General features: G+C 41.5%; 3 protein-coding genes and 1 non-coding gene across 5 annotated transcripts; 3 read left to right on the forward strand and 1 right to left on the reverse strand.

The window, feature by feature from the left end:
- The first annotated feature begins 23294 nt into the window (after positions 1 to 23294).
- eprs1 (glutamyl-prolyl-tRNA synthetase 1) lies at positions 23295 to 101023 on the forward strand. The gene is made up of 34 exons (XM_060934205.1): positions 23295 to 23437; positions 50040 to 50124; positions 52432 to 52531; positions 53153 to 53309; positions 53474 to 53616; positions 54447 to 54547; positions 54662 to 54788; positions 54947 to 55139; positions 55228 to 55399; positions 57582 to 57815; positions 58349 to 58433; positions 59720 to 59779; positions 61727 to 61837; positions 67315 to 67451; positions 67560 to 67767; positions 69229 to 69341; positions 69566 to 69683; positions 69779 to 69901; positions 69995 to 70207; positions 73096 to 73329; positions 73588 to 73818; positions 80153 to 80415; positions 95665 to 95716; positions 95826 to 96035; positions 96120 to 96192; positions 96283 to 96362; positions 98692 to 98793; positions 98887 to 99042; positions 99198 to 99395; positions 99479 to 99652; positions 99738 to 99898; positions 100069 to 100147; positions 100286 to 100350; positions 100469 to 101023. The coding sequence occupies exons 1-34, from the start codon at positions 23395 to 23397 to the stop codon at positions 100617 to 100619; spliced, it is 4752 nt and encodes a 1583-aa protein (XP_060790188.1). The 5' UTR covers positions 23295 to 23394; the 3' UTR covers positions 100620 to 101023.
- LOC132894710 (small nucleolar RNA SNORA47) lies at positions 82837 to 82969 on the forward strand. Its single transcript, XR_009655673.1, has one exon. It is a non-coding gene; the product is annotated as a small nucleolar RNA SNORA47 (small nucleolar RNA).
- Positions 101024 to 106458: 5435 nt separating the features above from the next.
- On the forward strand, positions 106459 to 113965 carry si:dkey-229e3.2 (uncharacterized). 2 transcript variants are annotated; one of them, XM_060934201.1, is made up of 6 exons: positions 106459 to 106537; positions 109785 to 110047; positions 111478 to 111629; positions 111739 to 111871; positions 113047 to 113115; positions 113517 to 113965. In XM_060934201.1, exons 2-6 carry the CDS (start codon positions 109805 to 109807, stop codon positions 113604 to 113606), a joined length of 687 nt encoding a protein of 228 aa, XP_060790184.1. In that variant the 5' UTR covers positions 106459 to 106537; positions 109785 to 109804; the 3' UTR covers positions 113607 to 113965. The 2 variants fall into 2 exon arrangements, with proteins under 2 accessions (XP_060790184.1, XP_060790185.1); XM_060934202.1 differs by lacking the exons at positions 106459 to 106537; positions 113047 to 113115 and having other exon boundaries at positions 109552 to 110047.
- Positions 113966 to 123817: 9852 nt separating this feature from the next.
- Positions 123818 to 128598, reverse strand: gpr132a (G protein-coupled receptor 132a). Its single transcript, XM_060933052.1, has 2 exons — positions 128462 to 128598; positions 123818 to 127735 (listed from the first exon to the last, which is right to left on the reverse strand). Exon 2 carries the CDS (start codon positions 127728 to 127730, stop codon positions 126675 to 126677), a length of 1056 nt encoding a protein of 351 aa, XP_060789035.1. The 5' UTR covers positions 127731 to 127735; positions 128462 to 128598; the 3' UTR covers positions 123818 to 126674.
- Positions 128599 to 144179: the final 15581 nt, after the last annotated feature.

A 144179-nucleotide genomic window follows, 5' to 3' on the forward strand; every position in this document is an offset into this window, starting at 1 on the left:
TACACCACCGTGCCGCCATATATATATATTCCCATGCTTTATTTCTGTTTATTACATTGTATCCATGTTTATTTATTTTTATACTATGTATTCCAAAATGTATTTGTTTGTTTGTTTATTTGCATGATTGTTAGTTATTCTTGCGTTCTTTTTTCTTTGTACATTTAAATTAGTTTCTTTCTTTGTTTATATAAGGATGAAGGGCTTTTCACATTCTGTGTGAACCATCAAGACCACAAATTAGAAATAATATTGGATGTGCTACACCTTTATGTGACAAATACAAACAAGCGAAAGTTAGAGATATAAGCTGTTTTCCAGAAGAAGAAAAAAGATCTAAATGCTTGCAAATAGGGTTTGGCAGTAGGTGAAAACAGAAAAGGAAATGTATGGATAGAGGAAGTGCACAACCAGCAGTTCCAGTGCTATTTTATCTTCTACACAAAACAGCCAACAGAGACAGACAATTCAAACATCCTGACCTCCAGTTTTTCAAGAACCTAATACTGCCTGGGAGACAGGAAATTAAAGGGGATGGTACAGCATTTAAACATGACCAATATCGATAGTACAAGCCCTAATTATAATAATGTACACAAGTGCTGCCACCTGATTAGCTATCATAAGTAACTTTAAGTGCTTAAAAATCCAAAAGCACATCAAGCTTTATTGCACATGGGCAACCAATATGGCACCCAGGATATGACGTCAAGTTTTTGATAGCATGGTACCGGAAGTTAAGTGTAGCACTTGTGTAAGTGTAGCCGATGTAAACATACTTGTTAATCTGGATTTAGTCAGATAAAAAAAAAATAGTTATTTTTCAACTCAGGATAAATCCGCCTCTGGTAAATAATTGAAGCAGCAACTCATCAAATGATTCTAATGATGAAATCAGTGGTGCTTTGCAAGTTCAAAGTGGGGAAGGCAGGAAAAAGGGTTCAGCAGTTATCTGGTGCTGATGCGGAAAGAGCATGAACTTTTATGCAATATACAACCCCAATTCCATAAATTTGGGAAACTGTGTAAAACATAAATTAAAAAAAGAATATGATGATTTGCAAATCATGGAAACTCTATATTTCATATAAAATAGTGCAAAGCCAACATATCAAATGTTGAAACTGAGAAGTTTTATTGTTTTTTGAAAAATATATGCTCATTTTGAATTTGATGTCGCAACACATTTCAAAAAAGTTGGGACAGGACATGTTTACCACTGTGTTGCATCACCTCTACTTTTAAAGACATTTAAATTGTTTAAACGGTATAGCGACAGATGGAACACAGACACACACATACAAACACACACACACACAGAGAGAGAGAGAGAGACAAAGTGATGTGACCAGTGATGTGACCAGTGATTTTTTTTTAGAATAGCCTTTATTTGATAGCACTGTCTAACAAAGGTAAATGGCGTTCTAGTGTGCCATTAACGTCACAGCCAGATATCTGGTTTCACTGCAAACGGTTGTGGCCAGGTTGATTTTTAGCAATATCATAACTTTTAAAATGGATAAATTGTTGTTATAAAGTCATACATGTCAACCTTTGGTCAATCAAACCTGTATAACCAACCTCCAAAATCCGTATTTCCCTTATAAAATCGGTAAAAGATGCAAATTAAAATAATTTACCTAAAATTTGAATGATAATTAACAATGATATATCCCAGTTACTTTTTATTCAATATTAATAACAATAAACCTTCAGAATGAATACAAAGCTCCAATGTTTGACAAAAACACAGTGTTATCAGCATAGTTCTGAAGGAAATACTTCGTTGTTTGGAGACAGGTTTCACCGAGCGGCTATTATGCACGAGACTTCATATTAGCCACAAAGTCAGAAAAATCTGTTCATAAAATTATGTTATAATGACCAAATACAATGAAAAGTATTTTTCCAGTCTCACCTGTGAAAGGTAATCCCATGTGATCTCGTTTGGACGGTAAACCTGTTGGTACAGTTAAACGCAGCACATGAATGAGGCATCTTTATTCTCGGCTACTGTCTAGACGCTATACCAGAGACGGGTGAAGAATCTCCACTTTGCCACATCCAATATGGCGGCGAGGATGACGTATGATTCTACGCAGAAGTGGAACGAAGTCTTGCTACCACAAGATGACGCGCGATTTCATAAGACTCTTTACTGGCTGTCAGTGCTTTCTGTGGTGTACGGTACGTTTGTAAATGTTATGCGCTCTTTTATCATCATGGGAATTGATTATAGCTCTAAATAAATATTGAAGTTTTTTTAAAGAATCCGTATAACTTTATTTATACGCCCATATACTACGTTTATTGAATCAAATCCGTATAAAATACGGACATTCCGTATAGGTTGACATGTATGTAAAGTTTTATTTTTAATTTAAACGTATGGAGGGCACATCAGGGCACTTGCCGTGATCAGCAAACAGAGTTTATTTTTGGGTTTTGTTTGACTTTAAATGGAACTTAAGTGAGCGAGAATACAAAAGAATTTTAAAGCATTGCTTAATGTGACACAGTGTAACAATACAGGGTAGTCAAAATGCATTTGTGCAAAATGTGTAATATTTCTAGCCTATGCTTATTTTTCGCTGTGGGTACCCTTAAGAGTCTGCTTTGTCAGTATCCAAACTGGGAAATCTTCCTCTGGGATTTCTTTTGTCACCACTATATGAAGTGATTTTACATCAGACATATGTATCCTTTTAAGGCTCCCAATTGGTGGAATTGAATAAGAGTTCACTGTGTATTCGGAAGATTGCAAATTTGAATCCTGACGATGCCACAGCCATCTGTACCATGACGGCTAAGAGAGCAAAATTGGCCCATCTCATAAAATGGATGCCATTTTTCTGTTGTCTGTCGATCAGAACAACAATAGTCAATCTGGGCCACCTATTAGTGTATGAGTGTAGTTAGAGCTTTTTTTCTAGCTGGCCAGTTACACTGCATGAACAATAGTACAAAAAGATGTGATGGCTGACTGACACATGCTAGCTGTCATGCCATATGGGAGAGTGTAAACAGGCAGCTACTCAACTAGGAGAATTCTGTGGATTTAAATTTTATTTTGGCCATAGTGTCACTTTAAACTAGAATTCACTCTCTCGCTTTCAGTAACTGCTTTATTCAGATCTGGGAATAAACGCTGGATGATACGCAAGGCACCATACTTTAACTATAACCCAATTTTCCTCACATCAGTATTTCATAAGTATATAAATTGGTTGGAAGGAAATGTGATGCTATCATATGAGCACAGTGGGATGTACTGTGGTAATGTTTATAACATAAGGACAAGAAAATTCAGAATTACATAAATAAGGAAAAAATACTTATAGACATTAATAATTATGAAAATAAATATCAAAATAAGCAAATTGAGAAGGCACTGGTTAAAAAACATTTAATACAAAAAATGAGCAATAATCACACTAATATCAATCTGATTTTGTGTGTTGGAATTAAGTTTCTACACTAAAAATCTAGCGGAGACTGCAAACCCAGATGCAGGTTGGCACTGATATTTTTTCAGGTTAACTTGGCCAAATGTAAATAAACAAAAGCACATTAACGCATTACATGGTACATATGTGAAACAATAAGAGGCGTAGAAAAGTCTGGCAACACAGCCGCTAACTTTTCTTGGTGATATAGGACTCAGGTAATAAGGCTGGCAATGAGATCGGGTTTTCAAACCTCTGCCAAGTAGGCTACTATGTCCTTCAAAAGCTTTTTGTTTGCTTCCTTCAGAGAAACTAAAGCTGCTCTCTCTCTCTCTCTCTCTCTCTCTCTCTCAGTAAGTCAAAGAAAATTCCTGGCAGGCTAACAGCACACCTTAAGGTATAACACTGTTTATTACACTGTAGTAATGGACTGTACACTGATGAAACTGATATTCAACATTTATATTATTATGTATATATCATAATGCATAACACATACTGTATACAGTCCCCTCTGAAAGTAATCAAAAACGGGGAAAAATATATTGTTTTTGTTATACACTGAAGATTTTGGGTTTGAGAACAAGATGAATATGAGACAATAGAACAGAATTTCAGCTTTCAGTTCCTGACATTTACACCTAAATGTGTTAAATAACTTAGAACACGGCACCACATCCCGTGATCAAAAGTATTGGAACATGTGACTGACAGGTATTTCTTGTTGTCCAGTTAGCCTTTGTTAGATTGACTGGTTCTTTAAAAGTCTACTCAGAGAACTCACTACTTGTTCTGAGCCATGGGTTTTGCCTGTAAAGAATGCATTTGTCATTAAAAAGGATAAACCAACATGAAGACCAGAGAGCTGTCTATGAGAAAAAATCAAGCCATTTTGAAGCTGAGAAAAGAGGGAAAATTGATCAGAGCCATTGTACTAGCATTGGGCATAGTCAATATAACAATTTGGAATGTCCTGAAAAAGAAAGAAACCACTGATGTACTGTACTAACAACCAGACATCAAACAGCTTGCCAGGGAAAACAACAGCAATTGATGACAGAATCATTGTGAGAGCGCTGAAGAAAAACCCAAAACCAACAGTCAGTGACATCACCAACAACCTCCACAGAGCAGGGGTGAAAGTATCTTCTTCTTCTTCTTTAGTGATCTGCCTGATGGCAGGTCCAAGTTTCTAGGGAAGAATTACAGTAGTGGTTTTCCCGTTGCCTTCTACTGTTATTTATAGAGGTTTACTCCTCTCAACCATTCACACACATTCACACCTATGGGCAATTTAGAGAAGCCAGTTAATCTAACCACGTCTTTGGATTGTGGGGTAAACCGGAGCACCCAGAGGAAACCCACACAGACACAGGGAGAACATGCAAACTCCACACAGAAAGGCCCCTGTCGCCCCCTGGGCTTGAACCCAGAACCTTCTTGCTGTGAGGTGACAGTGCTAACCACTGTGCCACTGTGAAAGTATCACAATCTCCCATTCAAAAAAGACTCAAGAGCAGAAATATAGAGGTAATACTACAAGATGCAAACCACTCATCAGCAGCAAGAATCAGAAGGCCAGATTGGAACTCTCAAAGAAATACAGAGATGAGCCACAAAAGTCTTGGAACAAAGATTAACCTCTACCAAAGTGATGGAAAGTCCAAAGTGTGGAGAAAGAAAGGATATGCTCATGATCCAAAACATACCGTACCAGCTCATTGGTCAAGCACAGTGGAGGTGGTGTCATGGCTTGGGTTGCATGGCTGCTTCTGGAATGGGCTCGCTAATCTTTATTGATGGTGTAACTCATGATGGTAGCTAGAGAATGAATTCAAAAGTCTACAGAAACATTCAGTCTGCCAATTTACTGAGAAATATATCCAGTATAATTGGGAGGAACTTCATCATGTAGCAAGACAACGACCCAAAACACACTGTCCACACAAGTTTATCAGGGGAAAACAGTAGAAGGCCTTAACCCAGTTGAGCAGCATTTCACACTGCAAAAAACTGAAAACTGCATTTGAGGATACAATTACTTAATACTAATGAAATTATCTTGCTGCATGGACAGATAATTTTACTTCATAAGACATCTTAGAACAAGTTGGTTGCAATCTAGAACTAGGTTTAATAATCTCAGAATTGGCATCTTGTATTCTTCTAATAAGAAATGCTCGATTGTTTCAACTATTTTCACTTGCTAAAATATCATTTTTTGCAGTGCACCTGTTGAAGAGGAGACTGAAGGAAGAAACCCCTAAAATAAACAACAACTGAAAGAAGCTGTAGTACAAGTCTGGAAAAGCATCACAAAAGAAGGATACAACAGCTTAGTGATTTCAGTGGGTCACCAACTTGATGCAGTTATCGTAACCAAGGGATATTGAGGGATGATAGATTAGTGACCTGCTCAGGGTGAACCCTGCCTCTTGTCCAGTGTCAGCTGGGATTGGCTCCAGCTTCCCCCATGACCCTGATGGATAAGTAGTATAGATAATGGATGGATGGTTGGATAAGCAACCAAATATTAAGTGTTATTTACTTTAATATTAGGTGTTCCAATATCTTTGCTTACCTAAAAATTGGGTGGTCTGCCACCAAAAGTGCCATCTACATCTAATACAGTATCAATAAATAAAAGCTGAAATATTCTTCTTTTGATCTGAAACCCATCTCATTATCTCTAGCCGCTTTATCCTGTTCTACAGGGTCGCAGGCAAGCTGGAGCCTATCCCAGCTGACTACGGGCAAAAGGCGGGGTACACCCTGGACAAGTCGCCAGGTCGTCACAGAGCTGACACATAGACACAGACAACCATTCACACCTACAGTCAATTTAGAGTCACCAGTTAACCTAACCTGCAGGTCTTTGGACTGTGGGGGAAACCGGAGGAAACCCACGCGGACACGGGGAGAACATGCAAACTCCGCACAGAAAGGCCCTCGCCGGCCACGGGGCTCAAACCCGGACCTTCTTGCTGTGAGGTGACAGCACTAACCACTACACCACTGTGCCGCCCTCTGAAACCTATATATATATAAGCATTGTAAAAGAGATTGGGAATGAACACATACATGAAAAGGATTTCCTGTTAAAATTTTGTAGTACGGGAGGCGTCATGGCTCAGGTGGATAAGGCGCCATACCATAAATCCGGGCGACCCGGGTTCGATTCCGGCCCGAGGTCATTTCCCGATCCCTCCCCGTCTCTCTCTCCCGCTCATTTCCTGTCTCTACGCTGTCCTATCCAATAAAGGTGCAAAAAGCCCAAAAAATATCTTTAAAATAAAAAATTTTGTAGTACATAGTATCCTATTTTTGCAATGCTATATAAGAGCATAACCACAAGCTGGCCTAGTGGGCCAGAGGCGATCGAGAGGTGTGTCTGCCTCTTGACCGGGAGATTGTGAGTTCTACTCACAGTTGGGTCATATCAAAGACCATCATTAAAAATTTTTACAAAAAATGGTACCTTCTGGCAAGGCATGCTACAATACAAATGTGAGTATGGAGTCAAACTCTCGTGGTTACCAGAGGACTAGCCCCCCACTGTAACCCTAGCTATGTAACAGGCAAGAGGCCAAGGGTTATAGAAACAGAGATCAGCGCTGCACCCATGCGCCTAAAACAGCTGGGTAGTACTAGGACAGGAGACTGCCTGGGAAGACCAGATCCTGGCGTGGGAGGGACTTTGACTTGACTTGATGTAAGATCATGTACATGGACATAAAGTTTTTTATTCTGCATTGCTTTATCCACTGTTGTGCTTTTGTTGAGTCACTCCAAGCAGGCCAAACCTACATTTTGTAGACTCACATCTCCATCTTCTGGTCACAGTGTTCAGTTTATTCATGCATAACTTATTCCATGTATTCATAGGATGATTCAACCCTGTAAATGAGACTTTTCTCTGTATTTGTAGAAGTGCTGCTGAGAACAAGTGTGATGTAGTAATTTTCTTCAATTGAATCCATTATTCCCAGATGAGAATATGGCAAAGTGTAAATGTCCAAATCAATTTCTTTTGCCTCTCACCCAGACCTCTCATCTCAGTGAGGTGACAAGACAATTACAGCACTGAGATTTATCGAGTGCAAGGCCTTTCATTTTTTAGGTAATTGCATACCTGACATGGTGTGTAATTAAGATATGGACAGATCCTATTGTGTTAAACTGGGAGAGAAAGACAAACCATAGAAATGTCAAACAATCCATAAGGTTATTATATTGTGATGAATAATTATAGATGTTACAAATGACATACATGCAAACTGTTGAAACATCATTAGTTAATTTATTTTCATAGCTTTCCTTTTATGAGTCCTAGCAATGACTCGAGTTCTGATTCTTTTCAAGAAAGGCTCTGTCAGATGTTCAGTAGCAAAATAAAATAGTCAAAAACAACAAAGGAAATGGCAAAACACCACAGATGGGTTCCATAATTTATTAACGCACTGAATAATTATAATGAAAGGGAATGAAAGAAAATGTACTTTTCAGCAAGGATAGCAAGACAAGCTGAGCACATTAATCACAGACCTTACTACAGAGATAATTTCCTCTCCTGCCTCGGTGTTTTCACATATAAAAATCTTTTCCACATTAATTGGCTTACACTTGCCTAATTTATGAAAATGACAGTTCCAACTGCAGGCGTCAATGGAACAACAAGCTGCATTTCCATATTTCATCAGATGGAGGTTTACCTGCTGAAGCGTCAGGCATTATTAGGTTTTATGTATCTGTCTTTTGAAGAGATAAATATAATGTGGCATCTGAGTGCCACTCTTATTTCGAGTTGAATGCTAATGCTCTACCAAATCTGGAAGGCTGCCATGACTGGCATAGCAAGAAGCTTTTCAAGAGACAATTTCATTAAAATGCTGGTTTACAACATAAAGAGATAATTGTAGCTTTTTATGTCTTTATCTCATAACAGACCATAAAAAGGACGAATGCAACCATCTGGAATGCAAAAATAAGTGCAACAATTAGAGCTTTGACAGATTATTTTAAAATGAGTAGGACAGGCAGTCATACCTGCAGGTTACTATAAATTAACATAACAGCTTTACATAAGCTTAAAATTAAGCAGTCTTTCTCACATGCTCACACTAAAATATGCTGTGTGTGTTTAAATTCAGAATTAAACTTTTTGCAAGATGAGTGATTTTATCTTTAGGAGCAATATTAATCTTAAGAAATGTGTAATTTTCAGCAACCTGTTCATCCCATTTAGTATGTTGAATCAAACTGCCTCTGGTTGAAGCTAAAATGCCAGTGCTATAACGATATGTAAATGCAGAATATGTGTATTTGTGTATCTAGAACAGACATCAAAACAGTTTGCATAACTGTCAGATGAAGGATTACATAAAGTAGGGGTGCAATCGAATAATCACAGTATAATTAATCATTTATCCATGTGCATTATATGCTGTGTATTATTTTATTGCATGTTGCATTTCACAGGTCTCTTCACAGGTAACCCAGGCTGACGATTTGTATAAGAAGATGTATGTACTGTAGACAAATTAATATAAAAAAATAAATAACAATTGCCCAAATTTCACAAATAACAGAGATAAAGATATCTTTTTAGATAACAGAAGAGTATGGGGTACCCAAAAATGGCTAAAATACACTTAAAATGACCAAATACGTGCACGAAACGGTAAGTACACTTGTTTTCTTGCAATCTAAGCTTTATTTGTGAAATTTGGACAATCATTTATTTTTTTTATATTAATTTGTACCAGTGGCGTACCAGTGGCGGCTGGTAGTCTTTCAAACAGGGGAGGCTGGTCGGTTACGATATTTCCAGCTTTTAAAAGAAAAAAGAAAAAACACATCAATTTTGCCCATACTCTTGCCTCTGATCTGGCTGATTGTTGGCAGGGTCACAAACTGTGAAATAACAGGTTCTTTTGGCCCATTAGCCTACAGTCCAATATACATGATGGTGGTGTTGGGGGGGTATATTTTAACATTTTATATTTTAAAATTGTGGCATGTTGTTTAAAAATTGATCATTATTGAAAGCAGCTCTTTGTCGGGAACCTCAGCAGTAACAGCAGAGTGTTCTGGAATAGGCACAAGCACTGACCTTGGGGAGCCAAACATAGAGCTGGGTGCCACACATTTCATTCAATGACACTTTCCCTATATTTTACTTATTTTGACTGAGAAATGTTTTATTGACAATTTTGATAACCCTTCACTTTTAATCCAGGTCTGTAGTGTGAAATGTTCTCGGCTGTGTTTTTGTTTAAAAATGTTTTCCAAATTGTAGCTGTGTTTAATTCATATCCAGAAGAATATATATTCCAATATAATATACTCAGCATAAACATTTTAAATAGATTCTATATTTTTGGTCCATCCATGACATATTACTAAAGTAGCCTATTTACTGTTGTTGATGTGGGTCACTTGCTGTTAGCCAATTCACTTTCTCGTACCAGGAGAGCTGAAAGGAACGAGTATTATTCCCTACCTTTTTCACCAAGTCAATTTGAGGCATTGGTCTACCCTGCTCTTTAATTTTAATTTTTTCCTCGAAAGGAAGACTGGCAAATGGCTTCGCCAAAATTAAATCAGCAATGCTTGGCATCCGTGCGCAGCTTTCTTGCTAGCTGACTAGCCCCCTCAAGTTCAAGTTCAGTCACTCAAATAAACAAAATTTCTGGAACTAAGATAGCAAACTTGACAACACTATAGTTACACTTTATTTACAATGAAAATATATACAAACTAAAAAAGCTGGTAGAAACCGTATGTAATGAATGAAATCGAAATGTAAGCTGATCTCTTACAATACACCACAGCACTTGCGAATCCACATGGGACTGAACTGAGATTCACCGCTGCCTGTCTATATTTGAAACGAGCTGTCAATCAAAGAAAATATCCGGCTGCTTTCACCAATCATCAGTCTCCTCGTGGAAACTGCCATGTCCCTCCCACTGTGAGGCTGGGAGTCCGTGGGCGGGCATTTTCGCAGTATTTGTCCAATAACCGTCTTGCATTTTGAGACTGAAAAGCGCATAGCTCCCAAATGCCATTGAAGTCCACTGTGGCTGGGAGTCTGGTGGGCAGGCGTTTTCACAGTATTTGTCCAATAATCGTCCTGCATTTTGAGTTGAAAAGCGCAGAGCTCCCAAATGCCATTGAAGTCCACTGAGGCTGGGCTGCATCGCGCTGTCACGAGGGGGAAAAACTCACGCACACATTAGGCGAACTGGGGAAAGTTATAACGGAATGATTTCGCACTGTAGTTGGGTTGAGCACATATATTTCTATGATTCTGGATCTGAAATAGCAATGTTATAAGGTCGGCTATAACATAAGCCTAGCGCAATTCATCCTACACGATGTTCGTCATTTTTAGAGGAGGCTGAGCCTCCCTCATTGTCTTAGAGCAATCGCCCGTGGTGCATACATCTTATACAAATCATCAGCCTGGGTTGCCTGTGGTCTCTTGTTGACCCTTTAACTTTCTCAGCTACACTAATTATAAACTAATAAAAAATGTACTGAAAGCTTTATTGCTGATTATGGGGTACAATTTTCATTTAAAATTCCTCCAATTTTCTTTAATATCATTTAACATATTGCCTCTGCACTTTAAACCCATGTTTCTCAACCACTGGGCCACGGCCCATTAGTGGGCCACGAAGCACCATCTAGTGGGTCGTGAAAGTTTTTCAAGTTTGAAGCCAAATACTAAATAGTTCAGGATGTCGTAGTGTCCTAAATCCGGTAGCTGGTTTGCCGTACACTTTTCAAGTGGAATAAATACATTTGTGGGTAAATTAAGAAGAGCAAGAGAGAGAGAGCAAGCAAGCTGCAGGCTGAATAAATAAAAACATTTATGGGTAAATTATATGGATCTGTGATGCCTGCTGGAAGAGAAGAGCAGGGAGGATTGAGAATCAAGTGGCTGTGGTTTGTTTACACCCGATACTAAAACTTGTAGCATCTTAGCTATAAGATGTGTACAAAAAGCCCAGAAACTCCTACTTATCCAGGCAAAAATGATAGAGATTTATCTTGTAGTGTCCTGATCCTGGGCAGCAAGGTGGTGTAGTGGTTAGCACTGTCATCTCACAGCAAGAAGGTCCTGGGTTCGAGCTCAGTGGCCGACAAGGGCCTTTCTGTGTGGAGTTTCCAGGTTCTCCCTGTGTCTGCGTGGGTTTCCTCCGGGTGCTCCGTTTTCCCCCACAGTCCAAAGACATGCAGGTTAGGCTAATCGGTGGCTCTAAATTGACCGTGAGCGTGAATGGTTGTTTGTATCTATGTGTTAGCCCTGCGATCAGTGGCGGCTCCTGAATTTTTTTTCAGGGGGGGCAATTTTCCCCCGTTATGTCTACACGGACCGTAAATGTCCACAGGACTGAAGTAAATTGACCTAGGTAGCAAATCAATTGGCCGAACTTGTTTTTGCCTGGTAAATTCAGATATCAATACAGACAATATCTCTTCTCTCCACTAGGTGGCAACACTGAACAAGTTAAAGGTGGCAAACTAAGGTAGCCTAGTAAACTAGACCCACCCACCTAGCGGCCAAAAATATTTTTGCCTACGAGTGGCAAATATTCACATTTAGTCTGGCTTGCCAGGCTAAAACTAAGGAAGATTCATTGTGAAGCCTTCAAAGCAAAACATCTGGCATCACAATCAATTAATATTACATTACTCATTTATTTTCTCATATTTTTCCAGTATTCTATAATAAGTAGACACAAATTCTTAATTATAAACATATTCTAATTTCTTCAATTCTAAAGAATGCAATTAAAGTGGCAGGATATAAATCCAAAACAAGTGTTTATTTAAGTTTTGAAAAAGATGAAGAAAAGCAGAACCATCAAACAAACATGTGCAGCTTAATTATGTGTTTTTTTTTTATATGGAATTGCACCATTTTAACAACAAATAATAATTCTAAATAAATTCTGCAGTTTTTTTCCCAAGAATTCCTCCAGAAAGCCATGCCTTAAAAGGAAATTTAAAGTATTACAAGCATGCCAATGAACACAAAAGGCTTTAGTTATTTAGCTATATACACACACAAGGTTACACAAGGTTTTGTAGTCAGTGCAACTTGGCTTAACAAGTTGGAAAAAAGGTAAGGTGCTGCTGGCTCCAATGAACACAGATATACTGTACAATATATAAAAACTGAAAATATGCTTAATTTACACCAAGTCAGAGAGAACTTGAGGTTACTGAAATATTCCAAGCATGGCAATGTTAAACTGCCATTGGTAAAACAAAAACATGGCAATGTTAAACTGCCATTGGTAACACACACACACACACACAAAAACAACTTTTGCCTAGTAAATTCAAATATCAGATATCACTGTACCGTCTGCTGTGCTACTTCCAGGGTGGAAGAGAACGCAAGGGTAGCAAAAAAGAGCATTGACTACATCACAGCCAGCTAGCCAAGTTTTCCGGTGGTACCAGTTCTTGTTAAAACCTCTTGAGTAGGTCTTCTCCCCCTTCATAGACACTTGCTTGATGTTTAAATTCGGTCTAGGAGGTCCTAGCTGTTTGATTGCCGTTTTCTCCTCATTGGTACGACGACTAAAGGGAACTTCTTTCAGAGACGCTATCGTATTGTTGCACTCAACACTCGCCGCCATCTTCATAGAATGTTCACACATTTCCCGCACAAGTTGCGTTTTCCAGCCCAAAATTATGTTCAAAACCCGCCAAAATGCACTTAAAAGCGCCCAATCTGGCAACACTTGCGCAGCGCAACAGGCGTATGACGTAAGCACGCTGCTTGTGCGAGCACATAAAACCTAATAGAAAATGCATTGGGAGCATGATTTTTTAAAAAAACGTACGTACCATTACTGTCAATGGGAGATTTTGGGGCAAATCTGAACCTGACAGAAATCGCCCCAAAAGGGCGTGGCTACACCAGGCGCGACCTTAGCCTGATTGGACAATGACATTACTGTTGCCGTGGTAGTAGGAGTAGATAAAAAAAAAATCTCCCTCCCTGTTTGGGAGTGCGTCACCCAAATCACCCCTATTAACGAGCCGCGAGTGCCTGCGATAACCTGGCGACTTGTCCAGGGTGTACCCCGCTTCTCACCCATAGTCAGCTGGGATAGGCTCCAGCTTGCCTGCGACCCTGTAGAACAGGATAAGTGGCTACAAATAATGGATGGATGTCCTGATCCCCAGATCTTTAACCCAGCCACATATAAAAAGTTGTTCACTTCCATCCTCTTCCAGGTTTTCATCTGTGTGTCCGTGTAGAGCAATGTCTGCAGCACCAGGTAGTTTGAGATGTCAGGGAACTCAACAGATGGATCATTTTTCAACTCATAATGAATGAATAACTTTATTTAAACATGATAAGTTGATCAGCAGAGCTGGTGGGGTTGTATACAGATACAAATAATTACAAATACAAAAGACTTAAAATATACTCAATCTTTTAAAAAAAAGACCTTAAATCTGTTGATTATCTGTTAATTATCTTCACATTAAGTTCATTAATAGTATGCGTAACTATTGTCTTTGTATTTAGTTATGGCTACAGTAGGATCAAAATTTATTCTACTAATGTCAAATTTAGCTAGTAAGCTTTTCTGTCACAGGAAAAATCTTTCTTTGTTAGCATGTAAGGATCTAATCCCATTGAGTGGTTTCTATATCCACTTCTTTTGAGTGTACTTTTTGGTTTTAATAACTTGCTTATTTGCTGCACACAAACATGGCAATAAGTTCTCGTGTTAATCGACCAGACTCCACTTTTGGATCATTAATCCCTTTTGATTGAGAATGCCCTGCATGCATGGTTTTATGTTGGCTTCTAATACAGTTTTAAATATAATACCTACAGTTAAAAACAGTTTGTTTTTATTGCATTTATTTAATTCCTGGACACCTATCTGTAATAGGGAGTGATGTTGGATCCCATTAATACACATTACAATAGGTTATTAGATTCTAATAGAATAGATGAGCCAAAATAACTGGGGATGTTTTTTAATGGGCCCTGACTCATTACAAGTATGAACAGGTGGGCCTCAAAGCAGAAAAGGTTGAGAAACCCTGCTTTAAACCATCTTTGAAACTGAACAGATCATAGCTAATCCAATAAAAGTTACTGAGGTCATGCTCTGAGGCAGTGGCGGCTCCTGAATTTTTTTTCAGGGGGGGCAATTTTCCCCCGTTATGTCTACACAAACCGTAAATGTCCACAGGACTGAAGTAAATTGACCTAGGTAGCAAATCAATTGGCCAAACTTGTTTTTGCCTGGTAAATTCAGATATCAATATAGACAATATCTCTTCTCTCCACTGGGTGGCAACACTGAACAAGTTAAAGGTGGCAAACTAAGGTAGCCTAGTAAACTAGACCCACCCACCTAGCGGCCAAAAATATTTTTGCCTACGAGTGGCAAATATTCACATTTAGTCTGGCTTGCCAGGCTAAAACTAAGGAAGATTCATTGTGAAGCCTTCAAAACAAAACATCTGGCATCACAATCAATTAATATTACATTACTCATTTATTTTCTCATATTATTCCAGTATTCTATAATAAGTAGACACAAATTCTTAATTATAAACATATTCTAATTTCTTCAATTCTAAAGAATGCAATTAAAGTGGCAGGATATAAATCCAAAACAAGTGTTTATTTAAGTTTTGAAAAAGATGAAGAAAAGCAGAACCATCAAACAAACATGTGCAGCTTAATTATGTGTGTTTTTTAAATATGGAATTGCACCATTTTAACAACAAATAATAATTCTTAATAAATTCTGCAGTTTTTTTCCCAAGAATTCCTCCAGAAAGCCATGCCTTAAAAGGAAATTTAAAGTATTGCAAGCATGTCAATGAACACAAAAGGCTTTAGTTATTTAGCTATATACACACAAGGTTACACAAGGTTTTGTAGTCAGTGCAACTTGCTTAACAAGTTGGAAAAAAGGTAAGGTGCTGCTGGCTCCAATGAACACAGATATACTGTACAATATATAAAAACTGAAAATATGCTTAATTTACACCAAGTCAGAGAGAACTTGAGGCTACTGAAATATTCCAAGCATGGCAATGTTAAACTGCCATTGGTAAAACAAAAACATGGCAATGTTAAACTGCCATTGGTAAAACAAAAACATGGCAATGTTAAACTGCCATTGGTAACACACACACACACAAAAACAACTTTTGCCTAGTAAATTCAAATATCAGATATCACTGTACCGTCTGCTGTGCTACTTCCAGGGTGGAAGAGAACGCAAGGGTAGCAAAAAAGAGCATTGACTACATCACAGCCAGCTAGCCAAGTTTTCCGGTGGTACCAGTTCTTGTTAAAACCTCTTGAGTAGGTCTTCTCCCCCTTCATAGACACTTGCTTGATGTTTAAATTCGGTCTAGGAGGTCCTAGCTGTTTGATTGCCGTTTTCTCCTCATTGGTACGACGACTAAAGGGAACTTCTTTCAGAGACGCTATCGTATTGTTGCACTCAACACTCGCCGCCATCTTCATAGAATGTTCACACATTTCCCGCGCAAGTTGCGTTTTCCAGCCCAAAATTATGTTCAAAACCCGCCAAAATGCACTTAAAAGCGCCCAATCTGGCAACACTTGCGCGGCGCAACAGGCGTATGACGTAAGCACGCTGCTTGTGCGAGCACATAAAACCTAATAGAAAATGCATTGGGAGCATGATTTTCGAAAAAAACGTACGTACCATTACTGTCAATGGGAGATTTTGGGGCAAATCTGAACCTGACAGAAATTGCCCCAAAAGGGCGTGGCTACACCAGGCGCGACCTTAGCCTGATTGGACAATGACATTACTGTTGCCGTGGTAGTAGGAGTAGATAAAAAAAAAATCTCCCTCCCTGTTTGGGAGTGCGTCGCCCAAATCGCCCCTATTAACGAGCCACCAGCACCGGCGCGGGAACCGGGGGTGCGGGGGGTGCGGCAGCACCCCCTGGTGGTGGACCCTCAAAACTGACATGAACATAAAACAAAACTTAAGTGAAAATATATTTGTTTATTTATTTGTTTTCATTTGGCTCTGCTGATTTTATATGTCATGTTTTAGATGTAGGATGATGAGGGCTACATTTTAGTTATTTAAAAAAGGATTTAATTAAAACGTATAACTTAATATGTAGCCTAGTGGACCATCAGAATTTTTTTTGTCGTGACGTTGACGTTCAGCTTTTCAGCGCGCGAAATTACAACAGGAAGCGAGTACGAGTCGACCGTCTGTAGAGAAATACAATGTTAGCACATTTCCAGTTTGGTATCTGCGTTGGGTGTGTTAAACCGTGTGGATTTAAGTGGAATAATTGCGAGAAGTCATATGATCAAGACAGCGTTTTAAGGTAAGGCCATTTGGTTATTAATTTTGCCCGCTGTGTCGTGTTCACTTGAGCCTATTTGGTATGCCTTGAACAAGTGCAGGTGTTGCTAGCATCGTGCTTTGAAGTTGACTCAGATGTAACTACAGTCTTAAAAAATGTTCGTTTAAAAAGGTGTGTCCATGCTCATCATGTTTTACTTTTACTTTTCTTAATGGAGAGTGTGAAATACTGCTGCATCACTTTTATGAGTGATTTTTGCAATAGAACACTAAGTTAGTGTCACTAACCCATAGTAGTAGGATGAGTGGGTTCATGGATTTCGGTCTGTTGATTGAGAGAATCATGGTGTTTGTGTTGTTCCAGCGAGAGTGTTGTTCTGTTTCATGTGTGTGTGTGTGTGTGCGCGTGCGTGCGACTAACTACTGTATTTGAAATGCAAACTCACTTGACTGGATCTGGGTATGTAAGGCTGTAATCGGGTGGAATCCGCGTCTCCTTCAGTTTATCTAGAGCAGATGTAAAACCTGCGACTGTTAAACCACAGCTATGCGCTTCTGCTTCTAAAATAACCTGTCCTTCGTAATCGTGTTAACTGAGAATTGTCATTGACAGACAGGCTTCAGATTCTTCCGTCATCACTCAAAAAAAAAAAAAAGTCATTTTTACGGATTAGGCCTATAAGTAGTAGGCAGTTTAACGAAATATTGCAATTGCAAGCTTAAAAGGATTTCGGACGCCTGATTGGTTAAAATGCAGGAAATTGCATCTAAGAAATACAAAATTTTCTGGGGGAGGACCCCCAGACCCCCCTTCAAAAAAATGTCCCAGGTCACGTCACAGCACCCCCTGCCGACAATGTCTTCCCGCGCCGCTGGCCACCAGTGCTCTGAGGGTCCCTCCAGAAATGTAATTACTGAAAGGCCCCTAGGTTTAAAAAAATTAATAATAATAATAATAATAATACAGTGCCATTACTATGTCAGTGCCACTGATCTACTGAGAATGCTCCACCACTCAAAGAATATCTGGTAAGTAGTTGTCCTATGGAAGATTCTTTCCTCTGATGCATTGTGTATAGAAACTGGGAAACCACAGTCACTAATAGTATTACTAAAGTGTACCGACATGGTAAAATAACCAAACAGCATAACCACATTGTACCCAATGGCTAACCTGCATGTCTTTGGACTGTGGGGAAAACCGGAGCACCCAGAGGAAACCCACGCGGACACGGGGAAAACATGCAAACTCCGCACAGAAAGGCCCTCGCCGGCCATGGGGCTCGAACCCGGACCTCCTTGCTGTGAGGCAACAGCGCTAACCACTACACCACCGTGCCACCCTGGCTAAATAGTTTAATGAGTATAAAAATTATATAAAACATCTCAAAACAACTGAACAACTATGAGAGATATTTGGCCAATATGTTAGACAGTGCTCTTTTTGTGTGTTTTTTTCTATTTATATCATAGCCAATGATTTAATTTTCCTATTTATTTAAGAAAAAGCATGTTGTAGGCTGGGGCGGCATGGTGGTGTAGTGGTTAGCGCTGTTGCCTCACAGCAAGAAGATCCGGGTTTGAGCCCCGTGGCCGGCAAGGGCCTTTCTGTGCGGAGTTTGCATGTTCTCCCCGTGTCCGTGTAGGTTTCCTCCGGGTGCTCTAGTTTCCCCCACAGTCCAAAGACATGCAGGTTAGGTTAACTGGTGACTCTAAATTGACTGTGAGTCTGAGTGGTTGTCTGTGTCTATGTGTCAGCCCTGTGATGACCTGGCGACTTGTCCAGGGTGTACCCCGCCTTTCGCCCGTAGTCAGCTGGGATAGGCTCCAGCTTGCCTGCGACCCTGTAGAACAGGATAAAGCGGCTACAGATAATGAGATGAGATGTTGCAGACTATTTTCTTAGCAGTTTACAGCCACATTCATTGGAATATTTTCAAAACAAGTTCGAGTTATCACTTATAACAAGTATAGAAGAAAGAAGAAGAAAGAAGAAACTGTCTCTTATTTTTGAAGCTAATAATTTTTCTAAATGCAGCTTGTCAGAAGAAAGCACAAAGTGTTATGTCTTAAAGCCAGCTATAACAAACAGATTTATCTTTAAGCTAGGTTAGAGAATTTTTAGAAGCATTTTGCATTATATTTCTTGAAATTCTCTTTACATCCCTACAGCACTGTATACACTACCGTTCAAAAGTTTGGGGTCACTTTGAAATTTGCTTATTTTTGAAAGAAAAGCACTGTTCTTTTCAATGAAGATCACTTTAAACTAATCAGAAATACACTCTATACATTGCTAATGTGATAAATGACTATTCTAGCTAAATTCTACTAAATGTCTGGTTTTTGGTGCAATATCTCCATAGGTGTATAGAGGCCCATTTCCAGCAACTCTCACTCCAGTGTTCTAATGGTACAATGTGTTTGCTCATTGCCTCAGAAGGCTAATGGATGATTAGAAAACCCTTGTACAATCATGTTAGCACAGCTGAAAACAGTTGAGCTCTTTAGAGAAGCTATAAAACTGACCTTCCTTTGAGCAGATTGAGTTTCTGGAGCATCACGTTTGTGGGGTCGATTAAATGCTCAAAATGGCCAGAAAAATGTCTCGACTATATTTTCTATTCATTTTACAACTTATGGTGGTAAATAAAAGTGTGACTTTTCATGGAAAACACAAAATTGTCTGGGTGACCCCAAACTTTTGAACGGTAGTGTAAATCAAATGGTCTGACAATAAAAAGAAAAAAAAATCTGTCATCTGTGGCAGTCGTGTACAAAGCCTGTAAATTGTTTCATTTGGTCTGAATGAAATGAATGGATGGCCTACCTGCCAATGGCCTGAAAAGTGATGCCATGGTTGGTGAATTTCTGTTAGACAGGTATCTGGTTTGTTTTTGGGAGGAATTCATGTATTTTTGCCTAAACAGAAAGGTGTCAGCATTAACTTTTTCAGCAGTTTGTGCTACAGTAGCTTTTCTGTGGGATTGGACCATATGGGCAAGCCTTCGTGCCCCATGCGAATCAGTGAGCCTTCGACACCCATGATCCTGTCACCAGTTCACTGGTTGTCCTTCCTTGGACCACTTTTGGTAGGTACTAACCACTGCATACCAGGAACACCCCACAAGATGTGCCATTTTGGAGATGCTCAGACCCAGTCATCTAGCCATCACAATCTGGCCCTTGCCAAAGTCACTCAGATCCTTACACTTGCCCATTTTTTCTGCTTCCAACACATCAACTTTGAGAACTGACTGTTCACTTGCTGCCTAATATATCCCACCCCTTGACAGGTGCCATTGTAATGAGATAATCAACATTAATGTTATTCACGTCACCTGTCAGTGGTTTTAATGTTATGGCTGATTGGTGTATATTGTAAAATGTGCAAAATAACACTATCTATTATTCAACAAAGTGTTAAAATATGCACTAGATCAGGGGTTCTCAAGCTTTTCTGCTTTAAGGCCCACCTATTCATACTTGTAATGAGTCAGGGCCCATTAAAAAACATCCCCAATTATTTTTGGCTCAAGTATACTATTAGAATCTAATAATCTACTGTAAAGTATATTAATGTGTGCAACATCACTCCCTTTTGCAGATAGGCATCTAGGAATTAAATAAATGCAATAAAAATAAAATGTTTTAATTGTAGGTATTGTATTTAAAACTGTATGGATGTGCCAAAAGCCAACATAAAACCATGCATGCAGGGCATTCTCAGTCAAAAGGGGTTAATGATCCAAAGGTGGAGTCTGGTCGATTAACACAAGAACTTATTGCCATGTTTCTGTTCAGCAAACAAGCAAGTTATTAAAACCAAGAAGTACACTCAAAAGAATGGACATAGAAATGACTCAGTGGAATTCGATCCTTACACGTTAACAAAGAAGGATTTTTCCTATGAGTTGGAAAATTATCCATCCATTGAGTTCCCTGACATCTCAAAATACCTGGTGCTGCAGACATTGTTCTACACGGACAAACAGATGAAAACCTGGAAGAGCATGGAGGTGTACAACTTTTTATATGTGGCTGGGTTAAAGATCTGGGGATCAGGACACTACAAGATAGATGGCGGTAGACGGATCTAAGTGCAGGAAGAGTGTTTATTAGCAGGCGTGATATTTACAAACACAAAACAGAAAGTAGAATCATAAAGCAGAGTATTTAAACAGCGTTATAAACATGGCTAGAAACAAACGCAACAGTGATAATGATGATACTTTGCAAAGCCTTCGTGAAAACGGCGTCTATATCTGCGCATGCTGATTGCACTCAAATGAATATCAGGTGTTTCCCATAACAACGAGGTCCCAAGAGCGCACACACCGATCTCCATGAGCGTGCATGGCCGCTTGAGCTGTGCCAGACTCAAGTGCGCAAAGGCATGACAGTCAAGTGTTCACCTGCTGTGTGACCACAACTTTTAGCTCACGTATATAGTATATTGCCACGCATTGCTACCAAAACGTCTCATTTTCATCAATAACCCATTGCAAAGCATCGCAAGCTGTAGTGTGACACGGTGGTGTAGTGGTTAGCACGGTCTGTGTGGAGTTTGCATGTTCTCCCCGTGTCTGCGTGGGTTTCCTCCGGGTGCTCTGTTTTCCCCCACAGTCCAGAGACATGTGGTTAGGTTAATATGGGACGGCCTTGGACTGAGGTGCCCTTGAGCAAGGCACCTAACTCCCAACTGCTCCCCGGGCGCTGTTAGCATGGCTGCCCACTGCTCTGGGTATGTGTGTGTGCTCATTGCTCACGTGCATGTGTGTGTTCACTGCTTCAGATGGGTTAAATGCAGAGAGGAAATTTCACAAGTGTGTGATGAATAAAGTTGTGCTTTCTTTCTTTAACTCAGTGAGGTGGATGTGACATCGGATGCAACCCAGCAATTTTACCCTACTACAAGTAAAAAATTAGCTTCAACTTGAAAAAAAAAATTTGCACCCCAGTGGTTGAGAAACACTGCACTAGATCTTTAACCAGGGTGCTACCATTATTATTATTATTATCTCATCTCATCTCATTATCTCTAGCCGCTTTATCCTGTTCTACAGGGTCGCAGGCAAGCTGGAGCCTATCCCAGCTGACTACGGGCGAAAGGCAGGGTACACCCTGGACAAGTCGCCAGGTCATCACAGGGCCGACACATAGACACACAACCATTCACACTCACATTCACACCTACGGTCAATTTAGAGTCTCCAGTTAACCTAACCTGCATGCCTTTGGACTGTGGGGGAAACCGGAGCACCCGGAGGAAACCCACGCGGACACGGGGAGAACATGCAAACTCCGCACAGAAAGGCCCTCACCGGCCACAGGGATCGAACCCAGACCTTCTTGCTGTGAGGCGACAGCGTTAACCACTACACCACCATGCCGCCCTATTATTATTATTATTATTAAGGGCAGCATGGTGGTGTAGTGGTTAGCGCTGTCGCCTCAGAGCAAGAAGGTCCTGGGTTCGAGCCCATCGGCTGGCAAGGGCCTTTCTGTGTGGAGTTTGCATGTTCTCCCCGTGTCTGCGTGGGTTTCCTCCGGGTGCTCTGGTTTCCCCCAAAGACATGCAGGTTAGGTTAATTGGTGGCTATAAATTGACCGTAGGTGTGAATGGTTGTCTGTGTCTATGTGTCAGCCCTGCGATAACCTGGCGACTTGTCCAGGGTGTACCCCGCCTCTCACCCAGAGTCAGCCAGGATAGACTCCAGCTTGCCTGCAACCCTGTAGGACAGGATAAGCGGCTACAGATAATGGATGGACGGATTATTATTATTATTATTATTATTATTATTGGGACGGCACGGTGGTGTAGTGGTTAGCACTGTCACCTCACAGCAAGAAGGTCCGGGTTTGAGCCCCATGGCCGGCGAGGGCCTTTCTGTGTGGAGTTTGCATGTTCTCCCCGTGTCCGCGTGGGTTTCCTCCGGGTGCTCCGGTTTCCCCCACAGTCCAAAGACATGCAGGTTAGGTTAACTGGTGACTCTAAATTGACCGTAGGTGTGAATGTGAGTGTGAATGGTTGTCTGTGTCTATGTGTCAGCCCTGTGATGACCTGGCGACTTGTCCAGGGTGTACCCCGCCTGATTTTATACAGCAAAATGAGATTTTATTTCATAAATGATTACCCTTTTTTTTAATTCATACACACTTTCACTCATTTTAATCACCCAATGTGTAACACATTTATTTTGTCCTGAAGAAGATTCATTTATGAAATGTATGAAAACCGCTAACTCAGGGGACTTTTATTTAGACAAGATTTACCCATAATTCCAAGCAGAACCCGGCGCTTTATTTGTTTCTCCGCCTGTAAGCGGGTCGAAATCCTGCCGTCTGATCTGTGATTGGGTTGAGGTTCATTCTGACAACCAATCAGTCGCTGAATTTGTTCGCAACGTGACCTACTAACTAATCATGGCGCAGGGGGCGGGGTTTGTCTAAATACGGGTAGGAAAAACAAGGACAGTAATCCTTACAAATAGTGTACTTCGTGGCGCTTAGTGAAAAGCTGCTGTTCGTGTTAGCAGCGTGATCATATAAAAGGTACCAGGAGCAGTCAGGGAGGAAACAGCATGGCTTTAAACCTCACCGTCAATCCCAGCAACCCACCACTAGGTAAAACAGATAATCCCGGAGTTGAACTTGTGTATCTGTGGGAAAACACGAGTGTCGGTTTTATTGTAATTTGTTGTGATTGATGCGCGCGCGAGTGCCATCGTGGCAGTCAGGAGGTGAGCCAGACACATGCTGTTGTTGTTGTTGTTTATTACAGTTATAAATCTACTCAGATCACAGCTTCTGTAAACAGACTGAGCTGGAAACTGATGTCTAGTTAAATAAAATACGTTTATGCATTGGTTGGTTTATGTCTTTGTGCAGTGGAGATGCTTCAATACATGATCAGTGAGCTCATTAGCTAATGTTCAGTATTTACTTTCTGTTTCTGTTCAGTAAATCTGTCATGACTTAGTCAGTTTTAAAATGTTATAAACGCTAGATTTGGTAAATTTATTTGAACATGCAGACATGACGTGAAGCCTGTTTTTGTTAAAAGTGTATTTTTACTTGCTCTGAGTTGTGTCTCTTGTGAACACCCTGTTATCAGTCTGACACAGTGCTCTGGTTCCCTTCAGCTCCAGTGGCGCCACCGTTTGTTGAGAACTGGTATTACTGGCTGATGCAATCCAAACCAAAGAGTCATTTCTGATCTCATTTAATGATGATTGTCATCGTGCAGAAGAAGTCAGCTGGCAGGGAAAAAAAAAATGTTGCTTGTAGATGTTTATCAAATGGTATGTTGTTTTAGGCTTCCATGATCCAGGTGATGGATGGATGGATGGATGACTTTTATTGTCGTTGTAAAGCACAAGTACAGGACAACAAAATTGGCTGTCCTTTGCCAGTGCAAATAACACAAGACACACATTTATTAAAAAAAAAAAACGCACATTCCCAATCAATATTGCACATCATTATATCGCACGTATATTTAAGACATAACACACACACACGTCTTGGTGCAGTGTTGGATGCAGTCCAAACGAAAACTGCACTCAGGGCCGGGATATACTTGACGCTTGGAACGCTTCCGCGCACTCATCATGGCTGCCACGCATTGTTCCCAGCGCTGTTTTGACGCGTCCTCTGGGCACGTTGTCAGAAATCAGTGCTGTGTGTGCACACGTTGCAGTACCACCAAAAATTGGCATGGCAGTGTGTTCATATTTTGCTACCTGACGTTAGTAGGACTGCAACAATTCACCACAGTGCACCGAAAATCGAGTTCATACCTGCTGTATCGATTATCGATCCATGTAGCTGTATTTTCGGTTCGATTCATCTCATCTCATTATCTCTAGCCGCTTTATCCTGTACAGGGTCGCAGGCAAGCTGGAGCCTATCCCAGCTGACTACGGGCGAGAGGCGGGGTACACCCTGGACAAGTCACCAGGTCATCACAGGGCTGACACATAGACACAGACAACCATTCACACTCACATTCACACCTACGGTCAATTTAGAGTCACCAGTTAACCTAACCTGCATGTCTTTGGACTGTGGGGGAAACCGGAGCACCCGGAGGAAACCCACGCGGACACGGGGAGAACATGCAAACTCCACACAGAAAGGCCCTCGCCGGCCATGGGGCTCAAACCCGGACCTTCTTGCTGTGAGGCGACAGCGCTAACCACTACACCACCGTGCCGCCTGGTTCGATTCAGCGACATTTTTATTTTTTTCAATTTTTACTGATTTTATAAATGCACTTTTACTGCGTAACCATTACACTTATGTTGTTAAATCGATGCGAGAAAGCAATCAGCCAGAGCTTTGCTTCTAAATAAAGCGTGCAATTTGTTTGGTTTGGGTTCTTGCGCTTGTCCAGTTGGAGTAGTCGCTACTTTACATTACATGGCACCGCCGTTGCTGGGCTCCAAAATGGCAGAAGTCAAGCTTAAAGATCCTTCATCTCATCTTAAATCGAAAGTTTGGCTCCATTTTGGGTTTCGAGAAGACATGAAGGACGTTGCAACGTGCTGCACATGTTATGTTGATGTGAAGTATAAGGGAGGGTCAACTACAAACCTCGCAGATCATTTAGGCCAAGTTTACATTAGACCGTATCTGTCTCGTTTTCTTCGCGGATGCACTGTCCGTTTACATTAAACCGCCTGGAAACGCCGAGAAACAGGAATCCGCCAGGGTCCACGTATTCAATCCAGATCGTGTCTGGTCCGGTGCTGTGTAAACATTGAGAATACGCGGATACGCTGTGCTGAGCTCTAGCTGGCATCGTCATTGGACAACGTCACTGTGACATCCACTTTCCTGATTTGCTGGCGTTGGTCATGTGACGCGACTGCTGAAAAACGGCGCGGACTTCCGCCTTGTATCACCTTTCATTAAAGAGTATAAAAGTATGAAAATACTGCAAATACTGATGCAAATACTGCCCATTGTGTAGTTATGATTGTCTTTAGGCTTGCCATCCTTCCACTTGCAAGTGGTAAGTGACGCGCATGCCCGACATGCACTGAGAGCACACACACAGCGGCTCAGTCCCGAATCACTGCTCGTGCGCTTCACTCGTGCGCTCTGTGAGCTGCGCAGGGCCGGAGTGCGCACCCTCCAGAGGGCACTCGCTGTTCAGGGCGGAGTGGTTTGGAGCGCAGGATGCCTGCGGAGCCGAGCGTATCCGTGTATTGGTGTTGCTGTGTGCACACGAATCGTGTACTGGCATTGCTGTGTGTACACTAATCGTTTTAAAAACGTTAATCTGATGATCCGCTGATAAGGTCTAATGTAAACCCCACCTTAAAGCGAAAACACAACATGGATGTAAACGAAGTAAGTCCCACCGAATTGAAAACTGAAAGTGTTACAAAAGTAGTAAAACCAGATATGCGGTGACAGTTAAAACTGACTGAAACTAAAAATAAAGCTATTTCGAAGGCTGTTGGTGGCTACCTCACTTATATGATATGCAGCCATACGCTACCGTACAGAATGATGGGTTTAAAAACATGATAAATTTCCTTGAGCCAAGATATTCCATTCCTGTTTGAACTTTTATAAATATGCATAAATATTCCTAATGATTTACTTTACCTGTTATCAGTTAAAGTTTAGAGCCAAAGTTACAGAACAGTTTTACATGTTGCTGAGTTACTACTGTTACTTGTTCTAGTGTACTGACGGTACTGATTGAACCGTTCTGAATTTGCTTAAATATTAAATAACTCTCTTTGAAGAGGAAGGTGTTTGTGAGTGAGAGTGACTGATACTCACTGCTTTGTGCTCAGGAATTCAAGTCAAGTTGCCAAAATATCCCTATTTTATATATTTTAAGCATTTTACACTTACATATCCTGTTCCCTAGCCAGCATTTGGAAAGTTTTCATCTTTCCAGACAAATTTCAGTGGGATTTTGTTAAAGTTTAAAATCTGAGGTTTATTTGTCCTTTATATTTAGTTACAGAATCGAATCGAAATGAATCGAAGGGTCTGAATCGTGAATCGAATCGGTGTCTTAGTGAATCGTTGCAGCCCTAGACATTAGCATCGTTGTTTACTAGTCTGAAGTTATCAACATGGCTGAATGCTTCAAGGAAAAGAAATTTTTATCTTTCATTTTTAATGATTCTTTTACAATGTTTAATTTTAAAATAATTTTGATCTTCAGCATCTTTCTTCCCTCAACTCACAACACAGCGGAACCGGATGTTGTTTTCTCACGGTCTTGACTTCTTGCACTGCCACCTGTTGGAATCCTCCAGATTTACATCAAGTATGCACGCAAGATAGAGCTGGGCGATAAATCGATTTTATCGATTAATTCGAATTTACAGTTAAGGACGATGTGTTTTTATGAAAATCGGTTTTCTCTCAGTTTTAACTTCCGCCACCGACGCTCCACTCTGCGCATGTGCAGAACGGATCGGGCAGCAGGGACAGATCGGGTACTGACGCTATAGCCCTCCTCCCGCGCGCTTGCATTAGACACACACAAACAACATGGCAGCGACTGGGGGAAAGCTGCAACTTGTGCCCGAGAAAGGAGTAACTTTCTCCATGATCTGGAATTGGTTCGGTTTTGCGGCATCGGACGCAGACCAAACAAGTCCTCGTTGTAAGGTGTGTTTGAAAACGGTTGCTTCCAAAGGAAGCAGCACGACGAATTTATTCCAACACCTTAAAGGAACAGTCCACCGTATTTCCATAATGAAATATGCTCTTATCTGAATTGAGACGAGCTGCTCCGTACCTCTCCGAGCTTTGCGCGACCTCCCAGTCAGTCAGACGCGCTGTCACTCCTGTTAGCAATGTAGCTAGGCTCAGTATGGCCAATGGTATTTTTGGGGGCTGTAGTTAGATGTGACCAAACTCTTCCGCGTTTTTCCTGTTTACATAGGTTTATATGACCAGTGATATGAAACAAGTTCAGTTACACAAATTGAAACGTAGCGATTTTCTATGCTATGGAAAGTCCGCACTATAATGACAGGCGTACTAACACCTTCTGCGCGCTTCGGCAGCGCATTGATACGGAGCTCAGATATCAATGCGCTGCTGAAGCGCGCAGAAGGTGTTAGTACGCCTGTCATTATAGTGCGGACTTTCCATAGCATAGAAAATCGCTACGTTTCAATTTGTGTAACTGAACTTGTTTCATATCACTGGTCATATAAACCTATGTAAACAGGAAAAACGCGGAAGAGTTTGGTCACATCTAACTACAGCCCCAAAAAATACCATTGGCCATACTGAGCCTAGCTACATTGCTAACAGGAGTGACAGCGCGTCTGACTGCGTCTGACTGACTGGGAGGTCGCGCAAAGCTCGGATAGGTACGGAGCAGCTCGTCTCAATTCAGATAAGAGCATATTTCATTATGGAAATACGGTGGACTGTTCCTTTAAACAGAAGCATGCGGCGGAGTGGGAGAAGTGCTGCTCCCAGCGGAATGAACATAGATGCAGCACGAGCGCACCATCCAAAGTAAAGCAAGCAACCATCCCTGACACGTTTTCGAACTGTGTGCCTTATGATAAGAATGGGGCACGGTGGAAGGCAATCACAGATGCTATTGCGATGTTATCTCATCTACAAGCTTGTTTTTTGGCTTCTTTTTGGTTTCTGGTTGCACTTTAACCCCAAAGGGGAAATTTAAGTTAAGTGAAAACAAAATAAAGGTAAAACTTGTTTTGAATCATTTCTTTGTCATCTGTAGTTTGATTTTTAGTAGGGGGGAAAAATAGATTAAAATCAGATTTTTTGTGAAAAAATCGAAGTTTTTTTTTTTTTTAGGCCATATTGCCCGGCTCTAGCGCAAGTATAATCACCGTCCACAAGCATACGAGTCGCGTGGCATCAGGAATGTCTCGGCCCTAAGACGCATGCATGCCAATACTGTATTAAAGCCTCGGTCTCACATAGCCGGAATCACTTCGCAGTAGATGCCAGTAGACGATTTTGTGCCTTCCGGGGATCAACTGGTATGTGTTCCGGGCCCTTCTGTCAGAATACGCGAGAGCTGAGGAGGTACCTTGACAACTGGGAGAGCGTGACTTCCATCCCTGGAAAGTTTGGTCGTGTTGAAAATTGCCATGAGTCACGCGCCGGATTAATTCATCTGTTGCAACCGTGAAGGCATCCATGAGCATCCTTGAGGCTTATGTGGGCTACCGGGGGTTACCGTAGCATTCTGTCGCAACCAGTGTTCATGGAATAACATTTCTACAGAAAGTGAAAAGTTTGTCTTGGGATGTGGCTTATTTTGTCTTGCTATGGCTATGCCATACTGAAACTGTGAAAACCATGCACGCTGCTGTGATTACTGTAAGGCTGTACGTCGCTGCCGCCATTGGTTTACCAGCAACTTCCGTAGCTACTCTCACGGTTACCATGGCTTCGTTTGCATATTTACTTCGCCTAAATTTATGCCATGGATCACCTCCAAAATCTGCCAGAATGGCCACAGTAGCCCCAGCCACGGTTCTCACGGATCAACCGGCTATGTGAGACCTTAGCTTAAAGGTCCACTAAGGTGACAACGTCGGCTCCCCCCATACATCAGAAATAGCGTATTAATGAGATGCAACCCTGACTTATGGACAAACCTGAACTCTTTACCCGTAAAACAAGGCTCTGCGTTATATCACTTGTACAGAAAAAGGTGGAAATATTGCCGGAAACACCCGACCTGTTTTCCAGATGATTTCCATAAAGTGTGAAATCACTTACAGTACACGGTTATATTCGAGAGAACAGTGAGGATCGTTTGCGTCGGTATCTTTTAAGATTATTTGAGGTAATGGTTGGATACAGGTGTTGTGTGGGAGTGTAGTGTAGAATATCCCAGCCAGGTTAAAGTTAAGTTATTTAAGGTGGGTTTTTTTTGTTGTTGTTTTTTTCTTCCCCCTTTTACGTTCGTTAATCCAGGGGTGCCACTACTTCCTGCCACTACGCTCTCGATACATTCATAAACTTCATCAAAACGTCACCAGGCTAGCCTACCGTAATTACCGTGGCAGACAGTCTAACCCCCGCGGCAATGCAGAAAGAGGGTAAACGAACACTGAGAATAGGATAGTGCTTGTTTACCCTCTTTCTGCATTGCCACAGGGGTTGGACTGTCTGCCACAGTAATTACGGTAGGCTAGCCTGGTGACGTTTTGATGAAGTTTTTCATGAATGAGTCAAGAGCGTAGTGGTAGGAAGTGGTGGCACCCCTGGATTAACAAACGTAAAAGAAAAAACTTTAACCTGGCTGGGATATTTTACGCTACACTCCCACACAACACCTAGAACCAGCCCCATCTCATCTCATCATCTCTAGCCGCTTTATCCTGTTCTACAGGGTCGCAGGCAAGCTGGAGCCTATCCCAGCTGACTACGGGCGAAAGGCGGGGTACACCCTGGACAAGTCGCCAGGTCATCACAGGGCTGACACATAGACACAGACAACCATTCACATTCACACCTACGGTCAATTTAGAGTCACCAGTTAACCTAACCTGCATGTCTTTGGACTGTGGGGGAAACCAGAGCACCCGGAGGAAACCCACGCGGACACGGGGAGAACATGCAAACTCCAAACAGAAAGGCCCTCGCCGGCCACAGGGCTCGAGCCCGGACCTTCTTGCTGTGAGGCGACAGCGCTAACCACTACACCACCGTGCCGCCCCTAGAACCAACCATTACCTCAAATCTTAAATACGGATGCAAATGATCCTCACTGTTCTCTCTGCTCTCAAATATGGCCGTGTGTACTGTGAGAAGCGATAGCGTGTAAAATGTGCGAAAGTAATTGGCTAACTAAAGTTGTTTGCTATCGAAAATGGGCTCTTATGTGGTTGAAAGCAACTATTTTGTTTGTTTGAAATAAGAAAAACGGGTAGGGTAGTTGTCACCTTAGTTGGCCTTTAAGATGTGCGTGTGTCATCACTGCATTATCACATGCTAATATTGTATCAGGTCTTGCATCAGGATTAGCCTGATTTCAGAACAGTCAACTCATGAGTCAACCAAATGATCATAGCTTAGAAACTGAACTACATTAAAGGAAAACTCCGGAGTGAAATGCTTTCTAGGTCTATTTTCGCATTATTGGGAGTGCATACGTTGAGTTGCTACCACAATCACGTCAATCGGATGTGTTTTGAGAAAATTAGTTTTTTGCGATTTCAACCGGAAAGCGCCAACACGGCAGTGCGCGGGGCATGTCTTTTTGCCGATACAAAACGCTAGTTTTAAAACCATTGCAAAGCTCAAAACAACGTGACAGTTCTGTGGAAGTGAGTAGAGGGTTCCTACAAACAAAACGAAGCATCCCTGGCTCTGCAAGTGCACGGATAGTGTGTAGAAGAGTAAATACAAAGCCAGTGACCTTACCTGAATTTGGTCTTCTCCAGATGCCATGTTCATGGGACAGTCCGTAAAAGTCAAGTGCCGAGTGCAGAGCCCATCCCACTGGAAATGCACAATTGTGGTATGTTGTGCATTTCCAGCGGGATGGGCTCGGCACTCTACTTTTACGGACTGTCCCATGAACATGGCGTCTGGAGAAGACCAAATTCAGGTAAGGTCACTGGCTTTGTATTTACTCTTCTACACACTATCCGTGCACTTGCAGAGCCAGGGACGCTTCGTTTTGTTTGTAGGAACCCTCTACTCACGTCCACAGAACTGTCACGTTGTTTTGAGCTTTGCAATGGTTTTAAAACTAGTGTTTTGTATTGGCAAAAACACATGCCCCGCGCACTGCCGTGTTGGCGCTTTCTGGTTGAAATCGCAAAAAACTAATTTTCTCAAAACACATCCGATTGACATGATTGTGGTAGCAACTCAACGTATGCACTCCCAATAATGCGAAAATAGACCTAGAAAGCATTTCACTCTGGAGTTTTCCTTTAAGCTCTGATGGAGCCAAATATGAGCACAGAATGCAATGCAGTACTCACTGGTCCTAAAGCAGAACTACGTTTTGGCACATTGCCTGCGCACAGTGACGAACCAAAAACGCAGAAGTGCAGGCTCCGAGCACACAGGCAGGCTGTCGTGACAGACCAATATAAGAATTTCGTAGAGAACAGAAAGCATGAATACAGTTTAGAAGTGCAGATCTGTCTCCACAAGTGTTAAAACTGCAGCCATTTATGGGAAATGTACTTCAGAATAATTCCGCATGTTCATCCTCAATTTTACACTCTCATTAACTCTGAGAAACCACACATCCTGTTGGGAGAATATGGAGAGCTGCGCTCTGGCAGTAAATCACATCTTAGCACCAAAGTACATCTGTAACGGTCTGAGGAACCATTAGTGATGCGCGCGCGCGCACACGAGTCCTGATTGACCTTTGCTCTGTTTTTATTTATGTATTTTGATATGCCGTTTTTTGCTATTTGTAAAACATCCATCCATTATCTGTAGCTGCTTATCCTGTCCTACAGGGTCGCAGGCAAGCTGGAGCCTATCCCAGCTGAGAGGCGGGGTACACCCTGGACAAGTCACCAGGTTATCGCAGGACTGACACAGAGACAACCATTCACACTCACGTTCACACCTACGCAGGGCTCAACATTAACGGTTGTCCGGGACAAGTGATCCTTTATGTCGGACAAGTTCATCGTCTCAGTTACTTGTCCGATCGGACAAGTGCCAAAATATGCCAATATTCGGGTTACATATCAAATTTTATCAGTTTATTCACACGACTTCCGAAGCATCTCACTCGACATGTTGTTTTTAATGAATTGCCGGATGTTTCTCTTCGGAAAGAGCGATGTACGCATGCACAATATTCCGCTTGCGAAACCGGCCAATACCGCTTCGTGTATTTGAGCTGAAAAGTAAACGGTCATTTGGCAGACCCTCCAGGATTTCGCGATGTTGCGATTTGCAACTTCAACGCAAATTCAGCCAATCCCCGCGCATTCAGGGCGGTGTTGCAATTATATCCAATCACCGCAACTTTCCAGCAAATTTGACCAATCGTTGGCGTCGGCTTGAGGTGACGTCGACAAACTCCCTTCCACCTTATTTCCGTGTATACGTTCAAGAGAAGCAGCATGTGCGAGTCAGTGTTTATGTAGGCTTAAATTCTGTTACTGAAAGTGTGTTATGTTTACAGTGAAGGACTGTGTGCACTTTATTTTTTACTTAATACAAGAAATTAATGGATACCAACATTTTTACCAAAATGGTATTTTATTTTCCATTGTTTAGGCAGCTTCAGCATCATACTGTGAGATTTTCTTCAAATTTTTTTTCTTCTTCTATGAAACCTGAGCCATTTATTTTATTAGTTTATAATTATTCAGTGTTTCCCACAGACCAGGTAGTAATTTGTGGTGCGCCACTGTGCCGATGAGGGAATCGTGCGCGGTGGTGTCGTGGCGGTCAGTGGAGTTGGTCATTGGGGTGTATGCAAAGTGTTTACAGCAGGCGGTGTTCAAACACACAGTATTTTTCTTCAGAGTCACCTGCTGGGACTATTTTAAAGCTACAAGAAGCATTTGAGATTATTCAGTTCAATCTAAATTCTTTTAAGTTCTTTAAGGGCCCGTTTACACGAGGACGCTGTCGGGTAAAAACGACTAAATATTTTAGCGGAAGTGTCTTTCGTCTACATGGGGACGGCGTTTCCGAGGATGAAAAACGGAAAAAATTGAAAACGCCTTCCAGAGTGGATAAGTTAAAAACAGCCCCCGTTGCATATCCGTCTAAACTACCCAATACGCGAAACTCTGCTCGGATCTGCTCACGTCGGGTACGTGTTTACGTCATAAATATGTCATATACTGTACATGCCAGCCCGGGAAGTAAGAAAGTAAGTAAAAAAGTAAGAGCATGTCTGATTACATCGATCCAACGGACCTTCAAGCTGCTCTGGCAGCTTTAATAAACGTCCAGGAGTCCTTCGAACATCTATACCGAATCTGCACATATACCGTTAATGAACAGAGGCGGGTATAGTATGCTCTTACTTTTTTACTTACTTTCTGACTTGCCATAGCCAGAGTAGTCAAACTTTTCGCGGCGCAGATGTGCAGATCAGACAAGACGGAAGACGTTGCGCATGCGTGCAGACATAGCGGAGGTCTTTCACAGCACCGCCTGGCATGCACATCCAATTGAATTCCACACATTTATGCGTCACCGTATAGACGCAGATTTCCTCCTTGAAAACGGTCGTGTAGACGCGGAAAAAAAGTGAGAACGAAAACGGACTTTTGCGTTTTTGTTTCAGACCGTCCCCGTGTAAAGTGGGCCTAAGAGAAGACAGCTAAAACAGTTTTTACCAGAACCCTGCCTGGTTTCATTCCTCGACCCAACTTTACATTACAGGGCAGGCCATTTAGTTTGCTGGGCTTGATGTTGGTGGAAAACCTGTCTTTTAAATTTATGAAAATTACTCACCAAAATTGAAGGTTTTTTACCTTAGTTTTTTGCCTTTTTGGTGGCAATCTTTCAATCATTCTTTAGTTGACATTCAAGGAATAAATTGCAAAAAACAAGCTGGAGGTTTTTATTTTAAATATTGAACTCAACACTTACCTCAACCAATACTAAAATGAAACAAAAATACTATAATGTAACAACAAAATAATAATAAAATATGATAATTAGATGTAAGAAACCACTTAAGGTAACACCAAGGCAACTAACAATAATGAAAAAGCATTACCCTAATTGGTGCAAAGCCTGCATGCCCTATCAGAACAATTAATTCTGCGTGGCTTCCTGAAAAAAAACTCAGGTGCCCTATCGTAAGGGAAGTCATTGGGTTCGGGACCATTTATGGAGATTCGTAAGCAGGCTGCCAGGTGTTCCCCTTGGAGCCTATTCCTGAGGTCTGTTTTAATCTATGGATAAAAAAGTACATTTTCTTCATCATCAAAGCACTAAAAATTTCCATTTCATCAAAAAAAATATACAAAGGAATACTGAATTTCTATGTGCTTACCCTATTCATAGCTGAGAAATCCCGCTCGCAATTCAGAAAAAACTTTTCAATACTCATCTGGGTTAAAGCAGCAAACATTGAGAGTCAATGAAATTATAATAGTCAAATAAATACGAAGTTATTATTAGCCTATGGGCATCCTACAGTAGCCTATCTCAACTACCGCATTGTTTCTTAAAATATTCAGATTTTATGCTTCAGATAGCATCAACTAGGCATCCCTGCGAGTATAACAGCAATTTATTTAGCCTAGTGGGAAATCCTTATTTATTGTGAATGTCAAGCCATTATTAATAACTTGCATGAATGCTGAAGCGGGATAAACGGGATAATGCAATAAGGCCGGTTCCTCGCGTCAAGCTGCTACTGTATGCATCAAAATTGGTTTATAGCCTGACTCAGGGATGTCCGTTTCCTGTAAGCCAAGAAGGCTATGATAAAGCTCATCACAAGCATGACGTAGGCTACCTTTTAAAATAAGGGGTCGGAGGTGAATCGGGAAGGCTGCGTTATTTTTAAATTAGCCAACAGGCCTACTTGCAGTCCGGTGTCATGGTCTGAATTTACCACCAGTCTGAATTTACCAGGTAAATTTAAACTGTAGCAGCCACGGTCTAACCTTACCGCAGTATAAATTTACCAACTTGGTATAATTGGGCCTAGTCTGAATTTACCAGCCTAATATGAGATTTATGTTCATGTTCATGCTTGAATTATTTACACTTTATCTTGATGAATATTGGTTTAAGTAAGACTCCATGATTATAATAATTTAGTTATTCTCTCAAATTTACCAACTTGGTATAATTAGACTGCGGTCATTGAGCCTAGTCACTGCGGTCTCAAAAGTAGCCGGTCACCGGCGGCAAATTGCCGTCTGTGGCTTGTTATGCCGCCGGCTATTGTCAGTCGAGTCACAAAATTTAATATTAAATATTTCTGACGGCAAAAAAAGTTGTGAACGTAAATTACATCCACTATGTCATGTATGTCCGTTGCCGCGTCAACTTTGTTTACATCCTCGACATGAGTGCAGCCATTACTGCCCCTTGTGCCATATGTAAGCCGTACTCTGATTGGCTTAGAGTGTTCCATGGACTGTGAATGGTTCATACCATCATGTGACTCACAAATGGCGACGAAGAGAGTTGCAAGCGGCTCCATGCTGGATGCGTGGCTAAAAAGGTCTAGAGGGAAAGGTAAGTACGTTTTGAACGCAAATTTATTCCGTCATTGTGTTGATATAGAAAAATAAATACGTCTTCGTCCACCGTTTCTCAGCCTTGCTTAAGACATTATAATCGCAGATCATAAAGTTGACTCTGCGTTTGACAGCTGCTCGAAAAAACAAACTGCGTGCGTAACAACGCTAATCAAGCTTAAGCTAGACGACCCGCCTCAAATACCCGTCCCAGGTAAATGTTATCCCAATTTTAGATGACCTGTTCCAAACCATCCCGCCCCATGAAAAATTCGTATTTATATAATTTCTATTCAGTAGGCCCCTACATGATTAGGTTGATAAGATTTGGATAAAAGTTATTTTCAGTAGAAATGCTGAGACTGTCAATGAGTGCTGCTAGCTGCTGTTTTTTAATAACGATGAAGTCAGCTGATGAAGTACATGTAGCTGCATTTTATGTAACAGTTTATTGACTGCCAAAAAATAAACATTTTGATTATAATTGAAGTTGTTTTGTTCTTCATCTGTATTCAAGATTTCACCATATTCTTCAATAGTATTAGAGAATCTGGAGAAACTTGTCACCTTAGCTTAGTCAAAGTGCATATCAGACTTAAAATTATTATATCATCCATCTGTGGATTTCAGTCAGACTACTTTTTATGTCTTTGTTTGCAAATATTTCTGAAATTTGATAAAATGACTGAGGTATGGTTTCATATTTCAAGTTTCCAAATAGTATTGATTACCCTTTATTTTCACTGTTAAAAGTTACCAGAGGCCACCATTTCTCAGTGCATTTCATAAAATTTTCCGTGCCCAAAGCAGGGCGCACCCCCCTTTGAAACCCCCCTGCACGCTTTGCGTGCATTATGTCTGCCACTGGCAGACATTTTACCATTTTGCACCCTGCTGTAAATTATTTGTACCCTGCTGTTCTCCCAAACTTTGAAGCCCCGGAGTCAGATTTTACCAGCCCAGTATGATATGGGATTTACGTTCATACTTGATCCACAAATAAATTATTTTCACTTGATGAATATTGATTTGTTTGCGTGAGACTCATCATGATTATAATATAGTTATTCTGTCAAATTTACCACCCTGGTATAATTAGACTCCGGTCATTGGACCTAGTCAGAATTGGGTCATCTTTCTTTTGAAAATGGCGATTCACTGGTCTCGTGCCTCTTTGGACTGTGTGTTTTGCTGATCTTCATTTTGTGACTGGGAAATGATTGTTTCCTCATCCATATTCAACAGCTTGTCTACTGATAATCAAATCTCACAATTGTAATCTCAATTTGCGTTCTATTAGTCCACAAATGTGTTGAAATGCTCGGTACAAAATCGCAGCAAGAAATGGTAAATTTAGACTTCCCAGAAGTTGACTGGGTGAAAAAACCGGTCTGCGCATGCACGTGGTAAATTTATACCAGCGCACGATCAGACCATGACACCTGTCATATGCGCAACGGCAGGCCTGTATACATGCCTCTCTGTCTCTGTGTGTGGGTGCGCGCGCGCGTGAATGAGAAGAAAGAGCACTATGAATGAACGGAACAATACGCAACGGATTTTTTTTTTTTTTTTTTCAAAATCGTGAGTCTGATTGTGTGGCGATAGGAATCCATTGTGTGGCGCTGCGCAACACAATGGTCTATATATGGGAAACCCTGATTATTGTTTAATTTAGTCTTCAGGAGAGACTGCCTGCACACAGCATTAGTATTAATAGTTTTTTTTTTTCTTACATGAAAGCTGAGGCATTTATATTATATTTTAAGGTAACTTCATGTTGTGCTGTGAGGTTCTATGCACTTTAACTTTTGAACCAACAGGTGCATTTGGATAAGTAAAACCTATTTTTCTGCATTTTTGTAGTCCTGGTAATCTTTTATATTGGTAAAGTTGTTTATAGGACCATTTCTCAGTGTCTTTGTTTTTTTTAATCAATAGTTTTTCAGTAATAACATAATATTTAACATATTGCTCAATTTTAATCACAAAAAGAGAAAATCGCAACAATTTCTTGCAACTTTCACTTCCTCCCGCAATGTAATCGCAACAAAAACCTAAACACCGCAACTTTCATCGCAACCATTAAATACCATACAGGATCCACAATGAATAATTAGACAACAACAGTTAATCAGTGGAGGATATATATTCAAAGTTAATAATTTAAAAATGAAAATATACTGTAATTTTTATTTTCTGGTTTTAAATTTCTCATAAATTAATGATTGATGGAGTCCAATTTTTTTCTGCAGTGAATAGATTGTGTTAAAGTAATTCTGGTGAAATTAGCTTATTACAAATAGTTGTTTTTTTTTTTTTTTCCCCTCAAATTTTTCTTCGGACAAGTCAACTTCACATTCGGACAAGTAAATTTCCTTTCAACTTGCCTGACAGGACAAGTGGTTTCAAAAGTTAATGTAGAGCCCTGCTACGGTCAATTTAGAGCCACCAATTATCCCAACCTACATGTCTTTGAACTGTGGGGGAAACCGGAGCACCCGGAGAAAACCCACACAGACACAGGGAGAACACGCAAACTCCACACAGAAAGGCTCTCGCCGACCGCTGGGCTTGCACCCAGGACCTTCTTGCTGTGAAGCGACAGTGCTAACCACTACACCACCGTGCCACCCTATTTGTAAAACAGTTTCTGTCATTTCAGTGCTTTGGCAGTGCTGTAATCACTGGCGGCTCGTTAATAGGGGCGATTTGGGCAACGCACTCCCAAACAGGGAGGGAGATTTTTAATTTTTTTTTTTTTATCACTCCTACTACCACGGCAACAGTAATGTCATTGTCCAATCAGGCTAAGGTCGCGCCTGGTGTAGCCACGCCCTTTTGGGGTGATTTGCCCCAAAATCTCCCATTGACACTAATGGTACGTACGTTTTTTTCGAAAATCATGCTCCCAATGCATTTTCTATTAGGTTTTATGTGCTCGCACAAGCAGCGTGCTTACGTCATACGCCTGTTGCGCCGCACAAGTGTTGCCAGATTGGGCGGTTTTAAGTGCATTTTAGCGGGTTTTGAACATAATTTTGGGCTGGAAAACGCAACTTGCGCGGGAAATGTGTGAACATTCTATGAAGAAGATGGCGAGTGTTGAGTGCAACAATACGATAGCGGCTCTGAAAGAAGTTCCCTTTAGTCGTCGTACCAATGAGGAGAAAACAGCAATCAAACAGCTAGGACCTCCTAGACCGAATTTAAACATCAAGCAAGTGTCTACGAAGGGGGAGAAGACCTACTCAAGAGGTTTTAACAAGAACTGGTACCACCGGAAAACTTGGCTAGCTGGCTGTGATGTAGTCAATGCTCGTTTTTGCTACCCTTGCGTTCTCTTCCACCCTGGAAGTAGCACAGCAGACGGTACAGTGATATCTGATATTTGAATTTACTAGGCAAAAGGGGGTTTTTTTTGTGTACGTGTTTTTGTTTTACCAATGGAAGTTTAACATTGCCATGCTTGGAATATTTCAGTAGCCTCAAGTTCTCTCTGACTTGGTGTAAATTAAGCATATTTTCAGTTTTTATATATTGTACAGTATGTGTTCATTGGAGCCAGCAGCACCTTACCTTTTTTCCAACTTGTTAAGCAAGTTGCACTGACTACAAAACCTTGTGTAACCTTGTGTGTATATAGCTAAATAACTAAAGCCTTTTGTGTTCATTGGCATGCTTGTAATACTTTAAATTTCCTTTTAAGGCATGGCTTTCTGGAGGAATTCTTGGGGGGAAAAAAACTGCAGAATTTATTTAGAATTATTATTTGTTGTTAAAATGGTGCAATTCCATATAAAAAAAAACACATAATTAAGCTGCACGTTTGTTTGATGGTTCTGCTTTTCTTCATCTTTTTCAAAACTTAAATAAACACTTGTTTTGGATTTATATCCTGCCACTTTAATTGCATTCTTTAGAATGAAGAAATTAGAATATGTTTAGAATCAAGAATTTGTGTCTACTTATTATAGAATACTGGAAAAATATGAGAAAATAAATGAGTAATGTAATATTAATTGATTGTGATGCCAAATGTTTTGCTTTGAAGGCTTCACAATGAATCTTCCTTAGTTTTAGCCTGGCAAGCCAGACTAAATGTGAATATTTGCCACTCGTAGGCAAAAATATTTTTGGCCGCTAGGCAGGTGGATCTAGTTTACTAGGCTACCTTAGTTTGCCACCTTTAACTTGTTCAGTGTTGCCACCTAGTGGAGAGAAGAGATATTGTCTATATTGATATCTGAATTTACCAGGCAAAAACAAGTTCGACCAATTGATTTGCTACTTGGGTCAATTTACTTCAGTCCTGTGGACATTTATGGTCCGTGTAGACATAACGGGGGAAAATTGCCCCCCCCTGAAAAAAAATTCAGGAGCCGCCACTGGCTGTAATGATTATGCCACTAAAGCTGGCGTTGAATCGTGTCCACTTGCTTTATACTTGTGTTGTTTTGATTGTGTTACTGCTTCTAGTATTATAGGAAGAAGCAAATACTAGCCCATCACAGCTTATTTCACTACAGTTTCAGTTTGGCTGGCAGGTCAAATGATTTGTAAAACAGGTTGCCATCATTTTACCCTCGGTGAGACAATGTATGCAAGCAGAGTTTGATGGCATTGTACATTGATCTGATACGGAGCTGGTTCAGCAGCTGTTTGCCATTTTCAGGACACAATAGGTTTGATGTTCCACACAATTCTGTTTCTCTGTATGCGTATTCTCTACTTTGACATACCCATAATGCTTTGCGCCTTGGGGGGGTAACCAGGTGCTATATTTGTTTACCAAGTCGGATAACCTCAGTCATTTCTTCGAATTCACATGGGGGGAAAAACGACTTTTCCTGATTCTAAGTTTTATTGAATACTTAGAGGCTAAGCGTCGAAAAGCGCGATTAGACAGAATTCGCTGTCAATTTTACATAGGGCTGTGCGATATGGGAAAAAAAGAATATCCCGATACATTTTCTCCATTCCACGATATACGATATATATCTCGATATATTTAAATCTCCTCTAAAGGACCCCATGAAATCTAACTCTTACTCTTTACTGTTTTCACTACAATCCCTGCAGATTAAATAACATTCTTGGTTAACTTTACAGGTGGTTTTCAACAACACATTTTAAATTTTCATGTTAGTGATTAATCACAATTGAGTTGAACAAAGACTATTTTTATTCAACAAAGATGTGGCACAAACTGCAAAAACAATCTTGAAAATTGCAACAAAGGGGCAATACAATACAGAGCTGCTCAGAGCTCAAACCAATAAAGTGCAAGCTCAACACTGAGAGAGACATTTAGCCTAAATAAGAAAAGTGCTCATTCATTAAATTATTTAAAAAAAAAAGATCTCCAAGCTATTAACCTGACTACTGAGAACCACTGGAACATTCACAATGGAGAGGAGAGAGAGATCTGCAAAACATAATTTTTCTCTTTGCACACTTTTGAACTGAATGTTTTCTGGCTCTGCCTCTCAGATGTGTATAATTCCGGTATTGCCTTCTCTGTAAAATGTCTGTGACCAGGCAACTCATATTTGGGATCGAGTGTGTTTAGTAATTTTTGGAAGCCTGGTTTTTCCACTATACTAATTGGGATCATGTCTTTGGCAATGACGTTAGTGATTGCATCCGTTATAGCTCTCCATCTCTGACTCGTTTTCTCATATGGGGTGGCTTTGTAGAACGAGGCCGCTAGGGTCATTTGTTTAGCTCGTGGGGGGGGTTTAGCTCGTGGGCAAGTAGTTCGGAGTTTAAGAGACTCTTTATACTGTACCGGGTGAGTTTCAGGTGATGGAACATATTTATCGTGCTGCTGCCTTTCGTGATGACAGGTTTTTGTTTTTTTGCACACTTTACAAACTGGCATTTGCTGTTCCACGTTCTCCTCGCGATATCCAAAAAATGCCAGTTGACTGACCCCTTACTAGTTCTTTTAGGAAGTAATTTGTCGCTGAAATTGACAGAGCTTACACGGTAGCCTATGCAACGCCAGCGACTGCACGAACTGAGTCAGCGCTGTAAACCGGAACCAGGAAATCTTCCCGCCGGCAGTGTTGCCAGATACTGCTAACGTTTTCCAGCTCAAAATATGTTCAAAATCCACCAAAATGCACTTAAAACCGCTCACTCTGGCAACACAACCGAAACTAGAAAATCTTCCCGGAAGTTCCTTTCAGCACCGAGATGTCGCCCGGGATTGGTTGGCGAGTGCGTGACGTTATTGTTTTCTTTACCCTTAGGCAGCCTCTCACGTTACTGCCTGAGGGACAGAGAGAAAACCACCGGAAAAGGTTTTAAACAAACACGAAACAAACGCAAGTCGGAAGATGACAATAAAATACTCGATAGTTACGATATAATAATTTTATGTATCGCACACAGAATTTTTGCGATATATCGAGTATATTCGATATATCGCACAGCCCTAATTTTACACCAACAGACGACACTTGACTGACTGTGTTCTGTACACTTCAGTGGTGGAAAAAAGTCTGACAATCCAAGTCACAAAGCCTACAACCCCTCCGTGTTTGTGTTTAGTCATAAGTGCAAAATCCGAAAAACAAGGGCAAGTCAAATAACTGAAAAGGAGAACTTTATTGAAGGAACAACTCCCAAAACAAAGCGCAGATGATGCAATGTAAGTAAGCTTACATGTACTTCCCCTTTTAGAGGCTGTCCACACGGCAACGGATTCAGGTGAATCTGATAAAATTGTTTATCGTTTCGGCCTGGCGTCCACACGGCACCGGCGTTTTGGGTGCCTCAAAATGATATTTTTTGAGAACGGGTTCCAGAGTGGAAAAATCTGGCAACGGCGCTGTTGCGAAGTCGTCTGGATGAGTAGAACGGATTTGTTTACGATGACATCACAACCACATGACTAGAACAAGCAGCACTCTCGCTGTTTTGTATGAACCACTGCATTGCATTCACTTTTGTATACAGCTTTTCTTTTAAATAAATGAGTAACTGAACCATTTCTTGAATTTCTTTTTTTTTTATTGGATAAGACTGCTTTTCAATGTTCACACACAATATAAAAAGTTTTATATAAATTATATAAAAATGCTTTTCAAAATGTTCACACTCAATAAGAAAATTAAGTTATATAAAACTATGCACACTAATTAATAAAACTAATTTGTACACACAGAAGGCACGATTTCCTCGCGTAGTCGCAGCAATCATCTTCTTGTTGTTGTGTGTTTGTTCCTGTGGGTGCTTCACGCCGGGTAGAAGAAGGGGTTTATGCGCATGCGTCTACTTCTATTGTTCTGGTGTCTTCGATGGGACCGTCTTACACAGCTTCCTCTAACGGCCCAAAGATTGTCGTAATCTGGTAGCATATGAGCTCGAGGAAAATCAGTCAAGGAAATCAAAATCAACTTAAATTTGACAGGTCTGCTGTGTTTACAGCACTTACTTAACTGAGTGAATTCCTTGCTTGTGTTCCCACGCACGAAGCGTTTTGTATTTTCTTACGGCTTTCTCGTCGCAGCCAGCAAAAACGATTTCACTGTGGATTCTTCTATGATAAGTGTCGATCTTTCAAAACTCTTCTGCCAATCTTTTAACTTCTGCAGGTAAGTAATTATCGGAACATCCGTGCTGACAGACAAAGAAGGTGGCTGACTGTCGCCCGAAGTACAGTGGTATGCAAACGTTTGGGCACCCCTGGTCAAAATTGCTGTTACTGTGAACAGTTAAACAAGTTGAAGATGAAATGATCTCCAAAAGGCGTAAAGTTAAAGATGACTCATTCCTTTTATATTTTAAGCAAAAACTATTTTTTATTTTCATCTTTTACATTTTCAAAATGGCAAAAAAGGAAAAGGGCCTGAAGCAAAAAATTTGGGCATCCTGCATGGTTAGTACCGAGTAACACCCCCTTTGGCAAGTATCACAGCTTGTAAACACTTTTTTTGTAGCCAGCTAATAATCTTTCAGTTCTTACCTGGGGGATTTTCACACATTCGTCCTTGCAAAAGGCTTCCAGTTCTACAAGTTTCTTGGGCTGTCTTGCATGCACTGCTCTTTTGAGATCTATCCACAGATTTTCAATGATGTTTAGGCCATCCTTAAAAAAAAAAAAATCTGTTTCCTGTCCACCGGGTGAGCAAAAAAATTTTCATTCGGGAGGGAGGGATTTTTTTTTTTTTTTTTTACTGGATGGAGAAGAAATCGCAATGCTGTGTTTGCTTTTTCTTTCAGTACTTTTTTTTTATTACAAAAGCAGACATTTTAATAAAATATGACAGTTTAATCAACTGAAACTTGTACAGAAACTTTAAGTTAGCATTTTAAATGCTGACTGCAACATTTGCAAAACTTTTACAAAGGTACTTAAAATGTCCGACACACGGACTTTTTGTAGTTCTAAATCGACCGTTAGGCCTAGTTCGGATGAAATTACACTAGTAAAATGATCACTGAATGATTTTTTTTCTGAATCGTTACTATTTTGTTGTTCGCTAGAATACCATTTTGCGATTTCACACTTAAGCAAATGTTTGAAAACTCCGGATCTCCTTCCTTCATGGTGGCTGCCAATATTTTTTTTTTTTTTTTTGTGCCGCATGGCGCATGCGCAGAGCTGATTCAATTCTATATTCTGCACGGAATGCAGGGCTTTCCATAAACGCCGGCTGCCGGCCATACAGCCGACTACACAATTAAGTCCAGCCGGCTACTTTAATGACTATTTTTGTAGCCCACAGGCTCTAAATATTAATTTTCGATTTCAGTAAAAATTAAATGTTTATCTAACGGACTGACAATAATGTCAAACTGAACCGCACTCATTTTAAGTTGTGATTCGCGCTGTTTGTACCGATAATAACCACAAATTCCCCGCCGACTTCGTTGATCAAGGGAGAGTAACTCATCCGCGGCCCCGACATGCGGTGTGTGTGCGCACGCGCACTCGGCGGAGGCAGTAGTGTGTCGGGGCCGTCGGAGGCGACATCGGAGGGAACAGAAGCAGAGATGACGCTTATTTTGTCTCCAGTAAACCAGTCTTCTCTTGTTCAATTACGTGCTGGCATCAAAAGAAACCGTTGGTTGTAAATGAAACCAAACTGAGTTGTTGGAGTGTATTTTCATACACAAATGGAGAAATGTTGGCTGAGTGTTTGTGTAGCCCCACTGCAGACCGTTGTCGTTGTTAATTCATAGCATGCTCAGCTGCGTGAATGTGTCATGCACCGAAAATAAGAGATTTACCGGAAGCCAGGAATGCCTCATGATGCAATACGCAAGAAAAGAAAGAAGATTTACTGCCATTTTACTTTGTATTTGAGTAAAGTGAATAAATAAATGGTCTGTGGAAAATGCATTTAATCCTGGGAACTGCGTGCAGAGGAGTTTATTTTGTGTTTACTCCCCCCCCCCCCCCCCCCCCCCGGGCTGGCTACTTATTTGTCATGGCTGGCTAGTATGAGCCTTAGTGGAAAGCCCTGGGAATGCGTAAATGTCAAGTTCGATTTTAGATTTACGGACCCGAAAAAAATGTCGAAAAACCGGTGTTAAAAAAAAAAATTTTCAACCGCACAAACGGCACTCGCCCAGCCGGTGGACCCGGAAACAGAACATTTTTTAATAATGGTCTTAGGTCAGGAGACTGTGAAGCCCATGGCAAAACCTTCAGCTTGTGCCTCTTGAGGTGTTCCATTGTAGATTTTGAGGTGTGTTTTGGATCATCGTCTTATTGTAGGACCCATCCTCTTTTTAACTTCAACTTTTTTACAGATGGTGTGATGTTTGCTTCCAGAATTTGCTGGTATTTATTCGAATCCATGCTTCCCTCGACCAGTGAAATGTGCCCTGTGCCACTGGCTGCAACACAACCCCAAAGCATGATCGATCCACACCCATGCTTCAGAGTTGGAGAGGCGTTCTTTTCCTGGAATTTGGCACCCTTTTTTTTTTCCTCCAAACATACCTTTGCACATTATGGCCAAAAAGTTCTATTTTGATTTCATCAGTCCACAGGACTTGTTTCCAAAATGCATCAGGCTTATTTAGATGTTCATTTGCAAACTTCAGACGCTGGATTTTGTGGCTAGGATGCAGGAAAGGTTTTCTTCTGATGACTCTCCCATGAAGGTCAGATTTGTTCAGGTGTCGCTGCATAGTAGAACAGTGCACCACCACTCCAGGGTCTGCTAAATCTTTCTGAAGGTCTTTTGCAGTCAAACAGGGGTTTTTATTTGCCTTTCTAGCAATCCAATGAGCAGTTCTTTCAGAAAGTTTTCTTCATCGTCCAGACCTCACCTTGATCTCCACTGTTTCTGTTAACTGCCATTTCTTAATAACATTACAATCTGAGGAAACGGCTACCTGAAAACACTTTGCTACATTCTTGTAGCCTTCTCCTGCTTTGTGAGCATCAATTATTTTATTATTCAGAATGCGAGGGAGTTGCTTAGAGGAGCCCATGGGTGTTGATTTTAGGGACAAGTTTGAGGAGTCAGAGAATTTATACAGCTTTGAAATCTGCATCATCTGACCTTTCCTAACGAAGAATTTGAACAAGCCACAGCTCAATAAGCTAATTAAGGTCTGGAACCTTGGTAAAAGTTGCATGAGAACTCAAATGTATTGGGTGCCCAAACTTTCGCATGGTGTTCCTTTTCTTTTATCACTCTCCAATTGTCTCGTCTCGTCGTCTTCTGCTTTATCCGGGACCGGGTCGCGGAGGCAGCAGTCTAAGCAGGGAAGCCCAAACTTCCCTTTCCCCAGACACCTCGGCCAGCTCCTCGGGAAGAACACCGAGGCGTTCCCAGGCCAGCCGAGAGACATAGTCCCTCCAGCGTGTCCTGGGTCTTCCCCGGGGCCTCCTCCCGGGGGGACATGCCTGGAACACCTCCCCAGGGAGGCGTCCAGGAGGCATCCGAAAAAGATGCCCGAGCCACCTCAGCTGATTCCTCTCGATGTGGAGCAGCAGCGGCTCTACTCCGAGCTCCTCCCGAGTGACTGTGCTTCTCACCCTATCTCTAAGGGAGCGCCCAGCCACCCTGCGAAGGAAACTCATTTCGGCCGCTTGTATCCGCGATCTTGTCCTTTCGGTCATTACCCAAAGCTCATGACCATAGGTGAGAGTCGGAACGTAGATCGACCGGTAAATTGAGAGCTTCGCCTTTTGGCTCAGCTCCTTCTTCACCACGACGGACCGGTAAAGCGACCGCATCACTGCGGAGGCTGCACCGATCCGCCTGTCGATCTCACGCTCCATCCTTCCCTCACTCGTGAACAAGATCCCGAGATACTTAAACTCCTCCACTTGAGGCAGAACTTCTCCACCAACCTGGAGAGGGCAAGCCACCCTTTTCCGGTCGAGAACCATGGCCTCGGACTTGGAGGTGCTGATTCTCATCCCAGCTGCTTCACACTCGACTGCAAACCGCCCCAGTGCATGCTGAAGGTCCTGGTTTGAAGAAGCCAACAGGACATCATCATCCGCAAAAAGCAGAGATGAAATCCTGTGGTTCCCAAACAGGATTCCTTCTGGCCCCTGGCTGTGCCTAGAAATTCTGTCCATAAAAATTATGAACAGAACCGGTGACAAAGGGCAGCCCTGCCGGAGTCCAACATGCACTGGGAACAGGTCTGACTTACTGCCAGCAATGCGAACCAGACTCCTGCTCCGTTCGTACAGGGACCGGACAGCCCTTAGCAAAGAGCCCCGAACCCTATTCTCCCGAAGCACCCCCCACAGAATACTACGGGGGACACGGTCGAATGCCTTCTCCAAATCCACAAAGCACATGTGGACTGGTTGGGCAAACTCCCATGAACCCTCGAGCACCCTATGAAGGGTATAGAGCTGGTCCAGTGTTCCGCGACCAGGACGAAAACCGCATTGTTCCTCCTGGATCCGAGGTTCGACTATTGGTCGAATTCTCCTCTCCAGTACCCTGGAGTAAACCTTCCCTGGGAGGCTGAGAAGTGTGATTCCCCTATAATTGGGGCACACTCTCCGGTCCCCTTTCTTAAAAAGAGGGACCACCACCCCAGTCTGCCACTCCAGAGGCACTGTCCCTGACCGCCACGCGATGTTGCAGAGGCGTGTCAACCAAGACAGCCCCACAACATCCAGAGACTTGAGATACTCAGGGCGGATCTCATCCACCCCCGGTGCCTTGCCACCGAGGAGCATGCAAACCACCTCAGTGACTTCGGCTTGGGTAATGGACGAGTCCACCTCTGAGTCATCAGCCTCAGTCTCCTCAGTGGAAGACATGACAGTGGGATTGAGGAGATCCTCAAAGTATTCCTTTCACCGCCCGACAATGTCCCCAGTCGAGGTCAACAGCTCCCCACCCGCACTGTAAACAGTGTTGGCAGAGTACTGCTTCCCCCTCCTGAGGCGCCGGACGGTTTGCCAGAATTTCTTCGAGGCCGACCGATAGTCCTTCTCCATGGCCTCCCCGAACTCCTCCCAGTTCCGAGTTTTTGCCTCCGCAACTGCCCGAGCTGCAGCACGCCTGGCCTGCCGATACCCGTCAGCTTCCTCGGGAGTCCTGGAGGTTAACATGGCCCGATAGGACTCCTTCTTCAGCTTGACGGCATCCCTTACTTCTGGTGTCCACCACCGGGTTCGGGGATTGCCGCCACGACAGGCACCGGAGACCTTGCGGCCACAGCTCCGAACAGCTGCGTCCACAATGGAGGTAGAGAACATGGTCCACTCAGACTCAATGTCCCCTGCCTCTCCCGGAGGTGGGAGTTAAAGACCTCCCCGACAGAGTGCTCGGCCAGACGTTCCCAGCAGACCCTCACCATACGTTTGGGCCTGCCAGGTCTGTCCAGCTTCCTCCTCCGCCAGCGGATCCAACTCACCACCAGGTGGTGATCAGTTGACAGCTCAGCCCCTCTCTTCACCCGAGTGTCCAAGACATAGGGCCGGAGATCAGATGAAACGACTACAAAGTCTATCATTGACCTCCGACCTAAGGTGTCCTGGTGCCACGTGCACTTATGGACCCCCCTATGCTCGAACATGGTGTTCGTTATGGACAAACCGTGACTAGCACAGAAGTCCAATAACAAAACACCACTCGGGTTCAGATCGGGGAGGCTGTTCCTCCCAACCACGCCCCTCCAGGTGTCACTGTCATCAGCCGCTGTGTCCGGGGATCAGGTCGTCGAGGCCCCTGCCTTCGACTGCCACCCAATCCACATTGCACCAGTCCCCTACTGCTACCTCTGTGGGTGGTGAACCCACAGGAGGTCGGGCCCACGTCACCTCTTCGGGCTGAGCCCGGCCGGGCCCCATGGGCAAAGGCCCGGCCACCAAGCGCTCGCATACGAGCCCCAACCCCGGGCCTGGCTCCAGGGTGGGGCCCCGGCTGCGTCATCCCGGGCGACGTCACGGTCCTCGGATTTTTCTCCATAGGGGTTTTGGTGAACTGCTCTTAGTCTGGCCTGTCACCTAGGACCTGTCTGCCTTGGGAAACCCTGACAGGGGCATAATGCCCCCGACAACATAGCTCCTAGGATCATTCAAGCACACAAACCCCTCCACCACAATAAGGTGGCAGTTCTAGGAGGGGACTCTCCAATTGTACAAAACAAAAATAATACACACATCTTGCAGAAAACGCTGAAAAGAAATGTCATCTTTACCTTTATGCCTGTTGATCAGTTCATCATCTGCTCACTTAACTATTCACAGTAGCAGACATTTTCTGTAAGGGTGCTCAAACTTTTGCATGCCACTGTAGAGATGTTCAAAGCATCCGATATGATGTTTACAAGTGCTTTTTTACCGATTTGATTTCTTAACGTCCACAGAAATGGCTTTGCAGGTTTCTTTAAGCTTTGGTTTAGCTAGTTTTGACACTTCTTTGAAGGTTTTAGGGAGATTTAAATTCAAAAGATTACGGTCAGTGTGCGACACCGTGTTTTAATTTGTTTGTATTTTGGTTGCCCGCAAGGCGCAAAGCATTATGGGTAATGTGAAAGTAGTCAATGTTGCATGTTGGGACCACATCGTGACCTGTAGTACCACTCTGTGCCTTTAGGGGCGCTGTTAGCAGCAGAGCATGTGAAGGGCCGAGTCAGTGTCTCTGTGGAGGAAGGCAAAGACACCAAGCTCCAAGTCTCTGAGTGAGTGTTCTTCTGAGTGTGCATGTTTTTGATTATAAAATGAAGAGATGTGTAAATGAACAACATGAATAGTCCTTATTAGTTTTCATTTTGACTCTAATAAATGGTTGTAGGGTGGTTGTGTGGAGGTTCATTTGGGTTTCCATTTACCTCCCAAAGCCATGCCGATAGGAGAAATGACTACTGTAAATTGCCCCGGGTGTGAGTGAACGTGTGCGCATGGTGCTCTAGATGGACTGGGCTCCCATCTGTGGGTTCTTTCTTTCTTTTCCTTCCTTCCTTTTTTCCATCCTTCCTTCCTTTTTTCCATCCTTCCTTCCTTCCTTCCTTCCTTCCTTCCTTTCTTTCTTTCTTTCTTTCTTTTTCTTTTCCTTCCTTCCTTCCTTCCTTCCTTCCTTTCTTTTTTCCTTCCTTCCTTCCTTCCTTCCTTCCTTTCTTTTTTCCTTCCTTCCTTCCTTTCTTTTTTCCTTCCTTCCTTCCTTCCTTCCTTCCTTCCTTCCTTCCTTTTCCTTCCTTCCTTCCTTCCTTCCTTCCTTTCTTTTTTCCTTCCTTCCTTCCTTCCTTCCTTCCTTTCTTTTTTCCTTCCTTCCTTCCTTCCTTCCTTTCTTTTTTCCTTCCTTCCTTCCTTCCTTCCTTCCTTCCTTTCTTTCTTTTTTCCTTCCTTCCTTCCTTTCTTTCTTTTTTCCTTCCTTCCTTCCTTCCTTCCTTCCTTTCTTTTTTCCTTCCTTCCTCTTTTTTTCCTTCCTTCCTTTCTTTTTTCCATTTTTCCCCTTCCTTTCTTTCTTTTTTCCTTCCTTCCTTTCTTTCTTTCTCTTTTCCTTTTTTTCTTTCTTTTCCTTCCTTCCTTCCTTCCTTCCTTCCTTCCTTCCTTTCTTTTTTCCTTCCTTCCTTCCTTCCTTTCTTTTTTCCTTCCTTCCTCTTTTTTTCCTTCCTTCCTTTCTTTTTTCCATTTTTCCCCTTCCTTTCTTTCTTTTTTCCTTCCTTCCTTTTTTCTTCCTTCCTTTCTTTCTTTCTCTTTTCCTTTCTTTTTTCTTTCTTTTCCTTCCTTTCTTTTTTCCTTCCTTCCTTCCTTCCTTCCTTCCTTCCTTTCTTTTTTTATTTCTTTCTTTCTTTTCCTTCCTTCCTTCCTTCCTTCCTTTTCCTTCCTTCCTTCCTTCCTTCCTTTTCCTTCCTTCCTTCCTTCCTTCCTTTCTTTTTTCCTTCCTTCCTTTCTTTCTTTCTTTTTTTCCTTCCTTCCTTCCTTTCTTTCTTTCTTTTTTCCTTCCTTCCTTTCTTTCTTTCTTTTTTCCTTCCTTCCTTTCTTTCTTTCTTTTTTCCTTCCTTCCTTTCTTTCTTTTTTCCTTCCTTCCTTCCTTTTTCTTTTTTCCTTCCTTCCTTCCTTTCTTTCTTTTTTCCTTCCTTCCTTCCTTCCTTTCTTTTTTCCATTTTTCCCCTTCCTTTCTTTCTTTTTTCCTTCCTTCCTTTCTTTCTTTCTCTTTTCTTTTTTCTTTTCCTTCCTTCCTTCCTTCCTTCCTTCCTTCCTTCCTTCCTTTCTTTTTTCCTTCCTTCCTTTCTTTCTTTCTTTCTTTCTTTCTTTTCCTTCCTTCCTTCCTTCCTTCCTTCCTTCCTTCCTTCCTTTCTTTCTTTTTTCCTTCCTTCCTTCCTTTCTTTTTTCCTTCCTTCCTTCCTTCCTTCCTTCCTTCCTTCCTTTCTTTTTTCCTTCCTTCCTCTTTTTTTCCTTCCTTCCTTTCTTTTTTCCATTTTTCCCCTTCCTTTCTTTCTTTTTTCCTTCCTTCCTTTTTTCTTCCTTCCTTTCTTTCTTTCTCTTTTCCTTTCTTTTCCTTCCTTTCTTTTTTCCTTCCTTCCTTCCTTCCTTCCTTCCTTCCTTCCTTCCTTCCTTTCTTTTTTCCTTCCTTCCTCTTTTTTTCCTTCCTTCCTTTCTTTTTTCCATTTTTCCCCTTCCTTTCTTTCTTTTTTCCTTCCTTCCTTTTTTCTTCCTTCCTTTCTTTCTTTCTTTCTTTCTCTTTTCCTTTCTTTTTTCTTTCTTTTCCTTCCTTTCTTTTTTCCTTCCTTCCTTCCTTCCTTCCTTCCTTCCTTTTTTCCTTCCTTCCTTTCTTTCTCTCTTTCTCTCTCCCTCCCTCCCCTCACCCAGTATTCCAATGACCAAGATCCAAAACAAACCTGATAAAGTGGTGACTGAAGATGAATGCATGAATAAATGGTTATGGTCGGAGTGAATTTTGTCTTGGAAATTTAGAATATGCTCATTCTGGAACACCACACAATGTTCTGACTTTTTTGTATTTTTTATTTTTTTCCCCTCTTTAGTCAGGTGCAGTTCAGTGATGTGAACTCCATTACGCGTTACCTTGCGCGTGTAGCACCCAGTCTGGGTCTGTATGGCTCCAACATGCTGGAACAAACTGAGGTCAGAAAATAAGGCTTTTTGTTTTTATTTCATTTTGTTTTGTTGTTTTTTTCTTGTTCCCACACCATACAAAAATATAGATTGACTCTGAGTTGAGCCAAATTCAGCAGCACTGCTGCACAAAATGGAAGGCTGTGTTAAAGGCATTAAATCTTGAATGAAGTCTCATAAAAGGCAGTCTGGTTTATATTTCCTTAGAGCTTTATCACTCTTTTGCAGTGTCAAAAGCTATATTTTAAAAAGTTTGCTGTAATCTCCAGTGCTCTAAAGCTGTCCAAAATATAAAATGTACACAATGCTTAGAAAGTAATACATGCCAGACTGAATGATGTTACGAACATGCTGTCTTGCAGTGTTTAAACTCTGTTTCCTTACCAGCAGGAAAAGTCTTAAGTATGTATAAGATCTACTCAGACTGTTAACATCTGACACATGATGTTTAAAGCTTTTAAAAAGTTTAGTTATCCCATCACAAGCAGTTCACTCTGCTGAGACAGGATTTTGTCATCTCGGAGAATATTAGGAATGCAAGCTTATTTTACGTTTTATGATTTTGTAGCATTGCCGTAGATTGTTAATACTAATAATAAGTGTTGTATAAGCCGTTCTGTATGTCTCCAGGTGGACCACTGGCTAGAGTTCAGTGCCCAGAGGCTGAGTGGACAGCAGGACCTGGCTGCTGCTCTTGCGCAGTTGGATGCAGCACTGTCACTGCGCACCTTCCTGGTGGGCCACACCCTGACACTGGCTGATCTCTGTGTTTGGGCTGCTCTCAAAGGTGAAACGATGGACCCGATCAGGGTCGTTTTCTAATAGCATAAACCTGTCTTTGTCCGAACATTGTTGGACGCTTGTCCGCTTACTAACAGAGAATTGCGCTTGGTCATCGTTCTAATCAAGGCATCATGAAATAGAGAAGTTTGTATTTCCTCTGGTTTATAGGCAATGCGGGGTGGCAGGCAGTGCAGGCTAAACCCCGCTCCTTTCCTCACACCTGCCGCTGGTTCTCTTTCCTGAGCTCTCAGATGCCTTTCCGTGAGGTGGGCAACAAATGGGCCGGCAAGCTCTCTGACAACCAGGCTCCTGTAAGTTGTTCTTTCTTTTTTCCCCTCCCCCCTCAACAATTTTGATCAATGACCTAAAAGACCAACCACACACACAATGTTTTGACACTGCTATGAAGGTCGGTACCTTTCAACTGGCCTTCGTTTTCTGTGCAACGGGAAACAAACCTTCCATGTTGAAATCACAAACATTGAGTTTCAAGATAAAGGACGAGAGTTGAACCTCTGTGTTGTAGCTTGGGGCAGGGCTAAGTTTCTCATCTCATTATCTCTAGCCACTTTATCCTGTTCTACAGGGTCGCAGGCAAGCTGGAGCCTATCCCAGCTGACTACGGGCGAAAGGCGGGGTACACCCTGGACAAGTCGCCAGGTCATCACAGGGCTGACACATAGACACAGACAACCATTCACACTCACATTCACACCTACGGTCAATTTAGAGTCACCAGTTAACCTAACCTGCATGTCTTTGGACTGTGGGGGAAACCGGAGCACCCGGAGGAAACCCACGCGGACACGGGGAGAACATGCAAACTCCGCACAGAAAGGCCCTCGCCGGCTCCGGGGCTCGAACCCAGGACCTTCTTGCTGTGAGGCGACAGCCCTAACCACTACACCACCGTGCCGCCCGGCTAAGTTTCTGAGCTAGAAAAAATGTAAGCTAAAACCCTGAAATGAGATTTTAGTGCAGTATTACATGCTACAGATTTAAAATGTTATTCAAAATATAATTGTACCTTCAAGCAAAACCTAATTACATATTGTACAAAACATAACAAACACGATCAGTACGGTATGTAAAGGAGTTTTCAAACAGAACTCTTCTGTTTTTTCCATCATTTCAATTTCAGCCTGTTGTGAAAGAGAAGAAGGCGGATGTTGGGAAGTTTGTGGAGCTGCCTGATGCCGAGGTGGGCAAAGTCGTGGTGCGATTCCCTCCGGAGGCCAGTGGGTATGTTACGCAAAAGCTTGCATAGGACAAAGTGGCTTAAAACTGCTGAGCTGTGCTCCTTAGTTTTATCACATAATTCTAAAATGTTCCTAAATGTCACACTGATCTCTGCAGCTACCTGCATATTGGCCATGCCAAGGCTGCTCTTCTCAACCAGCACTACCAAGTTAACTTCAAGGGAAAGCTGATCATGCGCTTTGATGACACAAACCCTGAGAAGGAGAAGGAGGACTTTGAGAAGGTGTAGCATTTCTTTCTTATCCACAGTTTATACTACTACTTTGCTATTTGCTCTCTCTCTCTCTCTCTCTCTCTCTCTCTCTGTTTTGTTTATTTTTAAGGGAATATTTAAGGCTTTTTTGTGTGGTTTCTGAGGCAAGATGTTGCTTTTTGCTGTAGGTGATCTTGGAGGATGTGGCCATGCTGCAGATTAAGCCAGATCAGTTCACTTACACAAGCGACCACTTCCCCACTATCCAGCGTATGGCTGAGCAGCTGCTTCAGGAAGGCAAGGCCTACGTTGACGACACGCCCCCTGACACCATGAAGCAGGAGAGGGAGCAGAGGATTGAGTCGCACCACCGCAACAACTGTGAGTGGCTTCTGCTCCTTTGTGCAGAAATTGATGCTTGTATAAGTTGAAGACAATTAATGACTGTTAATTTCTTTCTTCTCCATAGCTGTGGAGAAGAACTTGCAGATGTGGGAGGAGATGAAGGCAGGCACAGACTACGGTCAGACCTGCTGTTTGAGAGCTAAAATTGATATGAACTCCAATAACGGCTGCATGCGTGACCCGACGCTGTACCGCTGCAAAAACGCCCCCCATCCCCGCACCGTTAACACGTACAAGTGCGTATATACACATGCATACACCGTAAATGTCTTTATACGGCGAGATCATGATGGGTCTACGACGTGACCTTTGTGTGTGGGCTGCTGTTAAAGGTGAGACTGCATACAGGAGGAATACCGGTCTCTGTGGCACGTCTTGTTCTGTAAACTGGAGGTTATGTCCAAACAATCAGCACAAGGACATGGTTCTGTTTACCAATCTGCCATAATATCTGTTGGAAAAGTCCCCCATTGCACTCGTATTCAAAGATTCTAGTCTAGCTTACGTTACTAAAAAATAAAGGTGACAGTCTTTCTTGGTCCCCGTGGCCGGCGAGGCCTTTCTGTGCGGAGTTTGCATGTTCTCCCCGTGTCCGCATGGGTTTCCTCCGGGTGCTTCGGTTTCCCTCACAGTCCAAAGACATGCAGGTTAGGTTAACTGGTGACTCTAAATTGACCGTAGGTGTGAATGTGAGTGTGAATGGTTGTCTGTGTCTATGTGTCAGCCCTGTGATGACCTGGCGACTTGTCCAGGGTGTACCCCGCCTTTCGCCCGTAGTCAGCTGGGATAGGCTCCAGCTTGCCTGCGACCCTGTAGAACAGGATAAAGTGGCTAGAGATAATGAGATGAGATGAGAGGAGTCTTTCTTGGTTCCAGTGTTGGGCACGTTACTTTCAAAAAGTAATTAGTTATAGTTACTAGTTACTTTTCCCAAAAAGTAACTGAGTTAGTAACGGAGTTACTTTGTCATAAAAGTAACTAATTACCAGGGAAAGTAATTATTCCGTTACATTTTGTTCCCCCTCAAAAAAAATCTAATTCAATTAGTGTAATCATAATAAAAGTGAATGTTAAATGTGTTTAATGACTGAAATGGACACTTAACAGAACCAGTTAGTAATGTTATCTACACTATATTAATATTTTTGTGGGACAATGTGAGAGAAGACATCTATCAAATTTAATATATTTTTGTAGTTATTAAAATTATGTTACTAATTACTGGCCACTGACGAGGACAAACGCTTTGTTCCTCGACATAATGTGCATTGCACGTAAACACTCTTGCCTTTTATTTCAAGTAATGAAAAGTAATGGCTGTATTTCCAATGTGAAAGCGCAGTGCTGGGCTGACCGCTCGCCATCGCTGTGTCTTCCGATTGAAAGAGCGCGCAGTAGTGCAGTAGGCGTGGCCTACCTACGTATGTTGTCCAAATCTACTCTGATTGGCTTACTGTGCCGTTGTCTCGTGTCTCCCCGCCCCACACTAAAGCAGAGGAAAGAAAGGCTGAACGAGCAGCATGCCAGATGAGAACAGCGTTAATAAAGTAACGCATAGTATTTTATTGTAAGTAACGGGAATGGCGTTATAACGATGTAAAAAGTAATTAGTTAGATTACTCGTTACTAAAAAAAGGTAACGCCGTTACTAACGCCGTTTATTTCTAACGCCGTGATTCCCATCACTGCTTGGTTCCCTAAAGGGCATTTCAGCCCATTATTTTTCATGGGGGTTTTTATTGCCAAAATAAATCAAATATTGGCGGCACAGTGGTGTAGTGGTTAGCGCTGTCGCCTCACGGCAAGAAGGTCCTGGGTTCGAGCCCCGGGGCCGGCGAGGGCCCTTCTGTGTGGAGTTTGCATGTTCTCCCCGTGTCCGCGTGGGTTTCCTCCGGGTGCTCCGGTTTCCCCCACAGTCCAAAGACATGCAGGTTAGGTTAACTGGTGACTCTAAATTGACCGTAGGTGTGAATGTGAGTGTGAATGGTTGTCTGTGTCTATGTGTCAGCCCTGTGATGACCTGGCGACTTGTCCAGGGTGTACCCCGCCTTTCGCCCGTAGTCAGCTGGGATAGGCTCCAGCTTGCCTGCGACCCTGTAGAAGGATAAAGCGGCTAGAGATAGTGAGTGAGTGAGTGAGATAAATCAAATATTCAATTTCATGACTTTTTGATTTAATTCCAAAAGAGAGAGAAAAAGCACAGGTTGTTGGGTATGCCCAGTGTCACCTGAATAAGTTAGGAACAGTATACATATTGCACTATAGAAAAAAAAAAAAAAAGATTGAATTCGGTGTGTCCAAACTTTTGACTGCTACTGTATCTGTGAATATGATCATTTTGTGATGTAATGTTTTGATTGTACATAACTTTAATGGATAACTTTGCGTTCTAAATTTTGACTTGCTCCCTTGCTGTAGGGTGTACCCCACATATGACTTCGCCTGCCCCATTGTAGACAGCATTGAGGGTGTGACCCACGCTCTCCGCACCACAGAGTACCACGACCGAGATGAGCAGTTCTACTGGATAATCGACGCCCTGCGGCTGCGGAAGCCCTACATCTGGGAGTACGCGCGGCTCAATCTCAACAACACGGTGCTCTCTAAAAGGAAACTCACCTGGTTTGTGGATCAGGGCTATGTGGATGGATGGTGAGTTATTCCAGAATTTTTATCTATTTATTTATTTTTAATTTCATCTCATCTCATCATCTCTAGCCACTTTATCCTGTTCTACAGGGTCGCAGGCAAGCTGGAGCCTATCCCAGCTGACTACGGGTGAAAGGCGGGGTACACCCTGGACAAGTCGCCAGGTCGTCACAGGGCTGACACATAGACACAGACAACCATTCACACTCACATTCACACCTACGGTCAATTTAGAGTCACCAGTTAACCTAACCTGCATGTCTTTGGACTGTGGGGGAAACCGGAGCACCCGGAGGAAACCCACGCGGACACGGGGAGAGCATGCAAACTCCGCACAGAAAGGCCCTCGCCGGCCACGGGGCTCGAACCCGGACCTTCTTGCTGTGAGGCGACAGCGCTAACCACTACACCACCGTGCCACCCCTTTATTTTTAATTTATTTGTCAAAACTTCTGTAATAAAGGCTTATGTCCATTGTGTTTTATAGGCTCATGCTTATTGTCTAATACAAAGGGTGGTGTTTATCTTTTCCCCAGGGATGACCCACGATTTCCCACGGTCAGAGGAGTTCTGCGCAGGGGAATGACTGTTGCAGGGCTCAAGCAATTCATTGCTGCCCAGGTATGCAACCCTTTATGCATGTGTGCATCGTCACTTTGTCTCTGAACTGCAGTTTTGCACATTCCAAGGTCATGTCCTACATCTCCATTCTGTGAAACTTTTATTGCACATTCCAGCTCACACTGTACAGCTTGGTTCTTAACTTAGCCCATTACGCACATTCTCTTCCGCTCATGCACACTTACGATATCTCGTCTTCATCATGTGACCTACACATTCCAGACATACTGTACAGCTTGGACTTCAATAACTCGTGCGCATACCCCTTAAAGGGGAACAGAGGGCAATATATAGAGTAAATATAACAATAAAACACACATTAACGAACCTTATTTAAGACTTACAAAAGTTTTTTGTTCTAAGGTTGGAAAGTTATAGTGTTTTGAAAGTAGCTCGAGCAAACTGTTTCCGCAGTTTGAACAGCCCGCCATGATATTAATTTTATCCAATCAGAATGCACGTTCATTTTCTCTGCGTAACACTCATGACGTATGTATGTGCCCAGTTGTGTTGGCTCATTGAGGTTGGGAATAGCACGTGTGAATCGGAAAGTAGGATGAATTGTAAGTGATCGGCTACACAATGCCACAGTGTGTTGCTTTCGGGTGTAATAACAGGACCGATGGAAAGCATAACGATCCTCCAGACGTGTCTTTTCACTCGTTTCCGCTGAAAAACACCAAGCGAGTTCGAGCTTTCTTCTCTTCTTTCGTCATCACCGGAGTCGAGAGTACCTCTCCTAGGTTCAAACTGGTACCCTTCTAAGCCACAGCCTGCTTGCAGTGTGTCTTGCGGGATCTCTTCGTATGATTCGACAGAGCTGTCGCTTTCACTTGATGCGCCCGACGCCATGATTACACACTTCTCTCCTAGTGCAGTGGGTAGGGCTGACGTCACGGTCTTTTAAAAATGCCGACTCTTGTGCCGTTTAGCGTACCGACTATTATATTTACAATTACCAAGATATTTCGTTGTTTTCTAGTATATAAATTTGATAGAATACTTAAGAATACGTTACTTTGTCACATCAGCAACTGTATATATTAGATTTGGTACCCCTTTAAATTATGTCCACTTTTCAAATTTGTGTATTTCAGATTCTTCTAGTTCTTATTCTATGTATATAGCTACTTCTTGTCTTTGCTAAATTCTTCAGTTTAACTGTTCAAGCGCCAACCACCAAAGCAACTTCCTTGTATGTGAGAATGTACTTGGCAATAAACTTGATTCTGATTAGTTGTGTCTGTGTTTTGTCTTAATTTCCTTACACTTCTGTCCTCACGCAGGGTGGATCCAGGTCTGTGGTCAACATGGAATGGGATAAGATCTGGTCGTTCAACAAAAAGGTAAAGACTTGCAGCTTTATATTGCATTCATTTAGGCAGTGTCTGTGGTCAGTAATGTCACACTTCTCAGTAAGCATGCTGACGTCAGACACGAGTTGTAAAAGTGTTTCGAGACGACTGTAGAAATCAGTCTGAAGTCAGCACTTTTTGCTGGAAGATCGATGCAGAGACTCAGATACCTGATACTAACCGGTGGACTGATTTATAATCCGAGCCCAATGTATGTAATGTTCTGTTTATTCTTGATAAAAGATTCATCCATTATTTGTTATAGTTTGATGCTGCTTGCCTAATCTATATTTGGATGCTTGATGCACATTGAGACCTCTTTAAGTCTGTGTACTTTTATTCCCGGCCGTGTGTGAGCATGGCTCTAACGCCCGTCCTCGCCTTCTTTCCTTCATGCTTGCTTTTATCATGTCATCTCATTGCCTCGTACTACATTTTGATTTGCAATTTCTTAAATCTAGACCCTTGCCTACCCACTTCCCTTTTTATTTTATTCTTCTAGGTGTGTTTTGGCAGCTGCCCTTTTGAAACCATACCTCTAATGAAGACAGCATATCGGCTATGCAGCCTGTCTAATTCAAACCCTTGGAGATCATTACTTGTCATTTGCACATGAAATAATCCGCACATTCTGCATAGTGTTTTTTGCATCATCAGCATCCCATTTCTCAACCACAAGCGTGCCGTTGGCTTAAACTCTCTACTCACTGGGTGCTTGAACCTGTACCGTTCTATGAACAAAATCATAATTATGCTGCAGTCAGGAAGGGATTTCTTGGCTTTTTAATTCACTCCTTTTTATTTATTTATTTATTTATTTTTTTGTCCCCTCACATTACTTTTCTTAGTGTGCAATTCATGTTTGTTTATTACATGCTTTTTGTTTATGTAGAAGGATAGCCCTGTAATTGGTCTTTAACGTTGATCTAGCTGCAGCTTACGGTCCCATTGTTCCAATAAAGACTGGAGGAGGCACAGGTGGAGGATAGTTACACATCCTTCAGCTGTTTCTAAATGATAGGAGCAAGGAGAAAGCACCTCAAAACATTTCCCATTCTGTCTGACCTGAACTGTCTGACCTCTTGAACTCTGTCCTGTGTTCTGCATTAAAATGCATCTCACTCTTCTGTTTTCAAGCTGCCAGTTAGCTGTAAAAAGGTACTCCTCCTCCTCCTCCTTGTCCTTGTCTGCATTCTCCTCTTGTTTTCCCTTCTCACGTCTCTGTCCATTCTATTCGGTATTTATAGCTCCTCTCATTCCATCTTTCCAAACCCCAGGCCATCTGTCACAGAAGGCAAAAGTGTAATTCTGGCAAGAATACGTGTCTGTGGTGCAATTTTTTTTTTTTTTTTTTTTTTTTTTTTTGCTATTTGAGCAATTTTTATACGTTAAAATTGATGTGCTTTTGGAGCTAAACCACATGCTGTAACAGTTTTCTGTGATGAGACCTGAAACTGTCACTCCTCCTGGCTTTCCCACTGTGTAATATTTTATTCATTTATTTTTAAATGGCTTCCTCCCTTCATACAGCTTCTGGCAGATTCCACACACCATAGTATTCCACTTCATAATTCCTAATTATGTTAAGTTGGACTCTGTTGTTTTGCAATTTGGTAACTTCAATAATTTTCAGTAATTTGCTTCACGTGGTGGTTTTGTTGTCCTACGTTATACTGAGGCCTCAATACAAGTTGCAGATGTAATTGTGGAAAACACCTCTATTTTAATCTTCTCTTTTTCAATGTAACTTAAAACTTGTGAAAAATGCACAACAGTTCAGCTTTCCTTGCACTTCATCTGTCTCTCCTCCATCATGTGTTCCTTTTTGCTACCTTTTTGGGCTCTTGCAACGGCACACGGTTCTGTTTTTTTTTTTTTAACCTGTCATTCTTCCTCTTCCACGTTGCCTCATGTTCTTTCTTGCTTTCTCTGCTGTAGGTCATTGATCCAGTAGCTCCCAGGTACAGTGCCCTGCTCCGCTCACAGGTTGTTCCCATCTCCATTTCTGATGCCAAGGAAGAAATGAAGGAGGTGGCCAAACATCCCAAGGTAAATACCAAGCGTTAATCCTTTTAAGGATGATGCTCGAGTGTGAGATATAATGATATCATCCCCACGGTATTACATTTCCATGCAATCCAGCACAGAGAACAGATGCTCACCTGACCATGGTCTCAAGGTGGAAATCGAGAAAAGCAACACGAGTATGACCGATCACTTAAAAATACACCAAAAGGGCAGCCTCTCTCCCCGCCATAAAATGGCACATGAGTCAACTGACATGTCCTGGCCTGTCCCGTCCCCCACCCCACTTCCAGAGATGCCAATCACTACGATTCGTGCGTAGTCACTATGTTTTTGAGAGAAGCACTACGAGGCTACGACCGTCTATTCAGTTTATATGGGATTCATATGATTTTAGCATGGATGCGGTTCGAAACGCGTGAATCTATAAGGGTTCACGATATTTTGCTGGTGTTCGGTACATTTGAGGCCAATTATCGCTTGATAATTCAATATTTTGACTGTATTTATGGTCAAAGTTTGCTTCGATGGGCGCCGCCATCTTTGTTGACAAGCGTTCTGCGCATGCGCAAATTAATTATCGATGCCGCGATGGAATGTCGAGCAGCCCATGTCACTAGGTATTGAGGGGCTGTCGGGGTGTTGTAACCTCACAAACTATCGCTCAAAACCATGAAATCAGGGTTGTCATCCACCCAAAACACCATGTTCCGAATATGCAATGAACATTTCATGATGTATTCGCAAAAAGAAATGAAACACTGTTGAAACTGAAACAGTCATCTTCTGAAGTAAATCAGTCAGAACTGAATAAGTAATCTGACTTGATATTGATGAGATTAAAAGTGAAAGGCAGTTGACAAAAATTAAAAGTAATCAAAGTGACTTGACATTAATCATGGGAATAAAAAGGAAATAGACATGTTCCAGTACAACTATTTGAGTATTGCTAATTGAGTGTTCCAGCATATTCTCTATGAACATTGATGGTATGTAATCTGCATTTGTTTAGTAAACTATTTGAGTATTTGCTAATTGAGTGTTCCAGTATGTTATCTATAAACATTGATGGTATGTAATCTGCATTTGTGTAGTAAAGTTAAGAAAATAATATTCACTGTTTGAAAGTTGATTGTATACAAATTACCAGAGAAGTCTTTACTTTGTGTGAATGTGGTGAGTTAGGAGCATCACTCGAGAAAATCATGAGTGATTGTGGTTTGGTTTTATTTTTCAGATAATTGAAAAAAAAAAAAAAACTAAATCAACAGTTTTCTCCCCCCAAAACCAACATGTCCCAGTTCATTTTAGTCACCTGCATTCACTCAGAATGGCCCTAAAAAAAGCACCAATTTCCAAAATTTTCTCGGGGGCCTTACAGCGCCCCCCGAACCCCCAGCTGGATTGGACTCGCTACGCGCCCTATGGGCGCTCCGCTCGTATGCATGTGTCACTACACATTGATTTCACAAAAGGTTGGCATCTCTAGTCTGGCTAACGCGACTTCAAAGCTCTGCGAGCATTCGGTCTGTCAAAGATATTAAGCCCAACCGTTTCCCAAAGTGCGTGGTTGACCCGCCTCCCTGAAATGCCTCAGTTTGCTACTGGTCGAAGCCAGAAAAGGCTGTGACAAAGCTTAAACCAATCACATCACTCTTTCCTCTGACGTATGTGACGCGACGGGGCTAACTGGTAGATTAAACTCTTACCGAAGCCGGTCGGGAGCAAGGCGAAAACGTCCTTCCTTTCAATAAATACCTCCAGGGCTACTCTTTGCTCCATTTTTAATGAGAACTTGCTCCATGTTCGTAATGTTTCTAGTGAATGAAGCGCTTCCGGCATAGATTCTGTAAACAATCTATGGCTTCCAGTCGCAGTTCTACAACATCACTGCCTTGAACACGCCTCTACCCAGGGCCGTTGGAGATGCTCAAAGTTGATTGGCTCCCAATTTTTCGGGAGCTTGGAAGAGCTGTAGATAGCTTGCCTTGCCAGACTAAGCTCGCAACAGGTCCTCGTGTTGCGTCACGCTTAGGATGGGCGGGCCCAGGATATGGCATCTCTGCACTTCCCATTTCTGCACTCTTGACCCACATTGCACACTCCCTTTCTGCAAAAGTAAATGGAGAACATTTTTGAATTCATAAAGTAGAATAAAATCTATCCGTCGACTGCCAACCTGGCTAACATTAGCCGCGTATATATTTAACATCGGTTCACAGTTACCACAGAAATCTTTCAGAAGAAAAAGGCTACATCCACACGGCAACGAGATTTTTTTTTTTTTAATTTCCCGTCCACATGGCCAACGGATCAGTAAAATATCAGGTACATATGTCAACGCAACGCTTGCTGAAAACGATGCAATACACATGCCACACCTCTATGTGCACTGTAAGACGGTCCCATCGGAGACACCAGAACAATAGAAGTAGTAGGACGCATGTGCATAAACCCCTTCTCCTGTAGCATCAGCCACATAAAGTTTTGATTATTAATCAGTAGCGTAAAATAGTATCTATTGTCTAAGACACTTATTTATATTTCATATTAAAACGTCTATGTAAATTAATACATAGAAAGCCTGGCCAGGCGCTGAACGTTCTTCTGCCTTCACTTTAAGAGAAATTCAGGGCGAGCATGAGCCTAAGTTCTTCCTGTCACACGCACACACCTTCTCACTCCCTATCCTATGGATATAGTCCCTTTAAATCATGTGCTCGTTTTTTGAATGGAGATGCGGAAAGAGGAATGAATGGGGGTAGATGGAGAGAGAGAGAGGAATGAATGGGGGTAGATGGAAGCCGGTACGCCAACATTCTGAGATCCTCCAGAATTCTTTAATGGTCCGGAATAAATTGAATGCTACACGTTGATGGATTACTTTGTTCTTCCCAACATCTGAAGAGGTGAGATCGCTCCTTTTTTTTTTTTTTTTTTTCCTATTTTTGCTGGCGGGATTGTTTGTTTTTGGAAAGCGCACGGGCGGTGCGCGGTTTTGGTTATACTGCTTCCGCAGTGTTTGGACTAAAGACTCTGCCCTAAGGGCTATTCTCTCTCTCTCTCTCACTTTGCACCATTACACAATAAATATTCAGAGTGAAAATATTTTGTAAGCGCGTTTCATGAACCAAGTTATAGGATTTGTTGACAACTTGCATCGAGTTCGTTACACTTCTACCCGGCGTGAAGCACTGACAGTCATGTGGTTGTGACGTTATTGTAAACAAATCCGTTCTACTCATCCATACGACTTCGCAACGGCGCCGTTGCCAGATTTTTCCACTCTGGAACCCGTTCTCAAAATATTTCGTTTTGGGGCACCCAAAACACCGCCGAAACGATAAACAATTTTATCAGATTCACCTGAATCCATTACCGTGTGGACAGGGCCAAAGACTTTGACCCAAAAAGGTTAAATAGGTTTGCAATGAAGTGTCAAGTCTAACACTTTACAATAATATTCATGGTGATGAAAATTAGAAGGTGGTGGATTTCTTTTCTTTTTAACCAGAACTCTCTTGCACACACTCCCACTCAATTCTAAGCAGCGTCAATAGAGGAAATAGCTACATTTACATGGACCCTAGTAATCCTTTTAATAATCCGATTTAAGCTTAATTGGAATGAAATTTCTTTATGCAAACAGCTTGATTGGAATGAAATGCCCCATTCCGAGTGAGAATTTAACCAGATTGAAAGGGGTGGTGTAAACCTCTGATAATCCGTTGGATAGGAAAATATTAGCCATGTAACCGCTTGAACACATTGCCTTCTGTACCTGTTTAGTATGTCTTTGCACAGTGAGGTGCTTTGTGTGTAGTCTCATGGCAACAGCGTGTACAACTACATGCTGCTCCCAGAAGTAGTGGACGATTGTGCCAAGATCAGTTATCTGTTTACAAGACAAATGCTTATGTTGACTTGTGTTCAATTAAAAAAAGGAAAACATCCTGTTGGTGTGGGTCACTGGGGGCTGGGTGTGAATGGCCTAGAGTCTCGTTGGGGTCATCAAGGGATTGTTGGTTCTCTCTGTCCTCCTGTGAGTCACTGAAAACAGCTGGGTTTTGGTGTGCATTCAGTTGTCTAGAAAGTGTGCCAAGGACTGCATTGTAGGTGGCTGATAAAGGACAGAGAGAACCAACAATCCATTAATCACCCCAACGACTCTCTAGGCCGTTCACACCCAGCCCCCAGTGACCCACACCAATAGGAGGACTCAACGACACCTTAGGATTGCTTTTCATCCATGAGAGGATAAATACCTGATACTCCCTATTGAGGCCAATTTATGCTGACAACCCAGTCCTCGCAGATGGCGTCTGCGAAGCCCCCCCCCCCCCCCTTCGCAGACGCTCTGCGCGCACCTCCCAAAAATTGTGACCACCGCAGACAGCGTCGCAGACGAGAGGGCTCTGATTGGTCCACTCTACATCCGCTGTACACGCACTTCCGCTTCCCTACTTTCCCGGTTTGGTTTGTTTTCACGACCGCCATTTTTAAAAACACGAGCGAAGATGGAGCAGCACGAAGAGCGGTTGATCGAGGAAGTGAGGAAGTACGTACATCTATACGACTCCAGTTCTAGTCATTATAAGTAATCGGAGGATAAACACTCCACTAACCACACCCACCAACTACTCCTAGCGACTTCGCGCCCCCTTGCGTTGTGGCGGTGAATAACATCGCGCACGCCTATTATGCGTCTACTTCTTCTATTGTTCTGATGTCTCCGATGGGACCGTCTTACAGCGCACGTAGAGGTGTGGCATGTGTATTGCATCGTTTTCAGCAAGCGTTGCGTTGCTATATATATGTACCTGATATTTACTGATCCGTTGCCCATGTGGACTCTATATATATATATATATATATATATATATATATATATATATATATATATATATATATATATATAATTATTATTATTTTTTTTTTAATAAAATTTCGTTGCTGTTGTCGTGTGGATGTAGCCTGAAAATCTTCAGACACCTTTCTATCTGATCACTTTCATGTAAATGGAACATTCAGAATTGCAGATCAGAATGAATCCATTCCAAATGTTTAAAAAAAAAAAAAAAATGCGTGCATGTAAACTTGACTAGTGCCAGCCATGTAAACTTTAGACAAATGATTTGCAAAAGGATTATATCAATATATACTGTTAGGGGTTTGTTTGTTTATAATTAGTTCCTGTGTAATACCGTAGAGTCGTTTTAAAAATCCAGACTCCTGAGTTTTTGCAAATGCTTCAGTTCTGACTGCACAGCTGGAAATATTATTACACCCTCCCCCACTCACCTTAAACCAGAAATGCACCTTGGCTACTGATTCGGGACGATTAAATAATTAATCAATTTTTTTAATGGAAAATTTCAATTCATAATTGAATGTCTTATCCAGCATAGTACTACAGAGACTGGTCTGGTTGAGCAATGAGAATGCAAGTGTTTGTGGGGTTTTTTTTGTTTTGTTTTGTTTGTTTTCTTTCCCATATGTAGAATGCAGATGTGGGGATGAAGCAGGTGTGGTATGGCCCAAAGGTGTTTGTTGAGGGGGCAGATGCTGAGACTTTCACTGAGGGCGAGACTGTTACCTTCATTAACTGGGGCAACATCATCATCACTAAAATTCACAAGTAAAATACTTCTGGCATCTGACAGATAATGGATATTCAACGTGTCTTCATTTAAATAAGACAATATCCTGAATTTTTTTTTTTAATAATAAACTTTTGCTGCTTCAGAGACGGCAGCGGAGCGATCTCCTCTCTTGAAGGTCGTCTGAACCTGGAGAACGCTGACTATAAGAAAACCACTAAGATCACTTGGCTGGCCGAGACCCCCAAAGCACCCTTCACCCCTACCGTGTGTGTCGTCTACCAGCACCTCATCACCAAACCTGTGCTGGGCAAAGATGACAACTTCAAGGACTACATCAACAAGAACAGCAAAGTGAGTGCTCAGGCTTTTGGAGCATGGTTAATGGCTATACCATATTTTTCCACACTGTATGAGGTTTCTTTTGCTTCAGCAAATGCAGTGATGAAAAGGAAAGTAAAATGTATCTCAGAATTTTTGAGTTGGCCTAATTTGCCTGTGTAGTACATTTTTTTTTTTTTCAAAGCTGTGTGCAGTTGTTGTTTTAGCAATTATAAAGTCAAAATTTCACTTTTTTTTTGTTTGTTTCTTTGTTTTTTGCTCACGCACATAATTGACGTCATTGTCGTGGCAAAGGGAAATCGGTAAATTGTAGCCAAATTCTGAGCTTATTGTGTGTTTTGACAGCTGTTCTCTCGAACACGGAGATGTCCAGACTGAGTGAGCTGAGCATTTTCAACTTTTGCTGTGTTCACATATATACCGGTACGATAGTGGTATAACTGTATTGATACAAAGTATACCGGTACAGTTTAGTGCATCTGTCCACACAAGCGAGAAATGTTTACGGTTTTCTTTCACGGTAGTTGAAATGCGCGTGCGCGAAATGTTTCCGTGGTTACCGAGTAACTTCCTTCCGAGAATATGGCGGATGAAACAACATGTGTGTGCTTTTTGTTGTCAATGTACAGTCTGTATTTCTGGTGGTCATTTATTCAGTCGAATCGTATAAAACGCACGAGGCAGTTGAGAAAGAAACACAGAAAACGAATCTTGTATTGTATTGTATGAATAACCCGGAAGACATAGGAATGGTTCATTGCGCATGCGCATTATAATTGTATCGATACAGAACCGCTTCATCTGTCCACACTACAGCAAAGCGCTACAGTACCGATACTGTACCGGTACGAAACCCATACATTTGTGGGTTTTGTACCGATACAGTTATACCGCTACAGTACCGGTATAGTTGCTAGTGTGGACAGGTGTTGCGGTACGAAAGTAGTATCGTATCGGTACAAAATCCCTAGTGTGGACAGGGTATTAGTGGAAACTTTATGAAAAGGTTACTGATGTCTGTTTTGGACAAATAAACGCATCATTATGGAAATGTGCTTCAGTTCAGAAGTGTAAACCAGCCTTTAGACTGTGTGCTCTCATCTCACCACAATGATCAAAATGAAGAAATGTCTGTCGTGGAAGAAGTGTGATCTATTCCTCAACAGGCACAGATATTAATGCCATGGAGCAGTGTTCTCAAATAAGCCAAAATGAAAGGCAGTACCAAATAGAAGTTCTGTTTTAGAAGTAATACAGATTTGAAATAAGTGTATGATACATGACTTGAGTGAAGCAACATGCATGCATCAATTTCTCTTGACAAAATTTATGTCTGGTTTTATACTTTTTATTTCTTATTTAGAAAATTTCAGTTCAGAGTTGAATTTTTTTGCAGATAATAGATTAGTGGGGATAAATGGATGCAGATGTGAGGATTATGCTGACGTGTGGTTTTTTTTTTTTTTTTAAAAGACTGAAGAGATCATGCTTGGAGACCCATGCCTGAAGGACTTGAAGAAGGGTGACATCATTCAGCTGCAGAGGAGGGGCTTCTATATCTGTGACCAGCCCTATGAACCAGTCAGGTTAATATAGTTCACTGCTCAGAAATGATATTTAACATGTTGTAGTAATTCTGTCATGCAAATGAAGCTGCTGGCATGTGAATTATTGTAACGGTTGTTATAAATCAATCATAAACCAGAAGCTTTATTCCAGCTTATTTACATTTATTTTTGTAATGAATTATAATACTGTAGTTTGAAGATTTGGGCTGTACTGAACTAATTGATTCAACCTACTTGTCCAGTCCTCACAGCTGTAAGGAGAGCCCCTGTATCCTGCTGTATATTCCAGATGGCCACACCAAGGAGATGCCCACATCTGGCTCCAAGGACAAAAGCAAGAGCCAGCCAACCACTAAGCCTGTGAGCGCAACATTTTTTTTTTTTTTTTTAATCTTCCGAATACTTTTTGTTGCTCTATGGAAATAATCGTTCTGTTTATATGTATTTGTCCTCAGGTAAGTGCTGAGCCTGAAGTGTCTGTAGCCAAAAACGTGAGCATATCTTCATCCTGTCCATACACACGCGTAGCAGAGCAAGGCGAGGTGGTGCGGAAACTGAAGGCTGAGAAAGCACCCAAGGTGTGCCTCTGTCTGAATTAATAGATTCTTTGAATAACCCAATTATTTTTCTTTTTGTATTAATGATCTTTTCTATTTTTTTGTCTTTTACAGGACAAAATAGATGCAGCTGTAAAAGAGCTTTTGGCTCTGAAAGCAGAGTTTAAGCAGCTCACGGGTCAGGAGTACAAACCAGGCATGGCTCCTCCCTCTGCAGCACCAACACAGCCGACCACATCATCTAGCTCCTCCCCTACTGACCTCTACGCACAAGTGGCAGCACAGGGAGAGGTGGTCAGGACACTCAAAACAGAGAAGGCAGCAAAGGTGAGCCTCTAGAACTGATGCTAGGTTCAATTTACACTAATGATCTCATCTCATTATCTCTAGCCGCTTTATCCTGTTCTACAGGGTCACAGGCAAGCTGGAGCCTATCCCAGCTGACTACGGGCGAGAGGCGGGGTACACCCTGGACAAGTCGCCAGGTCATCACAGGGCTGACACAGACAACCATTCACACTCACATTCACACCTACGGTCAATTTAGAGTCACCAGTTAGCCTAACCTGCATGTCTTTTGGACTGTGGGGGAAACCGGAGCACCCGGAGGAAACCCACGCGGACACGGGGAGAACATGCAAACTCCGCACAGAAAGGCCCTCGCCGACCGCTGGGCTTGAACCCGGACCTTCTTGCTGTGAGGCGACAGCGCTAACCACTACACCACCGTGCCGCCCTACACTAATGATCTATTTATTTTTTAATTTTACAAATAAAAATAATAACTTGTCATTAACGACATCAAACTGACAAGTGATCATTTTATGCACCACTATTTACAACATTCCTTAAGTATCTGTGGTGCAACCAAAAATCTACAGTGTTAGTTTTAAACTAACTACTCTCTCAACCTGTGGTTTTGAATCGATTGTACAACCTTTTTGCTTCTGCCAAGATGTTCAGACATAGTCATAGAGTTTTCAACAAAATGATGACCGTAACATGCTTCCAGATCAGCACAGAAATGATTAAAGGAGCTTCAGATCAGTGTTTTGCCATGATCATCTCCACCCTAATGAAAGCTTATGGTTTGAAGTAAAGACAAGTCCACATGCACAAACCTGATATGCATAGAATGAGCTTAAAATGTTCACCATTTAGGTACAGAACGAGATCCCTCAAAGTGTCTGACTGTGTTCAACGTTACAGAATGAAACTCGGTGCCTACCGTCAAAAAAATGTTAATTTTTTTTGACGTGCTGATCGCTTTGAAAGTTTTGTTGAAAAAAAAATTGCCATACTTGGATGTTTGTGTTTGCGGGGGGAAAAACATGCTTAAATAAAACATTTACATAATTAAAATTACATGTACCTGGATGAGCTCAAAATATCACTTGTAGCATATGTTGTATGTCGTATGTTAAAGAACGTGCAATAAATGACAGTTTTGTATAGAACACGCAAAATTATTCTGTATTTTTGTTTCGGATCTAATTTTGCTAATTTTCATGAAGGATGCTAATAATTCTGGAGGACCGTGTGTATAATGCCCCGTGTCATTACCTGATCTGCATCTCTTTCCCTAGTCACATCCAAGTTTTAGGAAAGAAGTACACGTTTAAGGCTACGTTTACATTACGTCGAATCAGCGGATCATCAGATTAACGTTCTTAAAACGATTCGCGTTGACACTAAAACCGTTAGCCGTGCACACAGCAACACCAATACGCGGATACGCTCGGCTCCGCAGGCATCCTGCGCTCCAAATCACTCCGCCCTGAACAGCGAGTGCCCTCTGGAGGGTGCGCACTCCGGCCCTGCGCAGCTCACAGAGCGCGCGAGTGAAGTGAACAAGCCACGATTCGGGACTGAGCCGCTGTGTGTGTGATCCCAGCGCAGATCACTTATTACTTGCAAGTGGAAGGATGGCAAGCCTAAAGACAATCATAACTACACAATGGGCAGTATTTGCATCAGTATTTGCAGTATTTTCATACTTTTATACTCTTTAATGAAAGGTGATACAAGGCGGAAGTCTGCGCCGTTTTTCAGCAGTCGTGTCACATGACCAACGCCAGCGAATCAGGAAGGTGGATGTCACAGTGACGTTGTCCAATGAGACGCCAGCTAGAGCTCAGCACAGCGTATTCGCGTATTCTCAATGTTTACACAGCACCGGAGCTGATACGATCTAGATTGAATACGTGGACGCTGGCGGATTCCCGTTTCCCCGCTTTTTCAGGGGGGTTAATGTAAACGGACAGTGCGTCCGCGAAGAAAACGAGACAGATACGGTCTAATGTAAACGTAGCCTAAAAGTAGACTGCCTTTCAGATTTTTCAAGTGCAGGTCATAAAAATTATTTTCCCTGACACCCAATTATTATTTTTGTTTAGTGGACCGAAAGCTACTGAATTCAAACCACAGACTTCCAATTTTATTAGTGTTTTTTTTTTTTTTTAAATAAATAGAACAATTTAATGAATTTGGGGTCATGTGGCCCTAAATTCTCCATTTTTTTTTTTTCTTTTTCCTGCTTCAGCATGATCCAATTAAAGATACTGCATCATGTGGTGGGCTTTCCCCATTCGTGCAAAGCATTATGGGATACAAATTTGAAACAGGAGAGAAAAATGGAGGATGCGAATGAAACGTGAAAGACCGACTACAGTAACAGAAAGCAAGAAGAAAAGACGTTATGTTGCGAAGGAAAGGAAACGCAGGACCAAACTAATAAATATCAGCGGTCAGAGAGCACCTCGGTGTGATCAGCTGTTTGTTTAGCAACAGAATGATGTAACGGTCAGTGCACGGTCACAGGTAAACCTGCACATGCGCACACGGACTTCCTCTGTCCGCTTGACTGCGCGAAGCAAGCGATTTCATGCACATTATTTGCTCGGGAATCCCCTCAAATTAAATAACTTCTCAGCCACAGAATGGCCTGATTATTTCTGTAATATCTCACAAAAATAAACACATCACAATGACCAAATTTCAGAGTGAACTAAATTTCACCGATTTTATGAAATCGAAAGGCCGTCTAGCTTTAACACAAATCACTTGTTTTATAGTGAAATGTTTGATGGATTTCTCTGAATGGGGGTTGGTCACCTTGCATGATTCTTAGGTTAGTTATGTGCCTACTAACCTCTTAGGTTTTAATAAAATGAGAATGAAATTAACTTTGTCCATCCCCTTGCTTTCCTTCCTAGGAGCAAATTGATGCTGCTGTGAAGCAGCTGCTGGCTCTGAAGGAAGAGTATAAGAAGGTGACTGGTCAGGACTACAAGCCAGGAGCTGCCCCTGCTCCATCAGCTTCTACTCCATCAACCACCACGACATCCTCACCACCACAATGCCTCAACAAAGACCCCGTGGACATTTACCAATGTGTGTCACAGCAGGGTGACCTTGTTCGGAAACTGAAAACGGAGAAGGCACCTAAGGTTTGTATTCTTGTGTCTTTTTAACAGTTATTTGAGTTCCTAATTGATATGGCAGTTCACGAACAAAGAGGTGATTAAATCTGGATGCATGTCAAACACAGAGTTGAGCTGCTGAGGGCCCAGAAAGTCCCACCAATGGCCTACAATTTAAACCTACAATCATCTAATCACTAGCTCATAACTATTCCTGCTGTGCTGTTGGTGCCACCATGTTACAATGCTGTGTTTTTCAAAAGTGAAGTTTTCTTCCTATTCTAGGACCAGGTGGATGCTGCTGTGAAACAGCTGTTGGATCTGAAGGCTGAATATAAGCAGCAAACTGGAAAAGAGTATAAACCAGGCCAGGCTCCCAGCACTGCTTCAACCCCTGCACAAGCCGGCCCTGTACCTCCTCAGTCCTGCTCTTCCCCTCAGGCCCAGGCTCTGTTCACTCAGGTTGCCCAGCAGGGGGAGCAAGTGAGAAGGCTTAAAGTAGAGAATGCCCCAAAGGTACTTTTAAGCCTTCACATTTACTCTGTGATTTCATTTTTCTAATGCTAAGTTATGCTATGTAACTTCAGTTAGTTTTCAAAATCTGTATTGATTATCTCTAGGAGAACAATATATTTTTGCCCTAGAAGAAAATGTCAGTTTTTTCCACCTTTTTATATGAATTTGCAACCTATAAAAATAATGGAGGGAAAGACAATCAGAAGCATTTTAGAGAAAAATCAAACTTTCAATAACCAGGTTGCATAAGCGCGCACACCCGTTTATAAGCGTGGCTGTGGCTCTGTTCAGAATCAGCAAGTCGCCTTCAAGCTCATGTTAAAGGAACAGTCCACCGTACTTCCATAATGAAATATGCTCTTATCTGAATTGAGACGAGCTGCTCCGTACCTCTCCGAGCTTTGCGCGACTTCCCAGTCAGTCAGACGCAGTCAGACGCGCTGTCACGCCTGTTAGCAATGTAGCTAGGCTCAGTATGGCCAATGGTATTTTTTGGGGCTGTAGTTAGATGCGACCAAACTCTTCCGCGTTTTTCCTGTTTACGGTTTATATGACCAGTGACATGAAACAAGTTCAGTTACACAAATTGAAACGTAGCGATTTTCTATGCTATGGAAAGTCCGCACTATAATGACAGGTGTACTAACACCTTCTGCGCGCTTTGGCAGCGCATTGATATCTGAGCTCCGTATCAATGCGCTGTCGAAGCGCGCAGAAGGTGTTAGTACGCCTGTCATTATAGTGCGGACTTTCCATAGCATAGAAAATCGCTATGTTTCAATTTGTGTAACTGAACTTGTTTCATGTCACTGGTCATATAAACCTATGTAAACAGGAAAACATGGAAGAGTTTGGTCGCATCTAACTACAGCCCCAAAAAATACCATTGGCCATACTGAGCCTAGCTACATTGCTAACAAGAGTAACAGCGCGTCTGACTGACTGGGAGGTCGCGCAAAGCTCGGAGAGGTACGGAGCAGCTTGTCTCAATTCAGATAAGAGCATATTTCATTATGGAAGTATGGTGGACTGTTCCTTTAAGTAGCAGTTAGTATACACCTGCCATCAGTTAAGGTTACCCCTGTTTAACCCCAAATAAAGTTCAGCTGTTACTGTAGAATTTTGTTTCTACTGCAAAAGCAATGGTCCACAAGAAAACTTAAACATGAACAGGCTCGCTATAGAAAAAGGGATTAGTCAGGAGAGGGGTGCAAAAGATTTTCCTGGGCAATCAACAAGTGGAAAAACATGGACGTTCCCAAGTACAGGACCTCCCTCGAAAAGAGAGAGCGAGAGAGAGAAGATAAGGTGAAAACTGCACAGGGAATTTGCAATTAGGCCTATAGCAACATTAAAGGAGCTGTAGGAATTTCTGGCAAGTACTGGTTATATTTTCACATGTCTGGGAGTAGCTGGCTAGACAGAAGTCAAAACAGGCATATTTTGCCAAAACATACGATCACCCAAACCATGTGGCAAATTGTATGGGGGGTAGGTGTGAAAAATATGGTCTGATGAGACCAAGGCTGCACTTTTTGGCCATACAGTGGTACCTTGGGTTACGAACTTAATTTGTTCTTTGACTCCGTTCGCGAACCGAATTAATTTTTACCATTGACATTAATGTAAATCCAATTAATCTATTCACCAGCCCCAGAAACATAGGTTGTTTTTGGTTTTTTTGGTAACTTTTTTTTATGGGTTTATGTGTGGGGGGGAAAAATACAGAAAGGAATTAAAGATAACCTTAATTATAGAAAAGTACAGTAATACTAAAAACATAATTGTACAGTACACTTTACCTTTGTGGTTGATAGTTGCTGGCACACGTGGATGGAGGAGGAAGACTACTCCCTCGAAGGAGAGGCCTTCGAGGGAGAGTCCTGTTCCATAATAACGTCAGGCAACTCTGTGGGTATTTCTGGAGTTTTTTTCCCCTCCTTTGTCTCTTGGGAAGTGGTTCGGCGGCTGGTGTTTGCACAAGAAAATGATCCAGAGAAATTTGCCTTTTTCTTTGCTGGATAATTTTGCGAAAATGGGCCATTACATTATCATTTAAAATGTCCACTGCTCTGCTGGCTACAGTTTTGTCAGGGTGATGCTTCTCAATAAAAGCCTGCACTTCGCTCCACTTATTGCAAATTGTTTTTATCTCAGCACCTGAAGCATCTACTACTACTTCCTCCTCCTCTCCTGAGTGCTCCTCCTGCATAACTTTCACTTGCTCACGTTGCAAATCAACAAGTTCTTCTGTGGTGAGTCCTTGCTTGTGGTCCTCCAGCAGCTCCACCACATCCTCCTCGTTGACTTCCAACTCCAAACTTTTTTGTCAATGCTTACAGTGTCGTAGTACTACAGCTGTCTCCTCCTCAAAGCCCTCAAAAACTCTATCAGCCACAGAAGCTGGCCCAAGTTTCTTCCAGGCAGACTGCAACGTGCGGTAAGAGACGTCGTTCCAGGCTTTATCGATGAGATTTATGCAGTGGAGGATATTGAAGTGATCCTTCCAAAAATCACGCAGGGTCAAATTCGTATCATTGATGACCTGGAAACACTTTGAGAAAAGAGCCTTGGTATATACGGGTGCTGGTCATATAATTAGAATATCATGAAAAAGTTGATTTATTTCAGTAATTCCATTCAAAAAGTGAAACTTGTATATTATATTCATTCATTACACACAGACTGATATATTTCAAGTGTTTTTTCTTTTAATTTTGATGATTATAACTGACAACCCCAAATTCAGTATCTCAGAAAATTAGAATATTGTGAAAAGGTTCAATATTGAAGACACCTGGTGCCGCACTCTAATCAGCTAATTAACTCAAAACCCCTGCAAAGGCCTTTAAATGGTCTCTCAGTCTCGTTCCGTAGGCGACACAATCATGGGGAAGACTGCTGACTTGACAGTTGTCCAAAAGACGACCATTGACACCTTGCACAAGGAGGGCAAGACACAAAAGGTCATTGCTAAAGGGGCTGGCTGTTCACAGCTCTGTGTCCAAGCACATTAATAGAGAGGCGAAGGGAAGGAAAAGATGTGGTAGGAAAAAGTGTACAAGCAATAGGGATAACCGCACCCTGGAGAGGATTGTGAAACAAAACCCATTCACAAAGAGTGGACTGCAGCTGGAGTCAGTGCTTCAAGAACCACCACGCACAGATGTATGCAAGACATGGGTTTCAGCTGTCGCATTCCTTGTGTCAAGCCACTCTTGAACAAGAGACAGCGTCAGAAGCGTCTCGCCTGGGCTAAAGACAAAAAGGACTGGACTGCTGCTGAGTGGTCCAACGTTATGTTCTCTGATGAAAGTAAATTTTGCATTTCCTTTGGAAATCAAGGTCCAGAGTCTGGAGGAAGAGAGGAGAGGCACAGAATCCATGTTGCTTGAGGTCCAGTGTAAAGTTTCCACAGTCAGTGATGGTTTGGGGTGCCATGTCATCTGCTGGTGTTGGTCTACTGTGTTTTCTGAGGTCCAAGGTCAACGTAGCCGTCTACCAGGAAGTTTTAGAGCACTTCACGCTTCCTGCTGCTGACCAACTTTATGGAGATGCAGATTTCATTTTCCAACAGGACTTGGCACCTGCACACAGTGCCAAAGCTACCAGTACCTGGTTTAAGGACCATGGTATCCCTGTTCTTAATTGGCCAGCAAAGTCGCCTGACCTTAACCCCATAGGAAATCTATGGGGTATTGTGAAGAGGAAGATGCGGTACGCCAGACCCAACAATGCAGAAGAGCTGAAGGCCACTGTCAGAGCAACCTGGACTCTCATAACACCTGAGCAGTGCCACAGACTGATCGACTCCATGCCACGCCACATTGCTGCAGTAATTCAGGCAAAAGGAGCCCCAAAGAAGTATTGAGTGCTGTACATGCTCATACTTTTCATGTTCATACTTTTCAGTTGGCCAACATTTCTAAAAATCCTTTTTTTTGTATTGGTCTTAAGTAATATTCTAATTTTCTGAGATACTGAATTTGGGATTTTCATTAGTTGTCAGTTATAATCATTAAAATTAAAAGAAATAAACATTTGAAATATAAGTGTGTGTAATGAATGAATATAATATACAAGTTTCACTTTTTGAATGGAATTACTGAAATACATCAACTTTTTCATGATATTCTAATTATATGACCAGCACCTCTAACTTCTTGAAGTTAGAAATTATTTGCTGGTCCATTGGCTGGATGAGAGGTGTGGTGTTAGGAGGCAGAAATTTGATTCTGATAAAATCGTATTCACTATCAAGGTCTTCTTCAATATTTGGAGGATGGGCAGGAGCGTTGTCCATAACCAGCAGACACTTAAGGGGCAACTTCTTTTCCTCAAGATGTTTCTTCATAGCAGGTGCACAAACTTCATTCAACCACTCCCTAAAAATTATTCTGGTAACCCAAGCCTTGCTATTTGTTCTCCACATTACAGGAAGTTTACTTTTCATCACTTTATTGTGATTAAAAACGCGCAGATTTTCAGAGTGGTACACTAAAAGAGGCTTCATTTTAAAATCCCCACTTGCATTAGCACACAATAAAAGCCTGGTTTGTAGCCAGGCAGTGACTTTTCCTCTTGGGTTATGTAGGTCCTTTTTGGCACCCCCCCCCCCCCCCCCCCCCCAAAAAAAAAGTCCTGTTTCATCACAATTAAAAACTTGATGCGGAACGTAACCTTCAGAGTTGATAAACTTTTCTCAAATTCCTCCACATATTTATCTGCTGCTTTTTTGTCCGAACTTGCTGCCTCTCCGTGCCTAACAACGCTATGAATTCCAGTTCGTCGTTGAAATTTATCGAACCAGCCTCTACTTTCTTTAAATTCGTCAACGCTAGCAGCACTTGTACTTGGTTGTTTCGCCGATAAATCAGCATGCAAACGTTAAGCCTTCTCGCGTATTATAGCCTCGCTGATACTACCTCCCTGAAGCTGTTTTTCATTAATCCAAACTAACAGTAATTTTTCCACTTCTTCTAACACTTGAGACCTTTTTTCGTTAACATAGTCACTCCTTTAGCCACATCAGCTTTCTTCAGCACATCTTTGTTCTTTAAGATAGTACAGATTGTCTATTTAGCCACGTCGTACTGCTTGGCGAGATCAGAAACACGAACGCCACGTTCATGTTTAACTATTATTTCCTTCTTCGTTTCAACAGTAATACGTTTAGGCTTCTTAACAGGAGCCATAATGAGGGTTAATTTAATGCAAAAAAGGAATCGTATCAACACAACACAATGACGAACAATGTTCACAGTGCGCCACCTTGAGTACAATTGATGCTGTCTCACATGGTGCGGAAGCCCGCCAGTTTGTGCGTTCGTGCATCGAAGATGGAATCAAAGCAAAATTTGTTCGGAAATGGTGTTCGTAGCCCGATTTTGTTCGTGAATAGGGACATTCGTGACCCAAGGTTTGACTGTAATTCTAAAAGGTATGTGGTATACAAACAAAAAATGCAGCACATTTATCAAAAGAACACCCAGAATGAAGCGTGGTGGTGACAGCATCGTCCTTTGGGGCTGCTTCAGTCAGAACTGGACATTTTTAATCAAGGTGCAGGGACTCGTGAATAGTTCCAGATACCAGTCGATTTTGGTGCAAAACCTTCAGGCGTCTGCTAGAAGGTGGAAGATAAAGAGGAATTTCACCTTTCAGCATGATAATTACCTGAAGCATCCAGCCAAATCAACCAAGGAATGGCCACTGAAAAAGATCCACATTAGGCTCTGGCCGGGCCATTCTGAAGACCTGAAATCCAGTTGAAAATCTGTGGGGTGGGGTGGGGTGGCCTGATGAGGGCCATGCATAGGAGATGTAATTTGACAGCTCTAGAACATTTTTGTAAGAAAGAGTGGGAAAATATTGCCAAGTCAAGCTGTAGAAAGCTGATGGACACCTTATCCGAAAATACTGGGTGCACAATGCTACCATGTGTAGTTCTGGTAGATGCTAAATTGCACTTTGTTGCCGGGTACCTATATTGTGCAATGACACAGTATTTATCAAAGTATCTATCTTTCTATCTAATAAAAAGGTGCTTCAACAAAGTAATTTTGCTTTATTTGTACAGGTTGCAATTTTAAAGTTGTGATGTGGATTCCCCCCCCCCCCCCCCCTTTTACATTGCTTTTTTTTTCTTTCTTTAAATCACAATTTCTTCTTTATTTACATGAACATCATGTAGAGTTTTCATATCCGCTGTATGTTTTCGGAGAGTGACTAATCCGATAAATAACATTTTACTGAACTGTACAGTGCTCTGGTTCACCAAGACAAGAGTTGTTCGGTCATTACTGTACATGTTCTTTTCACTTCCTTTGAATAGGAACAGGTGGACACAGCAGTGAAAACTCTGCTGGAGCTGAAGGGCCAGTACAAAGCTCTCACTGGACAGGAGTACAAGCCAGCAAGTGCTGCAGGAGGAACAGGGAACACGGGATCAGAGGACAAGAGCCGCAAGGAGCGCGAGAACACGTCTGAGAAACGAGGAGGAGGCCACAAGCCACAGAAAGGAGGAGACAAACCTCAGAGTCAGGAGAGTGGGGCAGGAGGAGCAGGAGACAGTCAGGGGCCAAAGAAACAGACACGGTATGACCCCTATAAACCTACATGCGCTAAGTGGTGATTTTGTGGGGTTCCATCCATCCATTCTTCATATCTATATGCATTGTCACTTTTACTTCTGTTCATTCCCTTTTCTTTCCTTTTCTCATGTTCACTCTATACCAGGGCTTTTCAAAGTGTGGGGCGCGCCTCCCCTGGGGGGCGCCAGAGTTCTTTGGGGGGGCGCAACGTGAGGAAACATGAACTAGAATAAGTTACTATTGCGGACATTTAGCGAACTTCAGCTAGCCTTTGCCAGAGACAAAATGGATCGATTTTTAGTACCTAAAGCTACAGTGAGTGAGGAGACAGAGTCTGGGCCAAGCAAAAAAACCAGACCCTCCAGGATTTCGCGATGTTGCGATTTGCAACTTCAACCCAAATTCAACCAATCCCCGCGAATTCAGGGCGGTGTTGCAATTATATCCAATCACCGCAATCTTCCCGCAAATTTGACCAATCGTTGGCGTCGTCTTGAGGTGACGTCGACAAACTACCTTCCGCCTTACTTCCGCGTATACGTTCAAGAGAAGCAGCATGCGCGCAGTGTTGCCAGATTGGGCGGTTTCAAGTGCATTTTGGCGGGTTTTGAACATATTTTGGACTGGAAAACGTCAGCAGTATCTGGCAACATTGCATGATGTGTGAGTCAGTGTTTATATAGGCTTAAATTCTGTTACTGAAAGTGTGTTATGTTTACAGTGAAGGACTGTGTGCACTTTACATTATTTTTTACTTAATACAAGAAATTAATGGATGCCAACATTTTTGCCAAAATGGTATTTTATTTTCCATTGTTTAGGCAGCTTCAGCATCATGCTGTGAGATTCTGTTCAAATTTTTTTTTTTCTTCTATGAAGCCTGAGCCATTTATTTTATTAGTTTATAATTATTGTTTAATTTAGTCTTCAGGAGAGACTGCCTGCACACAGTACTAGTATTAAGTGTTTTTTTTTTTTTTTTTTCTTACATGAAAGCTGGGGCGGCACGGTGGTGTAGTGGTTAGCGCTGTCGCTGCACAGCAAGAAGGTCCGGGTTCGAGCCCCGTGGCCGGCGAGGGCCTTTCTGTGTGGAGTTTGCATGTTCTCCCTGTGTCCGCGTGGGTTTCCTCTGGGTACTCCGGTTTCCCCCACAGTCCAAAGACATGCAGGTTAGGTTAACTGGTGACTCTAAATTGACCGTAGTTGTGAATGTGAGTGTGAATGGGTGTCTGTGTCAGCCCTGTGATGACCTGGCGACTTGTCCAGGGTGTACCCCGCCTTTCGCCCGTAGTCAGCTGGGATAGGCTCCAGCTTGCGCGACCCTGTAGAACAGGATAAAGCGGCTAGAGATGATGAGATGAGATGAGACATGAAAGCTGAGGCATTTATATTATATTTTAAGGTAACTTCATGTTGTGCTGTGAGGTTCTGTGCACTTTAACTTTAGAACCAACAGGTGCATTTGGATAAGTAAAGGCTATTTTTCTGCATTTTTGTAGTCCTGGTAATCTTTTATATTGGTAAAGTTGTTTATAGGATCATTTCTCAGTGTCTTTGTTTTTTTTTTTTTAATCAATAGTTTTTCGGTAATAACTTTATTTAACATATCACTCAATTTTAATCACAAAAAGAGAAAATCGCAACAATTTCTCGCAACTTTCACTTCCTCCCACAATGTAATCGCAACAAAAACCTAAAAAACACCGCAACTTTCATCGCAATTTTTTGGAAAACCCCCCGCAATATCAGACATTTTAGCCCACAACAATCACAAAAAAGGCCTGCGAAATCCTGGGGGGACTGAAAAAAGAAGGAAGTATGGCCACGATTATTTAAAGTTTGGATTTTCATGGACTGGATCTGAAGATGCTCCACTGCCACAGTGTGTTGTCTGCCAAGAGGTGCTAGCTAACGATGCTATGAGATGTTTAAAATGTGTAAAAGAAAAAAATGTGTACAACAACCTTTTTTTTTTTTTTTTTTTTTTTTTTAAATACGAATGGAACATTAAGTATAGCAACAACAAAAATTGTGGGGGGGCGCTGTTGTTTATTTGCTCTCTGAGGGGGGGCTGACTCTCCCACACTTTGAAAACCCCTGCTCTATACAATACTGTGCATCCCTGTTCATCTTGTCGCTGTTGACACAGTTTGCACTGCACTCCCATTTTAATTCCACTCAGGTCTGCTGCTGATGCTTACAATGTTTACGTCCCAAAGCACTACCACATCGCACTCTTGCTTTTTTTTTTTTTTAATATATGCATTTACATTTGTTTCATTTATATTGTTAAATTACTTTTAGTATATTTGGAGCACTCTGTGCTGCTATAATCGGTGAATTTCCCTCTGGCGTGAATAACGCGATCGATCTGTTATTTTCTGTGATCATAATAAATCGCACAGTAGATCTTAAGGTTTGTTAATGGAGGCTTGAGAAAGTTTGGACGTTGTTGCAGTACTGCCATAACTGGTTATAACCTCCAAGACTAAATCTCGATTGCTGCATTCATATCTGACACTTCAGTTCAGATTATGTGCTATGGTCGAGGACATTTGTCAGGATTATACAGTATATAAATAATGAAATCACTATGAGGGCAAGATTAGTATTGGGGAAGCTTCTTGGTGTGTCCAAATGCTCATGAGGGTCATATTAAGTCATCTTGGTAATATAGTTTTTTTGGGGGGGGGCTTAACAATGTACAGACTTAGTGATATAACCAACCACCTAACATTTTATATAACAGTTAGTTCCAGTCTACTAATTTGGTCAAGCAGTGTTCCAACAGTTCCTAGGCCGTTATTAAAAAATGTTCTGTTTCCAGTCCACCGGCCGGTTGAGTGCCATTTGTGCGGTTGACAATTTTTTTTTTAACGCCGGTTTTTCGACATTTTTTTTCGGGTTCGTAAATCTAAAATCGAACTTGACATTTACGCATTCCCAGGGCTTTCCACTAAGGCTCATACTAGCCAGCTATGACAAATAAGTAGCCGGGGGGGAGTAAACACAAAATAAACTCCTGTGCACGCAGCTCCCAGGGTTAAATGTATTTTCCACAGACCATTTATTTATTCACTTTACTCAAATACAAAGTAAAATGGCAGTAAATCTTCTTTCTTTTCTTGCGTATTGCATCATGAGGCGTTCCTGGCTTGTAAATCTCTTATTTTCGGTGCATGACACATTCACGCAGCTGAGCATGCTATGAATTAACAATGACAGCGGTCTGCAGTGGGGCTACACAATTACACACTCAGCCAACATTTCTCCATTTGTGTATGAAAATACACTCCAACCACTCAGTTTGGGTTCATTTACAACCAACGGTGTCTTTTGATGCCAGCACGTAATTGAACGAGAGAAGACTGGTTTACCGGAGACAAAATAAGCGTCATCTCTGCTTCTGTTCCCTCCGACGGCCCCGACACACTACTGCCTCCGCCGAGTGCGCGCACTCTGAACTGAATCAGCTCTGCGCATGCGCCGTGCGGCACAAAAAAATGGCAGCCACCATGAAGGAAGGAGATTCGGAGTTTTCAAACATTTGCTTAAGGCCAAGTTTACATTAGACTGTATCTGTCTCGTTTTCTTCGCGGATGCACTGTCCGTTTACATTAAAATGCCTGGAAACGCCGGGAAACGGGAATCCGCCAGGGTCCACGTATTCAATCCAGATCGTGTGTGGTCCGGTGCTGTGTAAACATTGAGAATACGTGGATACGTTGTGCTGAGCTCTAGCTGGCGTCGTCATTGGACAACGTCACTGTGACATCCACCTTCCTGATTCGCTGGCGTTGGTCATGTGACGCGACTGCTGAAAAACGGCGCAGACGTCCGCCTTGTATCACCTTTCATTAAAGAGTATAAAAGTATGAAAATACTGCAAATACTGATGCAAATACTGCCCATTGTGTAGTTATGATTGTCTTTAGGCTTGCCATCCTTCCACTTGCAAGTGGTAAGTGACTTGCACACAGCGGCTCAGTCCCGAATCACTGCTCGTGCACTACACTCGCACGCTCTGTGAGCTGCACAGGGCCGGAGTGCGCACCCTCCAGAGGGCACTCGCTGTTCAGGGCGGAGTGATTTGGAGCGCAGCCGCTGAGGAGGAAGCGATGAGCCGCACTGACACATTTCAACTTGCGTGCCGAATTAGTCATGTGATTAGCGTATCCGTGTATTGGCGTTGCTGTGTGCGTGCGAATCGTGTATTGGCGTTGCTGTGTGCACGCTAATCGTTTTTAAAAACGTTAATCTGATGATCCGCTGATACGGTCTAATGTAAACCCCACCTAAGTGTGAAATCGCAAAATGGTATTTTAGCGAACAACAAAATGGTAAAGATTCAGAAAAACAAATCATTCAGTGATCATTTTAATAGTGTAATTTCATCCGAACTAGGCCTAACGGTCGATTTAGAACTACAAAAAGTCCGTGTGTCGGACATTTTAAGTACCTTTGTAAAAGTTTTGCAAATGTTGCAGTCAGCATTTAAAATGCTAACTTAAAGTTTTTGTACAAGTTTCAGTTGATTAAACTGTCATTTTATTAAATGTGTCTGCTTTTGTAATAAAAAAAGTACTGAAAGAAAAAGCAAACACAGCATTGCGATTTCTTATCCATCCATATATATTAAAAAATAATTTAAAAAAAATAAATAAATCCCTCCCTCCCAACTGAATTTTTTTTGCTCACCCGGTGGACAGGAAACGGATTTTTTTTTTTTTTTAAGGATGGCCCTATATTTCCTATAACCACACTGGGACACTGTACGGTGTATCACTCTGCTCATCTGTGTCCAAAATGTCACTTGGTCGATTTTAATTTCTTGTTCATAGAACTGTTGTATAAAAGCTATAGCACAGTAGCAGTTGTGTGATTTTATTTAAATAATATCGGCTGGCGTTGAGTGGTATATCGGATATAGTCCCTTCAGCTAGCATGATATTGAACGAGTCAAAGACGAGTTCAATATCATACTCGCTGAATGGACTATATCTGATGTACCACAAAAAAAAGCCAGCCGTTGTTGTTGTTGTACATTACACATCCAAAATTCTCTCAACCTTCCTCGTTTAATGACGCAAACCTGGCGGCTATGTTTGTTTTTACAAATTGTCACACTTGCTCACTAGCGCGGAAGTTTTACATGTAATACGTATCTTATGGTATTTTCAGTTCACTGCAGCAATTTCCTGTGGGCACATGCGCTGCAGAAAACTCTCATCGCATCAGCTCCAACGTGTGATGTTATGTCTTGACAACCGTGCAGTATCGTAAACCATATTCAATGCTCATTCTCTATTGGGTAGAGAGACGTAATACACACAGGATAAGCAATATGCTAACAATATTGCATGCTATGAAACCCACTAGAAGGGAAGAGAATACATGTTTTTATTCCATGGAAAAAGTGTCCTGTGTGTACTGTATAAGAATACTGAATATCTGATTACCTGCAGCAAATCACAGCCATGCCGATGTTCAGTATAACCGCACAATTGTAAGTGCAATATTGCTTTTTAACAGTTCTGTAAACAAGAAATGAATGAGTATATTCAGTTTGTCACCCTATGCTCCACCTAGGGAGTCTACTACAAGAATAAGTAAGTAAAGTCAATATATTCAGTACAACTGTACTCTCGATGAGTTGCACGGTCACCCAATCATATTGCTAATATCGCAACCTCTTCCCCAGTATAATCAAGTATCTCGATCGTAATTAAATGAATCTTACGGATTTTTAAAAAAATATATTTGTAGCTTAATAACCGTACTATAAAATGGCATTGAGAAAAGGGATTTATTATGTTACGACTTTGGGGGGGGGAATCACATATTTTTAATAAAGGCACTAAAATCTTTGTGTAACACGTTATTCACGGCGACATGGATATAAGAACAATTGTGCAAAAGTTGCATCTCGCTGAATATGAAAGGAAAACTTGGAATAAACAGCATTTACAAAAGTTGTTATACAATAAAGACATGTTTTATGAGCATTGGTTTTTCTTTTTAATAATTTCTTCCAATGAAACATGATGCCACTGTGGCATGTAGTGCCTTCAGAAAATACTGTAAAAAATCAAAACCGAAGTGTCGATCCTAAAATTGAAAATTTAATAAAACGTTTGTTTGCCGATCTGATGGGCTATATCCGAAACCTTAAAAAGCAAAATATGAAACTTTTTTGCACTCCGCCTCCGTACGAGGAAAAAATATAATTCAGGAACACTTTTTGCAATATTAAAAGTGCACAGGATAATCTAAGTTTGCCTGGGGAAATGAGAAAATAAATTCACAAACTTGCATATTGGAGTACTTGCTCTGATACCTGTGCTTTGGGCTTGTGTTTGTCCAACATCGCTCAGATTTTCAGCCGTTTTTCAATCGTCTAATGCTCGATAATCAAGTTTGAACGACATGGAAACACTTTCTGCCATAATTGCCATGTTTACGAACCATAAAGAGCGTTACAATGAGATTAAGCAAGGAAATTCACTCCAACAATGTCTAAAATCTCGCTCGGTGTTTTGCTTCTTCTTCAAGAACTTTGTTCGTGAATGGATAATGTGCAATTGCCTATAGTCTTAGGGGATTCAATACATAGAACAAGTGTGTTATGTCATAGTTGTTTAAAAATAGTTTGGCTTGAGGCAGCCACGTTTAACAAACAGCTCATGGATATAACAAAAGCTGAATCGCCGCCAATTTCCTGTAAACAAGCCGCACAAAAAAGAAAAAGAAGCGAGAGATGAAGAATATTACCTTAATCATGAGGAAAAAATCGAATAAGTCAAGAAGTGACGTTGAGAAAAGTGGGAAATGTCAAAGCAGCCGCCACGAACCAGACACGGTTTGAAGAAATGTGGCCTCAGAGAGAAGGTAGAAGAAAAACTGCCCAAGAAGAAAACGAGAAGGGAAGAAAAGTTTAACAAGCAGACCAGAGAAAGCGTAAGAAAATACAAAGAACGAAGGCAACGTGAACAAGCTGAGAAACGATTGGTTCAAAGGAGATGTGGACTGGGGATTTCCAAATCAGACCTCAAAAAAAGTGCCATTGTTGGCAGGAAGTTTTCCTTTGACTATGCTTTGCAAAAAAAAAAAAAAACATATCGTCCAGATTCTTGTGAACAGAAGAAGTCTATCACTACGTTCACACTGCAGGCTGAAGTGACTCAAATCCGATTTTTTTCGCCCATATGTGACCTGTATCCGATCTTTTATTGACAATATGAACGACACAGATCCGTTTTTTTTTTTGTTTTTTTTTCAAATCCGACCCAGGCCGTTTGGATATGTGGTCCTAATTCCGATTCCTATCCGATCTTTTCATATGCGACTTCAGTCTGAACCGCCAGGTCGCATTCATCCGACTTGCACGTCATCAACAAGCCACAAACGTCACTATTCTGCGCTGAAGTAGGCGGCGGGTCTCTCAAAAAAAGTTACAACAACATGGCTTTGATGTTCCTTTGAACGGAGGTTGCAGTCACTACCCCGCAGAACGCCTGAGCCAAAACCCTTGCCCTCAACCTCCTCCTTAATATCAGGCTATTGTGCATGTTCTGGCTTCGTCGCAACAACTGCATCATCGCCAGGTACTCCATGCTGGCTACTGTCATACACAGGAAACTTTAGGTTACTTCCGTAAACACTGGCCATGCTCACTGCGTGTGACATCGTCGTATCCTGCAATGCGCATGCGGAACGCTTTTAGGTCGCTTTTCGTTCATACTGAGGATCACATACAAGTCGCATATATTTGTTAATGTGAACGACCTCACAAAAAAATCGGAATTGAGCATTAAGCCTTGCAGTGTGAACGTAGTGTTTGTCATGTGTACACTCAAGCACAGTGAAATTCCTCTTCTGTATTTAACCCATCTGAAGCAGTGAACACACCCATACAAGTGAGCAATGAGCACACACACACACCTGGAGCAGTGAGCAGCTATATTACAGCAGTTGGGGATTAGGTGCCTTGATCAAGGGCACTTCAGCCATGATACGGTGTCTGTATCAACAGTCCCAGAATGCAGAAAATTCTCTCCAGCTGCAGTGTCTTGATAACACCAGAAGGAAAAAGAGGTGAAGACACTAAAGACTCTTACATCCAACATATCGTCAGGAATAAGCAAGGTAAAACAGTCCAGCTTGAGCAAACAAAGAGCTACGATGAGCGCTTTTAAATCTCTTAAATTTAGTGATCGTGTAAAATAGCCTAGAGCCAAGAAATCTTTAGGAAAATTACTTTACTTAACCTCACTGAACAAAGCATAAGCTAAGCTATAAAAACACGAGGTTTTAAAAAGTGACCAAGCGAGTTGGCTGTACAGGGCCTTGCAAAAGTATTCATCCCCCTTGGTGTTTGCCCCGTTTTGTCGCATTACAAGCTGGAATCAAAATGGATTTTGGGGGGGTTAGCACCATTTGATTTACACAACATGCCTACCACTTTAAAGGTGCACATTGTGGTTTTTTTTTTTAAGTTGTGACACAAGATGAAAAAACAGAAATCTGGAGTGTGCACAAGTGTTCACCCCCTTTCGTATGAAACCCCTAAATAAGAGCTGGTCCATCCAGTTCACTTCATAAGTCCCATAATTAGTTGATTAAGATCCACCTGTGTGCAATCAATTTGTCACATGATGTCTGTATAAATCAACCTGTTCTGGAAGGACCCTGACTCTGCAACACAACTAAGCAAGCAACATGAAAACCAAGGAGCACTCCAAACAGGTCAGAGACAAAGTTGTGGAGAAGTATAGATCAGGGTTGGGTTATTTTAAAAAAATAAATCCCAAACTTGGAATATCCCAGGGAGCACCATTAAAGCCATTATAGCAAAATGGAAAGAATATGGCACCACTAAAAACCTGACGAGAAGGCCGCCCACCAAAACTCACAGACCGGGCAAGGAGGGCATTAATCAGAGATGCAACAAAGACACCAACGATAACGCTGAGGGAGCTGCAAAGATCCACAGTGGAGATGGGAGTATCTGTCCATAGGACCACTTTAAGCCATACACTCCACAGAGTGGGCCTTTATGAAAAAGTGGCCAGAAAAGTCTCTCATCTCATCTCATTATCTCTAGCCGCTTTATCCTTCTACAGGGTCGCAGGCAAGCTGGAGCCTATCCCAGCTGACTACGGGCGAAAGGCGGGGTACACCCTGGACAAGTCGCCAGGTCATCACAGGGCTGACACATAGACACAGACAACCATTCACACTCGCATTCACACCTACGGTCAATTTAGAGTCACCAGTTAACCTAACCTGCATGTCTTTGGACTGTGGGAGAAACCGGAGCACCCGGAGGAAACCCACGCGGACACTGGGAGAACATGCAAACTCCACACAGAAAGGCCCTCGCCGGCCCCGGGGCTCGAACCCAGGACCTTCTTGCTGTGAGGCGACAGCGCTAACCACTACACCACCGTGCCGCCGCCAGAAAAGTCATTGTTTAAAAAAAAAAATCACGTTTGGAGTTTGCCCAACAGCATGTGGCAGACTCCCCAAACACATGGAAGAAGATTCTCTGGCCAAATGAGACAAAAATTTAACTTTTTGGCCATCATGGGAAATGCCATGTGTGGTGCAAACCCAACACCCTAAGAACACCATCCCTACAGTGAAGCATGGTGGTGGCATCATCATGCTGTGGGGATATTTTTCATCTGCAGGGACAGGAAAGCTGGATGGCACTAAATACAGGGCAGTTCTGGAGGAAAACCTGTTTGAGTCAGCCAGAGGTTTAAGACTGGGACGAAGGTTCACATTCCAGCAGTACAATGACCCTAAACATACTGCTAAAGCTACACTGGAGTGATTTAAAGGGAAACATTTTAAATGTCTTGGAATGGCCTAATCAAAGCCCAGACCTCAATCCAATTGAGAATCCGTGGCATAACTTGAAGATTGCTGTACACCAACACAACCCATCTAACTTGGAGTTGTAGCAGTTTTGCCTTGAGGAATGGGCAAAAATCCCAGTGGGTAGATGTGCTAAGCTAATAGAGACATACCCCAAGAGACTTGCAGCTGTAATTGTAGCAAAAGGTGGCTCTATAAAGTATTGACTTGGGGGGGGGGGAATACTTATGCACACTCCAGGTTTCTGTGTTTTTTTTTTCACCTTATTGTTTGTGTCGTCATTTAAAAAAATGTGCACCTTTTAAAGTGGTAGGCATGTTGTGTAAATCAAATGGTGCTAACCCCCCAAAAAATCCATTTTAATTCCAGCTTGTAATGCAACAAAATGGGGCAAACATCAAGGGGGATGAATACTTTTGCAAGGCCCTGTACATGAAGCACAAAGTTTTTGGAAAGCTCCTCAGAAAGAGCATGACAAGAAGATATTTAATTACTGGTGAAGTACAGCTAGCCGGCCAACTGGAGACAAGAACAACATTAACGCGTTGGTAAAAATGAATATATCAAACGTGCCAAGCATGCCCTTGAAAAGATGCAGATGGAGGCTTTTCAAGTGTTTAAAGAACTCCACCCTGAGGTAACAGTTGAGCAAAGGAAGTTTTGAAAGCCTGAAGGGGTGTTTTTTGTAAAGCAGGCTAAAGAGAGAGACAGGAAATTGTGTCTTTTGTTGAAAGCAGATTGAGGCCAAGATCATTTTTGGCACATGCCTTAAATTCAGGAAAGGGATTTTGAAAAACCGGCGTGGCAATGACTCTATCATCTGGAAATCCCTCACAGATGTTGTATAGAAGGCACTTTGTTTTAAGCAATACAGCAGCATCTACTACAGCATTAAGCGCTTGAAGTGCGAGTGTGATTTCCTGTGGCATTGACTGATTTAGAAGAGCTGCCTGAGGAAAATTCACAAGAGGGGACTGTTCATTGGTCGCACTATGAATATATACCAGCAGGCAACTTTCTTTCCGATTGGTCAGGAATATGTGATGATAGCCTTAAAGTGCATATTCTGGACCAATTTGGGTTTTGGGGGTTTTTTTTTTGTTTTGTTTTTTTGCTTGTTTTTTAAATATGAAAGTATGTCCCTTTACACACTCATCCAGAAGGGTAATTTTGCACAAGGCTATCTGTCTACAGCAGAAAAAAATAAAATTAAAAAAACGCGTCTGGAAAAATCTCAAATGAGTCTGGAGCCAGATTCGTGACGTCACCTGCGGAAGCGCCAGCAGGCTGTGTGAGCTTTGCATGGTTTCAGTGCACAGCCTGTGTAGACCAAGCGCTCCCATTTCTCTCTCATTGTCCGGTCTTTTGGAAAACGATGAGTACTAATCCCATCAAGATTGGTGTTGCTACACCCTCCTATGATGCATCTGTTAACCATTTTAATAATTACGCGATAGCGTTGAAGAAATTTGCAGAAAACCACCAGGTCATTTTCTCATAAACAAACCAGCGCTGACGTAGGATTCAGAGGGAGGCGTCCCACAGATGACGTCACGAAAATCAATGTTTCCTGGGAAATTAAAATGCCAAGTTTTTTCAGAGGCGGACCAATTCGCCTCAAATGGCTTGATTTCAACTGAATTTTTCTGGTATTGCGCAAGGTAAAAAAAAATTGCAGAGAATGCAGAATGTTACAGATATTTGATGAAAGCTTAATATAAAATAGGAGAATTACATTGATCTTGTTCCTGAATTTACCTGTGATATGCACTTTAATGCCAAGGGAGACCTCACCTCGTAAGCAGTTTCCTTATTTTAAAGAGTTACTTCAGGACTACCCTTCCTACTCATTATGGCAAAAAGATCAGCTAGATGGCCTCCTAGAAAACCTGCCCGTTGGTCATGCAGTATGTGTGCATGATTATTCTGAAAGTTATTCACACTGACAGCAAGATGAGATACTTTGACAAAGTATTGCTTCATGTCGCAATCCTCTATTGCCACACAGTGGAAGCCTTTGATGATGAAGGTAGCTCAGAGGAAGAACCCAACATCATAAAAGAACATCTTTCGTAATCTCAGATGATGCAGTGCAAGATCAAGACGGTGTACATAACATGAAACAACTTGTCCAGGGATACTTGAGCCATTTCAACTATGAAGTTTAAAAAAATAAATAAATGCATGAGTTCAGATGGTTGTGCTCCTCAGTATAAATCAAGGCACTGTATTGGTGATCTCTCTTGCTCACTTGCTGATTTTAGCTGTGCTATTCAAAGAAATTACTTTGAAACCTCCCATGCAAAAGGAGAGCAAGATGCAGCTCGCTCTTGTGTGAAGCAAAAGATTAGCCAGGCTGTCCTAAACAGAACTCCCACCATAAACGGCATAAAAGCCATGCAAGAATACCTGGAGGTCAATTTCACGCAGCACACTTCAAGCTTTGCAGCCAGAGCTAACGCAGTGCACCTCAAACGAAGAGTATTCTTCTCCATACCATCGGAGAGGGAAGGAAGTTCAAAGAGGTGAAGGATATTAGGCAATGGCACTGCATAAAGTCTTTAGCCCAGCAAGAAAAGGTGAAGATACCCATAATGTTTCTGCATGAGCTGCTTTGCCGATGATTAAACTCGTTGTACAAACAAGGCATGGCAGGAAGAGATCAACATTGAAAGAGCTGGCTCTGTAGCAACAACTAGGTGAACCAGAGAGGAAAACGCACTTGACTATGACACAACGGTTCATATAGCTGACCTTGCAATAAAGGGAAGTACAGTGGCCATTGCAGCAGTAGATGATGATCCCATGTACAACTTCTACCTTTTGAAGGTCAAATCTTAAGGGGTGTAAGAACCTGAAACTGACTACATTGATTAGCCAGGCTAATCAATGAATTTAATCAATGAATTAATGAATTTACAGCATTAAAAGGCCAGAAAGTTCTTGGGGGCAATTTCTACCTGAGCGACAGCATGCATAACATGACATGACATGACATTTGCTCTTGACAAAAAGCACACTGCTGTCTACGCCGGCACAGTCTGCCACACCTATGGCGAGCTGACTGTTAAGGGGTAGAAAAGCTATTTTTAAACTTCCTTGAAGAGAAAATGAAAGAATATGAGTCTCTCTATAAGCTGGACACAAGTTTTCTTGGTAAACATATATACACTATATTGCCAAAAGTATTCGCTCAACTGCCTTGACTCACGTACGAGCTTAAGTGACATCCCATTCCTAATCCATAGGGTTCGATATGATGTCGGTCCACCCTTTGCAGCTAGAACAGCTTCAACTCTTCTGGGAAGGCTGTCCACAAGGTTTAGGAGTGTGTTTATGGGAATTTTTGACCATTATTCCAGAAGCGCATTTGTGAGGTCACACTGATGTTGGACGAGAAGGCCTGGCTCTCAGTCTCCGCTCTAATTCATCCCAAAGGTGTTCTATCGGGTTGAGGTCGGGACTCTGTGCAGGCCAATCAAGTTCATCCACACCAGACTCTGTCATCCATGTCTTTATGGACCTTGCTTTGTGCACTGGTGCACAGTCATGTTGGAAGAGGAAGGGGCCAGCTCCAAACTGTAAAAACAGTCTTCATGCCTAGGTGCTTGATTTTATTATACACCTGTGGCCATGGAAGTGATTGGAACACCTGATTCCGATCATTTGGATGGGTGAGCAAATACTTTTGGCAATATAGTGTGTGTGTGTGTGTGTGTGTGTGTGTACCCTTTTTTTTTTTTCTTTTTTTTTTTTTAAACTGTTATATAAAATCTGCAAAAGCTGCCCTGCTTTCAAAGCATTATGGGTAAAACCTAAAGTTTTCTAGAATTAGCCAAATTTTGCAAATATTTTAATTTGTCCAAAAGACACGTCAATTACATGTAATTCCTCAGTAATAAAAGCACAAAAGAGATATGAATAAAGAGAGCAATGAGACGTCATTTTTATCCCTCGCTGGCCGAAAGGCCAGAAGGGGATTATGTTGTGGCAATGTCCGTCCCGGGAAGGGTGCTCACCTTCTGAAATCAACTCCTCTCTCTCAATTTTTGGAGGAATTTCACAAAACTTGACAGGATTCTTTGTTATATGTCGGTAATGCGCATATTGCATTTTCGTTCAATTCCGTTGCATTTTACAAGTTATGGCCTTATAGCATACACATATTTGCCAGCGGGGGATATTGTGCTCTCGGAGCACTCTTGTTTAAAGTAGTTGTCATAGTGTTGTGTAATGTATCAAATTAAAGAGTGTGAAGATCTGAATTGAAAACTTGCTTAATGTTGTCCAAAAAAAAAGTAATGAACATTTGAAAATCCAGTGGTTTTTAAATAAAATTTCCATTTCTGTCCGTTGCCCCAGTCACAAACCAGTAATCATTTTCCATTTCCATTCATGAGAGAAATTCAGAAATTTAACAGGCCAAAAATGAAGAGATTTCGGGTTTTGAGCATCAGGGTAAGAATTACAGATAAAGGCTCCTTCTTGTACATCACAATTATGCACCTAGAAGGCTTAAAAGTAATACATCAATGAAATTGGTGCATCCTTTGCCTTTAAACATAAAAGCCAGAGTTTAGCAGGTATGCTCATTTTAAATTGTGGACACCAAGCATGACTAATAATGGTGGTGCTCAAATGCGCTGTGTATAAGAGGATCACACTTTTTGTTAATTCTCTTCAAAACAGTATTACTGATATTTATACACCACCTCGTTTTTTCTCCATGGGATAAAAAAAAATAGGAAAAGCATTGATTGAGGGTTTTTTGTTTTTTTGTTTTTTTAGGAAGGATACAAAATTTTCCTCTGTGATCTGATCTTTCGCAGGCACTAGGCAGCAAAGCGTTCAGCCGATTTTATTGGAAAAATGAGTCAACGTGAGAGATTCGACCACTAGGTGAAAATCATGAGTTTTAAGCTGATTGAACCAACAGTGAGCGAGCTGGAAGCAACAGCAAAACACACAGACCAGTGACGAATATCACTAAATAAAAACCCAAGATGGCGGCACCCGTGAATTTGGCGTATTGCATCATACAACGTTAAATGCTTAAAGTAAAAGCTCATCACAACACGGCACAAAATTTAACAATATGTTCTGTAAATGTTATTTATTCTTGAATCAACACTGGTTGTATGTAGATGAAACTTTTTTTTTAAATGTCTTTTAAAGGCCAAACAAAACATGCTGTTCTCCCATGCAAACGTATGGGAGGTTTGTCAGTGCAGTGGCGTGCTGTCAAGCCTCCTAAAGAGCATTATGTTTCTGCCCTATGTAACACAAAATGTAGGGGTGATTTGTGCTACTCATCTCTTGCTTGTGCTATGTTAATTAGGAAGCTCACGTTTTCTTCCTTATTATGCTTTAGGTTAGGGCTTGAGGCAAGGAAAGAGGAAAATCTGGCTGAGTGGTACTCTCAGGTACTGTGCTCTGTGTTTTATATTCTATGTCATTTACAGATGGGTGTTCTCATGCAGAAATAAAATGTTTGACATCTACATGCTTAACTAGGTTCTGTTGTGTCTCCAGGTGATTACCAAGGCTGAGATGATTGAGTATTATGATGTTAGTGGTTGTTACGTGCTGAGGCCATGGTCCTATGCGATCTGGGAGAGTATTAAAGAATTCTTTGACTGGGAAATCAAGAAGCTCGGAGTGGAGAACTGCTATTTCCCCATGTTTGTTTCTCAAGCAGCTCTGGAGAAGGAGAAGACTCACATCGCTGACTTTGCTCCTGAGGTGTGGATCAGATTTCTAAAAGTCTGAAATTTCAGGAGGCATTTTAGAGAAAAAGTCCGACATTCTGACCTCTTCCTTGTCCAGGTTGCATGGGTGACGAGATCAGGGAAGACTGAACTTGCAGAGCCTATTGCTGTGCGTCCCACTAGTGAGACAGGTGAGGCACATGATCTAGTATACCATCAAACAGAACGCTTTGGTGTAGTGTTTTTCAGGGTTTTATTGTGGCTTTTTTCCCCCTCCCCAGTAATGTACCCTGCCTATGCTAAATGGGTCCAGTCTCACAGAGATCTGCCAATAAAGCTCAACCAGTGGTGTAATGTTGTGGTGAGTTGAAAGCACAATTGTTCCATTAAACATAAAAGCATGAAACATGTGAACACGCGTGTACTCATTTTAAATAAATGGCAGGAAAATCCACGATGAGTCTTTTAAAATGTTCTTCCGCCTGTGCAAGGATGCATCTCTCTCTGTGCTCGGTCTGGCTTTGACGACCAGATCACATTAAATTGCTTGAGGTTCAAATAGCGTCAAAACCGCTACCTTTTTTAGTTTACAATGCAGTTCAAACTTGAGTTAAATTCTGTTCAGTTAAAATATAATCAGGTGCATCAGGTATGATTTGTAGAAATGAAACTGGCTGAAATAGAGAATAGATTTGATGAAGTTAGGGGTGAACTACTCAAACACACAGGAGTATTAAACCGAGGAGTCAAGAAATACATTTCATGACCTTGGAATTATGATGTTCCCTCCGAGTTAATGCTATCAATATCTTGAATTAAGTATTTAAATGGGATGTTTTACGCAAAAAATTATTAATTAACAGTATAATAAACAGTGTTCCAGCTACCTTTTCAAAAGGGCAGGGTGCCCACAGTGATATCACAAGTGTTAACATGCCATAACCATTTTGGACATTTATTCTGTTGTATTGTTGTGATTGTAAGAAAGCAAGTTAGAAGTATTTTAGTACCAAGCTTATAAGTACAAAAATAACAAGTAGCAAAAACACTCAAAATTCATTTTGTTAGTGACCTGGATAAACGCATGCATCAGGGAATCCCACCAAAACCACTGGATCTTATGAGTTTTATTTTTTCCCCCAGCATCTGAGCTTGGAAATGTGTGAAGAAAAACTGAAACTGTCATGAATATTTTCTGTAAAATGCATTAGCAAATAATCCTTTTTTATATATATATATATATATATATATATATATATATATATATATATATATATATATATGTGCTGTCAAAAATGTCGCGTTATTAACGCGTTAACTTGATTCAATTTTAACGGCGATAATTTTTTTTTTTTTTTTTTTATCGCGAGATTAACGCTCTGTGACATGATGTAGGTTTTTCATAAGCTTTTGAAACTGCCAGGAACTTGGAACAAAGACTTTGCAAAAAAAAACCCGATAGCAGCTAGACTGTAATGCCCCGCACAGCCAGAGTCCTCTGCCCTCCCCAAAGAACCAGCGTGGGCAGGGCGCACTAGTAGAGATGGGATTTATGGCTCTTTGATGGGATCCGCATCTTTGTGATCCGTTCTTTGAAAAGAGCCGTTCAAAAGACTGGCTCATTTGGCTCTTTTTAAATATTCATTCAGTTTTAAGAAGACAGCGTCTAAAGAAGCCAGATCCCTCTGAACTGTAAACTCAATGCTATCCCAGAAATCCTTCCTGTAATATGCAAATTTGGCCGCCTCTGATTGGACAGCGCGACGCATCAACAGGCAGAAAGTGTAAAAGTACAAAATGTGTTAAGTGAGCTGAAACAGTAAAGATCAGATTCAATACAATATTTATCAATGAACAACTTAAACTTAATATAATAGTGTACTTTATATTATAATCAAGCATGTCAAGCCTACGGTCACTGTGTAACCTGTCTCTCTGATTAGAGACTAACTCAAACAGTAGATCATTTCACTCATGGTTCTCTTGCTAGCCCCGCTCCGGTGTTCGGCTTAGGTTTCACTTTGCAGTGGCTGTGTCAAGACGTGTTATGCTTTGCAATAAAAAAAAAAAAACATTGGTACAAAGCAAGCCCATTCACTTTTTTATGCTGATAAGAGAATTACAATGGTTTTTTTATGTGACAAAAATGTGCCATTAAATTGCGATTAATCGCGAGTTAACTATGACTGTCGCAACATTAATCGCGATTAAATATTTTAATCGCTTGACAGCACTAATATATATATATATATATATATATATATATATATATATATATATATATATATAAAAATCAGGGAGTGCCGCTAATAAGACAGAGCATGGCTATGACCCACGCTAATAATGTGCTGTGATTGGTCAACATGCGTTACTTTCACTGGAAGTCCGCATCATTCATGAATACTCGTGAAGGCACACTTTTATTTCTGTAGCGAAATGTATGTCAAGGGCACTTTTATGAGTAAGAGTAGATGTAAATTTGGGCATGGCGTAAGTTCTGGAGGGCAGAGTGTTGCACCCTGGTAAAATAAACTGGCTAGACCACTGATAAAGTTGAAAAATTGTACATAATGCCATGGTTTAATTTGTTTAATCGAGTTTAATAAGACTATTCTGATTTGATACTTGAGCTCTATACGCTGGTCTACACTAAAATCAGGATGTTAACTCTTTCAATTTCTCTTGCTTAGAGGTGGGAGTTCAAGCACCCCCAGCCCTTCCTCAGGACCAGAGAGTTCCTCTGGCAGGAGGGACACACGGCCTTCGCCACCAAGGAGGAGGCTGCAGAGGAGGTTAAACATGAGTCTGTTGTGCTACTGCAGTTACATTTTGTAAATTAAAACCTACTTCAGTGCGTGCATGTATGTGTGTGTTTGTCAGAACAGGTTCTACAGATTTTGGACTTGTATGCACGGGTGTACGAGGAGCTCATGGCCATTCCTGTGGTTAAAGGCAGGAAAACGGAGAAAGAGAAGTTTGCAGGAGGAGACTACACTACAACCATAGAGGCCTATATCTCAGCCAGTGGAAGAGCCATTCAGGTCAGTGCTCACTCTTCTGGTAACATTACTTGCACATGAAAATTATACACTTGTCCTTTTTGAAATAAGATGAATGTTATCTGTTCTTAAATGAAAAGCTCAGAGTTAGTGAGGAGCGAACCTGAAGTTAAATCTGTTGCTATGTGTTCTCGCAGGGTGCCACATCACATCACCTTGGCCAGAACTTTTCGAAGATGTTTGAGATCATGTTTGAAGACCCGAAGAAGCCTGGTGAGAAACAGCTGGCCTATCAGAACTCATGGGGTATAACCACACGCACCATTGGTGTCCTGACCATGGTGCATGGAGACAATATGGGCCTGGTGCTGCCACCCAGAGTGGCCTGTCTGCAGGTACAAACTACTCAAAGTCCGTGAAGTTTCTGTCAGTAATTCTGAAGTTTCTTGCATGTTCATGTTTCTTTTTTTTTTTTCAGGTGGTGATCATTCCCTGTGGTATCACAGTCTCTCTGCCTGAGGCTGAGAAAGAGCTTCTGCTGGCTCAGTGCTCCAAGTATCTCTCCAGGCTACAAAAAGCAGAGATCAGGGTGAAATCTGACCTTCGTGACAACTACTCACCTGGCTGGAAGTTCAATCACTGGGAGCTGAAGGTAAACTTTAGGTGATCCTCAACATTTTCAGTACTCCTCTGAGTTAATGTAATAATTCTATAAATGTTTTATTTCTTGAATCCAGGGTGTGCCAATTCGCTTGGAGGTTGGACCTAAGGATCTGAAGCAGAACCAATGCGTGGCAGTGAGGAGAGACACAGGAGAGAAGATCGTCCTTCCGGATGGGGAGCTCGAAAAGAAAATTAAACACCTGCTCGAGGAGATCCAGGACAACCTCTACAAACGGTACACGCTCTTGTGTACATAAACGTACAACTGATTACAAGAACACATCTGTGTATTATCATGCATGCTTCTACCATTTTATATTAAGAGCAATAGGTCCTATAGACTCCTATGACAATGTTCTTATAGTAAAAAAAAAAATAATAATAATAACCTGTGTACTATTCAAGGGCATCTGTTGATCTGAAAACACACATGGTGGCAGTTGACACTCTGGAGCAGTTCCAGAAAGAGCTGGACCAGGGAAAGGTGCGCATTTCATTCAGCTGTGACAAAGCTGAGCTGTGTCTGTTGTCTAATTTATGGAAAAGCAATGGCCAAAATTAAGCAGTGTACACCAACAGCATGATGTTGTTGTTTTTTTTTTTTTTTATCAATGGTTCACAGATTGTGCAGATCCCATTCTGTGGAGGCATTGACTGTGAGGACTGGATAAAGAAGATCACTGCAAAGTAAGAGACTATCATTACCTAATCTCAAGCATATTTAGTTATTATCCCATTATGTCATGGAGAACATATTGTATCTGGCCTAATTAGCATTAAGAGTATTTCTGTTTTCTGCTCATAGGGATCAGGATCTGGAGCCAGGTGCACCTTCAATGGGAGCCAAGAGTTTGTGTATACCCTTCCAACCACTAAAGACCCTCCAGCCAGGCCAGATGTGCGTCAGCGGCAACGAGCCAGCCCAGTACTACACCTTATTTGGTCGCAGTTATTAAGAGACAGGTTTCTTTAAAACCTGTCTACCTGAGTCCATGCCAAATTAGAGTCTAAAGCATCTTAAAATTGACATTTACCATCATGAATTTTAGAAAACCATTGTTCCTTTTACATGAACCCCTAGCCATGCTGGAGCCATCTGCTTGTCTCTGAGTAAAGATCTTCACTGATTTTCGGTCTGGTAACTCTCAGGACCTATTTGTGTGAGGCATAGACCATACATGCATACTGTTCTGCTGTCAGATGTTGAGGCAGAGATTCTTGACTGGTCTCTGTGATTTAAACCTGTACTGAAATATAAAACCGTCTATATCTTTGTTTTTGGGTTTTCTCATCTGTATCATTCAGGTGATTCATAAAACATTAAGCTTGTCTATAATAAAGGGATCCTTTTTTTCCTGTTTGTTTTGTGGCCTGATTTCAGTGTTGTTTTTTTCTTTTATGCTTTAAAATGTTGACCAGGTGAATACCTTGTATTCATGCATACATTATGTGGTCCCAAGTATGTGGGAACTTGACCATCACACCCATATGTGGGCCTTCCCCAGACCGTTGCTGCAAAATTGAAACCAAATAATTGTCTAGAATGTCTTTGTGTGCAGTAGGTCTAAGATTTCTGTTAACAGGAGCTAAGGGACCCAAATGTGTTCCAAGCATGACCATGCTCCTGTGCACAAAGCAGAGGATATCAGATATGGTTCTGTCTGTCGAGTAAAGACAAACTTTCTGACATCCTTTCACATCAAAATGTTTCTAGGGTGCAACCAGTAGAGTGGGAATTTATTTAAGTAAGCTACATATGGAGGGTTCATGGTTCAAGGCTGGTATGATTTGTAGGATAAATTGTTCAAGTAGACAACTTTCTGTAGTTAATAATAGGTCCTCCTGTTGTGAACCTTAATATATTAGCCTACTTATTTTCAATGTATTGGATTGGAGAAGATGTGGTTTACCCACATTTCAGTGTACTACAGTGCTCAGCGTAAATGAGTCCACCCCCTTTGAAAAGTAACATTTTAAACAATATCTCAATGAACAGAATTTCCAAAATGTTGACAAGACGAAGTTTAATATAACATCTGTTTAACTTATGTGAAAGTAAGGTTAGTAATATAACTTGGATTACACTTTTTTTTTTTTCAGTTTTACTCAAATTAGGGTGGTGCAAAAAATGAGTACACCCCACAACAAAAACTACTACATCTAGTACTTTGTATGGCCTCCAATGATTTTTAATGACAGCACCAAGTCTTCTAGGCATGGAATGAACAAGTTGGTGACATTTTGCAACATCAATCTTTCTCCATTCTTCAACAATGACCTCTTTTAGTGACTGTTTGTTCTCAGGGCCTCACATGTCACATAATTTATAAGGAACAGGAGCCAGTACACTTAATTCGTTAATTGAATTAATTATTTAATCATTAAGTGAGAGGCAGTTTTCATTGGTGCACATATGTATCCAGATGGAATTGTTTTTACCAGCATCTGTTTTAGAGAAAATGAGAAGAATGTTTTAAACCAGGAGTTCTCAACCTTTTCTGCTTCGAGGCCCATCTATTCATACTTATGAGTCGGGCCCGTTAAAAAAGATCCCGAATTATTTTGTCTCATCTATTCTATTAGAATCTAATAATCTACTGTAAGTATATTAACGGAATGCAACATCATGCCCTGTTACAGATGGGAGCCCAGGAATTAAATAAATGCAATAAAAATAAACTTTTTAATTGTAAGTATTGTATTTATAACTGTATGGATGTGCCAGAAGCCAACATAAAACCATACATGCAGGGCATTCTCAGTCAAAAGGGATTAATGATCCAAAGTGGAGTCCGGTCAATTAACACAAGAACTTATTGCCATGTTTGTGTACAGCAAACAAGCAAGTTATTAAAACCAAGAAGTACACTCAAAAGAAGTGGATATAGAAACCACTCAATGGAATTAGATCCTTACATGTTAACAAAGAAGGATTTTTCCTACGAGTTGGAAAATTATCCATCTGTTGAGTTCCCCAACATCTCAAACTATCTGGTGCTGCAGACATCATTCTACATGGACAAACAGATGAAAACCTGAAAGAGCATGGAGAAGTACAACTTTTTATACATGGCTAGGTTAAAGATCTGGGGAACAGGACACTACAAGGTAGATGACGGTAGATGGATCTAAGTGCAGGAAAAGTGTTTATTAGCAGGCGTGATATAAAAAAACAAAAGCAGGGTATTTAAACAGCGTTATAAACATAGCTAGCAACAAACATCACAGTGATAATACTTCGCAAAGCGTTTGTGAAAACAGCGTCCAGATCGGTGCGTGCTGATTGCGCTCAAATCAGTATCAGGTGTTTCCCATAACGACTGGGTCCTCAGAGTGCACACAAACTCATGCCTTGACATTTTTTTTATATACCTCGTTTGGATTGTTCTGTTTAAAATACCCAATCATGTTTTAGAACTGTGAGTGACCACATGATTTTGTTTTCCAGCAGCATTTCTCACCTTGTCCCAAAATTCCTTATTGTAATTGAAACTACATAAAATTGCTTCATAGCTATATATTTTAGCCCTGTGATGACCTGGCGACTTGTCCAGGGTGTACCCCGCCTTTCACCCGTAGTCAGCGGGGATAGGCTCCAGCTTGCCTGCAACCCTGTAGAACAGGATAAAGCGGCTAGAGATAATGAGATGAGATGAATGAGAAATTCAAATCCAGTTCAAGTATTTGTGTAAACACAGAAGGTTGACAATTCATCCATCCATTATCTGTAACTGCTTATCCAATGCAGGGTCACGGGCAAGCTGGAGCCTATCCCAGCTGACTATGGGCAAGAGGTGGGGTACACCCTGGACAAGTCGCCAGATCGTCCAGGGCTGACACATGGAGACAAACAACCATTCACACTCACAATCAATTTAGAGCCACCAATTAGTCTAACCTGCATGTCTTTGAACTGTGGGGAAACCTGAGCACCCAGAGAAAACCCACACAGACATGGGGAGAACATGCAAACTCCATACAGAAAGGCCTCCGATGGCCACTGGGCTCAAACCCAGAACCTTCTTGCTGTGAGGCGACAGTGCTAACCACTACACCACCATGCTGCCCAGTTGATGATTCAAATACTTTTCAGTTCACTCAAGGAATGTCAACATAGCTGTTTTAAAGCAACATTATTCAACACTTTGCCTTAACGTAACCGACCAGCGTGTTGTGAAAACAGCACAGGACATTGTTGGCACTGAGTTGACATCTTTGGATCTGCTACACAATACTCGCTGTGTTAGAAGGGCCAAAAACATTATAAAGGACGTCACTCTCCCCACACATCACTTGTTTAAAAAATGCGGATTATAAGAACCAGCGTTCTAAGCATCCTAAACCCCTTGGCAACCCAAAATGTACTGGAGTTTACCATGCGTCTTTTATAGTTAATGAGCCAAGTCAAAAATAAATCATAAAGTACATCCTTATGACATCAGCAAGTGTCTATAAAAAGGAATTTTAACTTTAACATCTTTTGCAAAAGGTGGCACCATAGTATAGTGGTTAGCACTATTGCCTCACAGCAAGAAGGTTCTGGGTTCAAGCCCAGTGACCAACAGGGGCCTTTCTGTGTGGAGTTTGCATGTTCTCCCCGTGTTTGCGTGGGTTTCCCCCACAGTTCAAAGACATGCAGGTTAGGCTAATTGGTGGCTCTAAATTGACTGAATGTGAGTGTGAATGGTTGCTTGTCTCTGTGTGTCAGCCCTGCGATGACCTGGTGACTTGTCCAGGGTGTACCCTGCCTTGCGCTCATAGTCAGCTGGGATAGGCTCCAGCTTGCCCGCGACCCTGCACAAGATAAGCAGTTATGGATGAGTGGATCTTTTGCAAAAAAGACTAAATATATTTCTTCTTATGCAAGGTAGGCTAAATATATTTCTTTACCCATAATCCCTCAGTTTGTTTACAGGCAAGAGGCTGTTCTCTGAAACACTCTGTTTTTTGAGATACTCTGTTCTTTAGTCCCTGGAAGCTGCAGGTGTAGGGGGATTCTCCAGCTCCACAGAGGTTTCAGTATGAGACACAAAGTTCACAGAATACAGTTGAGCAGACAAAGCTTCAATTTCTTTAGCCTAAGAATTCGCTGGCGGTATGGAGCTCTTTGCAGTGAATCCCTGATCTCCACAAGCTTGTGCTGGTTGTCTTCACAAAGTCTCCTAAGAGCCCTCATTGTTCTGTTTCTGTGATGTGTCTCGGCTTCTCTTTGGGCCTGTCTTTCTTCCTGTTTTGGGATCTAAATGCACAAAATCCATGACAGGCGAGAAGGGAAATGCTCCCCTGCACAGATCCCTGATCTCAACCCCACTGAACATCTTCAGCATAAATTGGAACACCAGTTGTGTACCAAGCCTTTTGGAATGGGATGTTCAACAAGCCCGTATGAGTCTGATGGTCAGGTATCCATATACATTTCAGTTTACTTTTCAATAAACTTTTCAGACTTTCCAGTATATTTTGAAGTATGGCTGTGGAGATTTGTGTCTATTCTGCCACAAGAGCATTATTGAGGTCAGACACTGATGTCAGTTGAGGAGGCCTGGGGCAAGTTGGCGCTCCTATTTATTCCAAAGGTGTTCAGTGGGGTTGAGGTCAGGGCTCTGTCCAACCTTGGCAAATAAATCATGTCTTCATGGACCTAGCATTATGCACAGAAGCATTTTTGTGCTAGAAAATGTAATGCTACATACATGCAAAGACATCCTATACTGCAAAAAATTATATCTTAGTAAGTGAAAATATCTTGAAAATAGATGAAATGATCTAGTATTTCCTATTAGAAGAATACAAGACACCAATTCTGAGATTATTAAACCTAGTTTTAGATTACAACCAATTTATTCTAAGATTATCAAGTAAAAATATCTGTCCATGCAGCAGTATAAGTAATTTGCTCCTCAAATTCAGTTTTCAATTTTTTGCAGTGTATACAATTGTGTGGTTTCAATTATGTGGCAACAGTTTAAAGAAGGCTCACACGTAGATGCAGTGGTCAGGTGTCCACAAACTTTTGGCCAAATAATCTAGTTGGACTACCTACTCTAGTCATGAATGTGTGTGAAATGGTGTCCTGCGATGGACTGGCATCCTATCCATGGTGTGTTCCTGCCTCATACACAGTGTTCCCAGAACAAGCTCCAGATCCACCACCATCCTGACAGTATGAAGCAATTAGTGAAGTTGAAAGAATGAATAATCATTTTAAAATCTAATCAGATTGCTCAAAACATTTTCAAAACAAATGTTTCTGTTTCTGGGTGGCATGGTGGTGTAGTGGTTAGCACTGTCACCTCACAGCAAGAAGGTCCTGGGTTTGAGCCCAGCAGCCGGCGAGGGCCTTTCTGTGCGGAGTTTGCATGTTCTCCCCGTGTCCGTGTGGGTTTCCTCCGGGTGCTCCGGTTTCCCCCACAGTCCAAAGACATGCAGGTTAGACTAATTGGTGGCTCTAAATTGACCATAGGTGTGAATGGTTGTTTGTCAGTCCTGTGATGACCTGGCGACTTGTCCAGGGTGTACCCCGCCTCTCACCCATAGTCAGCTGGGATAGGCTCCAGTTTGCCTGTGACCCTGTAGAACAGGATAAGTGGCTACAGATGATGGATGGATGGATGTTTCTGTTTCTGGAAATAGACACATCTCCCATAATGGATTGGGTGGGTCCACCGTATGTAATGCTATTTCAAAAATGTCATTGAAGCTAAGTAAGGGACTGACTATTCACATACCTGGGCTAGGTGTGAGAGAGAGAAAAAGAGAGATGGATTTGTGCTCGTCATTTGCTCCTCCTGCTTGCGTCAGAGTCTCAGCGGTGCGGAAGCATTTACTCAAAACATCGCACACCTGTGTTGTTAAGCCTCAACTGCAATAAAAAGTAAGTATATTTTGTTTTCATGAATTTAACATCATCTTGTATATGATACCGGTTTGATTAGTGATAGTTCCTGCATTTTAGACTCTGATAGGAACTGATACTTGACTCTAGAGTTGCCTAGACAATTATAAGGAACTGCTGATTAATTAAAGCTCACATCAGTACAGAAGAAACCTGGTGCTCAGGGGCAAAATATCACCTGGCTAACTATTATGCTACAAATCAAGCTGAAATAAATAATAAACAATGACATTAATATATTTAACAACTGACACAAACTGTCCAAGTCACATTAAACAGATTAAGCACCAGCTATCTGTGAGACATGTGTTTGTGCATGTCTTGATTTCATTTTCTTTGAACAATATCACTAAGCTGAGGTCATTGTCAAGTGAAATGCCAAGACTTGATCTGTTCAAAACTCCGACTATAGAAAGCGAAAGTGTGCTGGCATTACCAGGTAACAATGCTTTAAAAAGTATTTGCATAGAAAAAAAAAAACTACCTGACACAAGTCTGTTGTCAGAGGCCACACTTTTATTTATTCTTAGTTGTTCATATCTCATCTCATCATCTCTAGCTGCTTTATCCTTCTACAGGGTCGCAGGCAAGCTGGAGCCTATCCCAGCTGACTACGGGCGAAAGGCAGGGTACACCCTGGACAAGTCGCCAGGTCATCACAGGGCCGACACATAGACACAGACAACCATTCACACTCACATTCACACCTGCGGTCAATTTAGAGCCACCAGTTAACCTAACCTGCATGTCTTTGGACTGTGGGGGAAACCGGAGCACCCAGAGGAAACCCACGCGGACACGGGGAGAACATGCAAACTCCGTACAGAAAGGCCCTCGTCAGCCACGGGGCTCGAACCCAGACCTTCTTGCTGTGAGGCAACAGTGCTAACCACTACACCACCATGCCGCCCCTTGTTCATATCTAGATTTTTTAAAAATTATATTTATTCAGCTGTGGCTCAGTGGTTCAGGCCACAGCACTGCCAAGCTGCCACTGTTGGTCCCATGGGCAAGACCCTTAACGCTAGTGGCTCTCCATAAACACCTCAACCCCACACAGAAGTGGGGAAAAAGATGCAAGGAGAGGAATACTGTTATTTATTCATCTGGCACCTAGTGTGTGTAATATACAGATTGAAAATGTCATTACATTCAATTATGTAAAAATTATTTCTAAAAGAAACCCAAGATATGATGTAAATTTATATGTTGATGTAAAATTACTTCATGATGCTGTGTGAACTCCAGTACAGTGGTGCTTGAAAGTTTGTGAACCCTTTAGAATGTTCTATATTTCTGCATAAATATGACCGAAAACATCATCAGATTTTCACACAAGTCCTAAAAGTAGATAAAAAGAACCCAGTTAAACAAATGAGACAAAAATATTATACTTGGTCATTTATTTATTAAGGAAAATGATCCAATATTACACATCAGCGAGTGGCAAAAGTATGTGAACCTCTAGGATTAGCAGTTAATTTGAAGGTGAAATTAGAGTCAGGTGTTTTCAATCAATGGGATGACAATCAGGTGTGAGTGGTCACCCTGTTTTATTTAAAGAACAGGGATCTATCAAAGTCTGATCTTCACAACACATGTTTTTGGAAGTGTATCATGGCATGAACAAAGGAGATTTCTGAGGACCTCAGAAAAAGCATTGTTGATGCTCATCAGGCTGGAAAAGGTTGCAAAACCATCTCTAAAGAGTTTGGACTCCACCAATCCACAGTCAGACAGATTGTGTATAAATAGAGGAAATTCAAGACCATTGTTACCCTCCCCAGGAGTGGTTGACCAGCAAAGATCACTCCAAGAGCAAGGCATGTACGGTAATAGTCTGTGAGGTCACAAAGGACCCCAGGGTAACTTCTAAGCAACTGAAGGCCTTGCTCACATTGGCTAATGTTATTGTTCATGAGTCCACCATCAGGAGAATACTAAACAACAATGGTGTGCATGGCCGGGTTGCAAGGAGAAAGCCACTGTTCTCCAAAAAGAACATTGCTGCTTATCTGCAGTTTGCTAAAGATCACGTGGACAAGTCAGAAAGCTATTGGAAAAATGTTTTGTGGACAGATGAGACCAAAATAGAACTTTTTGGTTTAAATGAGAAGCGTTATGTTTGGAGAAAGGAAAACACTGCATTCCAGCATAAGAACCTTATCCCATCTGTGAAACATGGTGGTGGTAGTATCATGGTTTGGGCCTGTTTTGCTGCATCTGGGCCAGGACAGCTTGCCATCATTGATGGAACAATGAATTCTGAATTATACCAGCAAATTCTAAAGGAAAATGTCAGGACATCTGTCCATGAACTGAATCTCAAGAGAAGGTGGGTCATACAGCAAGACAATGACCCTAAGCACACAAGTCATTCTACCAAAGAATGGTTAAAGAAGAATAAAGTGAATGTTTTGGAATGGCCAAGTCAAAGTCCTGACCTTAATCCAATCGAAATGTTGTGGAAGGACCTGAAGCGAGCAGTTCATGTGAGGAAACCCACCAACATCCCAGAGTTGAAGCTGTTCTGTATGGAGGAATGGGCTAAAATTCCTCCAAGCCGGTGTGCAGGACTGATCAACAGTTACCGGAAACATTTAGTTGCAGTTATTGCTGCAAAGGTTCACATACTTTTGCTCCTCACAGATATGTAATATTGGATCATTTTCCTCAATAAATAAATGACCAAGTATAATATTTTTGTCTCATTTGTTTAACTGGGTTCTCTTTATCTACTTTTATGACTTGTGTGAAAATCTGATGCTGTTTTAGGTCATATTTATGCAGAAATATAGAAAATTCTAAAGGGATCACAAACCTTCAAGCACCACTGTATGTCCTTCACTGTCTCCATCTCCTTCTGTCTTCTATTCCTGGAAATTCGACCTTAATACAGAAAAGGCAATGCAGGAGCTCATACAGTCAGAGGAAGCAAGTGTTTGGCTTCATGTGTTCAGATGAAACACAATGGCAACTTCCTGTTTTCTTTCGATTCGAAAGAACTTCCCACAATATCTGACATGTGTATAGTCGCCAAAAATAAAAGGAGTGAGTTAAAGAAGTGAGGCCTAGCCTCCACAATGAGGAGCTTTGACTGAAAACATAGACAGGTACTAATCATAGAGGAGCTGCTTATATATTTGCTGAAAGATTAGAAGGACTATGAGGGAGAAGATGTGAAAACATCAGTGGATTATTTTACCTCTTTGAACCTTTGCGTTAGATTCCTATTGCACAGATTCAATGAGAGCAGTGTATTTGGAGAAGTGTGAGTGTGCAGCGATGGAGAACCTCAGTGAAGATGGTTTAGAGAGATGTAAAGAGTTTGGGGACTGGTCCACCTGCAGCTCTGAACACTGGGATGAGGATCACGGAGACAGCAGTGGCTTTGGGGACTGGACCACTTTTAAAGAAGGTCTCAGTGAAGAGAGTGACTCTGTATACTTATCATCTCAGGAAGGACAAACTTCTGACCATGAAAACAAGGTAATTTTTTATACTTCAGCTATTATGCGTGACATGTTTGACCATGAAATAGAAGCTCTTTGGAGAAGTGTAATAGTTCTTTATAGATCGCCCTCTTCATAGATGTGATTTCTTCTTGTAGCTGTGATCAAGGTCTTAAACAGATAAAGGACCAGCTATCTGTGAGATGTGTGTTTGCACATGTCTCAATTTAATTTTCTTTGAAAGGGGAATGCACTGGTGAGAAATTTTCTGCACGTGCTACAGCAAACACGCCAATATCTATTACAGTTGCATTTGTAAATACTACTAAATATGGTTATACATCCAAAAGTCAGTATGAATCAGTGTTCTTACTGAAAATGGAGTCTTTTAAACATTTTAAGTAAAATAAATAATGTAAATTGTAAAATTACATTACAGGCATTTAGCAGACACTTTTTATCCAGAGCCACATCACACACACACACACACACACACACACACACACACACACACACACACACACACACACACACACACAGCACCTAGGGACTAATTGGGGGATTAGTTGCCTTGCTCAAGGGCACTTCAGCCATGGATTTTCTTGCAGGTCCAGGGAACTGAAGTGGCAACCCTTTGGGCCCAAGGCTGCTTCTCTAACCTTTAAGCCATGGCTACCCCAAACATAGCAAAAAAAAAAAAAAGTATATTGCAGAAATAGTGAAGCAAAATAATGACCATTAGAAATAATAATATTTAAAAGAAAAAAAATTAAACATACATTTAAAAATGCTTAATTGAACACCCTAAAAATGTTCTTCAGTTCATCTATGTAGAAACCTACAACAGAATGTTTGATAAGCCGTTTGATAAGCTAAGAGACCTTAACTGTGCAAACAGCCCTTTGCAATGTTTTCGTTCTGAGTGTAGGTTTTGATATTAATTTTCTGGTAAATTAAAGTAGAACAGTCTGCAGTCAGACAGGAAAAGCTAACAGTACTGAGTGTGTGAAAATGTACAGGACAGTATGAGAACATTATCGTTATTTGAGCAAAAAAAGATTATCATCATCACAGTAGTACTTCTTGGGAAGTGAAAAACTCTGGAGAATACAAATTACACATACAATAAAGCAGAAACTTTCATTCTGGGTCAGTGTATTAGGATTCTAAGTCGAAACCTTTTAGAAGACAAGAACCATTAATTATCCAAAGCATTACTTTTTTCCCCTTATCCCTTGAGGATTTTTTTTCTAATAGAGTAATGGATATGCACTACTTCTACACTTATGGCGAAATTTATTCAGGCTCATAAAATGCTGATAAATAGCATAATTTTTTGTTAAATTGCTATCAGAAAATGAAACTTAAGTCTGAAAATATAATTAAAACTAAACTGCTCCATATAAAATAATCTAAATCAAAGTGCATGGAAAAAAATTTTGACTACTAAAGCTTGTGTATGTGCAGGTAGAGAGAGGTGATGAGCCCTGGGTTACGATCCATGATTGCTTTCATGTTGAGGAGATAGCGAGAAATACGGACATGATGGATGTCCTGCCACTGTCACAGCTCCTGCACAACTCCACACACACTCCTGCCCCTCCAGCAGTACTATTAAAGTGAGACATGATTTGTGTATCATAAAAGCTCAAGTATATTGTCAACTAATGGAATGTGTTCTGCTTCTTTCTGGTTCTTTCAATCTGTTCTGCTTCTTTTTCGGTCCAGAAAGGGTGTCAGCTTTTACCATAGTCTGTTGTGTGAGTCAAAGCCTCTGAGCATCATGGGTCCGAAACAAAACTTGTATTCCTACAAGCAGCTCACTGACACACTACAGATTAAACAATCCAGCACTTTACAGGTAAGCAAAGAGAAAGTATGGACACATTTACTACTGTGAAATAGTTGGTAGGTGACAACAACAATAATAAAAATTTGTATTTTTTATTTATTTTTTTTATTTCGAACATGTATAAAAAAAATGTATGTAACTATTTGTACATACAAAAGAAAGAAAATGAGAAATTGACAAAAAAAATAAATAAAATAACATAAAGAGCTAAGACATTACAAAACACCGCACATTGTTCGAAAAAGGAGTGGGAAGAAGTACAATACTTTTTTTAATTTCCCATCCCTTTTTAACTACCCCAAAATCCAAACTACATTAATACACCTATAAAAATATATACCATATATACACTTCATGAATATCTATATAAATATATAATTACAAAAATAAATATATACTACATACCATATATATATATACACTTCATAAATATCTATATAAATATTTAATTACAAAAATAAATATATACTACATACCATATATACACTTCATAAATATCTATATAAATATATAATTACAAAAAAAAAATATATATATATATACATACTATATACCATATATACATTTCATAAATATATAAATATATAATTACAAATAAATATCTACTACATACCTATCCCTGTAAATATGAAGATATAAACTATCCCCATAAATAAATATATATATACCATATATACCATATACTAAGTTAGTTCTAATATAACAAATCAACCCTATTCTATTTATCCCTCATCATCCTCCGTTAACATACTTATACTTGTTTAAAAATATTTTTGTACCTTTTTTTTAAACAGATTTATATTTGCACTTTGTTTTATTTCTGTCTCCAGTCTGTTCCATAAAGTCACCCCACAGCTCGATACGCACGTTTTTCATATTTGTTCGAACCTTTGGTTTTTTTTAAATTTAGGTCTCCCCTTAGATTATATCCCCCCTCTCTCTCACTAAACATTCCTTGTATAATAATAATAATAATAATAATAATAATAATAATAATAATAAGCTGAAAAGGTTTGAATTAATGTGGCAAACATACAACCTAATAAGACCAGAAAAGATGGAATTTATGCAGAAAAGTGGATGAACTTGGAAGAGAAAATGAGAATTTTTCTAGGTTATACTAGAGCCCTAGGGGTGCAAGTGGATTAACTGAAGTAAGGAGCTGTTGGTCATTACATTTGCAGCACACAGATCTACCTCACCTTGGGTTTGAGAATCCTGAAAGTTCCTCTGCTGTTCTTATTCAAACTAAGGTAGGTTTTAATTGTTTTTGGAGAGATTGCAATGGGGCACATAAGTGCAAAACACATTAAAAAAATAAAAATGCAACAGTAAAAGAGAAAACACCACAACAAAACCAAAAACAAACAGCAACAAATTCAGTAAACAGTAAAACTGAAAAAGCACGCCAACTATGGAAACACGGCAGTAAAACCAAAACCAAAGAAACACAGCAACAAAACCATAAAACAAACAAGAAACTTAGAAAAACCTACAGTAAAACAAAACTTAATTTGCTATTGTGTTTTCTGATTTGCTGTTGCACTTTTGGTTTGTTAATGTGCACTTACAGGCCACCGTAGGTCTGGCCGAAAGTCTGAATTTGTAATTGCAACTTGTTCACTAAACACTTGTCCTGTATTTGTGTGTGTAGCTAACAGCACCCACGTGGTGTCAGAATTCGCCCGGATTCCTCTATCAGATCTCTCACCAGTGGCTCAACCATTACTGTTTGAGACTATAGAATCATCAGGACAAGAAAGACTTGCTGTAATGACCCATGCTGCCTACTGCAGTGAAACACCGATATCCTGTATACAGTCTTTCTGACAATAGACGTTTTATTTTTAGTTGCACACATTAGACATAAGTGTTGCAACAGCTTGAGAATATTCTGAATGTGAAATAAATTCACTCAATATATACATCCATTATGCTTGATTTTAAAAAAAAATCATAGTTAAAAACCTTTTACACACTTTTACATGCCTAGAGAATTTACATCACCCATCATAGCTGCAGTCTATATTCCACCGGATGCTAATGCCAAGCTAGTATTGAAAAAAAAACCTCTCTTCTGTGCTCAATAAACAGCTAACCACACACCCGGTGGGGGTTGTGCTTGCTAGATTTCACCAAAATGTCTCCTGTCCCATCAGAGGGGCCAATACATTAGACCATGTTTATACAAATGTTGCTAAGCCTTACAAAGCCACTACTTCTCCCCACCTGGGACATTTTGCCCACCTTTCTTTGTTTCTGCTCCCAAGTACACCCCATCATCAGACATACGAAACCAATAACAAAGACAGTTAGTGTGGCCAGAGACTGCTAATGTTATACTACAGCAGCAGTTTGAACACAGTGGTTAGGGTTTGTTTGCCATACAAACCACCACAGGGTTGCATGTTGAAATTGAGGCATATACTTCTTTGGTTTTGGATTACACAAACACATGCATTGATAATGTCACCACTCAAAAGGTAAATTTTCCTGAATCAGAAACTCTGAATGAACCGTGAGGTTCGCCAGCTGCTGAGGGCACATGGCAATGCTTTCAGATCAGGTTAAGAAGAGGCCTATAGCTCTTCTAGGGCCAAACTGAAAAGTGGCATTAGAGAAACCAAACACCAGTATAAATTACACATTGTATAGTATAGTATATAGTATAGTAAACTTTATTATCCCTGTGAGGGGCAATTTGTTGTACAGCCAGCAGAGAATAAAACACAATACAACAAAACATACAGCATACAATCATAATGAAAACAAGGTGCACAGATATTACAGGGAGACCGATCATGACAGACTGTTGTTTATGAGACCAATAGTTACAGTGACAAATAAACTTTTAAATCTGTTCGTCCTACATTTTGGTACCAAGTACCGAAGACCAGAAGGCAGCAGCCTATATTCAGAGAACAGCGGGTGACTTGGGTCAGCCAGGATAGCTTCTGCTTTCCTGGTGGCTCTAACTCTGTACAAGACAGAGAGCTCCTCAAAGTTGATCCCAGCAATCTTACCACACATTTTAACAATGCTGTTCAACCTGTTCCTGTCTTTCAATGTGAGGGACCCAAACCAGCAAATAAAAGAAAAGGTTAAAACAGACTCAATAAAATAACAATAAAACACTGAGGACTGTTTCAACAACACAGACCCCCCATCAAATGTGGCAGGGGATTCAAGAAATCACAGACTAGAAACCTAAATCTACAGCTACACCAATCAATAATGCCAACTTACTGAACAGTGAACTGAATGTTTCTACTGTATGCCCACTTTGACCTCAGCAACAAAGAACCAACTATCAAATTCCCCCACCCGACCAGCCCCTCCGCTTCTTTAGCACTGAAGTGCTCAGGGTAAACCCAAGGAAAGCTGCTGGCCTGGATGGCATCCCTGGCAGTGTGCTACAGTCCTATGCCAAACATTTACTAACATTTACAATCTGTCACTGGCCCAGTCAGTTGTTCTCAAGTGTCTGAAAACAGCCACCATTATTTGTGTTCCAAAGTATTCTATAGTAACAAGTCTGAATGATTTCAGGCCTGTTGCACTCATACCCATCAAGTGCTTTGAGAGGTTGGTTCTGGGTCATCTGAAAGCCTCCTTACTTCCCTTATTGGACCCCTTTCAGTTCACTTACCATTCAAATAGGTCAACAGAGGACATAATCACCACTGTATTGCACTCTGCTTTGACACATCTGGATTACCCAAATAGCTATTTGAGGATGTTGTTGGTTGACTTTAGTTCAACATTTAACACTATCCACCCATCCATGCTGGTCACTAAACTCTGTGACATTAGGTTTAAGGCCTCTGCATGCTCTTGCGACAAGGCTTTCGCAGATAGCTTTTCGCAGACAGTTGTAATTTATCGTTGAGCGGGGAGTAATAGGCGTGCGCAATGTTATTCACCGCCACAACGCAAGGGGGCGCGAAGTCGCGAAATCGCTAGGAGTAGTTGGTGGGTGTGGTTAGTGGAGTGTTTATCCTCCGGTTACTTATAATGACTAGAACTGGAGTCGTATAGATGTACGTACTTCCTCACTTCCTCAATCAACCGCTCTTCATGCTGCTCCATCTTTGCTCGTGTTTTTAAAAATGGCGGTCGTGAAAACAAACCAAACCGGGAAAGTAGGGAAGCGGAAGTGCGTGTACAGCAGATGTAGAGTGGACCAATCAGAGCCCTCTTGTCTGCGACGCTGTCTGCGAGGCTGTCTGCGGTGCTCACAATTTTTGGGAGGTGCGCGCAGAGCGTCTGCGGGGGGGGGGGGGGGGGGGGGGCGCTTCGCAGACGCCATCTGCGACGCCATCTGTGAGGACTGGGTTGTCAGCATAAATTGGCCTTTAGTCCCTCCACACGTAACTGACTCCTGGACTTCCTGACCGACAGTCAGTCAGATTGGATAATCAAACTATTGCCATCCTAACTCTGAGCACTGGAGTCCCACAGGGCTGTGTCCTCAGCCCCCTCCTCTATTCCCTCTTCACTTATGACTGCAAAGCTTTACATGGTAACACCATCATCAAATTTGCAGACAACACCATCGTGGTAGCTGACACAGTGAATAGCTGACAACAATGAGTCCACCTACAGGGAGGAGGTTGATTGCCTGGTTAGCTGGTGCACAAAGAAACGTTTGGACTTAAATGCCAAGAAAACCAAACAGCTCACTGTGGACTACAGGAAAACTGGAGCCAGCACACACAAACCCATCTAGGTCTACAGGTCCGAGGTGGAGTGGGTTTCCAGCTTTAAGTTCCTTGGAGTCCACATCTCAGAGGATCTCTCTTGGTCCTCCAATGCATCTCTCCTCATCAAGAAGGCACAACAGTGGTTGTACTTTCTGAGAACACTAAAGAAAGCTCAGCTTTCATCAAGGAGCTTGATGAGCTTCTGTCGGTGCTCTATAGCGAGCATACTGGCCTAACACATTACAGTGTAGTATGGGAACTGCTCTGTCACCAATAGGAAGGCCCTTTAGTGGGTGGTGAAAACCACTGAATACATCACTGGCACCCAGCTCCCCTGCATTGAGGACATCCATCGGAAACAATGCTCGCAAAGGGTGCATAGCATCATCAAGGACATCTTGCACTCAAACAACAGACTGTTCAAATAAACTACCTTTAGGGAAGTGATACAGAAGCTTCCGCACTCATACCAGTAGGCTGAGGAACAGCTTTTTACCTACAGCTGTTTCTCTACTACATAAACAAAAACTGTTGTACTAACAAACTTTATACACATGCACACTGCATATTGTAATGTATGTTGTATTGTATCTGCACATGTATATATGTACTACAGTATATTTTATACTGCATATTTTACATACAAGGCAGCATGGTGGTGTAGTGGTTAGCACTGTCGCCTCACAGCAAGAAGGTCCGGGTTCAAGCCCCGTGGCCGGCGAGGGCCTTTCTGTGTGGAGTTTGCATGTTCTCCCCGTGTCCGCGTGGGTTTCCTCCGGGTGCTCCGGTTTCCCCCACAGTCCAGAGACATGCAAGTTAGGTTAACTGGTGACATCTAAATTGACCATAGGTGTGAATGTGAGTGTGAATGGTTGTCTGTGTCTGTGTGTCAGCCCTGTGATGACCTGGCGATTTGTCCAGGGTGTACCCTGCCTTTCGCCCGTAGTCAGCTGGGATAGGCTCCAGCTTGCCTGCGGCCCTGTAGAACAGGATAAAGCGGCTAGAGATAATGAGATGAGATGAGATTTTACACACACATTATATATTACACACACACTGTATGTATGTATGTATGTATGTCTCATCTCATCATCTCTAGCCGCTTTATTCTGTTCTACAGGGTCACAGGCAAGCTGGAGCCTATCCCAGCTGACTACGGGCAAAAGGCGGGGTACACCCTGGACAAGTCGCCAGGTCATCACAGGGCTGACACACAGACAACCATTCACACTCACATTCACACCTACGGTCAATTTAGAGTCACCAGTTAACCTAACCTGCATGTCTTTGGACTGTGGGGGAAACCGAAGCACCCGGAGGAAACCCACGTGGACACGGGGAGAACATGCAAACTCCGCACAGAAAGGCCCTCGTCAGCCACGGGGCTCGAACCCGGACCTTCTTGCTGTGAGGCGACAGCGCTAACCACTACACCACCGTGCTGCCCATGTATGTATGTACGTATGTATGTATGTTTGCTAATATATATATCATCTGTCAATAAATGTATTTATTTATCCTAATACTCTAATTACACTATTCATATTACAATAGGTGGGCGGCGTGGTGGTGTAGTGGTTAGCTCTGTCGTCTCACAGCAAGAAGGTCCTGGGTTCTGTGTGGGGTTTGCATGTTCTCCCTGTGTCCGTGTGGGTTTCCTCCGGGTGCTCCGGTTTCCCCCACAGTCCAAAGACATGCAGGTTAGGTTAACTGGTGACTCTAAATTGACCGTAGGTGTGAATGTGAGTGTGAATGGTTGTCTGTGTCTATGTGTCAGCCCTGCGATGATATGGCGACTTGTCCAGGGTGTACCCCGCCTCTCACCCATAGTCAGCTGGGATAGGCTCCAGCTTGCCTGCGACCCTGTAGAACAGGATAAGCGGCTACAGATAATGAATGGCTGGATATTACAATAGGCCTGTTAACTTTTACAATCCCAAATCAAAGAAGGTGCTTGTCCCCTCTGTCCCCAGTAGAGAATGTGTTTTGAATTTTGAAGCAGAAAATATGACCCCATATTGTTGAATACCTTAAGACTTGTTTGCAGGAAGAATGGGACAAAATAATACCTGAAGCACTTCATCACTTGGTGTCTTCAGTCCCTAAACATCTTTTAAGTGTTGTGAGAAGGAATGGCAACCTTATAAAGTCGTAGAAGTTTTATTGCCCCGATTTTTGTGAAATATGTTACAAGAATCAAAATCGAAATGTGCTTATTTTGAAAAAACAATAAAGCTCATGAGGTAAAACATCAAATAATGTGCTGTTGTATTGTTTTGAGTGCAATACAGGTCAAAGATTATTTACAAATCATTATTTTTAGTTTTAATTTCAGTTTCAGCATACTCTCCCAACTTTTTCTGATTTGTCGTTGTTGTACATGAGCATTAGACATTTGCAAGGATAAGTCCTGTAACAGGATTATAGGATTATTAAATTCTCAGCACTCCAGTTTCCATTTAGGTAAAGTACAATTTCTACATCTGCATTACATATTGCATAAGCAGGAAACTAAAATCTCATCTGCAGTATTATATCATCTACTTAGCACATTTATACACTTAGCACAAAAAAAAATCTATAACACAGATAAAAAAAATAACGCTTACTACACTCATTCTAACCTTTCAAAACAGCTCCCATGTCTGTTTTTTCTCCCACCTCTCAATCATTATCTCTATTTTAGCCAGCAATCAAAGGGAATGGAAAATAAAAGTGATGTTTTTTAGAAGATAGACTGTGGCAGAAGAGAGAATGTACACTTACTGGCTACTTTAATAGTAACACCTGGGTAAATTAACTACTATTATTTTTTTCGTGGTGCGGTTTCCATCAAATCCTGCACTCTGATTGGCTGGCGAGCGGGTCCGTATCCTACCCCAGTTACGGACCTCTGGCGACTCTCTCGGTCACAACAACAAACATAGTAGCATTTTTTTGTCAACATTTATCTTTTTTTAAAAATAAGATTTATTTATAAGATTATCAAAAATCTTATACATTTTTGCCAGCATTTCTCAGTATAATAGCATTAATTTTACAGCATGGATAGTGATAACAACAATGTTCACAGCGAAAGTGAGTTTTACTACCCTGAGGAAGAAGAAATAAAATAAAACATTTCAGGAGAAAGCTAAAAAACCTGTAACTGTTGCTAACACCGAGCAAAAACATGGCTGAATCCTGAATGACTCTGTGGCAGCGGGGGCGTGGTCTAGCATCGGTCTGTGACAGGAGGGCGGAGTCGGGGAAGTTAAGTGGCAGAATCATTACACCTGTTGTTAATTGATGTGTTTGTGTGTCTTCCCAGTGACCGCGCCCTTCTTAAGGAGAGAGAGTGAGAGCAGAGGGAGTCTCTCCACAGCAGATAGCTGATGTGTGTGCGTGTGTGTATTTACAGCTGAAAAGCTGAATAAAGAGTTTTTGTATTCTCAGTTCTGTCCTGCCGTCCTTCTGTGCTCCACCCATTTACACGAACTGCCACAGTGGTGCTGAAACCAGGAAAATGAGCACAGAAGGACGGCAGGACAGAACTGAGAATACAAAAACTCTTTATTCAGCTTTTTAGCTGTAAATACGCACACACATCAGCTATCTGCTGTGGAGAGACTCCCTCTGCTCTCACTCTCTCTCCTTAAGAAGGGCGCGGTCACTGGGAAGACACACAAACACATCAATTAACAACAGGTGTAATGATTCTGCCACTTAACTTCCCCGACTCCGCCCTCCTGTTACAGACCGATGCTAGACCACGCCCCCGCTGCTACAGACTCCTATTTGTATAAATAGGGGACTACATAGATGGCAAAATGTAGTTTTTTTCCTGCCATGGAAGTGCACTTGTATACTGAGGAGGAAGCCATTTGCCTTACAGCCATGAATGAGGATTCAAAATAGCATTAGTTTTACATCATGGATAGCGATAACGACAGTGTTCATAACGAAAGCGAGTTTTACTACCCTGAGGAAGAAGAAATAAAATAAAACATTTCAGGAGAAAGCTAAAAACCTGTTACTTGCTAACGCCGAGCAAAAACATGGCTGAATCCTGAATGACTCAATTTTGTATAAATAGGGGACTACATAGGCACCAAAATGTAGTTTTTTTTTCCTGCCACAGAAGTGCACTTGTATACCGAGGAGGAAGCCTGTTGCATTACAGCCGTGAATGAGGATTCAAAATGGCGGCTCGGCTCGGTTTTCCCCTTTCAGGCGCTCTCGTTTTCTCTTAGAATTTGGTAAAGAAAAAAATAAATATATTATTTACCAGCTTAAGGTCGGTCCGTCCATATGGTGAAATACCGTGACCTCGGCCTTGAATACTGACCTCGGCCCAGAGGGCCTCGGTTAGTACTTTCAAGACCTCGGTCACGGTATTTCACGATACGGACCTCCCAGCTGGTAAATAACACATTAGAAAAATATTCAAAACCAGAGCAACTTGCTAAATACAGTACAGTATGTAGATAAGTTGCACAGGAAATCAACAGTAGTGAATAGAAATGACGTGGGTGAGTACAGTTTTTTCTTGTGGTAAGCTCTTTTCCTCAGGGTTGATCTTTGAAATTTTAAAGATTGTCATGATGTGCACTACGATAACAGTGACACCAACTGCCTTGTCTGAAGCTATGATAACCTACAATACATTTCTGTCAAGTAAAGGTCATGCTAGCACAACCCACAAAGCATCTACTTCAAAACATCCAGTACAGAAAAGATGTCTGTGAAGATTCTCAATCATCCAGGTCATAGTAAACTGTGGGTGGTAGAAATGGGCAACTGGACTTGCTTGAAAATTCTTGAAAATGTTTCACCTCTCGTCCAAAAGGCTTCCTCAGTTCTGTCTGACTAATAGGAACAGCCAGGACCCAGCTGTTTTCGGTGACTCACAGGAGGACAGAGAGAGTCGGATTGCCATTGATCACCCTAACGGGCAATCCTTTGATCACCCTAATGACTCGCCGTTCACGCCCGGCCTCCAGTGACCCACGCCAACATGATGCCTCAATGGCACCTTGGATGAGCTGGTCATCAGAATTCTGATTCTAATCCAGGAGAAGATAAATATCTGATAACTCCCTATTAGTCAGACAGAACTGAGGAAGCCTTTTGGACGAGAGGTGAAACGTTTTCAGGAATTTTCAAGCAAGTCCAGTTGCCCATTTCTACCACCCACAATCCAGTACAGAAAAGTTAATCACATTTTTTTTTTTACATTTGATTTTTTTTCTCCACCTTTAATTTATTTATCATGTTAACGTTTCACATGAGTTATCTGATTCCATGTTGTTCACATGATGCCACATGAATTCATGTGTGCAATTTCAGGGCATAACAGCAGGTTGAAATGCACCTTCACATGTTTTTCACTTGTAAAACAACAGTGAATGCAGACATTCTGAGCTTCGAAGTTTTGTAATATCAAAAACATCCCAGATCTTGCAAAACAGGATGTGATTGCATGTGTAACATCAGCAGGCAAGGGTAGAATGGCTTGAATGATGCAGTATGCCCCAGACATTCTCACTGCTCAAAATCCTTAAGCGTCTTCCCTCCCTCTTTATCAATATTTCATTAGTTAATTTGTCATAGAGTACATAGCTCTACCTGTGTGAGGATTTTTCTACCTTCCAAATATGGGTGCCTGAGGCTGACCCCGAAGAAATATTCAGTCACTGGGATTTTTTTCTGCCTGTATACATGACACTTTATGTTCTGGCCTATTTTTGGTCTTGTAAAATTGAATCTAATAAGTATTATATACACGCACCATCCACTTTATTAGGAACACTTGCATACTTGCACATTCATGCAATTATTCGATCAGCAACTTATGTAGCAGCAATGCCACAGACCTTCAGTTAATGCTCCTATCAAACATTAGAATGGGGGAAAATATGATCTCTTTGACATGGACCATGGCATGGATGTTGCACGGGCGATTGCTCCAAGACAACGAGGGAGGCTCAGCCTCCTCTGAAAATGACGAACATCGTGTAGGATGAATTGCGCTAGGCTTATGTTATAGCCGACCTTATAACATTGCTATTTCAGATCCAGAATCATAGAAATATATGTGCTCAACCCAACTACAGTGCGAAATCATTCCGTTATAACTTTCCCCAGTTCACCTAATGTGTGCGTGAGTTTTCCCCCCTCGTGACAGCGCGATGCAGCCCAGCCTCAGTGGACTTCAATGGCATTTGGGAGCTATGCGCTTTTCAATATCAAAATGCAAGACGATTATTGGACAAATACTGCGAAAACACCCGCCCACCGGACTCCCAGCCTCAGTGCACTTCAATGGCATTTGGGAGCTATGCGCTTTTCAATATCAAAATGCAAGACGATTATTGGACAAATACTGCGAAAACGCCCGCCCACGGACTCTCACGGACTCCCAGCCTCACAGTGGGAGGCAATGAGAGGGACATGGCAAAGCCTTCCGCGAGGAGACTGGTGATTGGTGAAAGCGGCCGGATATTTTCTTTGATTGACAGCTCGTTTCAAATATAGACAGGCAGCGGTGAATCTCAGTTCAGTCCCATGCGGATTCGCAAGTGCTGTGGTGTATTGTAAGAGATCAGCTTACATTTCGATTTCATTCATTACATACAGTTTCTACCAGCTTTTTTAGTTTGTATATATTTTCATTGTAAATAAAGTGTAAATATAGTGTTGTCAAGTTTGCTATCTTAGTTCCAGAAATTTCGTTTATTTGAGTGACTGAACTTGAACTTGAGGGGGCTAGTCAGCTAGCAAGAAAGCTGCGCACGGATGCCAAGCATTGCTGATTTAATTTTGGCGAAGCCATTTGCCAGTCTTCCTTTCGAGGAAAAAATTAAAATTAAAGAGCAGGGTAGACCAACGCCTCAAATTGACTTGGTGAAAAAGGTAGGGAATAATACTCGTTCCTTTCAGCTCTCCTGGTATGAGAAAGTGAATTGGCTAACAGCAAGTTCAGTGACGAGGAAAATGTATTGTTGGCCATGCCTCAAGGCTCCCACCTGGTATGACAGGGTAACTGAACATTTTCTAGAAAAAGAAAGGAGGGCAGAATTTTCTTTTAAATCAGGGGTGGGCAATTATTTTTTCCATGGGGCCACATGAGAAACAGAAAATTTTGTGGAGGGCCGGACCAAAAGGCTGAACTAAATTCTGCATAATATTAATTGTATTTCTTTATATAAAGCAATAAATAACATTGTTTTTACAAGCTGCTAAGACTGGCAAGAGTATGGAAGAAACGAGGTTGCCTTACAAAAAATGTCATTTATTCAATAAAATTTCCCAAAACAATGCTTAACAAAATGTGAACGTTTGTACCATTTTTTTTCAGTCACATTCACCCCAAAACACAATAAAGACATCACAATATTGTCTTTCTACTCCAAATATCAAGCAAGATACATCATATTATAATAATGATGCCCACATTTGTAGTCTAATCACCTCATTTGGTGTTTTTCAGTTTTTTATTTGTTCAGTGAGAGAAATCTAGTCTCTGTTGGTCTTTAACGAGTGCATCAGAGTCAGGTTGAATGTCTGAGGTGGAGATGTGAAGCACAGCTGACAGATGATCAGTCAATTCGGTGTAGGAATCAGATCTTTTTTTTTTTTTATTAAATTCAAACATAAACAGAATTATTTTATATTACAACATAAAATCACACCTCCTCTGAAAATATAATCTAAAAAGAAAACTTATCAAATACATATATATACAATATATGTAAAATGGAAAAAAAGAGGGGTTTATGAAAGGTTAACTTCTGCTATGAATGTGTACAGTATATTTGCATGGGGATTGTTTATATATTTCAGACATTTTTGTAACAAGGACAGTTCATTCTTAAGAGCAGGCCATGAAGGGGGGGGATTTGACATATCGACACTTGTGTATGTAATATTTTGTAAAAATAATGAGATTATTCACCAAAAAGTAGGAATCAGATCTAAAGATCGGCTCGGGCTCCGGCGCCTGCTGGTGACGTCACACTATGTGATTGGCTGGACCGTTTGAAGGATGACGTACAAGTTTGTGGTTGGTCTGGACAAATTACGGAAGTAGTTATCGCGGGATTAGGTTTCGTGGGATTTCATGTCACGTTCATGTCGCGCGCATTGCGTTTTTGTTGAACACAACTTCAAAATAAAAGCAATGCACATTCAGTCCATGCATGAGGTAAAATTAGAAAATACGTTTATTTTGTAATTTCTAATTAACCTTACGCGGGCCGGTCAGAATGAACCAAAGGGCCGGATGTGGCCCGCGGGCTGTAAAATGCCCAGGTCTGTTTTAAATGATACTGATATGGTGGTGACCCACATCAACAACAGTAAATAGGCTACTTTAGTAATATGTCATGGATGGACCAAAAATATAGAATCTATTTAAAATGTTTATGCTGAGTATATTATATTGGAATTTCTCTGGATATGAATTAAACACAGCTACAATTTGGAAAACATTTTTAAACAAAAACACAGCCGAGAACATTTCACACTACAGACCTGGATTAAAAGTGAAGGGTTATCAAAATTGTCAATAAAACATTTCTCAGTCAAAATAAGTAAAATATAGGGAAAGTGTCATTGAATGAAATGTGTGGCACCCAGCTCTATGTTTGGCTCCCCAAGGTCAGTGCTTGTGCCTATTCCAGAACACTCTGCTGTTACTGCTGAGGTTCCTGACAAAGAGCTGCTTTCAATAATGATCAATTTTTAAACAACATGCCACAATTTTAAAATATAAAATGTTAAAATATACCCCCCCCAACACCACCATCATGTATATTGGACAGTAGGCTAATGGGCCAAAAGAACCTGTTATTTCACAGTTTGTGACCCTGCCAACAATCAGCCAGATCAGAGGCAAGAGAATGGGCAAAATTGATGTGTTTTTTCTTTTAAAATCTGGAAATATCGTAACCGACCAGCCTCCCGTTTGAAAGACTACCAGCCGCCACTGGGATGTTGGTGCCAGCAGGTTGGCTTGAGTATTTCAGAAATAACTGATCTCCAGAACAGTGCCTAGAGTTTACATAGACTGAGCACCGGGATTACAGGAAGGCTACAGTAACTCAAACAACTCTTTGTAACCTTGGTGAAAAGAAAAGCATCTCATGTCGAACCCTGAGGCAGTTGGACTACAACAGCAGATTCTCCCTGTCAGGTTATACTCCTGTCATTCAAGAACAAGGATTTGGGCTACAGTGGGCACAGGCTCACTGTAACTGGACAGTAGAATATTGGAAAAATGTTGCCTGGCCTTTTCCCCCAATTTCAGTTATCCATTTTGGTAAGCCTGTGCAAAAAGTGGCATTTTGCATATTTATTTTAAGGTACATATCCTTCTGGATGACAGTATGTAGCAGGCTTCTTTTTGAATTATTTTTACTGAAAAATCTAATTAAATTAAACAGTGACTTGAACTAAATGTATCATTTTGCAACATGGCTTGGAAATACCATAACAATATAAGAATGTAATGACAATAATTGTTGAGATTAAAGTGTAATTTCCCAGGGTAACTGTATAACTCAGTGCTGTACACATGTCTGGTAGCACATACAGTACTTAAGCAAAGAAGGTTTTGTTCCTTTTAGCACATCAAACCATTTCCTGCTAAAACAAGAAATGTGGTTTTAACAAATACCAAAAAAAAATTTCAATAATAGCTTTTATTATAGTGAGTGTAGCCAGTAAGCTGTGGAATTTACGGTATAAAACTGGGAAGCAAATGCTTTCACTAATTATTCGGAATATTGATTTCTGTTAGCAAGGGTATAAAATGATTGACAATACATAAATGTAACCTCTAAAACTTTTGAATATTTAAACATTTTTTTCCAACAATGAAAATATCAAATCTCACCAGTCTGGGGAATGTAAAACCAGGTCAGAAAAGGGTCACTATTAATCCAGTCCCATGTTTTATATTCCATACTTCCTATCCAGTCCCGCAATGCATATAAAAGAGAAACCTTTTAAAAAGAAAAAGGGGCCCCATGAACGATCACACACACACCAAGAAACTTACATAGCTTATGCATGTTCCCATCACAGTTTGATCAAACAGACAATTTCACATGATTTTATTCTGCACATTAATGGACCACTAAACCTTCCTGTGTCCCCCTACTTGACCTCAGCCCATGAGGGTTTCTCTGATCGTCCCCCCGGGATGACAAGGCTGTTCCATTTTCCTGTCTGGAAAAGACACTACTGTACTGGAAGCACATGCAGATCTCCCTGCGCATGTTGTCACTGGCCAGTACATACAAAATTGGGTTCATAGCACTATTAAGAGTGGACAATCCCAGAGAGATGCTGTAAGGTGTGTAAAGGATTGTGTCAAAGTAACAATGCCTTTTTGAGAAGTGGAAACTGCCAGCCCGTAGCAAAAGAATAATGTGATAGGGGGCAAAGCAGGCCAGGAAGAACAGGATTACTGCCAGAATGAGGTAACGGATTTTGATCTTCTGTTCTGAACTCAAGCCATCACTGGTCCGGACCACATAGAGAATGGCACGGTTGGTGACCAGCAGAATGCACAGTGGAATGAAGAAGCCGATAACAAAGCGGGCGTAGTTGAAGGCAGTCACAATGACCGTGCTCTGTCCAGGCTCAAAGCACCGCTTCTCCCCATTTGTCTTTATTTTACCCTCTGCCATGAAAAACACTGGCGTGTGGCCCAACATAACCACAACTACAATTACTGAGGTGACTAGCACAGCTAGCTTCATCTTCCGCAGGCCTCGAGATTTCAAGGAATACACCACAGCAATGTAACGGTCCACAGACACACAGCACAAGAGGAAGATGCTGACATACATGTTGTTAAAGAAGACGTAGCCTGTCACTTTACAAGCCCAAGTGCTCAAGTGCCAGTTATGGTCATTGTATATGTAAATGGCCCATGTAGGTAGTGTGCCAAGGTACAGCACATCACACACAGAGAGAGTCAGCAGGTAGACTCCCAACACATTCTTCCTTTGCACCTCAAGGAAAGTGAGATATATGGTGATGAGGTTAGCAGGTACGCCCACAGTGAAGACAATGCCATACAGAATCAGAAGGGGAAGTCGGCCATTTTTATAAGGCATACTGCAGTTGAGTGCTGAATTCATTGCATTGGATGAGGTCCAGTTAGAACATTCCATGGTCGCTAAACACAGAAAAATTTGGCCATAGAGAAACAGAGACTGAATTAGTAATCCATACTGTGAAAGCTACAGTTCCATTCAACATGTATTCAACAATACTCATGGTGGTATTGTATGATTGATGTCATCTATAAATGTAGTGCCTTCAGCCACACGTAGTTTAAAGACATGCTAACTGGCTAGAACAATCGTTTCTATCTATGTGGCATTTTGTTTGTGCTATTTATTTCCTGCCAATAAATCACCATTTCTATGCAAAGCTGGTTCAGTAACACTTTAGGATTGGTAATATAGACCAGAAACAATCGTATAATGTAGCTTTTTCTTTTTCTTCTTCTTTTATTATGAGAAACTTAGCTGAAAAACCAAGCCCTATGAGAGGTTTTTTCCACACAGCAGTTTGAATACAGTTCAAACTGACCAATTCAAGTTCTCTAAAACACTTTGTACAGATGAATGTAGATCACAAAAGAATGGTTTTGTCTCAATTTTAAATTAATTTGATTAACGTCACAGCATCAATAATCAACAGCTTCATTCTGTGGACTTTAATAATAATGTTATTAAAGTCATAAGAAAAAAATCTTATCACCATGTGCCTATGCTAGTTAGCATTTTATGCTCTATTAAGGCATGAACATTAATGGTCTGTTAAAGCACACACGAATGTAAAAAGAGATACAGTTGTTTTCTCTGTTCAATTCTAATAATTAAATAATAATACTTACAGAAAACAAGCGCAGATATACGTTCTAAAAGATTGACATACTGTAAGTACAGTCTGCTGCACTTTCATTTAAAGAACAGCAACCAGGAACAATTGTCGTTTTTGAATCACATGCACATCAGTCTGACATGCATTACACCCTTTTCCTCTGCAGTAACTGCTCGTGGTTTAGATATTTCCTGAGATACTCATAAATATGGTAAACACTTACAGACAGCTTTTATCAACTAGGTTGTATAAAAATAATCCAAAACACTTCAGCTGAATAAATAAGGAAGTAAAATAAGATGAGATCTAGATGCTTTTGTCTTTGTAAATCTCCTCTCTTGTGATTTTTCTTTGGCTTATCTTGAAGATAATGTTAATTTGCTTTCTGCCCCAATTGGGCCTTTAACTATGCCTCCTCTTTAATTAATAATACATTAAACATATTCCCTTTTTTGACAGAAATACCTTCTCTCTCTCTCTCTCTCTCTCTCTCTCATTTCATGACTCTCAGTCAACCTCTGAGCCAACTTGTGTCTACTCCAGATCTATAACCAACATAGAACAGCAACATTAATGTCAGCTCTTCTGTAAGAAAGAATGACCATAAATTGGAAAATCATCCAGTATCCTGACCATGAAATTAAATGAGCAAAGAAATTAATAGATACAAAAAATTAAAATATGGGTATTCATTTACAGGGGATTTTTAAAGGACAAACTTTTTTTTTTAAGTGTTCTGCCTGATGGCAGGTCCAAGTTTCTAGGGAAGGATTACAGGAGTGGTTTCACGTTGCCTTCTACTGGATTATTTATAGAGGTTTACTCCTCTCAATCATTCACACCTATGGGCAATTTAGAGAAGCCATTTAACCTAACCTGCATATCTTTGGACTGTGGGGGAAACCGGAGCACCCGGAGGAAACCCATGCAGACACGTGGAGAACATGCAAACTCCATACAGAAAGGCCCTGGTTAGCCACTGAACCCAGAACCTTCTTGCTGTGAGGCAACAGTGCTAACCACTGCACCACCGTGCCGCCCAAACAAACATTAACATATTTAATTTTGTCTACTGTGGTCCACCATATAGATGTTTTGAAAAATAGGCAGCACATAGGTTAATTGAACAGTCTCATCTCATCTCGTTATCTCTAGCCGCTTTATCCTGTTCTACAGGGTCGCAGGCAAGCTGGAGCCTATCCCAGCTGACTACAGGCAAAAGGCGGGGTACACCCTGGACAAGTCGCCAGGTCATCACAGGGCTGACACATAGACACAGACAACCATTCACACTCACATTCACACCCACGGTCAAGAGTCACCAGTTAACCTAACCTGCATGTCTTTGGACTGTGGGGGAAACCGGAGCACCCGGAGGAAACCCATGCGGACACAGGGAGAACATGCAAACTCCACACAGAAAGGCCCTCGCCGGCCACGGGGCTCAAACCCGGACCTTCTTCCTGTGAGGCGACAGCGCTAACCACTACACCACCGTGCCGCCCTAATTGAACAGTAAGCAATGTAATTTAAATTGCATGGGATGCCCACAAGAGTTACACTAAATGCAGCAACTTGTTAAATTAAACAATAAAAAATGGGCATGATTTACTTAAGGTTGCATTTTTAGAATGCATTTTCGCCATAATTGTCTGTGTTTCTACTAAATAGGTGCTGTAAGAAAGCAGCTATAGCAAAACTCTCCAAGTTTGCTTCCACAACAGGAAATCTTTCAGCATAGGTGAGACTTGAGGTTATGACATCAGTGACCCAGCTTATGTTGATCAAAGCTTGCAGCGGTGGATAGTAATGAGTTATGTTTACTTAATGCACTTAAAGGGATAGTTCAGGATTTTTGACATGAATCTGTATGGCATCCCCATCAATAGTGTCGTGCAAACACACTGACTTACCCCTGACAGCATCCTGTGAGTCCAGTTCTTGTCCAGTTTTGGTCCAGACGAAAGTAGTCCGGCAAGTTCGTTGGGGTCACGAAAGTAAAACATTTTTCGTCTCAAAACAGTATGTGTTCAAAAGAGTGATATATTTGCATCACAAAACCGTTGCCAAATAAAAAGTCAGACCTCGAAATCGCTTGGCACTATTTTCTCTCCCTTCTTATCACTGCGCGCTGCCGGCTTCATCCAGCTGCGGCTCCAGCTTCAAGGATAAGCTGGAGCCGCATAAGTAGGAGTCCCGGCGGGTGGTTTGTATTCGATTCGTTTATATCCCGACCTTGTCAGCTGTCAGATTTATGTTCATGGACCCAGTAAGCTGGTAAATAATATTTATTTTTTTCTTTACCAAATTCTAACAGAAAACGAGAGCGCCCGAAAGGGAAAACCGAGCCGAGCCGCCTCACGGCTGTAATGCAAATTGCTTTCCTCCTCAGTATACAAGTGCGCTTCCATGGCAGGGAAAAAGAAACTACCACTGCTGCCTATGTAGTGCCCTATTTATACAAATAGGGTTCATTCAGGATTCAGCCATGACACGGAGCAAAAACATGGCTGAATCCTGAATGACTCCTATTTGTATAAATAGGGCACTACATAGGCAGCAGTGGTAGTTTCTTTTTCCCTGCCATGGAAGCGCACTTGTATACTGAGGAGGAAAGCAATTTGCATTACAACCGTGAGGCGGCTTGGCTCAGTTTTCCCTTTCGGGCGCTCTCGTTTTCTGTTAGAATTTCATCATCTCATTATCTCTAGCCGCTTTATCCTTCTACAGGGTCGCAGGCAAGCTGGAGCCTATCCCAGCTGACTATGGGCGAAAGGCGGGGTACACCCTGGACAAGTCGCCAGGTCATCACAGGGCTGATACATAGACACAGACAACCATTCACACTCACATTCACACCTACGGTCAATTTAGAGTCACCAGTTAACCTAACCTGCATGTCTTTGGACTGTGGGGGAAACCGGAGCACCCGGAGGAAACCCACGCAGACACGGGGAGAACATGCAAACTCCACACAGAAAGGCCCTCGCCGGCCCCGGGGCTCGAACCCAGGACCTTCTTGCTGTGGTCGGGATATAAACGAATCGAATACAAACCACCCGCCGGGACTCCTACTTGTGCGGCTCCAGCTTATCCTTGAAGCTGGAGCCGCAGCTGGATGAAGCCGGCAGCGCGCAGTGATAAGAAGGGAGAGAAAATAGTGCCAAGCGATTTCGAGGTCTGACTTTTTATTTGGCAACGGTTTTGTGATCCAAATATATCACTCTTTTGAACACATACTGTTTTGAGACGAAAAACGTTTTACTTTCGTGACCCCAACAAACTTGCCGGACTACTTTCGTCGGGACCAAAACTGGACAAAAACTGGACTCACAGGATGCTGTCAGGGGTAAGTCAGTGTGTTTGCACGACACTATTGATGGGGATGCCATACAGATTCATGTCAAAAATCCTGAACTATCCCTTTAAGTAATTTTTTTTCTTATAAATTGTACTTAAAGTTGTTTTAATGCATAATACTTTCCACTCTTAATCAAATATATTTATGATTTAAATCATGTACAGTACTTTCTTTTCTATTAAATTTGACTATACACTTCTCACTACTTTTATTTAATTCATTAAATTATTTTGATTCACATGCTCACATCTTCTATAATGTCAACAGTAACCTGGAAATGTGTGGGATCAAACTCCCGAGCCCACTGAGAAGGGTCTGAGCACAGAGCTGCAGTTTTACAACAGCAGATTCAGGCCAGTAACCTTGAACACGTGCAGTAGGACACTGTGTGAACCTGCTAATTTGTGTAATTGTGCCATGTAGACAGCAACTGTTTGTACGTGTCGCCATGCATATTACCATTCAGGAAGGGATATCATCACCCTGACCTAACCCTAACCTCACCCAAACCTGAAACCAAAAATGACTGAAATTTCCATTAGCATAATAGTTGCTAAGATAAACCAAAGAAAGCATCAGTGCATGCTCTGAATACCACTGGCCTGAAACTGCTGTTGTAAAACTGGGGGCAAAAAAAGCATGGCTCTGTGTCATTACCATTAAGTTAGTTTGGAAGATTTATGAAACTTATATTATTAGTTTCATAAGTTCATAAATTAGTTTTGTATCCAGTGGATGTGGATAGAGTATATATACACTAATATAATATATATTTACTCTATCCACATTCACTGGATATGAGCAATCACATGCTCTGATTGGCTACTCTACTACAAGTGTTAGGGTTTTGCTGGGGACCGAACCCGGGTCGCTGGTGTAGTGATCCAGCAAACCCCCACTAGGCCACCAGGGGAATGACAAGTGCAGAGGAGTGAGGCGAGAGTAGAAAAACAGTTTATTTACAATATTTACAATCCAAGGCAAAAACAAAAGTATAATCCAAACGCTCAGAAGATAACCAGAAAAAAACCAAAAGTTCAAAGTCCAAACAAAGAGCCAAAAACCAGAAAAGAAGAGGCAAAAATTCAAACACTCAGAAGATCCAAAAATGGTAAACACAAAGTCCAAAAGCCACAGGCAAGGACCACGGAACAGCGGCTACTGGAGATAAATATAACAGCACAAAGACTCCGTGACTAGGGACCAAACTGAGGGGGTATAAATACACAAACTAAATAGGACACAGGTGACAATAATGAGGACTAGGCGGGGCACAAGGCACATGGAAAAACAAAGGCACATGGCTGTCAAAACAAAAACACAAAACACAGAAACAGTGGCGGCCTCTAGAGGCCAAAACAAACATGACAAGATAAGGAAATAACAGCGGCCTCTAGAGGCCAAAACAGTCCCAGTCCTAACAACAAGGATATCAACTCATATACTGTGAGTAGAGAAAAACAAAATGGCAACTTTATCAAGTATTTAAAAGAAACAGAAATAGCTAAAAGAATATAGGTCCCCCCCCCATCTCCTGTTCCACACTCCAGCCCAGTTGGTGGCACCTTTAAGTTGGTTTGCCAACCACCAAAAAAAACTGAAAGAAGAAAAAGAACAAAATGGCAGATGAAGTACTCTACTCAAAAACAAAAACCCCCAAAATACAAAAAAGCAACAAAATATGGAATAAAAGTATTTGATGGGAAAAATGTATTTTTTCAATAATTATTATTATAGCATTTTTCACAAATTGCTACTGTCATTCCACCAGTTTGTTTACATTCTAAGTGGAAATTATTTTGTTGGATGTTTTGTATAAAGTTTTTATTTATCGAATTTGCAAAAAATAAAAATGCTCTGTTTCTCAAAATCCAGTGAATCTGGATATAATAAGAGTTATTCTACTCAACCTCATCGTACATGGCTTATAGCCAGCTTGGCACATTCAAGTACAAAATCATATTCTTTTTCATATTTTTAAGGAATATGATTTAGAACTTGAATGAGCAGATTTTATGTTGTGTTTGTGAGACAAGCACTTTAAATTTTGTATTTTGGGCATAACTATTATTCTGATGCATTTGAATGCAATACATAATAGATGTAATAAATCATCATATGAAGTTACTCACTACTTGAGTAGCCATTCTATGAGATTCTTTTTCTACTCATACTTGTCATTATTTTCAAGAGTACTTTTACTCTGCTTGAGTCATTATTATTAAGAAACAATATTTGTACAACCCCGATTCCAAAAAAGTTGGGACAAAGTACAAATTGTAAATAAAAACGGAATGCAATAATTTACAAATCTCAAAAACTGATATTGTATTCACAATAGAACATAGACAACATATCAAATGTCGAAAGTGAGACCTTTTGAAATTTCATGCCAAATATTTGAAATTTCATGACCGCAACACATCTCAAAAAAGTTGGGACAGGGGCAATAAGAGGCTGGAAAAGTTAAAGGTACAAAAAAGGAACAGCTGGAGGACCAAATTGCAACTCATTAGGTCAATTGGCAACAGGTCATTAACATGACTGGGTATAAAAAGAGCATCTTGGAGTGGCAGCGGCTCTCAAAAGTAAAGATGGAAAGAGGATCACCAATCCCCTTAATTCTGCGCTGACAAATAGTGGAGCAATATCAGAAAGGAGTTCGACAGTGTAAAATTGCAAAGAGTTTGAACATATCATCATCTACAGTGCATAATATCATCAAAAGATTCAGAGAATCTGGAAGAATCTCTGTGCGTAAGGGTCAAGGCCAGAAAACCATACTGGGTGCCCTTGTTCTTCGGGCCCTTAGACGGCACTGTGTCACATACAGGCATGCTTCTGTATTGGAAATCATAAAATGGGCTCAGGAATATTTCCAGAGAACATTATCTGTGAACACAATTCACCGTGCCATCCGCCGTTGCCAGCTAAAACTCTATAGTTCAAAGAAGAAGCCGTATCTAAACATGATCCAGAAGCGCAGACGTCTTCTCTGGGCCAAGGCTCATTTAAAATGGACTGTGGCAAAGTGGAAAACTGTTCTGTGGTCAGATGAATCAAAATTTGAAGTTCTTTATGGAAATCAGGGACGCCGTGTCATTCGGACTAAAGAGGAGAAGGACGACCCAAGTTGTTATCAGCGCTCAGTTCAGAAGCCTGCATCTCTGATGGTATGGGGTTGCATTACTGTGTGTGTCATGGGCAGATTACACATCTGGAAAGACACCATCAATGCTGAAAGGTATATCCAGGTTCTAGAGCAACATATGCTCCCATCCAGACGACGTCTCTTTCAGGGAAGACCTTGCATTTTCCAACATGACAATGCCAAATCACATACTGCATCAATTACAGCATCATGGCTGCGTAGAAGAAGGGTCCGGGTACTGAACTGGCCAGCCTGCAGTCCAGATCTTTCACCCATAGAAAACATTTGGCGCATCATAAAACGGACGATACGACAAAAAAGACCTAAGACAGTTGAGCAACTAGAATCCTACATTAGACAAGAATGGGTTAACATTCCTATCCCTAAACTTGAGCAACTTGTCTCCTCAGACCCCAGACGTTTACAGACTATTGTAAAGAGAAAAGAGGATGTCTCACAGTGGTAAACATGGCCTTGTCCCAACTTTTTTGAGATGTGTTGTTGTCATGAAATTTAAAATCACCTAATTTTTCTCTTTACATGATACATTTTCTCAGTTTAAACATTTGATATGTTATCTATGTTCTATTCTGAATAAAATATGGAATTTTGAAACTTCCACATCATTGCATTCCGTTTTTATTTACAATTTGTACTTTGTCTTTGGGCTAAAATGTCTGCTGTTGCGGGGGTTTTTCCAAAAAATTGCAATGAAAGTTGCAGTATTTTTTAGGTTTTTGTTGCGATTACATTGCAGGAGGAAGTGAAAGTTGCAAGAAATTGTTGCGATTTTCTCTTTTTGTGATTAAAATTGAGTGATATGTTAAATATTAAGTTATTACTGAAAAACTATTGATTAAAAAAACAAAGACACTGAGAAATGGTCCTATAAACAACTTTACCAATATAAAAGATTACCAAGACTACAAAAATGCAGAAAAATAGGCTTTACTTATCCAAATGCACCTGTTGGTTCAAAAGTTAAAGTGCATAGAACCTCACAGCACACCATGAAGTTATCTTAAAATATAATATAAATGCCTCAGCTTTCATGTAAGAAAAAAACTATTAATCAGACCCTCCAGGATTTCGCGATGTTGCGATTTGCAACTTCAACGCAAATTCAACCAATCCCCGCGAATTCAGGGCGGTGTTGCAATTATATCCAATCACCTCAACTTTCCCGCAAATTTGACCAATCGTTGGCGTCGGCTTGAGGTGACATCGACAAACTACCTTCTGCCTTACTTCCGTGTATACGTTCAAGAGAAGCAGCATGTGCGAGTCAGTGTTTATGTAGGCTTAAATTCTGTTACTGAAAGTGTGTTATGTTTACAGTGAAGGACTGTGTGCACTTTACATTATTTTTTTACTTAATACAAGAAATTAATGGATGCCAACATTTTTACCAAAATGGTATTTTATTTTCCATTGTTTAGGCAGTTTCAGCATCATACTGTGAGATTCTGTTCAAATTGTTTTTTTCTTCAATGTAGCCTGAGCCATTTATTTTATTACAGTGGGGCAAAAAAGTATTTAGTCAGCCACCAATTGTGCAAGTTCTCCCACTTAAAAAGATGAGAGGCCTGTAATTTTCATCATAGGTACACTTAAACTATGAGAGACAGAATGGGGGGAAAGAATCCAGGAAATCACATTGTAGGATTTTTAATGAATTAATTGGTAAATTCCTCGGTAAAATAAGTATTTGGTCACCTACAAGCAAGCAAGATTTCTGGCTCTCACAGACCTGTAACTTATTCTTTAAGAGGCTCCTCTGTCCTCCACTCGTTACCTGTATTAATGGCACCTGTTTGAACTCATTATCAGTATAAAAGACACCTGTCCACAACCTCAAACAGTCACACTCCAAACTTCACTATGGCCAAGACCAAAGAGCTGTCAAAGGACACCAGAAACAAAATTGTAGACCTGCACCAGGCTGGGAAGACTGAATCTGCAATAGGACCTAGTGAATGACCTGCAGAGAGCTGGGACCAAAGTAACAAAGGTTACCATCAGTAACACACTACGCCGCCAGGGACTCAAATCCTGCAGTGCCAGACGTGTCCCCCTGCTTAAGCCAGTACATGTCCCGGCCCGTCTGAAGTTTGCTAGAGAGCATTTGGATGATCCAGAAGAGGATTGGGAGAATGTCATATGGTCAGATGAAACCAAAATAGAACTTTTTGGTAAAAACTCAACTTGTTGTGTTTGGAGGAGAAAGAATGCTGAGTTGCATCCAAAGAACACCATACCTACTGTGAAGCATGGGGGTGGAAACATCATGCTTTGGGGCTGTTTTTCTGCAAAGAGACCAGGACGACTGATCCATGTAAAGGAAAGAATGAATGGGGCCATGTATTGTGAGATTTTGAGTGAAAACCTCCTTCCATCAGCAAGGGCATTGAAGATGAAACGTGGCTGGGTCTTTCAGCATGACAATGATCCCAAACACACCGCCCGGGCAAAGAAGGAATGGCTTCGTAAGAAGCATTTCAAGGTCCTGGAGTGGCCTAGCCAGTCTCCAGATGTCAACCCCATAGAAAATCTTTGGAGGGAGTTGAAAGTCCGTGTTGCCCAGCGACAGCCCCAAAACATCACTGCTCTAGAGGAGATCTGCATGGAGGAATGGGCTAAAATACCAGCAACAGTGTGTGAAAACCTTGTGAAGACTTACAGAAAACGTTTGACCTCTGTCATTGCCAACAAAGGGTATATAACAAAGTATTGAGATGAACTTTTGTTATCGACCAAATACTTATTTTCCACCATAATTTGCAAATAAATTCTTTAAAAATCAGACAATGTGATTTTCTGGATTTTTTTTCTCATTTTGCCTCTCATAGTTGAGGTATACCTATGATGAAAATTACAGGCCTCTCTCATCTTTTTAAGTGGGAGAACTTGCACAATTGGTGACTGACTAAATACTTTTTTGCCCCACTGTAGTTTATAATTATTGTTTGATTTAGTCTTCAGGAGAGACTGCCTGCACACAGTACTAGTATTAATAGTTTTTTTTTTCTTACATGAAAGCTGAGGCATTTATATTATATTTTAAGGTAACTTCATGGTGTGCTGTGAGGTTCTATGCACTTTAACTTTTGAGCCAACAGGTGCATTTGGATAACTAAAGCCTATTTTTCTGCATTTTTGTAGTCCTGGTAATCTTTTATATTGGTAAAGTTGTTTATAGGACCATTTCTCAGTGTCTTTGTTTTTTTAATAGTTTTTCAGTAATAACTTAATATTTAACACATCACTCAATTTTAATCACAAAAAGAGAAAATCGCTAGCCTAGTAAACTAGACCCAACCACCTAGCGGCCAAAAATATTTTTGCCTTGCGACTGGGTCTAGCCTCGCACCATATAAACAAAAACACCCCGAGCATCAACTCGTGCCCGCCAATCACAATGCAAGGTTTTTGTTTGGATTCTTTGGGCGGGCTTTTGCAGGAGTGACGACAAAGCTCCGCGACGCTGGAGAAAGTACAACAGGAAAGATGGCTACGGCTAGTGAACAGCGCGCATTTGACTCCACTTTGGAATCAGTTTTAGAAGAATTAGACTTGGAGTTTTCGTTGAAACATGAGCAGGAAGAGGCTCTCCGCTCATTCCTTTTCAAGAAGGACGTTTTTGCTGTTTTGCCGACCGGCTATGGCAAAAGTCTGATCTACCAGCTGGCTCCGCTCGTAGCCAAAAGGATGGGCTAGTTTTTGCAGTACGAAGAATTAATAAACAGCTTTGAAACATTACTTTTTGATTGTTTCTTATTTTCCTGTTATTTTAAATTTAAGGGAAATTATTTCACCAAACACCACCAAATAAAAACTCTCAAAAACAGTTTAAGCAAACCCTTGAAAAACACTTGGAGAAAAATGTGTATGTGGTACAGACTCCAAACTTGTGGTCATTATCTCCAAACTTCTTAATATCTAGAACCTGTTTATTAATTAATACGCATTTTGAAAAATTATTTAATTTCAGGGCCTCCCCCACTGCTTTCTGTCGCTCTGACTACGTCACAGTCACTGTTGCACTGATTGGTCAGAGCATTGGCCTATACGCACAGAGACAGTTTGAAAGACAGCGGTTTGTTCCTCCTACCCGCTTCGGAGATGTCTACGGATCGAGGCCAGACTAAATATTCACATTTAGTCTGGCTTGCCAGGCTAGAAAATCGCAACAATTTCTCGCAACTTTCACTTCCTCCCGCAATGTAATTGCAACAAAAACCTAAAAAAACACCGCAACTTTCATCGCAATTTTTTGGAAAAAACCCCCGCAACATCAGACATTTTAGCCCGCAACAATCACAAAAAAGGCCCGCGGAATCCTGGGGGGACTGATTAATACTAGTACTGTGTGCAGGCAGTCTCTCCTGAAGACTAAATTAAACAATAATTATAAACTAATAAAATAAATGGCTCAGGCTTCATAGAAGAAAAAAAAACAATTTGAACAGATCTCACAGTATGATGCTGAAACTGCCTAAACAATGGAAAATAAAATACCATTTTGGCAAAAATGTTGGCATCCATTAATTTCTTGTATTAAGTAAAAAAAATAATGTAAAGTGCACACAGTCCTTCACTGTAAACATAACACACTTTCAGTAACAGAATTTAAGCCTACATAAACACTGACTCGCACATGCTGCTTCTCTTGAATGTATACACGGAAGTAAGGCGGAAGGTAGTTTGTCGATGTCACCTCAAGACGACGCCAACGATTGGTCAAATTTGCGGGAAAGTTGCGGTGATAGGATATAATTGCAACACCGCCCTGAATTCGCGGAGATTGGTTGAATTTGCATTGAAGTTGCAAATCGCAACATCACGAAATCCTGGAGGGTCTGACCAGTGGCAGAGGCAGCGCGAGTGAGTGACGGTGAGACGGGGGGAGCGTGGGAGAGAGTGTGTGTGTGAGCATCAGTCCAGACATGTGGAATCCAACCAAACATGTTAAGAAGTGGGTTATGACCCAGAGGTCGGCAGACCATATAGCATGTAGACAGAGACAGGAAAGGCAGGAGAAACTTGATCTAAGTCCTATTTGGAAAGTTGTAAATTAAATTGTAATGACTGGCTATTGCTGATATGTGGTTTGATGTTGTGACATGTAAGTAAGTTTAGCAAACAATTGACTTGATTGATGTAGATTTATGGTGTGAGATGTAAAAAACTATTGTTAATATGGGAATTGATGGTGTGAGATGTAAACAAGTAATGCAAATAATAGTGTAGATTGATGAGATGTAAATAACTAAGAAAGAAAGAAAGCACAACTTTATTCATCACATACTTGTGAAATTTCCTCTCTGCATTTAACCCATCTGAAGCAGTGAACACACACATGCACGCACGCACGCACACACACACACACACACACACACACACACATACCCACAGTGGCGTGCACAGATAGACACGAGGTGGTGCTCAAGCATCTGCCCCTCTGCCCTCTGTCCAAAAAAGTGCCCTTTTGAATTTTTTTTTTTTTACAGTTTACTGAGGCCAATGTCGACATGATCTTTTAGAAAAGCCGCGGCATTAAAAGCATGTGTGAAAATAATGTCCCGATGTGTGCCCCCTCCGCACACACACCGGACCTCTGTCTCTCTTGCTCTGTCACGTGAACAAGCGTGCAGTGCATTCAATGTGAGGTTGCAGCAGCATAGTGTCCTGGAAGCCACGGCCTTGTCATAGCGCAGACAACACATCAGGCAGTCAGTCAGCTTTTAAAAGAAAAATTTATTTTTCTATTTTGTTCAACTAGAGATTCCTGGCAAAGTCAAAAAGCCTTGATGTAATAAATTAACATTAAGTGGTTGTTTTACACCTTTAAAGGTCCCATGGCATGGTGGTTTGTTGATGCTTTAAACGGGCTCGTGGAGGTTTCCGGATGTTATATCTGCAGTCTTTCTCGAAATGAACCCTCGGCACGTAGATATAGCCTCCTGGGAGAAAGCCCCATTTCAGCGCTTTTCCCAGTGCGTCGTTTTGCTAATGAGAAGCAGGAGGCGGGGAAGGGTAGAGGGTGGGGGTGGGTCTTATCATTAATATTCATGACATGTAAACGTGTTACCTCTGATTGGCTAACAGCACTGTGACGCCACCTCCAGTGGGTCAGAACAAGCGGATGTGGGTGTCTTACTATGGCGAGAGAGAAGGAACAAACCGCGAAGGGAAAAATACCGCACACTGACGTCATTAAGGTGCGACGCAAGGAAATAAAATAAATTCAACAAATGTTTGGGTTTTTACTGAACAAACAAACAAATAAAATGAACGAGTGACTTAAAAAAAGAATGTGGGTGTCTTTGTAAAAACTGTTTTGATTGGCTATTATAACAGAGCATGCTGCATGCTTTTTGGTTTTGTAGCGCAGAGTACCTGGCTAACTGCAGGAAGTAGTTAGCTGCACAGCTAATGTAGCCATTGCAAGGCTAACGTGGCACCGATTTTAAAACACGGCAAAACATAAGCTCATAAGTTACAGTCAATTTCCAGACTAAACTCAGTTTAACAGAGCATGCTGCATGCTTTTTGGTTTTGTAGCGCAGAGTACCTGGCTAACTGCAGGAAGCGGTTAGCTGCACAGCTAATGTAGCCATTGCAAGGCTAACGTGGCACCGATTTTAAAACACGGCAAAACGACTTAACAGTTATACACTTACTTGTTCGGTGTTTGTGGCTGATGCGGCAGGGATGCTTGGTACGGACCCAGGCTTCAGTGACAGTTGATGTGCAAAACCTGCCCTGTACTGTCCCAAGTTGTGGAAACATTCATCAGGAAAATGCTTCTGACAAACATACACCGTCTTAGGTAGACTCGACGGCGTATTATTGGAGTAAATAAAATTAAGCCACTGTGTCTTCAGGGGCTCTCCCGTCGGCAGTAAAAACAGACTCCTTTCTGTGTTGTCACATCCATGTACAGCGCAACTTCCATGTTTGGTGGCAACTTTTGAGCTGGGCAGGCAATCCATACAGTGGGTGGGAATCCAGAGGGGGGGCATGGGGATCATCTCCCTTGCTGACATAGGCAAGGGAAGAGTTTATCAACGCGCCGTTTTGACACTCCATTCTCAAATGTTGGGCATAGTTTGGTTTACACATTATGAAATTTCTAGCCACTGGGGTGACTTAAGAAGGTCAGAGGAACTCATTTTAACGTTAAAAAACCTCAGAAAGTGAAAATTTCATGCCATGGGACCTTTAAAAACTAAAACGGGTCAGTGGCGACCCAAACACAAGAGGAGGGTTAAATCTCAGACTTTTATAATAAGGTGTTCCACATGCGCAAAAAAGTGCCCTTTTTTCCCCCCAGAGCACTTGCCCCCCAAAATGTCTGTGCACGCCACTGCATACCCAGAGCAGTGGGCAGCCATGCTAACAGTGCCTGGGGAGCAGTTGGGAGTTAGGTGCCTCACTCAAGGGCACCTCAGCCCAAGGCCGTCCCATATTAACCTAACTGCATGTCTTTGGACTGTGGAGGAAACCGGAGCACCCATAGGAAACCCACGCAGACAACATGCAAACTCCGCACAGAAAGGCCCTCGCCGGCCGCTGGGTTCAAACCCAGAATCTTCTTGCTGTGAGGCGACTGTGCTAACCACTTACACCACCGTGCCACCCACATGGCTAATTATGTGAATTGGTGGTGTATATTGTGAATAAGTTTTACAAATTACAGTGTAGATTGATGGTGAAACGTAGGCTTAATAAATTACCAATATCTGCATTGACGTGAGATATAAATAAGTAGGCCATAAGTTGATAAAATATGTATTAAGCCGATGGTGCGATAAATAAAAATGTTTTGAGAGATATTATTGACCACTGTGAGTGAAGGGCTCCCCCTCCTTACAAAAGCCAATTTAACCACTGGATGGAAGGATTGAAAATTTCAGTTTATGTGTAATGAATATAGAATATATGAAATTCTACCTTTCTGAATTAATTTATGAAAAAAATGAACTTTTTCACGACATTCTATTTTTTTTTCATGCACTAGTAGACTGCAGAGCAATTGTCATGCAAAGCCTCTGCATCCTATCTGTACAGGCAAACACCTCACCCTCCAGCCTTGTGTGTGACAGTCATTGACTAGGCCTTCATACTTCTACTTCTTCCATTCAAAGGCCTCCTCCATTCAATCCTCCCAAGGCACTGTTAGTTCCGACATGACCACAATCTTCATTATTTCTGATACCAGGATGATGTCTGGTCCTGATCGTGTTTTGTGTATTCTCCCTGGCTTTTCTCTGGGTCTAACAAAGGAGATTGTAGGCATAGTGGATTTGGAGTTTCTGTTGGAAAAGTTTTGAAGAGATTGAAACATTGAAATCGACGAAACATTGAAGAAGGGCGGTGCCCATTTGATAACCTGCAGAAGCCACTCAACTCTTGCCCAGTAGAGAGTGGTGCCTTAAGGGAGAGGAGTACAAGAGAGAGCAATGCTGCTGGATCACAGATGGTGCAGGGGTGAGTACCTGTAAAGGTGAGCCAGGTGCGATAAACCTATCATATTTTGCATAAAGCTGTTATCATGCTTGATCTGAATCTTTCTAACAGGAAATTATATCTAGTGACCACTAACATCTTAAAATTATCTGCCAGTGATTAGTTGTGAGTGTCACGGCTATGAGTGCAAACTTTTCATCCAACAAGGCAGCTGCACACCAACAGTAGGCGTTGCTAAGTTTCTTGTTCTGGAATCAGGTGTGTGACTGCTTGTGTAGGAAAAAATGTTATTGCTTTTCTCTTCCATTCTTCGTTTGCTGTGTACAGTGGTGCTTGAAAGTTTGTGAACCCTTTAGAATTTTCTATATTTCTGCATATGACCTAAAACATCATCAGATTTTCACACAAGTCCTAAAAGTAGATAAAGAGAACCCAGTTAAACAAATGAGACAAAAAATATCCTACTTCGTCATTTATTTATTGAGGAAAATGATCCAATATTACATATCTGTGAGTGGCAAAAGTATGTGAACCTCTAGGATTAGCAGTTAATTTGAAGGTGAAATTAGAGTCAGGTGTTTTCAATCAAAGGGTTGACAATCAGGTGTGAGTGGGCACCCTGTTTTATTTAAAGAACAGGGATCTATCAAAGTCTGATCTTCACAACACATGTTTGTGGAAGTGTATCATGGCACGAACAAAGGAGATTTCTGAGGACCTCAGAAAAAGCATTGTTGATGCTCATCA

Source organism: Neoarius graeffei, chromosome 11 (genome assembly GCF_027579695.1).
Source record: "Neoarius graeffei isolate fNeoGra1 chromosome 11, fNeoGra1.pri, whole genome shotgun sequence".
Taxonomy (NCBI): domain Eukaryota; kingdom Metazoa; phylum Chordata; class Actinopteri; order Siluriformes; family Ariidae; genus Neoarius; species Neoarius graeffei.

Excerpts from the sequence above, each read along its gene's own strand:
- eprs1 (XM_060934205.1), top strand. The coding sequence starts at position 23,395 with ATGGCTTTAAACCTCACCGTCAATCCCAGCAACCCACCACTAG. Across the intron at positions 54,548-54,661 it reads TTCCCTCCGGAGGCCAGTGG|CTACCTGCATATTGGCCATG; the intron begins GTATGTTACGCA and ends TGATCTCTGCAG. Across the intron at positions 69,342-69,565 it reads CAGCCCTATGAACCAGTCAG|TCCTCACAGCTGTAAGGAGA; the intron begins GTTAATATAGTT and ends CTACTTGTCCAG.
- si:dkey-229e3.2 (XM_060934201.1), top strand. The coding sequence starts at position 109,805 with ATGAGAGCAGTGTATTTGGAGAAGTGTGAGTGTGCAGCGATGGAGAAC. Across the intron at positions 111,630-111,738 it reads CCTCCAGCAGTACTATTAAA|AAAGGGTGTCAGCTTTTACC; the intron begins GTGAGACATGAT and ends TTTTCGGTCCAG. Across the intron at positions 111,872-113,046 it reads AACAATCCAGCACTTTACAG|CACACAGATCTACCTCACCT; the intron begins GTAAGCAAAGAG and ends TTACATTTGCAG.
- gpr132a (XM_060933052.1), bottom strand. The coding sequence starts at position 127,730 with ATGGAATGTTCTAACTGGACCTCATCCAATGCAATGAATTCAGCACTC.